Raw genomic sequence first — 144,179 nt, 5'->3', positions numbered from 1 at the left:
AATTATTGAATGTTTGGTAGTTTTGAGCAACTAGGAAGTTGTTTAGAGATTTGTGAAAAAAAGTAGAAAAAATATTGATGAATGATGATTTTGCAGCAGTTTTTATGTGTGTGGCTTATTATGCCACAAAGGTGTCCAGAGGGAGTATCTGACACTACATAAAAAATACTAATGCAATCAAATCAATTGTGTTGCTAATCTTTGACATATCCAAGACTCTAATCACCACCAAAGCCCAGCCCCCCTTCTATATCGAATTACTTTTTTGTGGGGGGGTTTTATGGCATTTTGTTTGGTAGATTTGAGCCGCTGAGAAGTTGTTTAAGAGATTTAGGAAAAACAAAGTATACAAAAATATTGATGTAAGATGATTATGTGTGTAGCGCCCTTTAGTCGCCCTGGCTATTTTGTAGAAATGCGCTGCCCGAATTCTAAACTACTGATGGTAATAAATGCAAATGTGAACAATAAAATACTTTTAACAATTTACTAGAACGAAAAGTAGCAAAACAGTAGAAATTTACACAACACTAAACTATCTAAGGGGTATCCAACTGTATGTCCGTTGAAACGTTACAGGTCTGTAGGTCAAGATGCTGGGGAGTGGGTAGCCTCGAACACAGGTGGAGTCCAAAGCAGCGCCCACCAAAAAGAACACATCAGTACCGGTAGTCCACTCAGCCGGGTTGGGTTTACGATGATCCGGTCTCGAAGTAGCCGGACTTGCTATCCGTCCGATGCCGAACTCTCCTCCCCGGCACGAATACACTATCTCGAGCCCAGCTAGCGGATGTTGTCCTCCGGCTCGTGCAAACTCTAGCCGAGTTTCAACAGTTCAGCCGATAGTGGCGAATTATTAATATCTCTTTCCACTATGGACTCACTCGTTCACTTATCTCGTTTCATTCAGATATCTCTCCATCAACCGCAAACACAACTATTTTCTCTCTTCCCACATGTCCTCCCTCTACCTCTTGTTTCTCCTCTCCCTTCTCCCGCACTTTTCTTACGTTACCCCTCACGTTGTCCTTGACCTCTCATCCTAAATTCTCATTGGCTCACCTCCCGATACCTGTATTTTAACCATGCAGTCTTTTTTTTTGTTGCATTTAAACATTATTAAACGTCTTTAAGTTACGTAATTAAAATAACTTTTCGAAATAAAACAAACAGAATAAAAATACAAATACACATTGAAAAATACACCAAATTTCCATAGGGCTACATGTGAATGGCTTTTTCTGCCTAGAAGGTGTCCAAGGGGTAGTAAATTTGAGGAGGGCATAAGGGTTCAACATATTTCTTCATGATTCTTCAGGTCAACCTGCTTGTCGTGCAGTGTAGCAACATAGCAGACGACAATACGTAAACACAGTGAGAAGTACAATATGGTACACTAGGACCATTTCCACCAATGTTGGGAACACTAATTGGTTATCCTACTCTGGTCCCTGGTGGGTAATACTCAGACACTGTTTCAGAGCTGTCACAGGAAATCTTGTGAAATATGTAGTGTCCTGATTTATAACTCTAAATGAATCTTATTCTGTATTAGATAGTGAGAAAATAAGTGGTAAAAAAAGGGAACAAGGTCAATGGAATAATTGCAGCTTAAGAAGTCTTTTTTCATTTAAAAAAAGGGCTTTACTGTACATTGAAGTCTCTCACTGCATCTGTAGCATCAGTAGTTTGGACATGCTCTTAGCTTCCAATCTTACTGGTGTTGGGTTGATTGCTGAGCCTCAAGTGAACACTTGAGCCACAGCAATCAACCCAACATGAACTTGTTAGAAGAAATAGCAGCAGGATGGTTCAGATGTAGCGTTGAGTTTCAGCCCTTGGCTTCGGTAAGCAAGATGCAAGTTCCAAGAGTTTCAAATGGGTGTCTTTAGTTTTCATTTCATTCTCAGGTTTGTCTACAGCAGCAGAGGTGGTCACATACTTGACTTGGTACTGGCACGTGGTCAAGGCGTGACCAGTGTGAAAATATTTCCCATTCTGTTCCATTCCCGTTAATTTGAAGTCTATTGCTCCTCTAAAGCAAAGGCCTCACAAACGGGACAAATTGACTCCATGGTTCACAAATGACTATCCGTTTGCTTAAGCAGTTTTTCGACTTGCCTGGTCCGATAGTTTACTAAATTATAAACAAGCACTTCACTCTGCTCGGCTTGCCTACTATTGAAAATGGATTAATAATAACAAGAGTAACCCCAAATTCTTAAGGAAAACAGTGGCACAGCTTTCAAACAAGCCTATAGCCACAGTCAGCTCTGAGTTCGAACCAAAAAACTTCATGGAGTTTTTTATGAACAAGGTAGACAATATAAAGCATTAATTAATTGACAACTCTTCTCCCTCTATGACCTCACTTTCAGATGTTGCCACTATGAGGGACCCTCTGTCCTGTTTCTTTGCCACTAAGTTATTTGCCTCCTCCAAGCCCACTACCTGCTTGCTTGATCCTCTTACTGCTAAAATTGTAAAGGATCTATGCCCGGTGCTTAGGGCCTCTCTGCTTAATATTATATAAAATCAGTCAAATCACTCTCCACAGGGTGTGGGGTCTGCTGCTTTATAAACGGCTGTTTTTGAACCTCTGTTAAAAAAGCCGACTTTAGACCCAGACATTCTGAATAATTACAGACCAATTTCTAATCTTCCTTTCCTCTCCACAATTCTTGAGCATCTTGTCGCGGATCAGCTTATGGACTTCCTTGCATCAAATCATTTATTTGAGCCAATTGAGCTTCAGCACAGCACTGAAATCGCTCCGACAAGTTCTCAAACAATCTACTTCTTACTGCTGATTCTGGTGCAATTTTGGTTAGAATTCTACACAATTTAAGTGCAGCCTTTGACACTGTGATAACAATATTTTACTTGATTGTCTAGACTCTAGACAATCACATTGGCATTCATGGTCTCGCACTTTCTTGGTTTAGATGTTACCTAACAAATAGGTTCCACTTTGTTTCGCTTAAGAATACCAATTTGCCTCGCAACTAGTTTGACGTTCCACAGGGTTCTCATTCTTACGCGGAAGATAATCAATCATATGTTTCCATAAACCCCAATGATCACTCTGTGATCGCCAACCTAGAATCCTGCCTTCTAGCCTTTAAAGCCTGGATGACAAAAACTTTCTGCTTCTTAATGTCAATAAAACCGAAAAGTTGATCTTGCGGCCAAAGAAGCAGAGATTGATATTTAAGATAAGGTAAGATGAAAGTTTGTTATCCCGAGGGAAATTACTGTGCAACAGTTACAGTACAGTGCAGAATGAAACAAGAAATCACAAAACCAGTTCAATATAGAAAATGTGCAAGAGTGCATGCAGATACTAAGTACAGCATAATAGGTACACACAACAAGGGGTACGAAGTACATACAATCGGGGAACAGTACATGACAGTACAAATACATGAGGAGGACAAGGGTACAAGTACAGATGTGCATCTGGCAATATAACTACAGCATACACGTGTGTATATATGATATACAGCAGCATGTAGTGCGTCATACTATAAAGTGACAGTGAGGGGGGGATCCCTATGATCCCACTGACCCGAGGTAGATTTATAATAAAGTTCAATGGCCACAGGGAGGGAGGATTTCCTGTGGCGTTCAGTAGTACACCTGGGGGGAATGAGTCTATTACTGAAGGTGCTCTTGTATGAGGCCAGCACCTGGTGGAGAGGGTGAGAGTCATTGTTCACGATGCTACGTAGCTGGCTCAGCATCCTCCTCTCCGACACACGCTCCAACGAATCAAGTTCAACCCCCAGGACGGAGCCAGCCTTCCTGATGATCTTGTTGATCTTGTTGGCGTCTGCTGACCTCGCCCGACTGCCCCAGCACACGACCGCGAAGAAGATGGCACTTGCAACCACAGACTGGTAGAACATCCTCAGCATGGTGTGGCATACATTGAAGGACCGGAGCCTCCTCAGGAAGTAGAGTCGGCTCTGTCCTTTCTTGTACACAGTCCAGTTTGTTGTCCAAATGGACTCCAAGATATTTGTATACTTGCACAGAGTCCATAGTAACCCCATTGATGGACACAGGTGTGGGGGTGACTTCTTCTTGCGGGGGTCCACCACCAGCTCCTTCGTTTTGTCAGTATTAAGCTGCAGGTGATTCAGCTCACACCACTTGAAGAAGGAGTCCACAACGCCTCTGTACTATTGCAGAGTCATCTTAAAACTTCTGCAGGTGGCAGGAATTGGAAGTCGGAGGTGTACAGAGTGAACAGGAATGGTAATAGGACCGTACCCTGAGGGGCCCCAGTATTGCACACCATTGTGTCAGACACACATCCCTGCAGTCTGACTAACTGTGGCCGACCAGTCAGATAGTCAACTATCCAGGAAACCAGGGGAGAGTCTGCCTGCATCGCCGACAGCTTACTCCCAAGTAGGGCAGGCCGGACAGTGTTGAATGCCGGGTCTGTCCAGATGGGCATAGGCACGGTGAAGCAGGAAGATGAGGGCGTCCTCTACTCCCAGTTTTGGCTGATAGGCAAACTGGAGAGGGTCCAGTGACGGTTTGACCTGGGCCGAAGGAATAACAGGACCAGCCTCTCCAACGACTTGTAGTCATTGAGGGTGCTGGGGCGTGACTTCTTCTGGACTGGAACCAGGCAGGATTTCTTCCACAGCACCGGGACCTTCTCCAAAGCTTCTCCAGAGGCTCAGGTTGAAGATGTACTGTAGGACTCCACACAGCTGGGCAGCACATGCTTTCAGGACCCTTGGGCTGACGACGTCGGGACCTGCAGCCTTACCTGGGCGGAATCTGCACAGCTCTTTCCTGACCTGCCCTGCTGTGAAGATAGGTGTGCAGTGTGCGTTGGTGGGGGCAGAGGTGTTGGCAGGGTATGGGGGGGGGGCTTTGTGGGGCTGATACTGGTAGGGGAGGTGAGTGGTATTGGTATTGGTGGCTGGAGGGTTGAGGGGTGTCGATGGCTGACGAGCTAGAGGATTGGGCAATGGGCCTCTCGTCAAATCTATTGAGGAACAGGTTTAACTCGTTGGCCCAGTCCTGCTGTCTTGCTACCGGCCCGCTTGTAGCCAGTGATGGTCCTCATGCCACTCCACACCTCCCTCAGGTTGTTTTTCTCAAGATTACCCTCTAGCTAACCCTAACCCACCACCTTTTCTCTTGCCACTCTCAGATCCTGTCCGCCCTAACAGTCTGGAAGCCGTCGACATTCACGTTAGAGTCCAGGATATCCTCGTGGAGCCATGTCTCCGTGAAACACAAAACACTGCTCTCACGATACACCCGCTGAGTCCTCACCAAGACCGCTAGCTCGTCCGTCTTGTTAACTAGCGATCCCATGTTCCACATGGTGATCGAAGGGAGATACGATTTGTATCTCTGTTTCTTCTCTCGTTGTTTCACCCCAGCCTTACATCCCCTGTGCTTCCTTCTCAACTCCTTGGGGATTTTGGGCTTTTCCCGTGCCAACGCGGTCGGCCGGAGAGAAACCAGCTGATTGTGCGTGTAAATAAAGACTCCGCCGTAGTGCTGGGCTAAAACGGAAAGCAGAAGTGTCCCAAAAATGAGGAAAACCTAAACCACTTTCCACAGCATTGTGATGTGATGTTAAGAAATCACTAGTCAACCCTAACGTAACTGATTTGGCAACAAAAAACACATAACATTAATAGAAAAACAGCTAAAGGCTAGAAAGAGAGTAGGAGCAACTGTTGCTGGCAGCTGCTTGCACAGCGCCGGAGCCTGAAGAACTTTTTAATGTACTTTGACATCGGTCCCATCCAATGCTCCTCAACAGCAAAGAATCTGGGTATAACATTTGACAAGGACCTATCCTTAAGCAGCCACATCTACAATAGTACAAGGGTTGCATACTTCCATATCCAAAATATCGCCAGAGCCAGACCATTCATTAGCAAGGCAAATGCTGAAACCCTAATTCATGCTTTTGTTACTTCCAGACTGGAATGTCCTCATCTCTGGCTTGAGCTTCTCTGCTCTGAAAAAACTGCAGCTTGTTCATAAAACCACAGCAAGAATCGTGACTAAAACTCCTGATTTTAAGGTCTTACTTTGTACCTATAAGATACTACATGGCCTGGCTCCAGTGTATCTTGCTGACCTTATTGCCACTTAAGATCTTAGCTGGCAGGCCTGCTTGTCATCCCAAAGGTCAAGAAGAAGACTTTTGGAAATAGACCATTTTTGTACCCTGTGGCTTATCTCTGGAAAGCGCTTCCTGCACTTGTTAAGAGGCATGCTCCCTTCGTGATGTTTAAATCCTGTCTAAAGACTGACCTTTATTTACTTTGATAGGAGGATGGGCCATATCAGCTTATTCTCTCTCTGTATTCTTCTTTAACAGCTCATTTTACATCCTGTGACTGGACTGACCCTTGAGTGTGGGGTCTCCACGTCAGCTATTTTTCAGCTCCCTGGCTGCTCCCTGGCCTGAGCTGGATCAACGATACACGGCTTCTCGACGATAAACGCCACGGTGTGTCCACCTACAGGGCTTGGTGGCTTTGCCAACTGGAAGTTCCTAATGCACACCCAGCCGTTCGTAGAGAGGGAATCTCTCCTGGAATTGCCTCTCCCAAGGTTTCTTCATTTTTCCCTTATATATTAAGGTTTTCTCTCGTTTTTTCCTCATCTTTCTAGAGAGCTTTAGGCGGGGGCAGGAATTCTCCTGATGTTGTGTGTCTGTGAAGCTCTTGGGCTATACAAATAAAATTGACTTGATTTGACTATGGGATCACTCTTAAAACACCAGCCCCTATGAGCCTCATTGACCCTCGCCAACCATTTCTGTCTGTCCACATATCACTGTCACAATTTCCCTTCACATTCCTTGTAATTCTGGGAATTCTCTGTAGTTCCCATATCATCTGCACTTCACATGCATTCAGTCTCAGTTAGTGGGATGAGAGAGTCAGAGTGTCGGGTATCTGCTGGAGTGAATCCTCTTATGGAGCTCCTTTACCTTCTCTGTTCATAGCCTGCTAGCAGCTGGAAAGTCCTGTGAAAAGTTGCTGTATGCTCAACAGACACGCTCGCACCGCAAATGAGACACACACACACTTTAATTCCTCATGAAAATATTATATTTTTTGCCTATTATTGGGGCTATTTTCCACGGCCATTGTCAAAACCGTTGTGCACTGCTAACATCGCCTCATGTCACGGTGTCACCCACGTAAACAAACATGACAGCAGCGTCATTTGTTGGACTGACAGCTGATTGGCCTACAATCATTTTGTGACAGAAGGGGGCGGGATGTCTGTAAACTTGATTGGATAGAAATTTAAATGGGTTTACCAACTGACACTGTGTTGTTAAATGTATGCATTCTTTGAACCTTTATCGAGCCACTCAGAAACGGGTGGCGAGCTACTGGTAGCTCGCGAGCGACGTGTTGGAGACCCCTGCTCTAAGTAGAGGACTGCAGAGAGGTCCCTGACTGACAGTCAGCACTGACTGATGATGAACACATTATTATCAGTTGTCATATATTAAATACACAGTTAAATGTTTTATGTATGTATGTGCATATTCATCTGCTTGAATTTAGAGGTGTCCAAAATGTATCTTGATTAATCAAAATATAATGAGGTGTAATATCTGTCATGCTGGGAGAGAAGACATACACATGTAACAGACTTAATTACACTACAATTCCTTAAAGTCTTGAAAGTTCAAAATGCAATCTCACACTATTATTTGTAGTGTAAACTGTGTACCTCTACATGCATGAACAATTTCCCAGTATGGGATCAATAAAGTATATCTATCTATCTATCTATCTATCTATCTATCTATCTATCTATCTATCTACCTAACTAACTATCTATCTATCTATCTATCTATCTATCTATCTATCTATCTATCTATCTATCTAACTAAAGTCCTTTTTTTACTGTAAATTGTTGTAAAGCAGGGGTCTCGCTGGCCACAGTTGGCCCGTAGGACGATATTTTGTGGACCCCTACTTGACATCAAAGTTTAATGTGTTAGTGCAGCCCGTGCGTTTCCTCACACGCACCTTTTTTGCCGAGTCGTTGCGCGAGTCGTTGCCCTGGGCGTTTGATATTTGTTTATCACTTATGGGCTACCATAGCTCAGGCTCGGGACAGCTTTCAAGTGGTGTTTGTTGACAAGTTAGCCAACGCGAATTAACAACGTTAGTCACTCGGTTGAAACGTGATTCCAGAGTAGTGATGGGTCGGTCGCAAACTTTGAAGTGAACAACGGCAGCCGGCTCCTGATTGGCCATGATTTTCGTCGGCAAGTACGCGATAGAAGCAGGGGGTGAAGGAAGACAGAGAGAGACGTATGGCGCTGTCTGTGATTTCCACCAGCAAGTGAGCCGGCACCGGCAAATCCACAATAGAAAAAAACGAAGCCACCAACAAATTGTGAAACGCAAAAAAATCTGAGGAGCAACTTGGGAGCCAAAAGAAAAGAGCTGAAATGAAATGAGTGACACCAACTGGAAGGAAAATCTATCCTGTCACCCAGTGTAAGGTACAGAGGACTCAACAAGAGTAATCAGTGACCTAATAAAGACAGCAGACTGTTGCAATAGGGAAGGAAAGGGAAAAGAATTACATGGATAGCAAATAGCATGAGATGGGCGGCAAGAACAAAAGCCAAATGGTGGTAAGAACCTGAATATTACAAAGAAGAAGTTATAGATTTAACAATTTAATCAAAAAGAGCAAGCAATTAAAACATGAGACCACGCACTTGATGTTAAGAGTTAAGACAGGTGAAGTAACATGGACACCAGAGTTAGCTCAATGGCATCCAGAGAGATTCGGTAGAGCAGAAGGATGTCTTGGATGTAAAGAAAAAGAAGAATCACTTTATTTATGAATGTGAAAGGTATAAACACCTGAGAGAGAACACGATTGATACATTTAATAATGATGAGAAAAACTAAGTGCTCAAAAAAGCTATGAACAATTATAAAGTTTTCAAATCCCTCTCAGAATATAGAAAGGGCATACTGTAGGGAAGGAAACAACGAGACTGGAGACCTTACCTTGTGTACAAGGACACCTTTTGTTAAGCCAATTAAAAGCACCTTGTTAATGCCAAAAACCTCTGAAGTGTATGTTTGGACACCAGAACACTGCCTGAAACGGACATCCGTGGGGAACAGCCCCTCACGGTGTCACAGTATGTATCTACATAGATCTTAATCTGACTCTAAATCTTAATCTGCCCAAACATTAAAGCCTTACTTAATAGAATCACGTCCATTGTGTGATTCTCTGTAGCATCGATTGGACAGCTGCGCTGAGGGTCCACTGAGTCGATGGTTTGTCTGTTGTGGTGAGCTTTGCTCCAAGTCTTCAGTTCTGGACTTGAAGAAGTTGGAAAGTTGCCTTCGTGGTGTAGGAGAAAATGGGCGAAAGTGAATCGCTGCTTGGTCCACAAGTTGCGTCACGGTCAGACAATCTTTGAAAGCAAACAGAGGTGCAAGCCTTGGAGGTTTGGTGTTCACTGAAAAAATCCAGGGTTGGGTTTCATGTGTCTCCTTCCTGCTTTGAGTTGAGCCGGGGAGAACTTCTGGGTGGACCGGGGGGACTTTTTATACTGCAAATGACCTCATGAGCAAGGGGGTTGGTCCACTACCAATCTAGGTTGTAGTCTTCTTGATTTTTGAACAAAGGGCCGCATGGCTTATCAGTCAGCCATGTGGGGACAGGCTTCAAAAATGTGTTATAGGCCTCACATATTTACAAGCCTCAAAACTGTGTATGCCCCTACAGTTGATTGCTAAGCCTCAAGTGCTTCGACATATACTTGTTAGAAGGAATGGCAACAGGATGATTCAGATGTAGCTTTGAGTTTCAGCTATTGGCTTCGGTAAGCAAGATGCAGAGAGTTAAACTAAAAAAGATATACAAATACCAACATATATAACAGCCGTATATAAAGCTGCACAATTGCAACTGCACACATTCGACCATGACAGAGAAAATGCATTAAAACACAATTCTGAAAACACCATAAAAGCTAAAATGCCTTAATACATCAGAAAAAAAACCTTGTAGGCAAAACATCCATGTTTACATGTTCACAGTACAGTTAGTGTGTTCAATTTTACTTTTGAAATTTGGCCAATTCTTTTCAGTAATTTCTTTTCAGCATGGGGTCTCTTCTCTTGCCATACACTTATTATTTATTATAGCCACGCAATAGTAGCAGACACAAATTCGCAAATACAGTGGCCCGTCATTAGACACCCTGCATTGCTCTCAAATAGATAGAAAGATAGATGGATAGACATTGGATCATCAAACTGTCTCCTAGAACCAATTCCAACTGCTCAATGAAGGATCAATCTTTCTTTAGTAACAGGCTATGTACCACAGTCCTTTGAAGTAGCTGTAAACCTCTTGTTTAAAAAAAAAAACAGGCCAGGCATACTGGCCAACTACAGGCCTATATCTAATCATCCCTCTCTCTCCGAGATCCTCGAAGAAGTAGTCGCCAACCGATTATGTGAATTTGCTCCCTTCAACAGTTCCCGGTGGCTACATGGTCCACGGTGGCTCCTCTGTCCCATTAGCACTCAGGTAGATGTAGTGCTGAGTAGCACAGGCAGCAATAACCTGTGATGAAAACTTCAAGAACCAATACCAAAAGCATGCTCAATTACTGACCATGCTTTTGCTTGATGCCTGTTGAAGTCCATTTTTTCCTCTCCTCCTACTGAATTTTTGAATGGGGTTATGAGGTTTATGGGACAGGAGATGCAGGAGCACCCAGTCATCACCAAAGATAATGTATCCTCTTTGTGGGAATGTTGCCTGCTGTTAGAGGGTACTGTGGCAAAGGACCAGAGTAAAGTGCACTGATCCAGGGAAGTCTAAATATTCTTCAAATAATTTCCCCTGCTGGTCACACCCATCCAACACACTGAAAAACTGTATGATCCCTAATTTGAGAAATCCTTAAAATAAGATTAGATAAACTTTATTTATCCCAATGGAAATTCCTGTGCAGTACAGTGGCGATTGGAAAGATTCACCTCTAGTGCAAAACGTGCAGAAATACATGCATGAGCAGAAATACATGCAAGACTACCTAAGAGCAAATACGATAGGGGTTACATTACATTACAATCATTTGGCAGACGCTTTTATCCAAAGCGACTTACATTACATTACATTACCACCCTTCGCAGAGGGGGGAGCAATTGAGGGTTCGGTGCCTTGCTCAGGGGCACCTCGGCAGGGGACTCCTCCGGTTCCCAAGCGGAAGCTCTACCCACTCGACTACTGCCTCCCTTGTCTTGGGTTACACACAAGTACACACAATGAGGGGTTCAAAGTGCAGAATGTGCAACTGGCTGTGGTCATGTAATTAAGTTATTTACACTGTATAGAATTTATACAGCAGACACGTGTGGTGCATATGTTATACAGCTACGAATTGTGCAATATGACACCTATTGTCACCTATGTCACTTATTACTTGCAGTTTCTCACTTGCTGGTTGGTGAACAACATTGGGAAGATCCCCCCCCCCCCCAATTCCATTGTCCATGGAGTGAATTATGCAATTCACAGTGGAAGGAGGCATAGTAAATGCTCTGGACACTACACGTTAACGGACGTACCACAAGCCCGCCTAACCAGAAAGGACTTCAATGAGTGACCCCCAGCCGTGTGTCTTGTCATGCACGAGCTGCAGCAGCACATTCAAGGACTCTCCTCTGAGTCGAAAGTCAGGCTTGGTGTCTATTCCATCAAAGTACAAATGCAGTAGTGGCACTCTGACATTAAGGGCACAGTATGTCCTGGGTCCTCCTTCCTACAAAAATATAGTTTGATACCAGATGAAACACACAGGCTGAAGAAGGTAATTGGATACAATGTCAAAGTACATTTGAAATTAACTTTACCTATGGAATAAAACTCTGAGGTTCACATCATTTGTTCCTTCTTTATAAAGTTTTATTTTAGATTCTAAATGCTTAATGTTACCAAAGATAATAAATATATTCTGATGCATTCCGTATACCAACGCATCCAATAAAGTGACTTGAAACGGAAATTAAAGATGTCATATCTTAAAAAGAGTTTAAGTTTACTATAATTGTTACTATAACGATTTTGACTTCTCTACCAGTGGCGCCACCAGCGGCCCCCCCTGGAAATTGGCTGGCCCCCCCACTGATCCCCCCTACGGCCGCTTGCCCTTCCATCACTGAAACTCCGGAGTTACAAGGTTGCCTTGGTACTGCTGCGCATCGCAGCGCAGGTGTGGGGGGATGGGCGCATTTGCTTTTGAATATCACACCTACAGCGAGAAGCAGCATCTCAACTTTTACCCGAGGCTCCGCTTCACACTCAAACTCCGGAGTTTCAAAATCTCTGTGGTGTTGCTACAACAGGACAGCACAGGTGACGAGGGGGGATGCGCGCATTTGCCGTTGAATATCACACTGACAGCAAGAAGCAGGCAAGCAGATTCTCAACTTTTACCCGAGGAGGCTTGTTTGTAAAACTGTTGAAAGGTATATATTCCTGTATATTTAACAGCTTAACTAAGACTTTTAGTGTAATTTGAAATTGTTAAATTATGCTCAATGTTATAAATACAATGTATAAATGTAATTTTATACATTAAATCTCGGAATTTTTGAGTCTCTGCTCGAAACCACCATCGTGCCAGTGCCGAAGCACTCCACCGCTACGGCCCTGAATGACTTCCGTCCTGTTGCCCTCACCCCCATCATCGCCAAGTGCTTTGAGAGGCTGGTCCTCTCACACTTAAAATCCTGCCTGCCTGCTACTTTGGACCCTCACCAGTTTGCCTACCGCCACAATAGGTCAACTGAGGACGCCATCTCCACGGCACTTCACTCCACACTGACACACTTGGACACCCCGAACTGTTATGCCAGAATGCTGTTCATTGACTTCAGCTCAGCATTCAACACTGTGATCCCCTCCAAGTTGATATCCAAGCTCAGCCAGCTTGGTATCAACTCATCCCTCTGCAATTGGACTCTGGACTTTCTATCTAACAGACCCAAGTCTGTTAAGATAGACTACCTCTCCTCCTCCACCATCACCCGAACACCGGCGTGCCACAAGGTTGCGTGCTGAGCCCTCTCCTTTACTCCCTATTCACCCATGACTGCACTCCCATCTATGGTTCCAATTCCATAATTAAGTTCGCAGATGACACCACGGTGATGGGCCTGATCAGAGGTGACGATGAGACGGCCTACAGGGAGGAAGTACGGCACCTGACCATGTGGTGTGCTGACAACAACCTGGCACTCAACACCAAGAAAACCAAGGAGATCATCGTGGACTTCAGGCGGGCCGGGAGCCATGCACACACCCCCATCTCCATCAACGGAGCTGCAGTGGAGCGTGTGCCCAGCTTCAAGTTCCTTGGCATCCACATCTCCGATGATCTCACCTGGTCCATAAACTCCTCCACCCTGGTTAAAAAGGCGCAACAGCGCCTCTACTTTCTTCGGAGCCTTAAGAAAGCTCACCTTTGTCCCAGGATCCTGGTGAACTTCTACCGCTGTACCATTGAGAGCATTCTCACTTACTGTATCACAGTATGGTATGGCAACTGCTCCGCATCAGACCGGAAAGCACTCCAGCGGGTGGTGAAAACCGCCCAAAGGATCACCGGTACACAACTGGACAGCATGGAACAGATCTACCGTCGACGCTGTCTGGGCAAAACCAGGAACATTATAAAAGACTCATCCCACCCCAACAATAAACTTTTCACCCTCCTCCCATCCGGCAGGCGTTACAGAAGCCTCCGCTCTCGCACCAGCAGGCTCAGGAAGAGTTTCTTCTACGAGGCGGTGACCCTGCTGAACTCTACTCCATTCCCCCACTCAACTCCATCCTCCCTCTAGCATCATCTTGCACTCCACAGCAATTTGCACAACTTTCTGTTTGCACTGATCACTCCATTTCACTTCCGTTTTGCACTAATACTCCTTGCACTATTTATTTACATATTTATTAATTTATATTTAAAGTTAGTATATATAGTATATATAATGTATATAGTTTATTCTGTATATATTCTGTATATATTCTGTATATATTCTGTATATATAATAGTACACTTTTGCACTTTCTGGTTGGATGCTACTGCATTTCATTGGCTTGTACCTGTACTTGCTCACTGACAATAAAGTTGAATCTAATCTAAAAAATGGCTAATAGTCGCTAACAGCTTATTGGCTAGAATTAGTTGTCATTGTGCGACGTTTTATCAAATTGCTAAATAATAGGCTGATATTAGAGGTGTAGTCAATAATTACTTTGCAAAGAGGCTAGCTATTCATATTAGTATTATCATTTTATATCATAATAACTGAGTTATCCTTGTTTCATCATAGATATTTCCCAGTCAAGAGCAGAGCAGCCCATCGGGCCACAACTGAAGAATTTCCCTGGAACCTATGAAGGGGATAGAAGAGGGTTCTTCTCTAAAGACTGTATAATGTAAATATTGTGTATAATGTAAAGTTTTCATTTGCAAAAATATGCAGCGACAGAGAAATAAAGCTGTATTGAACAAAATTGCAGGCCAGTGTGTTTTTTTTAACTTGAATAGGCTTGTTCCCAGTAAATGTTTAGTTCAGTACTATTAATGTACAATACTCATCAAGTTTTATACTTGCCTTTTTAAGGAAAAGGACAACTAGTCTATTTGAAAAACAATGACTTGACTAACACATATACAGATACAAAACTTGTTAAAACATGATTCTTGTAGAAATGTAAGTCAACTGTACCATTATTAGTCTATCTAGCCTTTATACAACAACAGCGTCATACGGCGTTTGATTTTGGTTGGCCCCCCCTAGATTTTCAGTGGCCCCATCTGGCCCCCCCTGGGAAAAATTTCTGCAGGCGCCACTGTTCTCTACTTGGTATACTTAACTGGATACCAGTCTTTGTTTTGATTGGCTCTCTTTAGGCAGGCAAAATGCTCTCTTTAGGCAGGCCATCATACCCTTTGAGCCCGTCCTTCTTCCTTTAAATTAAGTTTGAGTGCGGCTGTCCTCAATCCTGGTTCAGCAACCTTTTTCTGCTCATGTGTTGTGCTGTAGGCGTTGCATCTCCACCTGTGACTGAGATTTGATCACAAGTGTGAGCTGGCAGGTCGGATGGCATTCCAGTGACAATGTGGTCTGTCAGCATTCACACCTAGCATAAACATGTGATCTCATTCCCCGGATGATAAGATCACATGTTGATGCAAGGTGCAGAGAGGACCTAAGATTGCTGTGTTTCCTGCTGCATGCAGACAGTTTTCCCACCGCTTTTTACCTACGGCAAGGAGTTTTTGGTCATGTTTGTCTGTCTGTCGGTTACCAGGATGTCTCAAAAAAGCCCTTGACAGGGTTCAATAAAACTTTGTGGTTGGAGGGAAAAGAACCCATTAGATTTTAGTACTAGTGGTGATGATGATGATGATGATGATGTGTGTGGTTCTAATCACAAATTTCTCATTTTGGCCTATAACATTTAAACCATAAACCCTAGAATCCCTAGCTAGATTTTCCACCAGTTTAAAATGATCAATCACAATTTTGAGTCAATTGTCACAACATTGTATATATACTATTGATTCTATAGCATGTGTCAAAATGTGTGAAATATCTAAAGTTATAGATTTGTTTTTTTATAATTTTCTTTTTTTTAATAGCTGCTAGATTTCAACAAAACCCGGTTTATCATAAATGAATTAGTCTACTGTGACTAACTTTGATGGACACAAATGAAACATCAAGTGACATTATGGTGGCACTACAACAACAATCTCTCCCTAAAACTCATTGAACCCACCAAAACACTTCATACATGTCTCATTCATTGGCAACAATTCTCAATCAGAAAGCAAACATTGCTTAACATAGTAACCTAAAAAAAAAACACCAACAGGGTGCAGATCATTCATGATTAACTTTTATCTTTGAAGTTTGAATAATTTTGACATAAATCAATATTTCATTATTGAATAAGTGACACATTTTCACTTTGTTGACTGTACCAAAGTAATGTACCAAGAAAGTGTGCATGTAACAATAATGAATAAAAAATGCAGCAATTTGCTTCAAACTGTAATTTGAAGCAAAAGAAAAGGTTGAAATGAAAAACTAATTCCTGAAATTCCAGGGCTGCAATTAGTTTTATGTTTATTTTCAATTGCTGACGAGCAAGAAACTTTTTCAAAACCCTTCATACAGTCACCAACATGCATCTTGATAAACTCACCTCAAAAACTCACTCAAACCCCCAAACCACTTCAGACATGTCTCAACAGAAGCTCAACCATCACATTGGCAACAATTCTCTCTCAGAAAGCAAACATTGTCACTTGACACAAACCACAGTGAGTATTTCATAAATTATTTACTTTGCCTTTAATGTTGGAATTATTTATACCTAAATCAGTGTTACATTATAGAATACGATCGACACTTTTATACTTTATTGTCTGTACTTAAGTAAAGTATGTAACAATTGAGGATGTACGGAAGAAGAATAAAGAATAAGCAGAAATACAGCAACTCATCCTGAAATTCCAGGGCTGCAATAATAATAACAAAAATGTTGTAAATGTGAATCAACATGAATTTTATATTTACTAATACTTTCTGTACTGTGAGTCCTTTTCTCTTGCATTTGGCCACAAGTTCTCAACAACATCACACTTATGTGTTCTCAGGCAATGCATCATGGAAAGCATCTTTTGGAATGTCTAATCCAACCCTGGTAGTCTTCAGGAGAGGAGCGAACATTTGGTCATTTGGACATCTGGTCAGAGTGCTGGAGTGCCACATTATCCCACACAACAACCAAGGTAGGGGAGTTTCTCTGCATTACATTACATTACATTACATTACGGTCATTTAGCAGACGCTTTTATCCAAAGCGACTTACAATAAGTGCGTTCAACAAAGGTAGATAAAAGAACTTCAGGTCACAAGAAATCATAAGCGCATTTCCTTCCAAAACCAACAGCTAAGAGTAGAAGCCCTCGATCTCTCTCCTCCACTGGCACAAGTCAAATATGCAGGCCATCGGGAAAAGGAATTAGCCTTTCTGTATTGTAGGGGCCAATAAGCAGCCCATCACTGGACAGTGCTGCACACATTCTGATGTCTCCTCTGTCCCCGGACATCCACAGTGGCTCTTGGTCTAATCACATTTCTTCCCCTGCAGCATGTTTTTGCCAGGTTCCATCCAGCTTCATTCACGAAGATGAATGTATGTGCAGTTTGCTTGGCTTCCACCTCCATTACTCCCTAAAAAAACATAAATCCACAGTTTTACAGTTTTACTTAACATTGTGCATAGCTGTGTATATACTGTGCTTGGTTATTAAACAGACATCTTAAATGGACATGTTTGAGTTCTTTCACACATTCAGCGTTTCTTTCAGAGGGTAACTACTTTATCCTTTTGACAATCTGAGTTTTTCAAAAATCTGTTTTGACAAATGCAGGATAGTAAAAACTGTATTATTACAAAAAAAACAACATCACTAATACCGAACAATACTGTGAGGGTTCTGATCACATCATGTGTCTTCTCTGGCGATGCATCTTGGAAAGTATTTTTTGGTTCCAACCCTGGCAGTCTTCAGGAGAAGTGTCTCCTCACCCCCCCAAAACCAAAAACAGGCCACCTGGATAGGTTGACAACGATGTAGCTGACATTGCAATCAGCTGTGTTGAGGATGATTATTATTGATTTAATTGTAAATATGCCCAGATAAGTTTTTCTATATATTTGAATATGGTTACTGCAAAAATTGAGAATTTGCCATCATTCAGTTTTGAATGTGTTTGGAATAGTTTTCGAAACAGTGTGTTTTCACATTTGCATAATGTGCTTCAGATATATTTTTTGTTTTGCATGTCATGGAGTATGAATGACAAAATAGTTATTGGATTTTGAAATATGTGGTCATTGAATGAGTTTGTGTGAAAGCAATGAAAAATGATTTACAGTTTGGTCCACATTCTGTTTCACTGAATGTGTAAAGAGTTTTGACAATATGACCTCAGTTTTGACCAATGCTTGATAGCAATCCAAGAAAACTGAAAAACAGAGAACACATAGATGGATTGTGAAAAATGCATGAAAGAGTTCAGGTTACTGCATGATATTTTGCTAAAATGGAAAAAATGCCTGGCTTACTCTGATATGACACTGGGTATGGTGGTATGCACATTTCATCCAGTCTCATCAAATATTTATTGTAAATTTCAATCAGTAGCACAGTGTAGTATAATCAAAGCATAATAACCTATAATTGATGTAAATGGACAACTCCAAGTTTTCTCTTTGTTTTAGTGCAAAGAACATATTGAAAGTGTTTAGGTTTAACAAACTGCCTTTTTACAAAACATATTATGAGAACCTGAAATGTCTTTAGAAAAACAAGTGCAATTTCACCAATAAACAATAATAACAATACACAATATATAAAACAACTTGTCAAGAGCTATAAATTATTTTAAATGTACATACATTTCCACATGTGTGTAGTAATGTGAACTGAACTGACTCACTAGCCATGGATAACTCCAAAACAAGTCTTGGAGGAACATGGAGTTTAATTCTGCGTGGACAGATACATCTGCTTTCACTGCCAACAATACAGGAGTTAAATGATAATAATCAATAATAATAATGTGCTTGCTATATGGAGCGAAATTATAGAGGAATAATGATACGCAAACAAAAGTTCAAAGACATTTCAAGAGCAAACACAGCATTTACTGAAAAGCACCAAGCTGGAGATCAACGTTAAAGATAGATTACGATCATTACGATTATCATTTACTAAAATATCAGAGAATCTATTCAAAAACAAAAGTGTCCTTGAATCACAAACACAACATATTCGCTTTCCCATATTTCATGAAACTGCCTTCCGTCCCAACATCAGCTCCCTCCCCAAAAAGGCCCAGCAGAGGATGTTCTTCCTGTGGCAGCCGAAGAAGTTCAGCCTGCCAAAGACAATGATGGTGCACTTCTACTCTGCAACCATTGAGTCCATCCTCACCTCCTCCATCACCGTCTGGTTAGCTGCGGCCACTGCCAAGGACAATGGCAGACTGCACAGCGTATGATAAGCTGTGCAGAGAAGGTGATATCGGCTGCAATCTGCTGTCCCTCCAGGAGCTGCACGCCTCCAGGACCCTGAGGCGGGCAGGCAAGATAGTGGCCGACCCCTCCCACCCTGGACACAAACTGTTTGTAACCCTCCCCTCTGGCCGGAGGCTGAGGTCCATCAGGACCAAAACCTCACGCCACAAATCCAGTTTCTTCCCCTCTGCAGTGGGCCTCATTTACAAGGCCTGGGTCTGCCACTGACCACACCATTTCCCCAGCAACTTGCACATTTAATCTTATTCAATTTAGTTAATTTATTAATTTTGTGTGTTTTTCTAATTTATTTCAATTTCTTTGCATAGTTGTTGTCTTGTTGTCCTGTTGTCTTATGTCTTGTGTGTTTTTATCACACCAATAGCAACAAAAAAATCCTTTTAAGTGCAAACTTAATTGGCAATAAAAGCTATTCTGATTCTGATTTTGATTCTTCTGCATCAATTTTTCTCTTGGACATTTTGGGATCGTCTGTAGGCAGCCTATTACACACCACCACAATTATAACACCACTAGGAACGACAGTTTCAAAATCACCTTCGTTAAATGCTGATCTGACGCTGATGTGGAAACACTGCATTTGAGTGGCGGGATACCGTCACTTCGCGGGTCACAAAATTGACATGCATTGTGGGAAATGTAGTTTATGGATAATGTGCGCTTATAAGCAGCATAGACGTTCATTTTGCTCTTGCGGGCCACATAAAATAATGTGGCCGGCAGGATTCTGCCCGCGGGCCTTGAGTTTGACACCTGTGCACTATAGAGTGTAAATTGCTGTGGGCTCTTCCTAAGAAATCTGTCATATCAGTGATTATTTATTGTGACATCATTCCAAGAAAATTGCTGTATCCTTATACTGCTAAGTTTGGCTTTGGCTGGAAGAGACAAGATAAGATACGATTATTTTTATTCATCCTGAGGGAAATTACTGTGCAACAGTTGCAGTACAGTATAGTGGAGATTGAAACTTACTTACTAATAACTATGCACACCAATGATGTCATCCATAATAATTTGTGTTATCCTGCAGTTTAGTTAATAGTCAGTGTGTTTTGTCTAGGTTAAAGAGCTAAATTTACCTCTTTGTTTATTAGCCAAACTATGAATTTGTCATGTTGTGTAGTAAACATAAGTGAATCACCCAGAAAACAATATGATTTTGTATAGACAGTCATTGTGAATTATAACTCAATACCAATGTCCAGTTATCAACATTCTAGTGTTCACCACACATCCCCCATAATTTAAAAAAAACTGCCCATGTAAACCGGCCGGGCGGTCAAATCACACCAAAACTAGTCTGGGGCTCCAGAGCAGGCGACAGCGGGCATGGCAGGCAAGAATCGGGGCTGAAGGGAGGCAGGCACAGGGGAAAACTGCCAGGAGTGTGCTTCAGGGTGGGGGTTGAGCCACCTCGAGTGGTGAAAGTCTAGATGGGCTAGCTTAAATTTAAGGCCTGTCGTAGGATGGCTGAGGTGGACCTCAATGGGCGTCATGGCGGATAAAGACATATTTTGCAGCTTGCAGGTCGGGTGGAATGCGCAGCCTGGGATGCTTGTGGTATGATGTAGGAGAAAGTCTCTTGCCTTGTCCAACAAAGCATGCCGTTGTTCAGGTCCAGACCAGGGGGCCGTGACCTGGGGCACAAAGTCACTGGGGACCTGGAGGCATAGTTGTCGTTGACAGTGAGACAACCTCAGGCCATCGTCAGGAGGTGAGTGAACCCCAAAGCAGCTGATCTGATGCTGTTTCAGGACTGTGTTGGCAGCAATTTCCTGAGCCTTTTGCAGTGTGAAGACCTAATTTCAATAAGCATTCTAGACATGAATCTGAAAATTCTATCTAAAAAATAATAAATCAAGAGAGGTTTTTGAGGTAACAGAAACCAAGTTTCTATCTGGTAATTATTTGGGTTAGGGAGGCATTAAAACCTTAATTGTAAGATAGGTCTTGACCGTAGTAGACTGACTCCTGAGATCAGTGTCAAGTGGTACCAAACAAATGTCTAACTAGAGTTGTTGTCAGTCACTCAATCTGTGTGCACGTCTGTGTGCTGACTGAAGTAGTGGTTGTGTCACAGGAAGTGGCAGGGCTATCTGGCAAAGATGCTTTCCTGTTGTGGTTTCTCACTTCTGCTACTTTGCAACACTGATTAAAAGCTCAGCGATGCCTTGTGTCTCCTCACATACTGATTTCCTTATCCCGTTATAGCAACAGGACTTTATGTGTGTATCCAAACACCTTTGTTGGGGTGTGAATCTTAGGGTACATAATTTAGCCTTCATTTTAGACAGCACAAGCTTAATAAGATCTTTCACAAAACTGCTGCTTTAGCACTTGACAAAAATTGCTGTCTCATTTCTACATTTAAATAAAAGCAGTTTTCCACATCGGTTGTCCAGTTGACCAGTGGAGCAGCACACCTTGCCTCTAGAGGCAAACTGAGCAGACACTGGAAATCCACATTCTTGTCCATCAAACCTATGTACAGTTAGAATTAAAATATGTGACATTACACTCAAAGTGTTTTTACTCCATGCTTAGGGTTGCCTGAGCTAACCCCATCACATCTCTGGGATAAACTGCTGACGTCCAAACGTCTCTTTGGTTGCTGATCCTCCCTGTAATCCTGATACTCTCCCATCACAGGTGTTTGCAGTTGTTCCTACTCATGTTAAATGCCTTCCACAAGTACAGATTGTTTACCACCAATGCTCTAAATGACATGTCATGCATGATGTTAAACCCCCAAACTGTGACATGAAGATCCCATAGGCAATCAATATATAGGCAGGCACCAGAACCTTGTAAAATGAGCAGCAGATGGTACTAAATTAGAACCATTATTAAAGTCTGTAACACAGGGCAATTGTCTGCATCAATTCAACAAAAAACATATCTATTCAGCACACATAATCTCCTCTGAACTGGTGGGCTTGTTTACACCGTTCTAATATGGTTAATAATGATGCAAATTTAGCAAATCAATTGAGAGTTGAGGTGGTGATCATATATCATCATAGCGTCCTGGGAACCGTGGAAAAGAAGTGTCTTCCAATTTCCTTTTTTTGTGATTTCCTACCTACTTAGGGTTAAAAAAATATCTTGCAATTTAGATTGAATAGTTGGCAAGTGAGAACCCCGACACAAGTACAAATACAATGCCACGATCATATCAAATCTGTTACACAAATGATTTTATTCCATTTAATTTATATGTTTGAGATGACTTAGCTGCTGGAATGTTACAACAATGTTTAAATTGTTTGTGTTAATCCAACTGAGGAGTTAGTTGAAATTATTATCAAACTGAAATAATAAACACAATGTGAGGGCTTTAGTCCTCCAAAGATCTTTCAAGACTGATTCAATGGTCCCGATCGTTTCTAATGGTCCCGATCATCAGAAAGTCACTGAACAAGTAAATCTCTCCTGTTACCATCATCAGCAGCTTTAGTTTGTCATCCTGTGCCTGTGTTTGCTTCATAAAACAGTCAGTCCCTGTATTATGTGCAATTCAGTGAATGTGCATGTGGTGCTGTTGTGTTAAACAGGGGGTCTTAGCAGCACTGTGTAGCATTCAGCACCTCTTGGCTAGGAATGAAATAGGAGAGAATATGGAAGAGAGAGTAAACAAGGAATGCTTCTCTGCTTCTATGTGATAAATAACATCTTCTAATATATGAAAAAGAATGGGGTTTCAGGTGTCATTGTAAGACAGAGGTCGCCAACACGTCACTCGCGAGCTACCAGTTGCTCGCCAAGCGTTCGCTCGCCGAAAGGTTCAAAGAAGACAACACATTGTCACTTGGGAAAGCTGTTTAAATTTCTATCCAATCAAATTCACAAACATGCCGCCTCGTTTTTTCACAAAACAATTATAAGCCGATCAGCTGTCAGTCCAACAAATGACGCTGCTGTCATGTCTGGTTACGTGAAACCAAAACATTCAGCTAGCAAGCGCACGCCGGACTTGACGATGACCACCCCGAAAACAGCCCCGATAAAAGGCAACAAATTACGAATGCGAATGGCAAGTGTGTGCGTGTCTTATTTGCTGTGTGACAACGCGTCCGTGGAGCGCCACTTCACCGAAGTCCACAGCAACTTTTCACAGGACCTTCCGCCTGCTAGCAGGGCGTCATGTGTCGTTAGCGAACGCACCAGCTCAAAGAATTCCCTGTAGTTCCCATATCATCTCTTGTAGCTCTTTTAGGTGAGCGATGGGAGCCGGCTCCCGTCTTAGAGCCGTTTTCGTTTTTTCTGCAACTTAATACAAGACAGAATGATAGGATGATCTCTCTCTACTACAGGTACAGAGCAGTGTGCGAAAAGATGAGTGACAGCTGTGGGGAAAAAAGCAACATTCGGATGCCTTTTAACAATTGTGACAACATTAAGGCAGAATGCATGCTGTCATGTCGAGCAGGGTCCACAAAAAACCTTCACAGACATGAGAACTGGGCATCCAACAGTCCAGTTGGAAGAAAAAATAAGCTCCATCCAGGCTCTCAATCCAGTGTATTTTCTTCAGGAAACAGGAAAATACTCTGAAGAAAACATTCCAAAACTGTATGACAGAGAACGTTCTTCACTGCAAGAACGTCCCAAAACTATTTTAATTCCTCATGAAAACAGTACCACACTCTCTGTCATCTCACAAACATCAGAACAGACTTGAATGCATGTGAAGTACAGATGATATGGGAACTACAGGGAATTCCTTGAATCACAGGGAATGTGAAGGAAAGTTGTGACAGTGGTATGTGGACAGACAGAAAATGATTAATATGAAAGGTATAGTATTGATAAAATAGTAAAATAAGTAGCTAATTATAAATGAGATTTTTATGATGCGAATTGATTAGTGTGAGCTTGACACTGAAAATGTATACAGAAAAAAACAAGCTCATGTTGCTAAATTGAAGTGCATTTTGATAAAAAATTTGAGTGTTGAGTATCAAAGTAGCTCTCCGAGGGAAAAAGGTTGGAGACCCGTGTTGTAAGACATAGACACAAAAAATTATTTTGGATATGACAGCTACTCTGACAAGATCTATAGTCCTCACAGGGCTATTAATGAAAGGTTCTGATTGTTATGTCTGCATTATGACTAATGATTGAATAAGTGAATAGTTGGACATTGTTAGCTATATATTCAATGAGCTAAAGCTATATATTTTGAGTCTTTCCGAAACGACTTAGTAGTTGGACTAAATTTAATTTTTGTGCATGAATGAAAGCACTGTTGAGTTACAAAAGGCTGAAGTTATTGAAATTAAGAATTACTGAGCGTAAAAGGGAATATTTCCCTCTATAACATCACCACTTGCTGGTCGTTTTAGTCATTAAACTATTTTTTGTGTTGGCATCCTATAATGTTCTATTCTACTATCTCAGGTTCAAACTGCACTATCTGTGCTTAATTTAATTTAATTTAATTTAAAAAAAAAAGTAGGGAGAGCGTTTCTAGGGTTAATTGGTGAAGGCAGTTCAGTAAACTGATTTTATTGGACCTGAAATAGTTAACAGAGGCGCATGTGCACGTGTAATTGTTGATTTCGTGAACGCGCATCCCAACAGTATTGTGTGCGCGGCGGAAGCACGGCGCGGCGGGAACGCGGAACCAGAAACGGTTGGACGGCAGGCCGGTCGGTGAGAGACAGACAGACAGACAGACCGCACGACCGCACAAAGCCCGGGCGAAAACAACAGACGCCAAGCCTGGTTTCTGTCGTGAAGGTTCCTTTTCCTGTGGACTAAGGGAAGTTTTTTAGAAAAGCGTAAACGAACGGAGAGGTTCACAAACACTGTCCACCATGTCCGGGAGCAGGGAGGAGGAGAGGAGGAAACTGGCCGACATCATCAACCATTGGAACGCCAACCGGCTCGACCTGTTCGAGATCAGCCGACCTACAGAGGTAGGAGAGCAGCCTGAAGAGGCAGGAGAGGCCGCGGAGCCGTAGGCCCTGTCCTGACCGAACAGGACGGTGAAACGCTAACCCTGGCCGACTGAAATGAAATCCAGGCTGTTGTGTGTAGCGTGGTTTACATTGTACTCGGTGGTTATGCCCTAGTACGTGTATGAAGAAAATGAATGCCGAACTCCATTGATAAATGAATGTGACGTAAAGTGGACACAATCGAAAAGATATCGCAAGGTCTTCAAATGAATATCTAGAAAGTCAAAGTGATTGGGTGTCTGTAGTGAAATACAACGTTTACGACTCAAATAAAAATAGAAAACCTATGTAGTAACAGTGACGAAAGTGCTTGTCTCTGCCCACCTTGACGTTTTTAGAGTAGTGTCAATTGTAAAAGTTCACATTTGACAAGAAAGTGCTTGTTGTATAAGACGTAGATGTAAAAAAAAAGAAAAGAAAAAGACTGATTAGATATGCGTAGATGTTGTATTTGGTATGTTTGACACTATGACAAGCGAACACTGAGCTGTGAAATTTTGAATGGACTGTTGAATTTTGTCAGGAAAGGGCACGTACCGGGCTAGCTAGCTAGCGAGCTAGCTCAGTACCTGTAGAGTAAACACGAACTGTGTCAGCGTTTAACAGTAACAAAGCCAGCCCATGTCGCGGCAAGGCTATGGGCTATCGTGTAGTAATGATAAGCGATAGTAACGGTCTGTCTAATTCACTATGTAGTGTGTCTTCCTGTGGGCTTGCCTGTAATGGCAGACCAATTGAATAACACCGTGAGGTTTGATACGCTGGGCTAAAATATGAAATCACCAAAAGTATTAGCATGTAGCTTGGTAGTAATGCCTACCAGGTCATCACCACTCGGTGCTTATCCGAGCTAGCTAAAAGAAATAATCTTGTATAGACCAGCAGTAATTCAACCCTTTGACATGCAGGGGTGTGCTGTTTTTATTATATTATTATTTAACCAGGCATCTAGTCTCACTTTGTGTTTTGTTTTTTTTACTAATCACTTCACTTGACATAACGCACCCTGAAGGTTTCAGTTAGCTAGTAGATAATATACTGAACTCTACAAACTTAACCTCTGCTTGGATAGGGGTTAGCTGTAGTCTAGCCTGTCTAGTAGCCACATGGTCCCCTCTCAGATTTGGAGGCTCCTTATAGGTTTAGGCTGGTTGAATGTGATCAAATGTAAGCATGTGCATGGCTGTCCTCAGCACTCCACACCCTCCCCATGTCAGATGGTAGAGCTTCCAAGCCACACAAGAGCCTGTTACACACTGTCTAGACTGCTCCTGAGTGTACCCATGCAGAAACTGTGTTGAGTTTAAATCAAACAATGTGATTGACATTGAATTAGAATTTTATGACTCTCGTACAATCAGCATGTATAGTAATTGAGAATGTTCATTAATTAGTGACTTGTTGTTGTCAGTGACTTGTTGTCACTAACTGTCAATTAGTGAAACTGTTGTCAGTTTCTGGAATTTAGACCAATCTGCCACCGAGAGCATTTAGATCATTGGTGTGATTAGATTAGCCATGGGTGGCTGGTCTGGAGCAAAGGATGTCAAACTTTTTGAGTAACTAACGCTACTTCTGCCTTGACAAATTTTTCTATAATTATAGTAATACTAATAATAATACTAATACTTAATATCATCATCATTATGTGTTGCTGTATTGTGGTATTTCCCACCTGCAGTTCCTGTTGCTCACCTGGCCGTGTGCAGTCTCTTTTTGAATTGCATCTCCCAAGGTTTCTTCCTCTTCCTTATACATGAAGTTTTTTTTGGGAGTTTTTCCCCTTGTCTTTGCCTTGCTAAGTCAGGATCTCCCTGTTGTTATGGGCCTGTTTGAGACATTGTATTTGATATTGGGCTATACAATTACGTTTTATTTGAATTTGTTTTATGTTGGCCAACCATTGTGGGAATGTGAAGTCAAAATTTATATTCAGTCTGTTGACGTTTACACTAGCCAAATAGAAGTGGGTATGAAGTTGTAAACAAATGATTACATAAGAGATGCTTTGTAATCTCACTGTTAGGTTTTGGTCAAGGTCATGGTGCAGCGAATGTGTTAAGAGAAGTTTAAATGCACACAGGACAACTGGACCATTCTCTCAGTGCAGATGGGATGGTATGAATTAAATGATAAATATTGGATGGTGTCTATCACCTGGATAGGGTTGGGCATTAACCAAAACATTACATGTAGAAAATTTCAACGACTTTATCTTGCTCATGTTGATTTATACTTTCTCCAGTGCGTGTTTTCATGAACAACCCCCTTAAAAAACTTCTACATCACTTTCAGTCACAAAGCTGACGGCATGGACATGAGCGCATCCATGGAGCCAACATGTTTACCTGAGCAGGATTAGCTTAAACCAAAAAAGAATGTTGTGTCCATTGTTTGGACACATTTTGGTTTCAGTGAAGACGACAAAAAGTAAAATGTAAACACTGCGGAAAATTAGTTTCAGCAAACAAACACACCACCGATTTGTTGAATTACTTAGAACACAACCCCATAATCAAACTGCATGGCTTAAAAAAAGAGGGACCCACAAGCGCTAAAGTTCCACATAGTTTAGATTAGATTCAACTTTATTGTCAATGAGCAAGTACAGGTACAAGCCAATGAAATGCAGTTAGCATCCAACCAGAAGTGCAAAAGTGTACTATTATATATACAGAATATAACAGCAGTCGTTAACAGAAGCTTTTCACCTGCCATTTAACAGGAGATCATGCAAGTTCCTATTTTCTAGTTTTTGTGTGTTTTGATTTAACTATTTTAAAATCAAAGAGATGAGATAAGATAGAGTATAATAGTAGAAGATAAGTTGGTCTCTTAAGAGACCCAATTGTCAGAATGTGCATGTAGCCAGCACGTTAGTAATTGATTGCGTTATTTTAAGCCCCGTCCCCACATGCAGTATATGCTAGCATTATGCTGGGATGGTTCTAGCATGGGATAAATTTTGAATGGGCGCTAGACTAATATGCTGAGATATTCTCTCCCAGTTTGATCCCTCCTCAAGACAAAATGACAATCCTGGGATAATGCCAGCATGAGTCTGTTGTGAATGAGCTAAGGAACAGTGCTGGGTTTGCGCCGTAAGGGTTATGGCCCTCTGACCAAATATGCTTTCATGTGGAGCAAGCCAACAAATCGCATGGCATATTTGAATTGGTGATTGCAGCGTGATTAGATCACAAAAATACACTTATCTCACATTGAACATTGAATATGTTATAAGAACAGTGGCAGTGGACAACAGTTTCTCTCTTCTCACATTTTTCTTCTTTTTCTGTTGCCTTTATCCCCTGAATCAGAACAAAAATTTGAAATGTGCGCTGCGACCTGCCGGTCTGACTGGGGGGTTTATGATAAGTATAATTATTTATATGCTGACATCGAAGAGCCAAAATTGTCTCGCGGGCTGGACCAAAAGGCCCCCACCCCTGCTCTTAAACCTTGATCTAACACGGGACGGGAACCTTTTTGGCTGGGAGAGCCAAAAAAGCCAAATATTTCTAAATGTAGTTCCTTGAGAGCCATATATTTAATAAAATTGGACGCAACTTTATGCTTGCATTTTTTAAGTAAGACATACATTTTAGTAGTATAACACGTCTCTGAGTACTTATAAAAGCACTATATATAATACATATTATACATTAATTCATACGTGGTGAGGTTGAGCTTCATGCAGGCGTTGAAGCTTCCATCCGTTATATGTGAGCGTAGGTTGGTCTTAATGTTTCTCAGATGCGAGAAAGACTGCTCACATGCATATGTAGAGCGAAACATGGTCAATACTGCAATACTCACATGCTGCTTTCTGTGGTATGTGACAGGAAGCTTGTTCCAAGCTTTAAGAATCAGCTGGTCCTCAGTTGAAGATTTTTCATTTCTGTCCACTTGTGTTCCCTCGCCAGCTCTGCTCGCTGTCGCACAAGTCTTTCCAACCATCCATTAAGTGAACTTACTCATCCACATAACTGAGATAAATGGCTAACGTCTATTGACTCATCTAAAGCGAGAGAAAAGTATTCGTATTCGTATTATTCGTTTGATTATCCTGTCTTTATTTGAGAAGAAATTAAAATTGAGTGGTGGTGTCGACAGATTAAAATAAATAATATTTTATAATTTGAATTTTATTTTCAAAACCAATTTCTGTTAAATGTTTTACTTTAAAATGATACAGTATAATTATTTATTACTTGTTAATAGATGTCAACTCAAAATTGTCGGGGAGCCATATGCCATCATCAAAAGAGCCATATGTGGCCTGCGAGCCATCGGTACCCGACCCCTGATTTAACAAAATGTCAAAAGTCACATGTAAGGGTGAGATGTAACTGCTCATTCATGCTCATGGACTGTGCTGCTCAGAAAAAGATGAGGAGGGAGATGCATGAAGTTACATCTTTGTTGTAATAGACTAGTCTTATACTTGGATTTGAAAATGTGGAAAATGTTGGATTGTTACTTGTAAAGCTAAATGAGATTCAAAGGTGGATAATTATGTAACTAAATAATACATCATGCCATGTATTACATTATGGTTCACAGGAACAATTGTTCCTCCACTATATACTTCATTGCTCATGTAAGTGCTTATATACTGTGACGTGCGTGTGGCAGACCAAAATGCTTGTCACAAAATGACTTCCAGGCTGTCTTCAGAGGTTTCACTAAACGTTTAGAGCGCAAAGATTTGGTCTGTGTGAAGAAACCTTATCCAGGTGAGGTGTTAACTTCCTGGTCAATTCTGACCAATCACAGAACCGTTTGCAAGGCGTTTGTTTCTGGTGTTACAGTGTGAATGCAAATTCAACGTTGTCATTCCCTGAATGGGAAGCAAACAAACAACAGGTCTGAATACAGCTGTGCTCTCTTACCATTTAGCATCTAGTATGAAAGTACTTACCCATGAAAGTTATTGACTATTAGGAAGCTTGAATGTAAGGTCTTAAGATTTGGAACACCCATTTTAGCAAGAGTCAAAGTGACATCAGCAGCTAGCTAGCCTTCTCTCCAGTACAGGAAGCAGGAAACCGACAGGAAGTCTGTGTTGTGGAGATAGTGGTTTTCCTGTGGTCTAGGTGTTGTTCTGAGAGTTTGATCAGATTTTAATTTTTACCACCCATTTCCACTTTCCAGCTTTTCAGAAGAACTGTTTCCACCTGCTGCCCCGCTGGTATTGTTTAAGTTTCTCTTCATTAAAACACTGAAGTCCTGGAAACAAGGGCAAATAAAGCACTGAAGTGATAATTTATTGCCAAAGTAGCCATAAACATGTCCATCACACTATACTGTCCTGAAAGTATTTGTTAATTTTATGCTGACCCATTATTATTGTGTTAACGGGACAATTGAAACATTATTTAGAGTTATTTTTTGCTTTGAAGTTTACTCAAAGGTTTAATAATGTATGTAAATGAACTTGAAAGCTACATTATGTAACCTTTTAAAAACACCTTCTTGAATTTGCTGAAATCATGATTACATCCTGATAGGAATCAAAAAAATCTACTGATCGGATTTTAGGGAAAAACCTGGCGTCCCCAAAACTACCACCATTATCCTCGGGGGGGGTTTCACCCATCGTGCCTTATGTTTTCAGGTAGTTTCATGAGTCAGCGTTTGTTTGCAGCGGTGTATTGAGGTATATGCTTTTTATTCTGTCAATTTCACATGTGAAATTCAGCATAGACAAAAGGAACTAGATGGGATATTGTAATGTTTTCTTTGGTTGATTAATGGGAGAATTATTCCAAAATGCTCAGTGCTCCAGCAGGAGGTGATCCATATTGTGAAAGAACCAGGAGTTTTTATTCACAGATTTGTATGGTATTGTTTAGTTCATATAAGCCATGGGACTTGTTCAGTCTCACAGAAACGCTGCTTTGGGACCATTTAACATTTCTTGATAGGCTGCCAGAATCAGACTTATGAAGTGTATGTGAAGCCTCCCTAACCAGTATGACTGCTGTCTCTCTCTCTGTCCTTATGTTATTTGGGCTCTCTCTCTGTCTTTTCTCCTTCCTCTTGTTCTAAATCAAGCAATGTATTGTGTGTGCTCAGTAGAACAAGCAGCCCTGAAATCTGTGTGTGTATATGTGTTTATCTCTGTGTCCCAGCTAGCCTGTCAGACCCTGTTAATCCCCTCAGAGGCCCCCTCCATTTTTCTTTTTTCGCCTCTATTTGTTTATTCCTCCCTCTCAGCCACCTCATATGTGCCCTCACCTGTCGATCTTCTCGCTTGCTGCCTCCTTGGCCAATCACATAAGAGGTTACCCCCCACTCCACTGGGGCTGGGCGACATGGGCAAAAAGTATTCATCCATTGGCACTATGGATATAGATAAGATAGATAGCTAGATATACATAACTTCATGCATTATTTGTTTAATTGATTTGATTAATTTCATCTGTGTCAGCTCCGTCTGTACTAAAATTGCATTTTAGCCCTTAAATAGAGCTTTTTTGAAAACGTTGTCTAAAGTTTATTCAACTGAAGATGCCTGCTCATCTGGTCAGTGCGGCCAGAGGAGACAGAGTTTTTCTAAATTGTCGATTACAATGAGCTTAGTGTCATGGCGGCCACACAAAGAGTGGCGATTTTTAGACCAGGTCTGGACGGCCAGTGTCTGTCTGTACTCGACTGCGCATGTGCACGAGCAGCAGCCAAATAATGTGTTTTCAAACATTCTGTGAAGTACCAATAACTACAAGTGTTTTGCATTGCTCGCAACCAGCTCCCATGGGTTTGCTGCAGATCAATGTATAGAAATAGGGAAACTACAGGGAAATATGCCTAATTACTGGGAACCACAGTTTACTATGATCAGTGGTAGCTGCCAAATGTTAGATTTGGGTACAGAGTAAGAGTCCAAAAAAATACGTACACGCAGCACTTGATCTCAGACTTCTTGGGCTACTTTGTTAATTGCTCTTTACAGTAAAATAGCAGAAAAAAGACCAACCAGTAATCTGTAAATACATTATAAATCGATTCACGGTTCCATATTCTAGGTCCGTTACCTCAATTTATGAAATGATGGTCTTACAGGGATGTACAGGAATTTCACATGGATCAATCTGCGGGACAGAGGAGGTTCACAGCTCATGTCCGGTGTTAAGAAACACTTATCAGACACGCAAACTCAAAACATTCCCCTCTGATTATATGCAAGAAATGCATGCTTGTTCATCTGTCCTAAGGTATAAGAAGAAATGAAGAGATGCACATTGAAAAGGGAATCACAATATTTACCATAAGACAAATGTTGACTCTAAATGCTCACAAAGTAATGCTCTAGAATCTGAATTTGGGTCATTCCCTCCAGACAGGCAAGTTTTAAGAGAATAATGCATTTGACCTCTTTGAACGCTTTGTATATTTCTATTTTGTACTGAACTACAGTAGTAATGTCAAAATGAAATACTTTGGTGAAGAAATATCAACATTGAATAATGTCAGTGTCCAAATAATTTTGATCAATTTCCCATTTTGGGATGAAGAAAGTATCTATCGTATCTATTGTATCTACTTTATCTATCTTATCTATCTAATGTCAAAAGAAGATATAGAATCTTACACAGGCACACACGCACACTCAGTAATGAGAAGACAGGGGCCTCAAACATTCTGGCTGTGTGTTGAAATGATGAGAAAGTTGAAAAATGTTGTGGTTTAGCTTTCAGTCTGTGAATATGGTTAATGATTCTGTCATTGAACAAATTGCATGTAAATGCAGCCTTCCATAGGAACTCCTCCACACTCATATCAGCTATATCCATCTGCAGGGTTTGAACAGGAATACAATGAAACTGTGTGGATGACCTTGTGAGTGCAGGGACTTCCCTACACTCTGCTCCACCTACTCTTATTTGTTGGTTTTAGCTGTTCACTCGGTTTCATAAGAATGGCCTCAACTCACAACACACACACACACAGCAGTGCAGTAGCACAGTGGTGATGAGTGACCGGGGCTGACATCACTGAGACCAGGAGTGAGTGAGTGAGGCAGGGAGTGAGTCACTGAGGGGAATGAGTGAGTGAGGGAGGGGGGATTCAGTATTTGGCTGTAGATGTTGCTTAGCGAGGGGGGACAAAACCATAGCATTGGATTCCCACGTACTTCTTTGTGTGAATATTTACACAATATTCGTGAGTGCATCACAAGACTCCGCTGATGTATTTGAATCGTTGATGGGATGCCTAGTGTAAAATGTGAGTTGATTTTAGAAGTTGTTGCACTAACACCTAAAGTGAAAGCATCCCAGAGCACTTTGTCAAGGCGGCAGGCAAGACGGCATAAGTCATAGACACAACCCATAAGTCCTGTTTACTTTGTGTCCCCGCCCACCAAGCATGATACATTTGGATGAGCAACAGGAGGAACGTGTTTCTGTTTGAAGCAGTCACTCGAAATTGAATTTGACTGGCCAATGTTTTTAGTAATTTCTGTACCGCTGCTTATGTAATGTTACACCATGCATTGTTATTCGTCCATTTTATATTTTCTGTTGACTTTTACATGTCATGTATTAATAACAAATTTTAGATGATTTTATGTTGGGCTGATAAACTTGAGGATGCTTCTTGAATGACTTAAATATTACATTCCCTATTTTTGTTGTTAGACTGCAGATTGCACTCGATCACTTTTACTTAAATTGAATGAGCAATATGTTGGATTGTAAAACAGAGATTATTAGTCAAAACTGACTATTATTTGTTATGGAATATTCCAGTGCATACTTTGATTTGTTACATTTGTTTTCAAGAGAAGATGATTGAAGTAAATATTGGAATATTAATGAGACCTTAATTGTTATATTAATTATGTAATACAAATCTGTAGATTAATTGACTAATCGAAAAAGTAATTGTTAGGTGCAGCCCTAGTTTGGATGCGGCGCTCTGATTCAGTTGAATCACAAAAACCATTTGGCTCGCTTTGAAGATTAGATATGAAGAAAGAACAATGGTGCTGGAAAAAAGAACATTGCCACTCCTCTTCTTCTGATTTTTTTTTTTTGGTGGTTTGCATCCATGCTGTTGCATTACCGCCATCCACTGGACTGTCCCTTGCCCTGTCCATGCCAGCATGGCAGCGGCATGTTTGAATAAGCACAGTCTGAAAATCACCACTGTACCTGAAAGTTGATTCTGGACTACATGCCATACTTGACTATTTTGAAGACGGTCAGCTTCTTTTGAATTGCATAACTAAGACTCTGAGAATTTCCAATTAAGTAAGTGTCAGTGTGCAATACTTGTGCATTTCTTGCACGGCACAATTTCTTTGTCCAGCCAGTTCCTGTTGCAACTCTAGCTCTAAGACCCAGGTATGCAGTGAACACCTGAGGCAGTAGCTCAGTCGGTAGGGCTTCCGCTTGGGAACCGGAGGGTCGCCGGTCCGAGTTCCTGCCGAGGTGCCCCTGAGCAAGGCACCGAACCCCCAACTGCTCTCCCCTCTGTAATGGGGGGTAGGGGTTTAGCGTCTGCTAAATGACCGTAATGTAATGTAATGTCTGACATCCAGGCCAGCAAAGAGGAGGAAGTGATCAAAAAATAAAAAAAAGTACGCACAATGGATGTAGAAGAATGAATTGGAGTTCTAGTGTTAATTTTCAATTTTCAATTCAGGTGTTGGAGCTGAAAGTATTGTGTGTGTTTAAAGTAGGTGTACTTGGTAGATTTGTTGGTTTCTTTATTCCACTGCAGACAGTTGCAGCAGTAGAGGACCCTTTCCTTCCTTACTGGGCACAACAGACCAGCCTTGGCAACATGACACCTAGCTGGAGCAGTTTCCATAGTGGCATTCAGGAGCGTGGTGGTTTCGTGTTCCATTGGTGGTTAGCATTCGTAGTCATTCAGCTGTTTTTCTACCATGGCCACACTGTGGAAGTGGACACCAGCGCCCATGTGTCTGAACATTTGTCTGTGATTTCATGTTGTTCTGTCAGGTTTTAATAAAACGCTAATCCAGTTACTAATCCACCAACAAAGGCTGCTTTCAGTTTGGCCAATGTCACCACTGAAAAACAGCCCCAATTATTAATATTGATGTTTCACTTTGTTTGAATTGTTGTCAGATAGGGTAATCCAGGCCCCAAGGAGTAGCTTAGTAAACCAATACAGCTCACTTGCTGTACTGTATTCGATATGAAAGAGTTTGAGAATGATAATTATGATGGCAATGTCTGAAAGCATACCAATATGATAAATATCTAATCATTCTATTCTGATGTGTTCTCAGAATAGAACCTTTTTGTGAATATGTGGTTGTATGTCGCCATCAGAGAAATGTACCTATGTATGTACCTAACATTGCTAAATCAGCAAGACATTAACAAACAAATGCACACATGCTCCTGATGCTCCATTTTCGATTGGTGATATTGTCTCTGCGAAGAAGGAAACATCTTCCAAAGAAGGGGTTACCTTTCTGTTCAATGCTGACCAAAACCCAAAACAGTCTACACGCACTTGGCATTAGTTTACACATTTTGGGCCGTTGGTCAGTGTAACTGTTTGAACACAAATCCAATCGAGCCTTGTTTGTAAATATTATTGCCCAAATCAGAACAATATGAAGGAACCACTGGTCTGAATACAGCCCCAGAAAGTGTTTTCCTGATTTATTTATTTATTTCATGTATTGCTATCTAATCAAAACTTGCTATTGGCTTCTCACACTACTGCGCAATGATGCCCCATAATGTAGAGTGCTAGAGGCATTACTTCATTATATCACAACACTCTAACCCAAAACAACGTTGGTATCCTAGTACAGATGTAAATGGCTTGTAAGTGATGAAAATGTGTATAATCTATTTGAAACAGAGGAGCAGGAACTCTCTTTTTTTTTTTTCCTACACCAGGTAAAACAACATAGAAATGGCTTATCACAGCTGTACAACTGCTCTGCACCAACACTAAAAGCGAAAGCATCCTAGAGTGCACGCCAAACGTGTTTCTGTAGTACTAACTTGAAATTGAATTTGTAACTGTTCATTTTTAAGTAATTTCTGTACCGCTGCTAACGTAACGTTCCACCACGCTTTGTTTTTTGGCAGTTTTATATTTTCTGTTGACAGTGATGTACAAGTGATCTGAATGCCGAAGAACTATGTTCCCACTCAGGACACACATAGACCCATGGCCTAAGAGAGAGAGAGAGAGAGAGAAGGGGAGAGAGGAAGAGGGAGCGATTGTGTGTATGTGCTTGGGTGTTTTGAATGAGATTTGATTCAGATTGCAAGTTTTGGTTGTTCTTGTATTGAACTAATTTTTTCAGCAAGATGATTTGATGTTGGGCTTCTGAATTTGAGGTTGCACAGTGATTCTTTCTGAAATTGACTTATCATTACAATGCCTTTTTGTTGTTGATTGCAGATTGCGGGCACTTTTACTTGAATTGAATTAGCAAAATGTTGGATGTAAATTTTTTAAAATATTAATGAGATGAGTTTGATATTTATTTTGGGGGAATTGATTGTTATATTAATTGTGTAACATTTATATTTCGTTCCTTTGGTCTGCCTGTCTTTCATTTGTCTCTGCAGGGATGTGATCAAAGGGGTGATTTCCCCAATCTGAGAGAAAACAAACAAAGCCAGGCTTAACAAAGAACGCTTTCTTAGTGAGGAATCCCCCAGTTTACTGCAGGTGGGGCTGCATCAATATTGACCTGGGAACTAAATTCATTTCTTTGGGCCCATATTCCCTTCTCTCTGTGTCGTACCATCCACATTACTTTTGAAAAAGCATCAAAAAATGCTCTAGATAGTGGATGAATCTAAATGCATCACTGATCGTCGGCGCTTTTTGAAACTGCTGATGTCACACAACCAGGTGATTAACGCTCTGGCTGTCACATAACAGCAGTAGCAGATGTTGCCTGTTCACTTAACATTCTATTGATGCCATGTTTGCGTGAGTTAAGTTTAGCTTCATGTATAAAACCTGGAGGTCCCGCCCTTAGTCCAATGACGGTAACCGCTGGTGCAGAGAAGGCGTGGTTCTCCCAAATAGGCACCGGGAAATTATTAATATTGTGTTTAAATCTTCTCGTTTGTCTGACTCCATAAGATAAAAGTATTTATTGCTAGTGATAATTTGGTCTCTAATTGGTTGATTCTGAAAGTAGATTGCCAAATCTCTATTTAGAATAAGAAGTTTTAAGTTTCCCCATCGTTATATTAGTGCGGGAATTCGGGATTCATTTGGCATTGAATATACGTTCTTAATTACACTAAGGCTAGATTATTCGTTCTGACAGGGCGTACTTATATCACTTAAGAATTACAACTGGCCAGGTTACAAGCAATTCTACGACACATTGGAGCGGTTTGGGTAGTTTAAAATGATTGACTTAACATTCCTATTAACTCAGTGACATTTGTATTTTTATTATTAGAATTCCAGTTGTATGGAAGGTGCTGTAATTGGTACAGTGAATCGTATCAATACAAACAGAACCCCTGCATTTGTTCTTCAAGTAATTTTGTAAGACTTCAACCTATATTTGGGAAATGGAGGTCTGGTTAGTTGATCAACATCAACACCTGATCATCTTTATAGCCCACAACCAGTATACTGATGTGAAAAAGAAATTATGTTAACTTATAAAAGGAGCAAATGAGACAGAAAAGCCTTCAGAGTTGAGATGGAGATTACCATATGGCCAATGAGTTTATTATTTCATGGAGCAATTCAGCACTCCCTATATTGTACACCTACACAAACACACACAGACATTTTTTTTTGCAACACTTGGTTGTTAACTCTTAGACACAGAGTATATGACATTTGACTTCTCCTTGGAGACCTTTCAACCAGAGGTATAATGGGCAGATTTTGAAGGCCTGGTTATCCCATGCAGCATTCTTACTCTCCGTTTTCGGGCACCCTCCTCATCAATGAAGACTTTCGCACTGCTGGATCTCATTCTCCTGTAGAAGGCTGTGTAGAGCTCAAGTTAAATGCTAACTAGGTAACCTTTGTCAATGGTTACTGCTAAAGCCAGCCTGGCGGGGTGAAGAGAAGCTCATTATTTCTGTCATTGCTGACAGTTGCCGTTGTTCCAGGCAGTTATAGGAATGGTGATCGTGGCATCTCCACACAAACGCACACACCCTCTTGAAATGTTTCTTGCCAACCCTCCTGTAACATCTCTCCCCTGATATTTCACCCCCTTCACCTCACCCAGTGCCCTAATCCTCGGCCTCTACTAACCCTCCTTCCTCCCCCCTGCCCCACTCTTTGAAAGTACAACAATTGGGACATTTCTACAATTTGTTGTTGACCCTCCTGTAACACTGTCCCCTTGATATTTCTCCCCATTCACCCCTCATCACCCCTAACCCTAGCCTCCCATCTGTCTTCATGGTCATTTGTAAGATATGGTCATTTTTAAGTTACCTAAATGCTCCCAGACTACCAAAATAATAATCCCCTCTTTCAGTGTGGATATAAGACTTTGATGTCAAACCCCGCAGACATTTTCAGTCAGGCTGTAGCTAGTTGGCATACACACAAACGTTTAAAGTGCCATGTGGATTTTCTGGGGCAATATTGGAAATTCTTTGTTAATTGTACTGAGAAGTGACTACCCACATAAATCTTAAGGGTTCTTACCTTTGCTAAACCAGATTCTAGGCTTAGCAATGGTAATCTTACAGATTCTAGACATGATTTTTAATAAGTGCGATTAATAGTGAAATAGTTCATCTTCATCCCTAGTTTTGATGGTCTGCAAAAAGGGCCTTTTACAGACTTAGTAATTTGATTAGGATCATTAGGGCATTACTTTTAAATGGACTGTCATATTAGCAAGGCAGAGTGATAAATGAGAGAAACATAGTGTTCTTTGAAGATCTTGTTAGTGTGCTTTACGGCGAAGGACGACTGTGTGTAACCGACCTTAGGCTCAACCAGGGGCAAAATACCTGAAACTGAATTATCAGCAGATGTAAATATGGGTAGAATATTGATAAACCAATAATATACAGTGCTCACAGTGTCTGCCTGCAGCTTTCACACACATGCACAAGCATTCCCTCTCCCTTCTCATGTTTTATCTAACTGATAACAGCTATACTTTTGGCCTACTTTGGGTGTGCTGGTTGGGATTGGGGGATGGTGTGAGTATGAGGATTCCTCTTGAGTCAGTGACGTCTCTGTCTGACACAGTCAACTAGGAGGGTTGTATTGGACATACACACAACTGCATCTACTTCCATATTAGAATAGACCATATCCCAGGTTTCCTACTCGTATTTACCAGTTAAGAGTAAATTTAGAGTAAATAAAAGTTAAAGCAAACAGTATGAGACAGAGGGAGGGTAACAAGATTTCCACTAGAGTTAAAGACAACGACATGAGTTGTTTTGGGTCCCAAAGATACCATTAAATGGGCAGGGTTGTAAATGTATTCCCAATATGGGAGACATTATTTTAAAATAACCAGACTATTAATTATTACTATTAAGATGAAAATTTAAATTGTATTTATTGAAGCAAACATTTTACTAGACATTGCGCATACAATTATAGGAGGCCTAGACCCTGAGGTAAAATAGGCAATATGAGGTACAGGTAGTAGAGCAGTAGAGCTCATGATGGCAACAGTTATGTTGATGCAATGATCTCATAGGGTAAACAGTTTTTACAGGATGATGTCAAACAGCAATGTAGGCTACTACAAATTCCAAACACAGGCTGTGGTAAAGAGACGGAGAGAAGAGAGAAACAAAAAAGCAAAAACAAAGAGAGGACATCCCACCCAGAGACCCAACCCAACCCCGCAGTCATAAAACCCTGCATCCATTCAACCCCGTCCTGGCCCGCCGGGATGTAAAATAAAATGAAAAAGTAAAACTGTTGAGTGTTCAGGTTTTCAGTCACTGGTCTGGCATAGCCTGTAGATCTGTGAAGCAAGACAGAAATGGTTGCCATCTCTGATAGAACCTATCAGTCTGTCATAGTGTACTCGATTTTCTTGAGTCTAAGAAAATACATTGTATCCTTCAGCCATTGCAAAATGGAGGGAGGGGTAAGGCATTTCCAATGCAGGAGCAGGCGGCGTCAAGCAAGCACAGAGGTGAACATGACCACTTCCTTCTGTGAGGTGTTAAATTGGCGTGAGTCATGGGGTGCCGAAGATGGCAATATAAGGGGAGGGTTGAAATGCATTCCCAATATGGTACAGAATTAATTGATAATTATGTTACCTTAAACAGAAGAAAAACATGGCTCAGATGACAACTGTAGGAACACTTTCAGCAACAACTGGGTATTAAAATCAGGTATCTATTAGAGAATTCAATATTGTCGAAATTAGCTGCATAGACATTTATTAGAAACACTTTGGTCTGCCTCAGTGTGCCTGAAACTATAAGGTAATCCATATTTCATCAGCAATAACATCATTAGGTAAAAATTGTATTTTAGTTTTGAGTTGAGTTTCCTGCAGAAATATTGTGTCAGAGTTAAGCTGTTTCAGATGACAGAAAACCTTGGATCTTTATTTTGACTGACAGTACTAGTGTTGACTGCACTTGCTTCAGTAGTGATTGGCAGAGAGTTTTGGATCGTGCTAGGGGTTTTGATGATGTGTGAGTTGATTCCATGTGTAGAAGACGGACAGCATTTGACCTGGTCGGCTAACATTATCATGGTTGCATGGAGTGAGAAGAAGTTGAGGTGAAATCTGTAGGCAGCGATGGTGGAATAGCTGAATAGGTTCACACAAGAACTTTGAAAAGATGCCCAATTCACCCATTCAGAGAGCACTCTGACTGACTGAACATCAACATACTGAGTCAGCCTAACTGTTGTTGATATGGGTTTGTTCAAGCTGAGCAAACAAATGACAGGAGACCAAAGTCACTTGATAACAGCCAATGTCTGATGCATGGCTTACTCGTCGGTGCCTGTACAGCCTGTTTGGACGAACTGGACCATGGCATGTAGATATAGAAGTGCAGGACTGAATCATGAGTATGGAGGTTGAAACACAGTTTAGTTGTACTTGGCAATGTGTGAATTATCCACATGTGTATCTAAACTGCACTATGTGTGAACATAACTGGCCTAGTGTCTCCACACTAACGGTTACCAATGGTTACGCAAGCTTGACAACGGCAACCCTCGATGACCCACATTCCAGCAGTAAATCACCAAACACACACACACACACATCCACACATTCCCTGCTCCACCCAAGCCTATCGAAACTATGCTCTGTGTTTCCACTCTGCTTTACTGTAACTATCAGCATTGGGAGGGACAACATTTTGTCCCTTATTCTTTCATTCTGTTTCTCTCCACATTTATCAGTCAGTTTCTTTGGAACATAAGTCATGACCATTTTCTGTTCAGTTTTCTACTCAACAGAGTGACTCAAACTGACAACTATGGAAACACCTTTATTGTCACTTAACAGGAAGCAACCTATGCCAAGTCATTTTGAATGTGTCACCACCTCCGTTAACGTTCCGTACCTCAGAAATCAATCCACAGGGTATAAGGAATACACAACTCCAGCACAGCCAAGTACCGGTTCCCTATACTGTATATCACAGGCTTGCCACATTGTACAGCGTGGACAGTGGAATACAGTGTGTGTGACATAGGCGGTGGAATCATTCTCACACACAATGCAGAGAGGGGGGGAGTCATTAAAAAACTAAATGAAGTGAGAATGCAAAACCACAAAGCAAGTGTGTTGCTTTGAGATTACACACACCAACCCTTTCGTGTCTGTTAGCACGCCTTCTGCCGTGCACATTGGAAGTTGGAGGGAAAGTATCAAGAGAGGCATTGTGTCTCTTTACTTTACAAACATGGGGGACGATTTATTGACTCTAAAGAAGGTAAGAAGGAGGGCCATCTTGCCTGTGTATTGAGCAGCTCACAAGTACAACCATTGTGCCATCTAGTGGACATTCTGTTGTCTTACTGCGATGGTCACTGTTCTGAGCTGGCACCAGTGGAAAAACAAAGTGGCATGTCTAATGTACTACTGTTGACCATATTATTATTATTAAATGTCTGTGTTTTTTTAGTTTGCCTCAAGGTTCAGAATGTGCCAAGTCATATCATGTGTAAGAGGAAAAACCTTTACTGGTCATTTAATGTATGTAGAGTGTACCAACTTATGCATTTACTAAAATCATCTGTGACAAAGTTATTTCAACATACTTGTGAGTCTATATTAGGCCTTGCCACGGGGGAGGTGTTGGAAGTACAAAACATTATGTCTGCCTTCAGCCATACAGCATATACCATCCAAAGAGCCTCAGTCACTGGCATACACCTTAGAAAACATGTTTGCTCTGAGAAAAAGAAGGGAAGAAGCTCAAATTAAGCAATTGATATTATAAATCTGAAGGGGAAATTGGTGTCACACACACACTTGCACAGTAGTTGGTAGTGTGGGGCATATTACGTACTGCCTTCTGTTGATGTGCCATGCCAATGAAGTCAGCTGGTGCTAAGAAGCTGATGCTGTGTTGGCAGGTCAGCGCAGTGAATGATGAAACAGCGTTGTCTTCCCGTCGTCACACACCACTGTGTGTGGTGTGTGACCACTTCACTTGCTGGTTGTCAGCCAGTGCTTCGTCATTCCTCCCATGACACAGAGGGCTCCAGTCTCCTTCCCATACAGTCCTGCATTGATAATGACTGAATCAGATTGTATACTATATAAATGCAGCTGCAACTAATTATTACAATAGGGAATAGATTACATTAAATTACATTTAGGTGTGTCAAGTGTTTACAGAGCTCAAAGTTACATTTTCAAGTTGCCTGGTTAATTCACAATGTACCGTTATTTGAAGCAGCTACATGTAGAATCCTTGACACTTGAGAAAGTTGAACTTGCAGTTGTTGGATGCTTCTATTTGATGTGTGTTGAATGTGTAGCTTTTTAATAGTTGTTTTTTGACAATAAGATATTGTTTTGCCACCAATGTAAAATTATTTCTGTTTGAATTAGCCTTATCTCCCTCATTTGGCTTTTAGCATTTAAAACAATACATATAAACTAGATGCCACATGAACCACTTCACCTTGCCATAAAAAGGCAGAAGTGACTTTGGTTGTTTATAATAGAAAGTACATTCAGTATAACCCTAACCCTACGAACAGTAACTTATGAACTCGGTATTAAAATAATGAGGCATGATGACAAAGCTAATGCTAATATACTGAATCTGAATGCCTATGTTCACTGTGTGCAGGTAAAATGGGCTTGACGACTGTTCCAGTCTTTTATTTGATGTATTTGAGAATATCCAATGCGGCATACAGTATTATTTTTGCTATACACTCTATCTATAGTTAAAACCGTATAGATTATTACTTACAGTAAATGGGGGTCACAATTTGTTTACTCGCATTAGATTTCCATACTAAACCATGTAGCACTGGTTTGCAGTGTGTGATGAACTCTCTGTCTCACTCTGTTCCTCTAACAGGACTTGGAGTTTCATGGCGTGATGCGGTTCTACTTCCAGGACCGGGTTGCTGGTAACTTTGCTACCAAATGCATAAGAGTCTCCAGCACAGCGACAACTCAGGACGTCATCGAGACATTAGCTGAGAAGTTCAGACCTGACATGAGGATGCTCTCCTCGCCAAAATACTCCCTGTATGAGGTCCATGTTAGTGGCGGTGAGTCTCACAAAGTGACAGTGATGGAGACACCTAAACAGGCTGTAACTGACAACTAGTTGTAAGTGTTTCAAGTGTTGTGGCATACACAGATTTGAATGCCAAAGAAGTGCCTGTCAGATATGGAGCAGGGTTTCTATGGTCATGACAATCCTGGAAATGAAATAACGGGAATAGATTAATACCTCTAAATTTCTGGAAAAGTAATGGAATTTTTTTACAATGATTGTAATGACAAATTAAGCTAGAACTGGACGAGGGGAAATAATTAATATATTTTTACCATCAAATGAAATCAGATGGTGACAGCTGCTGCTGCTTCATGTTGTGATTCTTTATTCTGGCACAGTTATTGATATTGGTTACATTTTTTCGACAAAAGCTTGCTAGCAGCAACTTGCTGAAGGGTCACATTGAAAGCGAAATGTAGTTTTAAGAATGTCTCTCTCTGGTGTTTATGTGGCCATAATTTTGGTTTAATGCTTTGCATAGTTTTTTAAGTAACACATTTATTTTACAATGCCATAGTAGTTGTAACAGTTGCCTTATTTATTATATCATGAAATAGTTATGGGAAAGTTACGGAAACATCTCAGAATTTAATTGGCAAACAAGTGTAAACTTTTCACAATACACACACAATGAAAACAGTCAAAATTTGATGTAATGACTGACTATGTTGCTAATAAATAATAATCACTTTTAGTTTGCATTCAGATGAACTGTTGTGTTTGTGTGTGTGTTAGAAGAGCGTCAGCTGGACCTGGACGAGAAGCCTCTTGTTGTTCAACTGAACTGGAACAAAGACGATCGAGAAGGGCGTTTTGTCCTCAAAAACGAGAATGACATTCTGCCCAAGGTCTGTTGGTCTGGCTGTTGGCCAACATGCTTGTACATTTATATCACTGAATACTATATTTTGTATTTCATAATGTATTTCCTGCAAAGTTGCATGAAAAAAACAAGATAAATTGTGAAAAATGGGTGTTGAGTTCAGTGTGCACATTGGTGATTCTCCTTCTCTAATAGAGGAATCAGAGCAATGGGCCAGACAAGGAGAAAGATGGAGTGATCCAAAACTTCAGGAGAACTTTGTCCAAGAAGGAGAAGAAAAAAGAAAAGAAGAAGGACAAGGAGTTTGCCCGAATCCCTGATGGAGATGAACAGACGCTTAGCCGGGAGGATGGGTAACATACACACTACCATCTTCCATCGAACTGTCTTGCCATTACATCTTCTCAGTCCCTGGATAGAGCAAGCATGCCAAGCATAAAATACTCCAGAAGAGAAAATATTTAATCGTTGTGTTCTTCCATCTCTCCACTTCCTCACGCCTCTCCTTACTAATTTCTTTCACTTCTCTCCCTCTTCTGTTCTTCAGGGAGAACAGTCGTCTGGCAGCAGAGGTTTATAAGGACATGCCGGAGACAAGTTTCACAAGGACCATTTCTAACCCAGAAGTGGTGATGAAGAGGAGACGGCAGCAGAAATTGGAAAAACGGATGCAGGAGTTCAGGAGCAGTGATGGAAGGCCTGATTCTGGTACTTTGAATGTTTCTGTGTGCAGGCTGCATCCCTGAGCTTTTACAAGACCATTTTTGCACCTTTTGTTGCAAAAACCTATGAACCATTTATGGTTACTGTATGCCTGTCAAATATCACATGGTTGTGACTTGAAAAACATAGCAAAATTCAGGAAATTGTTGTGGCAAAATCAGTGATTTTGATTGAAAAATCTGGTAATCCTGGACGGACTGGTTATCAGACTGAAACTGATTTAATAAAGGTAAGGCAAGGCCCAACCTATTGGATTTTACACACACACATTTCACTGGTTTTCAGTTTGTGGTTGCACAGTGTGTGTGACACCAGCATTACATAATAACTCTACCAGACGGACAGATGGTTCTACTGACAGACAACTCAAAACAGCTTTAACTGCTGTCCACATCAACACACACACACAGGCTTGTGGTGAGAATGTGAAGTCCCCTGGACACAGTCTTCTTTTCTGTAATAATGCTACACATACTGTTTGCTTTGCTGATGAGTTCCCTGTGGGATATGCTGAGGTGTCATTTCAACTAAAGAGAAAGCAAAACAGAAACAAGTTGATTTCCATTAGCCAAGACTACCCTTCCTGTTTCTGTTTCATTTGGTGTATCTATCTATCTGTAGGACTCACAGTAATCAACAGCAATTAGGTTCAAAACTGAGCTGAGCTGGGCTGAGCTGGTTGTTGAAAAATTGGGATGGAGAAAAGCACTGCAGCACATCCTGACAATGGGATCCAGGCTCTTCTGTTAATTTGGTCATAAAGCTGCGCGACAGGGAATTGATCTGTCACAGAGATCCTGACAAGTGTATCAACGTTTTGAAATGTAAAAAGGACAATAGCTCTAAGCAGAACTACAACTGGTGCAGTTTCTTCTGAAATAACTTGAAACAAACTTCAACTGGATCAAGTGCCAGTCATTGTTTGCTCTTGTGTAGTCTATTGTTTCTTGTTCGTTTGGGTTCTTAACTTGAGATCATACAAATGTGATAATATGTGAACTTGTTGCATCAAGAGAACACTAAGCATGTTTCCAAACCTGCAGTCCATTTGCTTTAATCTAAATCAGGGACTAAATTGTTATTAAACTATCTATGATGCAAATGTCTGGAAATTGGAGTGAGAAAACCAATACATGGTTAACTGGAGCTGGACCAAGCTCACCTCCTCATATCTGTCTCGGTGTAGTTGTTTTGGTCTGCTCCTGAGAGTTGTACTCACCCCTGCTTAATGAACTGTATCAAGGAGGGAAATTACCTTTAGTGCAATTGAACTGGACCAAACCATGTAGGTGTGAAAACAAATGTTTGCTATCCAATGTTAATGATTATCTTAGTAAGGTGGCCATAATTTGTAGACCTTGATGTGCACATCCTTTACAAAATTAATCCAAAAACACTTGGAGAAAACACCACATATTTAAAATACTGTACATATGTCTGTGATATTCATCGTTGTACGGGTGCTATGTTGATTTTTGCTGTTTTTGCAAGTACTCCAAAATGTAGCTTTGTGTTTTCAGGTGGTACACTCCGAATATATGCTGACAGCCTGAAGCCTAACATCCCTTATAAGACCATTCTGCTGTCCACCACAGACACGGCAGACTTTGCTGTGGTGGAGGCGCTGGAGAAATATGGGCTGGAAAAGGAGAACCCTAGAGAATACTGTATTGCCCGGGTAAGGACTCCTATAACTCCTATCTATTCCTGTATCCCCTGTTAACTAAGTGATTTGTTGTTCATTTGCTTTCTTGTGCAGCAAGATGACAAGTCAGGCAAGGAGTTGATTCTGGATGATACAGAGTGTCCGCTGCAGATCTTTAGGGAATGGCCTGCTGACAGAGGTAATAACCACTCAGAAACAAGTACATGCTTATTTTAAAACAAAAAAACAGCTATTAATCTAGATCAGTGGTCTCCAACCTTTTTGTCTCTGAGAGCTACTTTGACAAAATAAAAGTGTCTGAGTGCTACTCATGTTTTACATTATTAGTAACATTTATCGACATGGCTGATTCTCCACCCAAACCAGCTGAATAAGCGTCATTTGTGTAACAATTTACAAAATCTTGATATCCAACACGCAACACTCACATTTTGTATCAAAATGCACTTAAATTCAGCAACATGAGTTTTTTTCATGTTTTTTTCTGTATACATTTCCATTGTGTCAAGCACTGTAATTAATTAATCTCATAGAAAACAAAACAATTATTACTTATTTTACTACTTAACTAATACTATACCATTCATATTTCACTGATTCTTGAGAGTGAGGACAAAACACTTTCTGAAAAACATTTTTTGAAAATGTACACTATATTGATTAGAGTTATATATTCATGTAGATTAAGATCTGTGCTATTTAACCATGTAAAGGTGCAGGCTGGAGGTTAAAACACATGTTTAATAAATTCACATGTTTACCTTAAAAACTTGATTTGTGTCAACTACGTCAGACACACTAAAGAATATAATTATATAATTATAATAGCCCAACAAGGATCTTAACTTCTGATGTATGTTGTAATAGTGTTTAGTTACTCTTATACGCAATAAAATATAATATATAAACTAACGGCTTAATTTCACACTGTTATGAATACACAAATTTCTAAAAAATTGCATTTTCAAACTTTATTTCTATTTTACCACTAAAGAAAAAAAATCCTTAAGGGAATAAGACACAAGAGGGTGTCGATCTGATGATCCTTTATTACTTAAACAACAAAAACTGAAGAAAGAATTATTTTTTTCCCAGAAAAATTACAAAAACATAGATCTGAGGTTGCTGATGAAGATCTGAATTAATTATTCATCTCACTATCTGTCTTGTATTCAATTTGATACTGTACAGTCTGATACAGATATCCATCTCTTTAGGTGTTGTCTGTTGGAGCATTTACATAGTGTGGCTGGGGAAATTAATGATTAACAGACCATCAGATCATGAACTTTGTTGTGGGCAACATTTTTATTTGGTATGGTGATCATACTTTGGTATAGAGATCACAGCATGTTCCCAACATTTGTGTTTGTGTGTGACTGTGTTCTGATTTGTGTGTGTTTAAATGTCAGGAGCACTGGTGTTCCAGCTAAAGAAGAGACCTCCTGACTACCAAGGCAGGAAGGGAAGAAAACTGGATGACAAGGTCCCACGAGGTAAAGATGGCAGCAGCTCCTTACCACCTGAGAAACTGCCTTACCTGGTGGAGCTAAGCCCAGGTAGGACCACAACACACATGCATGCATACATACAAACAACACAAATGTTTTATCACCCATTGTAGGCATGCTAGTCATAACGTGGAAAAAGCATCAATATTGGAGGAGCTGCTGCAGTTAGGTACTAGTACTCAGTAATAATAGCAGCACTAGTACATAGTTGTGGTTGCCACATTACTAGGAGTAACAGCATTAGTATTAATTGTATGAGTAGTAAGAATGTTTTCATTAGCACAAGCACAGGGTCTTTCTACAGGAAACGGCATTTACCAAGACCTCTACTGACATCAGTGAGACACATCTTGCTCCTTCCCAGCATACCATTCTTTCTTGTGTAGTTCAACTTTGGTTTATCTTCTTAACCAATTCAGGATTTCCACAATATATGTAAGCCACTTATATCTGAACTGGAACCGTCTGCATTTACCTGTCGTTGGTAGCGCTCCACTTTTATTCCCTAAACTAAATCTAGTCTGTATCCTAGAAGTTTCCAGAACTAATTTTGGTGTGTTCCAGGCTGTATTACTGAAACTTGAAACCCAACTGAAGCAACACACCTCGGTTTGCATTCGGAGTGAAGTGTTCTTCTTAGAAAATGCCTGCTAACTGTATTCTGTGCCTTCTACAAATCACTCAACATTGGGCATCCTACCCCTCTCTTCACTTCTATGTGAGGTTTAAAGTCTGTGTGGTCCCCCTTTCTGTCCTGCCCTTTGAGCCACAGCTGTGACACCCATTCATGTATGAATGCACACTAAAACATATCCAATATATATTATTACTTAGACCAGTGTATTTCAACCTTTTTTGAGCGCATGCTTCGGAATTTTTGCAGCAATCTGCCGGTCTCGCGGGCCAGAGGTAAATGATATTTTTTGGGAGTAATAAAGTGAAGTTGGATAATTTCCCACGACATACCTGACGATCTCTCACGGCACACTAGTGTGCCATGGTACACATGTTGATGTGTACCGTGGCACAAAGGTATGCAACTTGTACATCAAAGTCTTTTTTGCTGTATCGAAAATATCCTTTCATTGGTGAGAGGTTGCAGAGAAATATATCTACAGCGAGTCCTCCTTTAGTACAACACTAACTGTTGTAACTCTTAATTGACTAGTACAGATTAATATTCTTCTATTATACAAAAAACTACTAGTGACATCTTTATGATGATGTGATATCGTGTTGCAATACTTCTGGTCTAGCTCCGGTACAGCCCCAATTGACGAAACAGTTTTTTATTTCTACAAATGGGCAGATTACAGTGAGACCAAAAGTCTGAATATGGCTTTTATCAGACAAATACTCCAATGATCATCCACAAGTTTAGTTCCCTAATTTCTTATGATCTCCACCCTATGCTGCAGTATTCTAATATGAAAGATGTAATGCACCAGAGCATTTCAGGGGGATAAACCCCTTGCCAGCTCGTGACTTGCAACCTTCTCTCCTTCCTTTTTCCACCTCTCACTCTATCGTATTGTGTCATGACCTAGCAGGTTTGGTTAACGTCCAAATTCTACAAGGTAGATCAACGAGAAGCAAAGAAGACGCAGCTAAAATTCCTGGTCTCTGGTCCAAAGGGACCAAGCAGGTGGTTCTTGTCGATCTTACCATACCCTTGGAAGGGAGCATGGAAGAGGCTCATGAGCACAAGCTCAAGGAATACTAGTCCCTTTTTTTAAGAGGAATGGAATATGGGTATTAGGTGGCTTTATCATTTGGCACAACGGTGGGTATTCCAGTAATACAGAGTAGCGGAAATGCTGCTTGTGTATTAAGTTACTGGCCCAGTCTGAGTCTGCCATGGTTGCCCCCCCCTCCTCCCGAGACACAACATGATAAGGGCTTCAGTTGCCTATTCTGAGATACTGACCTGCAGTACCACCCTAAATCACTGCCGGTGTATGACCTAAGTGGTGGGCTTTAAACTTGCATTAAAATGTCATCCCAAGACACATTTTAAATGAAAGTCAAGTTGCCACATATTGCTTACCTTATTTCGTTCTGTGGCTGCTGCTGTTGTCTAACCCTAAGCCACTTGTTCAGTCATTGTCCTTTGCCTGCACCTTCACTCATTCCAGACTACCTGTCGCTCTGTTTTATATGAGAGGTTGGCTCAGCCACATTCTTCAAATGATGAAATATTTGTACTGATTTGTGCTGATAAAAATATCATTATGCTACCACATATGAGATATTAACAGTTTTGAACTGCCGTTTGTTTACATTGTTTCAGTACAGTAATGGTTTTATTTCTTTTGTAAGAGACTTGTCATGTGTGGTGTGTTTCATATAGAAAGTCAGATGCGGCATGCGAAGAAGTATCGACCAGAATTTTTTTTTTGTAATGAACGCATCTAAACGATAACAGAGCTTACGCTGTGGGTAGTAGAATTCAGGCACCGACACTAGTATTCTACCATTCCACCACAAACACATCAGTCTACAAAACAAGAACATATAACTTCAATGTTTTTCCAATGTCTAGTACATATACACACGTTGTTTGAATAAAGAAGTGAAAGATTGTTGACAAATTTTAAGTTTATTGATCTATATAGTGTTATTTTTACATAGGAAGGATTTATAACGTACATAGATTAAATTGATTGCGAATACAATTGGAACAAATCATTTTTTGACTCGGACAAAGTTGCTGAGCTGTAACCTCAGTTAAGCTTTTATTTATTTATTTTGTTGAATATTTTTTTTTGAAAAATACATTTGACATGACAATGAACATACAGTTATGAGACATTTTTGAGATTGTTTATTTGAACAGAGAGAAGGAAAGAAATGAGAAAGAAAGAGAAAAAGATAAAAAGTGGTAAAATGTCTAATAAAAAGTGACAAGTAAAGCCTCTTTTGAGCCTTTGAATGTTGCAGGTCTTACGTCAACATAGCATTTAGGATTCAATTTAAATTAGTATACCCCTTGAGTGTTTCATGACTGTAGCCAGGTGACGGCTCTTAGAACTAGTTTCTGCGTGTGTGTGAAGTTGTTTGTATGCCTCCACGCAATTAACAAGCTATGCTGCATTTTTCCTCCTTGCTGCATTTTCACCTTTTGCAATATGTGTTTCTGTTCTCTTTCCCACCTTCCTTTGGCATGGTGTGTGTCTGTGTGTCTGTGTGTCTGTGTGTGTGTGTGTGTGTGTGTGTGTATGTGCACCGGGGTGCGCATACTCCCGGGTGCATGTGTGTGTGGGGCCTTGTGCATGTGTTCTCTTGCCCTCATACCCGCCTGCCTGCCTGCCTGCCTAGGGCGAGGGAATCACTATGCCTACTACACCTATCGCCACCGTGAAGGTAAAAACCTAACACACCGCGCTGTGTCTGTTGTACTGGCTGATGGGCTTTTTGGGAAAGGCAGAGAGCCTATAGTACCAATGTTGACACATTACACATTTGCCACAATAATTCCATATTTAATCACAGATTACATGTAAAGATGCATCTTTTGGTAGTTCTACCACCCAGATATAAGTGGCTACCACCTAGGGAGACGAAGAAATTTGTAGCAGGGATTTAAAAAATATAAATTTTAAATGTATTTGTATATTGTTTTATATTATGTTAATTTTCAGGTTAGTTTTTTAAATAGCAAGTTGAATAGGCTATCTAAATAGAACCCAAGTAGTAAACCAGATTTTCCAAACATCTGTGCAAATATGTTTGGTAAATATATAGAATTCCAAAGCATATTCTTACCGATTATGACCAAACTTGAAAGTCAACCCATAACCACTTGATAAAAACTTTCAATTGTTCTCAATGCACCATTCTCACAAGTGAACACTGGGAAGCACAAAAACAACACACCAGTAACCAATTATTAATTATGATAAGAGACATAAAAGGGGTCATAAAACACGGCAACACATTTTATGTCAGTAAAGGTGGGTTATGTATACAATGCTCCCTTGTTAATAAACCTCCTCTACATGAAAAACAAACACAAACAATATATATAGAACAACCTTTATTGTCTTGTTATTAGGCATTACAATTTCTGACTCATCGTCAACATTCAAATTATCAGCTAGCTTTAAGGTTGGGTAATTTAGATGAACAAATTTAACTAGATCTGTTGGTAAGGCAATGTTTACAAAAGCCAGCCGAAATTAGACATTCCATTACTGTGTAATAATGAGCTTCTACAATGGAGACACCCCTCGACTCGCACCTCTGCTACATTAAGGGCGCTCCCAGAGACAAGCGCACACACCGTTTGTACACAGCAGTAATGGCGCCTCTTCTCTCCTTATCATTCCCCCAGTATGGAATATGAAAATAAAGAAGCACAGAGAAACTAACTATTTAGTCTAATATTTCCCACTCCTTTGCATTTAACATGTTTCATATTAACTTTTTTATGCAAATACTTATGTTACCAACTTTTAAATGTAGTGAAATGAAAGTAAACGTCACAATGTACACTATCAACTTTTGATGCACATCATCACTTCCAGGTTATATAGATGCCAATAGTTTGTGTTGGTGCCTTGGAGTGACTTGATGAGCTGTGTGCATTACCAGTGCTGTCATGCCTTAGTGGTCCTCACAGAAGTCCTTCCTATCTCCATTCCTCTCTCCATTGTAAAACCTCACCACCCTGCGCATTATGACTTATATCAGATGATTCATCCACTGCTAACCCAGCGCATGGTACACTTTCAATGGCAGGATCAAGCAGTGTCTGCACATCCTCTGCTGATACTTCACGTCTTCTGTAAGCTGTTCCAGCTGATAGAGGAATCTGCGTAATTTTTCCCCATAGTTCATCTTTTTGTTTTCCAACTAGTTAGTCTTTACAGATACATATGTGAAATCCTTGACTCTCACCATCAGCGAATAGCTTTTTATGTTGTCCAAGTATCCACTGTCTCCTCAGCAAACATTTGTATGCACATAGTGAGGGACTGTGGAAGGGCTTTTGTTTAGCTCATTTATTTTGCTGTGGGTATGATTCCTAAAAGTGCTGCTGTTTCATTTCATAATGATTCCCACATATCCGTGGACTCTGATGATATAAGACATACTGGCTGTCCCATCGTTGTGACATGGCAAATTAATACATATTTGTGTGTCCATTCACCTTTAAATGCTCTGTTTTCAGAGTGAACTCTTCTTTGTTGAGATCACGCCACGTGTCCACATGTTTTTCGCATCTGTACTATAGCATTCACACAATTGGACAAGACACACCAATCAAAGGACCCATGCAGCTCTGCATGATAGCATGACTTTTTTTCCCTTTAAATAGTAAAAACTGTTTTTAAACAGATGTCCAAACCAGTCAGGCTATGCTACGCTACTAAAGTGATACTATGGAGCCTATTATTCACAAGATCTGTTTTAATCTTAAATGTTATCGTGTAATCTACAATTCTCATAAATGGGTCTTTTGGAGGCGATAATCTTAATCTGTAAGTAGCTTTGCCTTTCTAGGTTCAAAGTCATTCATTCAACCTATTTAGTCTAAAATTACCATTGAAGAAGAAGTCTCATTTAAAAGGTACATAAGAGAGTAAACATGAAAAAGAAAATAACAGCAGTTATGCTAATACATTATTATTTTCATAGTAGTTTTTAAAATGTTTTTTAATGTTTTGTTTTTTTTCTTTTATTCTTCAAACCTGCAAATGTTTTTCCTTTGTTTTGCTTTTATGAATCCTGTTTACTAAAAGAGCAGTTACAATGAATATTTGACTATAAACTTGAACGCTGCCTCTTGTGCAAAATCACATTTCCCACGACTAATGTGTGTGTCTGTCTGTCTGTCTGTCTGTCTGTCTGTCTGTCTGTCTGTCTCTCTCTCTCTCTCTCTCTCTCTCTCTCTCTCTCTCTCTCTCCGTGTGTGCGCGTGCGTGCATATCAAGACGGGTCCGATTCAAGGGACAAACCAAAGTTGTACCGCCTTCAATACAGCATTACGGAGGTTGGCTCTGACTGCACTGAGGATGGAGCCATTCAGGTAACTTGCATCTAAAGTCCACATAAAGATTATCAATTTCTGACGAATACAGCTGTGATAATAAAAGGTCTACTGCTCCTGCTTTGTTATTTGGTAGAAGTATTCTTTAATCCTTAAGAAATACTCGATTTCAAGGAAAAGTCCTGCATTCAAAGACGTATTTACCTAAAAGTAACAAAAGATGTTTATAAAGTTCTTTGCCCACAGTATTCACAGCATCGATATATAGTTTCTTTTGAGGATTTTGAGATGAAACACAACACAATAATAAAAATAGATCTTGAGTTTTAAGGTTAAGAAGGAAACAACTTAACTCAAAAAATTATTCATACATAAGTAATGTAAATATTAGTAATGAACCGAATCTGAAGAGTCACATTGCTGGTTTTCAAAGTTATTGAAGGCAGGCTAGGCTCCGCACCAGATCGCCCCTGCGTTTTAGGGCCAAGTAGTAGTATTTGGGTGGAATCATCATTACATTTAGGAAGTTATTACTCATCAATTTCATTTATTGAATGTAGACAAGAAGTTAAGGATTTTAAAACATCTGCATCTAAATGCGCAAGTATGAGCTGAAATCTGTTTTGCCAACTACAGGTACTGTTATAAGCCTCGATTTCAGTAGTCAGGCCAGCATAGCACACTCGTAAATCACTTTTTTAATCGTGGTGACGTTCCATGGACGCACCTTTAACAGCTGTGGCTAGTAATTAGCCCAAACACATCACATATTGTTCCTCTAGATATCCATTACCCACAACCCCCTAAACCTTCTTTTAAAGTTTCAAACACAACACAAATGCTTTCCAAAAAACTATCAACATTAGTAACCCACGTGTGCAATTTATAAACTGTTAACCAGTTCACCAATGAAAAGTCTGTCGTGGCTGTGCAAACCAACTTGTGTGCATAGAACACATTTCTTTCTCTCCTAAAGCTACCTCTTTGATCAAACTGAGGTGGACTGGTGGAATACATTTTAATTGAAATTGCTCCTCTGAGCACACCTGTTAAATGTCTAAAAGGTCATGAGGGGGGTTTCATTCACTAAAGATTAATATTGTTAAAAGTTGCAGACTGCTACTTTAAACTTTTCATTGAAGAAGTTGCAGATTTTAAGAGCCACAGTGGAATGTGGAAACAGGAAAACACCAACAAAGCCATTATTTCCTGAGGTCCGTGTTCCCTTAATGGGAAACTCACCTCATTTACAATTACACAAAGCAGGAATGCCTGAATCATATTAATCCATGTCTGCCTGAATCATATTAATCCATGTCTGCCTGAATCATATTAATCCATGTCTTACTCACATCTTTGCCTTTAATGCAGTATAAGCAAATAGGTAGATTGTGATGTGTTGTTGCTATGTGCTGATGTGAATGTTTTTCCTCAGCTGCTTGGTCCAGGGATTCTACCCCACCACTGTAACCTCACGCACAGTGAAGGTATGGTAACTGTGACCCCCCACGGCCCTGATGCTGACACCTTTGTAGATGGACAGCGTGTAACTGAGACAACCGTTCTGCGTTCGAGCTCCACCCTCCAGTTTGGCTCCGCCCACGTCTTTAAATTTGTGGACCCGATGTTTGATCAGGGCGGCAAAAGGGAACCAGCAGCCCTGATGAGGAGCAGACACAAATCTGGGTGAGGCATGTGTGTGTGCGTGTGCATGTGGCTTTTCAGACATCATTGGCAAACCAAACCAGTCGCCTCAGCTTGAACATTTTGTTTACAATTCCAACAAAAATATTTGGTTATTAAGAAACATTTCACAGATTACTTATAATAATCTTGAAAACATATTTTTTTCTCTAAGAGTCTTTACTCTGAGCAATGCAAATTCTGAAAAACACCCAGAAAGAGCACTGCTTACCTAGCTCCTATTGCACACCCGGGCGTTCGTGAAGAATGAATCTCTCTTTGAATTGCTTCTTCCAAGGTTTCTTCCTTTTTTCTTAATGCATTATATTTTTTTCTGGAGTTTTTCCTCACTTCCTAGAGAGCTTTGGGCGGGGTCGGGAATTTTCTTGTTGTTTTGGTCCTGTAAAGCCCTTTTAGGCATTGTATGCTAGAATGTATATATTTTTAAATAGAAAAACATTGCTTACTTCAGTCCAAATATGGTGTCTTTGCCCAGTACAAATACTGTACTAAATAATGTAACTGATGATGAACCTGAACATTTATTTATGGATGACAGAGAAATCTGTTTTGGGTTGATGTCTAGCAAAGTCCCTCAAGCTGCATAATCAGCACAAGCTCCCAATTGGACAAGATGCAGCAATCGAAGGACCCATGCAGCTCTGTAGAGCTGCCCTGTCAGCACCTGCCCAAAACTATTGCTTATCATTTTTCAACATGAGACAGTTCTTGGTCCTGATAAAAGCCTCTTTCGGTATGGATTTTGTCCTTGGGTCTGTTCTTCCTAGTTTTCCTACTTTCTTACCCTTCCCTTTCTCTTACTACTTTTCCATCCTCCTTACTGTTTTTTTTCCCTCTCGCTCCTGCTCCTTCACCTTCTTTACCACTCCTCTAATTTAGTTTGTGCATTTGCATCCAAGAGTATACTTAGTTTTGGCACTTTTCCAGTGTCAACACACTACATAGTCAAGGTCCAGTTTATATTAGTAATATAAAATAGAGAAGAAGCTTCTATTTTGTAAAATGAGATTGAATAAAAAGAAGGGTGGATTGTACACTAAGGCAAGAGAGGAGTTTGGGGTTGCACAGTGAGAGATGAAAGGGAGAAGGGAGGCATAGGGTAAACTTGAGAGGAATGAGAACACAAGGAAAAAGAGGAGGTCCTGGGTTATGAAAGGCAGACAGCCCTCTAATCTGATCAGCATGGTGTAGGGTGTGGCTCATCGTTCCTTGCGTTTCACACACATGTAAAAAAATGAGCGAGCATGGCAGATGAGGAGTCAGTGTGTGAGCTAGATTATGGAGAAAAAGAAATGGGTCTTAAACCAACACAGCGGACGACTGACACCAGACTGGTGTGAGTAAGTAACATATTCAGTTAGTCACTGTTTATACTCTATGTTTGTGTAAATTTGTTAAACAACCGCATCAAGTGTACCACTTGTAGATATAACAGTGTTGCTTGTTTTATTTACCACTTTAAGTGAATGGAACAAAATGCGCAAAAAAATGAATAACTTCATTTTAATTACATATGAAAGATAAACTCAGCAAACATCTTTAATTGATTGTGGAAGTTTTAGAATGGAAGGCCTGGTAAATGCTAAAATTCTTACTGTATCTGAAAGCATGGAGAAGTAAGAAGGTCTAAAAGATTGAAGGGCCCTTTGAATGTATTTTGAATAATGAAATGCTTGAAAAAATTCTAAAAGAATGAAGGTCTGAAAAATCTTTATGTACATGAATGAATGATTGAATTAAGCATTTTGAGTGACAGGTCAAATCCTTTGAAGCTTCTGTTTGTTTATCAACAGAGCTGCACCTTGTAAAGAGCCGATTCAGTGTGAAGGCAGAAAATGCCTTTAAATCACATGTCAAACAACTGGCTCTGGCCCAAAAAACTCTAACTTCTATCTGGAAACGGATTAAACCATGAGATGCAGGAGCACTTCCTGAATGTAGCAATGTATTATGGTCCAAAAAAGCCAGAAGTTAAAGTTAAACACCCCGCAAGTTGAGAAAGATGAAAAATAACTTTCTCATATGAAATTTAAAATTGGGCCAGATGAGGAAAGTATTCTGAAAGGACACAAATTCCTACATTTCTATGTATGTATTGTTTGCGTCACATTTGTGAAAGTTATTAATAGTTGAACATGTTTTCGAAGTTGAAATTTTCAACAGTCCAATGTAGAGTGTGGGGTTCTCAGCCAATCAGGTTCAACTTGTCTCCATGCTAACATGACACAACGCACACACATGGGAAAGGATAACAAAAACCTATTTTTTGTATTTTAAACTTGGGATATTTGAAACATTTACGAATGCCGGAAAAATGAATGGTTTCTGCCGGAGTGTATAGGAGTTAGAAGGGCCTCAAGCCTGAAGGTTCCTCAGAAGAAATGAAAGAGAATAACAATACCTGTGATTGCTTCAAAGGAATCACAGGTATTAGTTGGATAGTAAATACCTGTGATTGCTTCAAAGGAATCACAAGTATAAGTTGGACAGTAAATACCTGTGATTGCTTCAAAGGAATCACAGGTATTAGTTGGATAGTAAATACCAGATGACATGTGACACCAGTGGACCATTCAAACAGCGGTTCTGGAACCATTCAGTTTATGCTCTGGTGTTTATTATTAGGGGTCGAAGTACCAGCAGTGCTGGAAACCTTGTTGTTGTGTAATAGGTTTTCAGAATATTTTTGAGCTTTAATTTATATTTCTACGATGGCAGTGCTCAAGGCACATACTCAGACTCCACAGCCTTTGTGGATCGAGGCTGCAGCAAGTCGGGGTGGTGGGCGCTGCTGACCACGTATGCTAAACGAGTTTGCCTCCAGTGAAAACATACAACCAGTGATTGTTCTGTTCCTCTGCTGCGTGCCATGGGTTCAGGGTTGTCTCTGTATGTTTAGTCTTCTTTGGTTGTTAATAATTGAATCTGTGTGACAAAGTGGGTGAGAGCGCTCCATTGTCCCATTTTTAGTTTCCGAGTATAAACTAAATTTAACCATGCTTGTTTGCTTTTTCCACAACTCCACCAGTAAATGCTCACACATGCTACCCCAGGTTTGTTTGTGTTTGAATTAAGTTTAGTTACAGCTTTTCAGGTTAAAATAAACACAGACAGTTATTAACTTATGTAATTTATTGGTTCATTCGGTTAAAAATTTCATACAGTTCAGTTACTTTGTCACTCACCATGTCCACCATGCCGCAAGAAGAATTAAGGAAGAAGTGAGGCTTCACTTCCCCAATTTATGCATCATCAGTGAGGTCACAGACCGGCTAAGGTGTATCGGGAGGAGAGGTTTATGTTATGTGTTATGGTGTTTGTTGCTGGAGGGGAGAAGCTATATACTGTTAGCAGTTGGGTTTGAGTTGATGAGGGGCGAAAGGGTCATTGTGCAACAATGCACATGATGTGCCATTTTATTTTCTTACAATGACTTGAGTTTTGTTCAATTAAGCTGCGTGAACTGTTAAGTTGTTTCTTTTCTATGTAGCACCTGATCAATAAATTGTATTTAATGGAGGAGGTTTTTGAGTCTGCCTTCTACTTTTCCAGCTTCTCTGGCCAGGCTTCACCACATGGTCTGAAGCCATTTTGAATGGAAAAATGGAAGCTTTCTGAACGGGGGCAAACATTTATTTGCATAATTGTGTTTGTAAGTTGCCCGAATTTTTCAATCTTATTTGATTTGTTCACATTGAAAAGAAAACAAATCTGATCTTATCAGGGACAAATATACTGCCATCGTTGTGCATGAACAAATAAGGATCAGAACACAAAACTGCCACAATGTGTAGCTGAAATTATGCACATTTAGCAGAATAAAACAGTTTGGCAGACAAACATCGGTGCTTTACAAAATATTTCCTCCATAAATTCTATAGTGAGTGACATTTTCAAAAAGAAAAATGTTTTGTAATCAAAAAATTTAATAACAAGTGATAAATCTTGTGGACATAGCTCTCTCTGGTAAGAAAAGATCTCCATAGAAAACTGGGTACTAAGCAGTACTGAGCTGGTTTAAATGGACAGGGACTACTTTGTATCGATAGGCAACTACACATCTGAACAGACAATTATAAAGTGCCTATAAAGAGTTCCTCAAGGCTCCATTCTGGGGCCTCTACTGTTAAACATCTACATCAGGGGTGTCCAAACTTTTTTCACTGAGGGCCACATTCAGAAAAATATATTAAGGTCTGGGCCACTCGCCAGAGATTAAGTATATCGCCTCACCTTTACAGTATTGAAGTTAGCAAAATCAATCAAATGTAGGGTAATTATGCTTGATGGTTGAATATGCTTAAAGAAATAAAACGGCCTACATCAGAATTTTCCATTAATTGGTTTTCATTTATTTTGTAACAAAAAGGGTTGGCAGCACATTCTCAAAACAGCAGCCTCATAGCTTCTTAGTCAGGATGGTGATCCCCCTTCACAGCCCTGTATAAAGAGGGAAAAATAAGGGGAAAGGGGAGAGAAATATTTAAGCTTATTATTCAAATAATTGATTAGGCTTGTTAACACATCAATGTTTGTAAGAAATGTTATTAACTCTAATTGACTGAATTTATTAAGTAATTAGGCTTGTTTACACATGAATACTGTGTAATATATATTACACAGTATTTTATCTCACCTGTAATGGGAACAGCGTAGCACTTTGTGGGAGCAGTGAACTTGCACTTTGGACTGAATGATGTCTGGCAGGTCAGGAGTAAGTTCGGTGGTTGAGATGCGAAGGACATCAGCGTATCCCATTTAAGTCCCATCATGTCAATTGCATCTGACACAGCTTCAAAAATGTCCCTACCGGTTGTTGTGCCCTTTAAGATCAAGCAGCTCCTCCGTAACGCAAAAATTATCGTCAACTCTCCGCAAAAAAAATGAACAGCTGTGCAATGTCTGTGGCATCTGTGCTCTCATCACATGCAATCGAGTAAAAATCAGAAGCCCAAGCTTTATCTGACACTTGGTGTTTTATGTTAGCGGACAAGTCTTCAATTCGCCAAGCAACTGTGTTTCTGGACATGCTCACGTTGTTGAATTCCTGCATCTTTCCGGGCACATTATTCCTGCCACTTTAGTGAGGCACTGTTTTATGAAGTCACCATCTGAGAAAGGTTTCCCGTGTCGGGCAATGAGTTGAGCTACTTCATAGCTAGCTATTGTAGCATTTTCTTGTGTTTTATTAGCCCGGAAAAAATACTGTTGTTGAGCTAGCAGGCTAGCGGCCATTTGACTAACCTTCTCTTCTCGCTCGGCACCAGTGTAGGCGGTGTAGGTCGAATGTTTAGTTTCGTAATGTCATCGTACATTATACCCTTTATCACGGCAACAGTTTCATTGCAAATCAAACAGACGCACTTCCCCTTGACCTCCTATGAAGAAATATTCATTCTTCCACCATGTCTGAAATTTTCTGCACTCACTTGCTATCTTGTGTTTCTTTGGCTCCGCCAATTTTGGTCACCCTTTGCAAAGTGTTTATTTGGTTTTCTTGAGTGGTGGTGGGCCGTAGTTTGGACACCCCTGATCTACATGCTTCCACTGGCTCAGATTATGGAAAACAACAAAATAAGTTACCATAATTATGCAGATGACGCAAATTTACATTTGACTATGGTCCAATACAAGCACTAAGTAAATGCATTGAATTGATCAATGGCTGGATTTGCCGGAATTTCCTTCAATTAAACAAAGATAAAACTGAGGTGGTTGTTTTTGGAGCCAAGAAGGCGCAATCAAAAGTCAGCGCCCAGCCCAACCTGAATTTCAAAAACACATTAAGACAATTACAAAGTCAGCCTACTATCACTTTAAGAATATATCAAGGATTAAAGGATTTAGGTCTCAGCAGGATCTAGAAAAACTCATCCATGCATTTATCTTCAGTAGACTCGACTACTGTAACGGGGTCTTTACAGGTCTACCTAAAAAAGTCCATCAGACAGCTGCAGCTGATCCTGAACGCTGCTGCTTGAGTCCTCACTAAGACCAAGAAAGTGGATCACATTACTCTTGTTCTGAGGTCCTTACGCTGACTTCCTGTCCGCCAAAGAAATGACTTCAAAATACTACTGCTGGTTTATAAATCAGTGAATGGTTTAGGGCCAAAATGCATATCTGATCTTCTGCCAGATTATGAACCATCCAGACCTCTCAGATCATCAGGTTCGGGTCTGCTTTCTGTCCCCAGAGTCAAAAGTAAGCATGGAGAAGCAGCATTCAGTTTTTATGCCCCGCATATCTGGAACAAACTCCCAGAAAACTGCAGGTTAGCTGCAACTCTCACATCTTTTAAATAAAGTCTGAAGACTTTTCTATTTGCCGCTGCCTTTAATCAAACAGTATCATCTTTCACTGCACTGTATTGTAACTCAAACCTAATTTTACCAGCTTTTTCGGTTTTAGCCTGCTTTAATTTTTTGTTTCAATGTTTTTTTTAATTATTTTAATTGATACTATTATTTAAGTGTCCTTTTAACTTAAATTAACTACCTGTTTTATTCTGTTTTAGCTTAGAACCCGGTGGCCTCTGCAGGGGTAAGACAACTGATTTCAAAATAGAAATAAAATACAAATCCTTTGCGAGATAAGGAAACCTGTTCTATCCAGATTTTAGTGGAAATCCTTTTTGAGATAAGGTTACCTATCTTATTTAAAAATAAATAAAATAGAAATCCTTTGCGATATAAGGTAACCTGTTTTATTACGGGGTAAACTAATAGAAAAATAGGCATAAATCAAAGCATAAAGGCATACATCAAAGTAAAACGTTTCACGTTTTCATTTTTCTGTTTTCAACTGTACTTAAGTGTCCTTTTTAGGTTTAATTTTCTTTACATTTCTCTGTTTTAATTGCATCTAAGTGTCATTTTCTTTTCCTGATGATTTTATTTTATTGTAAAGCACTGTGAATTGCCTTGCTGCTGAAATGTGAACATATTTCATAGAAAGATCTCTGCTTCAATGTAGTCTTGATTTCAGCTGATGTGGTTTAACCTAATTTGCTGCTAAGTGTGTCCGTTTGTTGTCAGTTGTACTATTTGTTTGACATTGGTGTGTGTGTGTGTGTGTGTGTGTGTGTGTGTGTGTGTGTGTGTGTGTGTGTGTGTGTGTGTGTGTGTGTGTGTGTGTGTGTGTGTGTGTGTGTGTGTGTGTTGCATCAGGCAGAGCAGTAAATGAGTGACTAACGCATGCATGTGTGGATTTTTTTTGTGTGGGCACTGAAATGGGCTGTGGAGAGTTGAGTTGGTCTAAACAGCTGCATGTCTGTGTTTGGTTCTTTTAGCAGTGTTCCAGAAACCACCTTTGATCTTCACGGAGACGTTCGCAGTGGAGCTGCCCTGCCTACAAGCATGGTAACATAAACACCATTTCATTGGTATTTTCACTCAATTTTGTAGGTGGATAAAATATTTATCAACTAAAAAGCAAAAGCAAGAACCATTGTTCAGAGGAAATGTTTTTTCATATTTTGAATGATTATATGTGACTGTATTTACCAAGCAATTAAGAAAGCCAGGTGCCGCTAATCAAATGGAATAGGATTGTTTTATTAAGAGCAACTGTGGAAGCTCTATAAAGGCTGAAGTTTTGGCAATTTGCTAGTCTAAAGTCTATTTTCTGATGTGTGTTAAGACAGTGCCAAGCTGGAAATGAAACCTCACAATGCAGAAATTATTAGTCATTATCGCTATACCCATACATCAGGGGTGTCAAACTCAATTTATGTCAGGGGCCACATTCAGCCCAATTTAAACTCAAGTGGGCCGGATTAGTGAAATCATAGCATAATAACCTAAAAAAGGATATAAATGGTCAACCTGAAATTTTAACAATAAACAATAACAATACAGTATATATATATAAAACAACTTGTCAAGATCTAGAAATTATTTTAAATGTACGTACATTTCCACATCTGTGTAGTAATGTGAACTGAACTGACTCACTAGCTACGGATAACTCCTAAACAAATCTTGGAGGAACATAGTTTAATTCTGTCTGGACAGACGATTTGCTTTCACTGACAACAACACAGGAGAGAAATAATAACAATTGATAATAATGTGCTTGCTATATGGAGAGAAATTAAAGAGAAATTATAATAAATAAATAAAATGTTTAAAGACATTTCTAGAGCAATCACGCAGCATTTACTGAAACGTACTAAGCTGGAAATGAATGTAAAAGAGCGATTTGGATACTGCTGTGGAAAGCTGGGGAGAGCAAATATAATTTCAAGAAGATCGTAAGGCACGGAAAGCCGTTCACAGGCAGAGATTACATGAATGAACATGAATGAATGAATCATTTACTAAAATATCAAATAGTGGATCTATCCTCGGAAAATCTACTTTGTTATATGCCGATCTGACGCTGAGGTGGAAACACTGCATTTTAGTGGCGGGATGCCGTCACTTTGCCGGTCACAAATGGTCATGCATTGTGGGAAATGCAGTTTACGGACAATAGAATAGAATACCTTTTATTGTGATTGTACATGAGAATACAACGAAATGCGCTGTGCCTGAATCTTAGAACAGTTATAAATAAATTAAATAAACAGCAATAAACAATAATAAATAACAATAAATAAACAACACACAGTTCCATTCATACATTAAAACATAAGTAGTCCCATTGCTCAAGATGTCCCCATATTGCAGTTGACTTTTGAGGTAGTAACTTGTCTAATGTTTGATTTTGTTGAGTTCACTTATAGCCCTTACAAAGAAGCTGTTTTTCAGTCTGGTGGTGCGCGTGTTCAGTGATCTGTATCACCTTCTAGAGAGAACAGGGAATTACAAGGGTGGGACGCATCTTTCAGGATTGTGTTGGCCCTGCAGAGACAACAAGTCTTAAAAATGTCCTCCAGAGAGGGCAGGGGAAGTCCAAGTATTTTTCCTGCTGTTTTAACAGTCCTTTCGAGTCTTTTGTGATCTGCCTCAGTGCAGTTTGCATACCAAGCTGTCAGACAGTATGTTAGGACGCTTTCTATACAGCATTGATAGAAGGCTCTGAGCAGCTCTGCAGACAGGTGGTTCTTCTTTAGTGTGCGTAGGAAAGAGTCGCTGCTGCACCTTTTTGACAAGGGCCGCGGTGTTGACAGTCCAATTAAGGTCTTCACTAATGTAAGTCCCCATGAACTTGAAGCAGCAAACCCTCTCCACCTCCTCCTCCCTGATGACAAGAGGAATGTGGTCCTCATGGTGTCTCCTGAAATCGATGAATTCTTTTGTCTTTTTAATGTTGAGTGTGAGGTTGTTGTCCATGCACCAGTCTTGTCAGCTTGTCTATTTCCTCACGGTAGTGGGTTACATTGTTGTTTGAAATGAGTCCCACCACCATTGTGTTGTCGGCAAATTTGATTATTGTGTTAGTTGGGTGTGTGGAAATACAGTCAAAGGACACAGCCCTGCGGCGCCCCAGTGCTGGTAGTTAGACTGAGAGCTGTGAACCGAATTTGACTATCTGTGCGGTTGGAAAGAAAGTCTTTAATCCACATACAGAGGGAGCTATCGAAACCCAGGCCAAGCAGTTTGTTGACCAGCCTGCTGGAAATGATGGTATTAAAGGCCAAGCTGTCTATAAAAAGCATTCTCACATATGTGTATATGTATGAGGGTAAGGTCAATGGCGTCCTCTGTGGATGTTTTTTTACGCTTATGAGCAGCGTGGGTGTTTATTTCCCTCTCGCGGGCCTTGAGTTTGACACGTTTCATACATTATCTACTTGGAATCAAATAGAAATGCAGTTGCAAAGTATTTGCATTGCAATTCAATAATTTCTCATTTTGTTAAAGCATCTGGATACTGATCGTATGTGTTTGTGTGCTTCTCTAGAGCTCAGGAAAGCTGGAGATGGAAAGAGGAATGGTCAAACCCATGATCAGAGGAGAGCAGCAGGACAGCAGGTCAGACACAGGCTCCTCTTACTCCTCCCTCCTGTGCGGTTCATTTTCTGGTTTCATCTTCTTTTTCTGTCCTCTTCTCTCACCTGTCCATGTGCTCATCCTCCTCTTTGCATTTCAGGGGCCCAAGCACCAAGCAACAAAATGTACAATTACTGAACAATTTTTGAACAATAACTTTATTACTGAATAAGGTTTCTATTTTTCCTTTATTCCTTCGGTTAAGCTGCATCTATCCATCTAGTTCATGTCCTTTTCCAACCACCATTTATATAATTTTTAGTTTTCTTTTAATAAAGTTTAGAAAACTTAATAGTTACAGCAACCAAACTTTAAAGGGGTTCTAAACCTGATCCGCTCAGCCCAAAAAATGTACACTTATCACCTTTTGGCTGGGATCAGTCAATTTTCCTGATGCTGTGGGCCTGTAAAGCCCTTCGAGACATTTGTGATGTTGGGCCATAGAAGTTAAGTAAAGTATAAGTTGACTTATGACTGACTATGGCGCTGTAATTAACGGTTTTACATTTTGGCCTTGAACTTTTAAACCGTATGTCAAAGAGTCAAAAATAATTTATTTCCTGGTTTCTGTGGATTTATTCACATCCATTGATGTAGGCCAAGCATTGCCAGCATTTGGCATCATTTTGAATTTGTTTTCCTCAATCTTATTAAAATGTTGCATGTCAAATGTCAGCATGAAGAATATTTTTTAAGACTTTGCCATTAGCTGAGGCATAGATCTCATGATAAAGTTAGGCTATTGTAATCAATTTTGGTTGCAATGTGCAGTAAAGGATTCTGCATAAAATGAATCAACAATAAGAACAACCAGAGTAACATTTTGTCAATAATCTCTGAAACGTACTTCGTAGTATCCACCCAAAACATTTCTTGTATCACCTTACTGCAATGCATTGCTGCTTGTTCAACAGACATGGTTGTTCATTCTTGTGTGTTGCATCTGCTTGGACCCCCCCAGATGCCTCTTGCACCTACAATAGTTATTATTGCTGTTCATAGTGTTATTTTGTCTTACCAGGTCTCAGGACATCTCAGCAGACAGGACAGAGTTGACTCTGCCAGCCGGCATCGAGTTCAGAGACAACTGTAAGTACTCCATGTATTAGCATTCTTTCAACAGACTGGACTGATGCTAGTGGCCTGACTGTACTTGTGCTAATTGTATTCAATGAATAGCTAGTGAAAATGGCATAGATGTACAAACCCAACTCCAAAAAAGTTGATAAAATGCAAATAAAAACAATCAACGGGGAATGTTGAGCTTTTTCTAAATGCTCTGTATGTAAAGTGCCTTAAGATATGGTTTGTTGTGATCTGGCGCAATCTAAAGTTACGTGCACATTTTGACAGGAATTAATGCCCCATTCACTGCAATGTTTGTGCAATAGGCTTCGGCTGATTTACTGGAGAGTTGAGAGTCCCCCAGCTAGAAAAACAATGTAAAATACAGTAAATGCTGATTTGAATGATCACCTACAGCAGTGGTGTCAAACTCAAATACACAGTGGGCCAAAATAAGAAACTGGGACTAAGTCAAGAGCCAGACTCCATATTTCTTGAAAAATGTAGTTGTGCATGTTTTCCCTTCTCTCCAGATATATAATGATCAACTTTTTCATATGGAAACATACTTAAGTTTAGCTTAAACATTAAATCTGGAACAAGCTAAGCATAACATTATAAACGCATAAGAAATGGATTTTCAACTAAAAGAAACATCAGTGGCATTTGTTTCTGATTTGTATTTAAATATCTGTAACCTTTCCGTTAACAAGTACATTTTGAAGTTTCTGCTCCTGTTCCTTTGGTCCCAAGATCAGCATTTCTGTCTTATCATTGTTAAGAAGTAAAAAGTTGTTTGTCATCCAGCCTTTAACAGCTAGAAGACAGGACTCCAAATTGGAGATCCCAGAATGATCATTGGGATTTACGGAAACATACAGTTGGGTGTCATCTGCATAGGAGTGAAAATCTATACCAAAGTGGCGAATTATGTTCCCGAGAGGAAGCATATAGATAGAGAATAATAATAGGCCGAGTACAGAACCCTGTGGAACGCAACATTTTACAGGGTAACAAGATGAATTGCTATTGTTTGATGAAACAAAATGAGATCTATCTGTTAGGTAATGTCTGAACCAGGAGAGTGCGAGACCACAAATTCCAATATGGGTCTCAAGGCGATTGAGTAGGATTTTAAGAGCAGGAGGGAGAGGAAGGAAGGGCCATACTTACGAGCGGGTGGGCGAAATAGAAGATTAACGGCGATCGCTGCTACTGCTGCTGAACGTCGCTCATCAGCCGCTTCTGACAGGTGTTAGCGCTATTTACGGCGGACCAGCTTTATTAGACATTTGATATTATCTTGCAGGCCAAATATAATCACACTGAGTCTGACACCCCTGACCTACAGTGTCTACTGTCTTAGCCCAAAATGTCAACACTGGTCCTGGATTCAAATGCCCTAATCAGGAATAAGTGCCATTAAATGATTGAATGATGATGCACTGCTCAATATTTTGCAGAGTGAAATTTGACTCTGGTTGCATATCTTTGTGTCCATCTAGCCGAGGACGCTTTCCTGTCAGCCATCATCAACTACACTAATAGTTCCACAGTCCACTTTAAACTGTCACCTACCTACGTCCTGTACATGGCCTGCCGCTACATCCTGTCCCCTGCTTACCGCCAAGACATGTCGCCATCAGAGCGGACACACAAAGTCATTGCCATCGTCAACAAGATGGTGAACATGATGGAAGGAGTCATCCAGGTAAGTAGTACAACTTCTCAAATATTGTTACAGTGTTTTTCCTCATCATACATCTTTCATTATGTTTACTCCCATTACATGTTGGCCACTTTTCACATATTTCTGGTCACTTTTGTCATACATGTCACATTTTTGTTTACTACTTGTGAAATTTTGGAATTGTCTGTGTTCAACTCCCCACGTTAACTATATTCCTACAACCTTCTACGTGTGTGTGTGTGTGTGTGTGTGTGTGTGTGTGTGTGTGTGTGTGTGTGTGTGTGTGTGTGTGTGTGTGTGTGTGTGTGTGTGTGTGTGTGTGTGTGTGTGTGTGTGTGTGCCTTCTTTTCACACCTAATCTGTCATACTGTTTCATGTACTGTATATACCAACTACCTCTTACTGTTAAATGCTCATGGTCCAGACCCTTAGTTTAAACTAGTGTTAAAATGATGTAGTCTCACTATAACCTATTTTGTCACATGGTGCTATCAAAAGTATTACTATTTCAATCAGGGCTCACTATTATTAAAACTTTCTGTCTTCAAAGTACGGCACATACATCAGTGTGAACAAACCAAATCAGATTTTTTTCCGCTTGCATGCTGCCGTCATCCTGACTCATATTTGATCACTGCTCAAGATTCTGATTTGTTTTTTGATGAAGAATACAGTTGATCATATTACAAGTTTTGTTGGCATCTAACTATTCCTTTTTCCTCGCAATGGAGTGTGAAAGACAACCCACTCTGAACGGACAGTTCTCTTAGTCCATAGGTTTCACGATATCCTGAAGCATTCAGCAGCTTTATTCCCCCCGTCTCTCCAAACACAATGCCAATGTCTTTATTAGTGGGTTTGTGCTCTGTGTCTTACATGACTGTCACAAAAAGATTGATTACAACATTCAAACCACGGGCTCAAGTTGTCCACAATAGTGTGCTTTTAGATCATCGATCTAAGAAATGAACACATTTTCCAGTGCATCTCTACTCCTTTAATTGTGTTAACTGTTTTGATACAACAGTATATGATTACAAATTAAAATTTAATATCTGGGCAATGTTGTGTAAAACAAAAAAAATTCACAGTGTTTCTTTACCAGATGCTTTAGCCTGGTTTCCTCTGGAACTTGAATAGCTGTCTATTTATGGTTACAATTGTAAGCCCCGGAAGGTCCCGCTCTCGGCCCAATGACGGTATCCAGGTGATGCGAGAAAGGCGTGGTTAAATCTGTGAAATTATTATCATACATATTTAAATTACTTTTGAATACCTGACTCCATAAAGTAATCCTACACACCTTGATAATTTGACCTCCAATTGGTGGATTCTGATTTCAAGAGATTGCCGATTCTATACTTGGAATAAGACATTGAATTTGACATTGAATATACGGTGTTATTTACTTTAGGGTTAAGCTATTTGCTCAAACTGGGAGTGCTTACATCTGCTAAGAATCATTGCCGGCCGGATTTGTAAATCTATGACACGTCCTGGAAAAGTTTGGGTTATTATGAACTGATTGGCAAAACACTCAGGGGATCATTTGGATTTCTACAAATTAACAAGGGTAATCTTTAGTCACAAAAACACAGAAAAACACATACTTGAATTCTCAACTCAGAGGTACATCAGAAGCATACCTTGGTCTATATCACGCAGGTCAACGCAGCGTTGCAACACGGGAGGATCATATAATGAAGTGACTTCTCGATTGTCTGTTGGTCTGCCTTAAATTTCAAGCTGAGCAGGAGGTCATAAAATTATTATTCATCTTGTGAAGTTATGGTCCACCCTGCCTTGGCCCTGGTCTCCTGCTGGGTGTGACCAGACTCCTTTCTCTCCTGAGTGTACCTGAAATTACAATAGCACACAATTTGCATCTCTGTCAAAAGGGACCTAGGACAGACAGCCCGGCACCAGGTATTACTTTCCCAAGTCTGGTCAAGCTCTGAAATGGTGGAGCGTTAACAGCCCATTGATCCTTGGATTGAGAATCAGATAACTCTCCCCCACACCTGGTCATTGACAGGTTTCGCTAGACCCCCAATGGTGATGTGCTATCGGTCCCTTTTATCTATTGAAGCAAAACCTGCGGCAGCCAAAACCTTAGTTGTGAATTTAAACCTTATGTTGACCCTTTCTTATTGTATTTATTATTGACATACACCTTACACAATGAAATTGCACATTTTCAGTAACTGTGAAGGATGGTGCAAGGATACTGGCAACTGAAGAGTAGCTTGGCTATGTGAAACGGCAGCAAATGTATCCAATGAATGCTGTGATTGACCGAACAGAAATGTGCCTTACTGAGACCTCCACAATCATTAAACTGGTCAAATGACCAAAACAACTGATTGAAGATTATTTAACATTCCAAACTGTGGCAATGTTTGTTGAGAGTATGTGTTTATGTGTGTGTGTCCATACACACTGTAGCTGTTGACATGTTTTCTCTCTGTCCTGTGAACGTGTCCTCCTCCTCCTACTCCTATTCCTCCTTCCTCTCCACCTCTCTTCCTTCCATCCAGGAGATTCCTGATGGGGATCAGGTAGGATAGCACAATAGCACACCATGATACGGCTGCTACAGACTTGTCTACCTCCCCCTCTCGCCCCACTCTCTTTCTCCCCTTCTTTCCCTGTCCCTCTCTTTGACTCTACCTCTCTCTATGGGTGGGCCATATTGATAAAAACATACAACAACATATTCTGAAAATTATCACAAGTATCAAAGTCTTACTTACCTATGGAGTACAACAGTCATGAAAAAAATGCCAGGCTTCCAAATGTGTTATTAAATGTTCCAGAAGTTTTGGAAAAGCCACATTTTCTAATGTTTGTACGTCAAACTACTGAGTACCTGAGAAGGGCGCAAACTCTTTTACCGTTTATCCTGGAAATCTGCCCTTGTATCTCATCTTGGGAATCTAGCCAGTGACCTCTTGAAATTTCTGAAACGTATACAATTACTGACTTTGCTAACGTTTACTAGACTACCAGGTTTCTTGTTGGGGTCACCCTCACAGTGACAGACAAATCTCGACCAGGCCATAGAAACAAGCGGAAGACCTTCTTCTCCTCACCTACAGCTCTTGTTGCTACCAATGTCAAGCCAAGCTAAAATATTCATAGACAAAAATGATGGAAGGAAATGCAAATGGAATGAGGTGATTTACTCAGATTACAAAATTTACATGATTGAGTTCATCTATTTGCATCAGTTGCGGGAACACAATTAGTTATAGTTTGAACAAAAATCTATGACCTTGATTGTGTATCGTCAAACATTCATAGAAACACACAGAAGTGTGATGTTCCTTTGAAGCTTAAAAACATGGAGTTAGATCATTTACCTTCTACCTTCTATCTTCTCTCCTCCCCTCGTATTCTTCTGCTTTTTTTTATACCAGCCCTCCATTGTTGCTGCTGCTTCTTTTTTCTCCATTCTAACAGAAATGTAATATTAAGCCATAACAATGAGTCCTCCCACAGCTGGATAACTAAGCAACAACAGCAACATCAACCCAACTAATTACATTCAGCTTCCTGGACCCGCCTGGTACTAAAAAGAAAAAAACAAAGCAAACCCTCTTTTCCATCATTGCTCCCTCTTAAATTCTGGCATCTATTTTATATGATACCACATCTTGCTTCCCACTTAGCAGAGTGGATGAGAGACGAGTCATGTCCCTCTGACCTTCATTTCCGCTGCTTTGTCTGTTTGGACATTTACCATGTTCATCCACCCGTCTGTGTCTGACTTGTTTTCACAGTTTTTTTGTCATCTTCCTTTTGATGCACTCTGCTCCATCTCTCATTCTCTGCCTGTTTTGAATGAAGGTTTTTCTGTGTTGTGTTTTTCAAGGCGGGAATACATGAGTTGGCTTGGCACATCTGTTACTTGTCTGAGTAGCAGGGATATTTTCTACTCAGCTCACCAGACATTAACCTCTATAATGCTTTTTGTTGATGTCAGAATAGAAAATTACTATAACTTACTTCACAGAATCCTCGCTAATGACTGATGAGCCTTCTGCTGAATATTTACAGTCTAGGGCTGCCCATAAGTTGTTCAACCATTAAACAATTTATTTTTCCATATTATTATTGTATATGTATTAATACATACTTTTTCTGCCAAAACTGCTACATTTCATAGTCAATATTAAGGCATAATCACTGCTATTTTCAATTTGTCCAGCAAGTGGCAGCATTACATCAATAATGTAGGCCAGTGCTTCCCAAAGTGGGGGGCGCGTCCCCTAGGGGGGGTGCGGTGTGGGATCGGAAGAGGAGTGATAAAAGGGGGGGCCTGCAGGAAAGGTTTGGGAACCACTGATGTAGGCTAATCTGTCATGCTACCAGTGAATTCAATTTGTTGTGTTCCTGCTTGTTTCCCCTGATTTGGTTCCTCCCACTATGTGCTTTGCACTGATTGGACACAACAGGAATGTGTGACAGTTAACCTTAACCAAGGCCAAGTTGCACAGTATTCAGTCTACATACTTCTTAATCCATTCCAGGTTCAGCTGTCCACCAAGAAATGAATGTGAAAAAGGAGTCATTTTCGCTCATACATGAATAAACACAGTACTAGTATAATCTGAATATGTCCATTTGGTTTTGGACATTTGTGAAAATTATCCTTAATAATTGCCTACATGCAGGTTTTGAAATACAGAACATATTAAGCAGTTTTAAAACCCCCATATTATCTTGTGAAACTATTCACATTGATAGCAAACAAAGAAGAATTGAAATTTCACCACATTTGACAAGAAGAAGAATAAGGCTTGTTGATCTGAAATTAATAGATAGTGGCTTGTTGACACCTCCTGTCCTTGGTCTCAAACTAGTTTGAGTTTATCAGCCACTTACAGTAAACCTACCCCCACCAGTCTATTTGTGAAATCGCAACATTGAACAGGTTATCAAAAGAGGCAAGTGTCTGGTGACCTGGTAAAGGGAGATGTGTCTTGGAGGGAAGAGGAGTGGCCAACTCAAACCAGCCTTTGTAGAAGACAGGACTTTCTTTTCGAAGGCCATGCAGGAAAGAGTGAAGACATTTTCCTTTACTGTCCTGGGTTGTATGGCATTGATGACCACTCCTCTTCTCTACACTGGTTTGGCTTGAAAGGAGGGGTGGGTGGGGCATGAGCGTATCCCTGTATTAACGACTCCTTCTGACTGGCAATCAAACAGAAACCATCTCCTGCCTTCTTTATAACTCTTAGGTCTATACTGACTTCTGTTGCTCTAACACACCCCTGTGTTTTTTGTGTGGCTATTATTGGTACATTGCAGAAGCAGAAGAACATTGCAGGGGCGCTGGCATTCTGGATGGCCAATGCTTCTGAGCTCCTCAACTTCATCAAGCAGGACCGAGACCTAAGTCGCATCACGCTTGACGCCCAAGACGTCCTTGCACATCTTGTCCAGATGGCCTTCAAGTCAGTTTGTGTGGTTGTGAGTGAATGTGGGGTAGAATAGATACCAGGGTTCATGAAGTTAAGAAAAGATCCACACTAAGAGGTCACACCAGAGTTCAACCTTTTGTTCCATTGTATCTTTTTTAAGTTGTTTTTGCTGGTTTCACATTGCATGAAATAAAGCACACTAAAATGTGAGATGATCATTCATATTGGTGTTAGCTGATTGGGTTATGAGCACTCGGCTACAACCAGCTTGTGATGACGCAACAAGTCGAAAAAGTTTATACAGATGTCTGAACTGCAACATTAAAACTCCATAATACAGCACGAATTTAGAGCAAGAAGACACAAACTAGTTCTGATGTAACACTACTGACTTATTGATCTCCATTTGTTTTGACGTTAAGTAAAACATAATCAGTCCTGAGAATTGGGCATCATTTCTCTCTGCTTATTGTAAAAATGTTCTCACATCTGCAGTGAAATAATTATTGGAAGCACTGGACAGCCAATTTTGCTGGGCCAGGGTTAATTTCCTCAGTGTGCACCTTCTTAGTGTGATTGTTCATACTTTCTGAAATGAACCGATCAAAGGGAAAAGTAAGGTTGGTGCGCACCAAGAGTGCAGGGATTTCAGTGCAGATCAATTCCCCATGGTAGGTAGTGATTATGAAGATTTATTTCCCATCAGTTAATGACGTGAATTTTCACCAGCTGGCCTTCCAACATGTTTTTGATAAAGCTGGATCTCTGTTACAACTATTTTGGGAATCAGATTTGTTACTTCTTCAGGAAAACATCAAACCTGCAGTGAAGTGGTATATTTAACATGACATTAAGGTCAAATAGCATTGAACAACCATGTTCCATCATAAGTTTTCCATGTGAATAATAAGTACACCACAAAGTTTGCTTGCGTTTATTATTATTTATTTATTTATTATTATTATTATTTCTTTTTATAAAATCACCCTACACTGACTCTTAACGCACCGTAGTTTCGATGTGAAAACAAAGTGAGGACACATTACCATTTATCATAACCTCCATTATCTCACATGTAACCAGACTGAGTAACCACTCTGAATATCGTTAGCCAGATTTGTCATTTTTAGATTATTATTAATCCACAGGAGAAACATACACCTGGATTCTAAATTCCCTATTTTAAACATGCTCTAACATTTTTACGCAGGTACCTGGTCCACTGTCTCCAGGCAGATTTAAACAACTACATGCCAGCCTTTCTGGATGACCCTGAGGAAAATAATCCACAGAGACCTAAAATAGGTAATACATAATCATCTACTGTTCAAGAGCAATGGTAAAAATGAGCAACATCTGCAATACTACTTGTGCTTACTTTGACTCAAAGCAAAATGTGGGTTTTTTTTCCCAAACCTCTCAAATGACACTGCGACTGTGTAACGACTTGAGATTGTACGGCATCTGAATCTTAAAAGCTCATAAAAACTGTTGTTACACACAGACACGCACACATGCATCCCTCCAATCTTCCATCCATCCATCCATTCCCTATACCCATTTGTTCTTTTCAGGGTCAAGGGTGAGGCAGGAGCCTATCCCAGAGGTCATTGGTGAAGAGGCAGGGTACGCCCTAGAAAAGTCACCACTCCGTCATTATGGCCCCTTTTACACAGATCTTATAGCTGGCCTATTTAAGACCACTACCCCCTTTGCTCCGCGAACAATGATCATTTATTCATCATATCACTACTAGTAATTTTTACGTCAGGCCTTTCGCTGTCTCCAGCAACAGTTCCTCAATCACATCAAGTTGCCGCTCCAGATTAGGTCAAATGTTAAGGTGTGCATGGAAGTACTGTGATCAGATTTAAGTATCTGGATGATTTATTCGATGTTGATGCAAGATATAAATAAGTGTATTGTTGTTGTTATATGGCGTTTCTGTGTATATTTTCTTGGTAGATTTGCTTTATGGCTTTGTCACAGTCGCTACCCTTTGGAAACATTTCAGTCTCCCATCTCTGCTCATGTCTTTGCAGAGGATGTCCTGCACACCCTGACTGGGGCAATGTCGCTGCTGCGTCGGTGTCGGGTCAACGCTGCTCTGACCATCCAGCTGTTTTCACAGCTTTTCCACTTCATCAACATGTGGCTGTTCAACAAGCTGGTGACAGACACAGATTCCGGGTTATGTTGCCACTATTGGGGAGCTATCCTCCGGCAGCAGCTCAGCCACATTGAGGCCTGGGCTGAGAAACAGGGCCTCGAGCTGGCTGCTGACTGCCACCTCAGTCGGATTGTTCAGGTAGGTGTAAAAGGATTTTCTGATATGCTTCTGGACTCTTTTGTAGTCCAGATTAGTTAGTTACATTGATGAATGGAGCTCATTGCTTTCAGTTTTACTTGACTTTTTCACTAAATAATTTTGTTTATCTGTGTATCAGGCCACCACCCTGCTGACGATGGACAAATACTCCATGCAGGATGTCCAGAACATACACAACACCTGCTTCAAACTCAACTCATTGCAGCTCCACGCGATCATGACCAACTACCACTGTGCTCCAGATGAGCCTTACATCCCGCCTGTATGTCATACAGACACACGTACACCATTGTTTTGTGCAAAATGGTCAACAAAGTTGAAATGTGAACCGTCAGTGTTGCATTTAAATTATGTTCTGTGAATAAGGGTCGCTTTACTCATCCAGGAACATCAAAAGCAGCTTTCCACAAAGCAGTTCTCACTGTACACTCAAATTTGTGTGTGTTTCTGTACCAAAGATGACCACCAATGTTTGGGTCATCTCTAGGTTTACGGTGACATGTTCTGCTCAAACCTTTCAGTCAAAGATCAATCACGTCAATGTAGCATCCCAATATTTCATATGCATGGTCACAACAAATGAACAAACATCATTATTTTCTGCAACCGTGACACTGCTTTTTATTTATTTATTTTTGTCCTCTGTGTTTTTATTGCTGATCATCACTGATGTTGCTCATTAATCATCTGTTAGATTATACAACAACCTTTCTGGTGGACTTATGTGTGTTCACATTTGGCATGTGTGCACATATGTTTAGGAGCTTATAGACCATGTGGTGGCTGTGGCAGAAAACACAGCAGATGAATTGGCGAGGAGTGACGGAAGAGAGGTTCAGTTGGAGGAGGATCCGGACCTCCAGCTCCCATTCCTCCTTCCTGAAGACGGGTACTCTTGTGATGTGGTGCGCAGCCTCCCGAATGGCCTACAGGACTTCCTGGAGCCACTGCTGCAGCGTGGTAAGATACATATTTTGCGATCTATTCCAATATTAAGAAATAGATAGGTTTGATAATTAGTTTCTCAACCTCAGTCTTTAATGACCTTGATTGTTTCCTGAGGTTCCTCAAAGTTGTTTGTCAAAGACAGAGTTGGGACAAAAATCTGCACAGCAGATGAGGGGGTAATTCATTAATCATAGCACCAAATTGAGTCCTTAAAAGGGAAATGGTGTCACACAACCACGTTCCCTCATTCATAAAGACCTGTCACAGGCCTCTTATTAGCATTTGCCCTGAAAGAGGAGTTACAGTGGCACTTCCTTGTTTGCATGCAGATAAGCTCTTCACAGAGAGCAACACATGGTCCCACACAATTTGAACCCTGTTTCAGTCTTGCGGTAATTTGGCTGATGTGTTTGCGTGTTTGTGATCAAAAACATATCTTGGCACATTGTTGTCAATTGAATTAAATTGAAAACTGAATTAATTGGTGAGTTTTGATCTGAAGTCCGGTCAACTTTGAATTTCTTGATAAAAGCTGAGTCTAAGCGTTCCCTGTTAGTATAGAATATGAAATTCATATTTTCAATGTTGATGTGAATATGAATGCAGCATGTGTCTATTTGATTGGACTTTGGCAAAAGGTTCACAGATTACCTAGGTGGCTTTACTACACTAGTCGCTCACTGTGACTTACTGACTGTTGTGTGTTAATGTGTGTGCATGTTCTCTCTATTAGGGTTTTGTAGGTTAACACCACATCCACGTTCACCTGGTACCTGGACCATCCACTTCGAAGGAGCTGACTGTGACAGCCACTTCTCCACTGCTAATAACTCTGAAATGGTAAGGCACTGGCTCATGCAGGGTAACTCCACTCATCAAAGATTTTCATAGACAGTGTTTTGGTCTACTTGATTAAGCATACTGTGTGCAATGTAATTGGTTTCGGCTCTACATGAAGATCTTAAAAAAACATTTGGGCTGCATGGAACAAGGAGAGCCAGCACAATGAGTAAACAAAACTAAGTGGGCTAACCTGCTGTAGGACCTGTGTTTTTAAGAGAGGAACAATTCAACTAAAAATCATTCATATGTGACCAATGAAGAGGTTAAAATTATGTTATCATTTCCAGTTATCCCCCAATAGAGCCGATGATTATAAATTGATTCTTCTTACTCAAACACCTGTTCTGTTTTTAGAACTGCCTAGTTGCCAGTCATCATTAATAATACCACCAACGCTCCACTGCCACATGCCAGGGTTATTTAGAGTTTGGCGCAAATGAAAGAAAAGCGAGCCCTCAGCAGCTGCTGTGGAAGCTGTTTAGTTGTCTTTTTTATTTTATTATGCAAAATTAAGTTATGTTTGTAATTCAATGCAGTAACAGACTGTTATGACCAGATCGAGGGGAATCACAATGCAACATGTAAACATGTAAAAACAAAAAAGAATGTCCTCACCCAGTTCTCAAGTCAGCCACTCACCAAACAATCTGAATACAGTGCAAAATCTATTTAGTGATCAGTTAACAACCATAACAATGACATACAAAGAAACACCTTACCACTACCCAGCGTTGTACTACTACTCCAAGTTATCAAATGATCACAGGATGCTGGGTGGGAAATTGGGTGGGGGGCAAAAGACGCTGTGAGCTGTCAGCCAGAGTGATGCAGCCACCTCTGCTGCAGGCACTTCTTTTCTGCTCACCAGAAAAGAAGAAGACTCTGGGGATGCATTCACAGAGAGAGACGGAACGCACACACACACCACATAGACGTATACAAATAGACAAGAACGCAACCATACAACTGGCGTAACACAGACTAAAAAAGATTTAAGATATGCCTCAGATCACGTGATTCTTGCAAAATGGTGTGATGGTAGTTTTGTTGGGTTCTGGGTTTTAATAAATAAAGAAGAACCGATGATTAATCATAACTCACAGTCTCTCTGTTCTCACTCACTCAATCACACACCCTTCCCAAATGGGCACTGGTATGTGTGTGGGTAGCCACAATGTGGTTTTTCATTCTTGACTAGATTCCAGGGACCACAGGTTCGTCTGTGGTCTGCCGTTTATCCCTCCTCCACCCCTTTTTTACCCTTCCTTCTTTTACTCCACAGTCTTATTTTCCTTGATAACATTGCAGAGGCAGACAAAGGAACAGTTAAGCAACTTTTCTGAAAGAGCTAAGAGACAATAAGGGGTATTACTCCCCTCACACGTTTTGACCTTTTTTTCTATCTCCTTTTTCAGCCAATGAGGAAAGAGCCGGAGGTTGTCACTGTAACCCTGAAGAAGCACAACGGAATGGGCCTGAGCATTGTTGCTGCCAAGGTAGGAGATACCATGTGAAAGTGTGTGTATTTAAACTTAATTTGTAGAGAAAGTTGAGGAAGCACATAGTATATGTGTGTTGTTGTGTGTCGATGTCTCTTTATTTGGGTGGAGGTTTAATTTCATCTGGACTATGAAACTGTCTGTCCATTTGTTTAGGTGTGTGAACAAGGTGAATTGTATGAATATGGATGAATTCTGGATTAGACCTAAAGATGCAAGAAATGCCCTGAGTGCATTTATTTAACACTGTGAAGTACAGTTATTCTTCAGTTACATAGCTTTTTGGTAATTGGGCCATAATTACTCCTGTGCAAACTCTTGTTTCCTTTCTTCAAAAGCAGTGACATTGCAGTTTAGTCCTGTCCGTCTGCCGTTTACCAAATGTACATGGCATGTGGCTTAAGTGGAGTATGAAGTAAATCTGCCCAGAGGAAATGCATGTGAAGGTGTCTGACGCTGATTCTAATGTTGCATGATGTTACATGCCTATATATGTAAATTTATAATCACCTAGGTCTGTTACGCAGAATGAGCGCACCCTGGTTTCCCTGGTGATAACGTGAAACCATTGTGAGTAACGGGAAGCTGAGAAAATGGTCTTTCTATTACAGGCTATAAAATAATTATCTATTTCAGCTTGTTTATAAGTGTACATGGTATCAGAGCACTTTAGGCCAAAGCCTGCCGGAAAACGACGGGATGCCTTCTCCGTGTTCGGAGTGAATTGCTGCCTTAAGCGTAGAAGGGACGTCTGGAATTCCCTGCTTAGCCTGCTGCCTCCACGTCCTGACTCCAGATAAGCGGGATAAAATGGATGCATGGATTGTTTTATGTGATTTAGGCAGATATTCTTCAAAAACAGCCTTGTGGGTACCAGTTGAATCAGAGTATTGTCAAAGTTGTCAAATGAATTCAAACATTCTTGCTAGACTCCAAACTGTGAGTCAATGAAATCATACAGTATAGGCTAGGCTCAGCTCAGCCTTAGAGAAAGAGTAAGGAGCTCGGACACCTGGAGGGAGGTCGGTGTAGCCTCGAAAGGGAGCCAGTTGAGGTGGGGAGGCAGTAGCTCAGTCCATAGGGACTCAGCTTGGGAACCAGAGGTTCGCCGGTTCGAGTCCTGTATGGACCAAGTAAGTGGACTGGTAGCTGGTGAGTTGCCAGTTCGCATCGAGGGCACTGCCGAGGTGCACTTGAGCAAGGCACCGAACCCCCAACTGCTCCATGGGCGCTGTATAATGGCTACCCTGCACCCCCTCTGCAATGCATGTGTTTGTGTGTGTGTCATATGAGGGGTGCAAGATAAATTTCAATTGGAAGTCGCTTTGGATAAAAGCATCTGCTAAATGACTGTAATGTAATGTGTTTCGGGCATCAGATTAGGATGCTTCCTGGATGCCTCCCTTTTGATGTTTTTCATGCACACCCTACTGGTAGGAGACCCCGAGGTAGACCTAGAACCCGCTAGAAGGATTAATTATCTAGCCTGGGAATGCCTCAGGATCTCCCAGAAGGAGCTAGAAAGGGTTGCTGGGGAAAGGGACGTCTGGAATTCCCCGCTTAGCCTGCTGCCACCACGTCCTGACTCCAGATAAACGGGATTAAATGGATGCATGGATTGTTTTATGGGGTTGAGGCAGATATTCTTCAAAAACAGCCTTGTGGGTACCAGTTGAGTCAGAGTATTGTCAAAGTTGTCAAATGAATTCAAACATTCTTGCTAGACTCCAAACTTTGAGTCCATAAAATCATACAGTATCATAACTCTTATTACATTTAGATATGATCTGATGAATTCTAGTTATGGATAAATATCTAAATAAATCAGGAATAGCTGAGGCTGAAGATATAATAATATGCTCCAAGTGCCACAAACAACAGACTAGCACATCCATGTTGTCAGAATACAATTCTCCTGCATTGTCATCAGTGAAAGAGGAAGGAAACATTAAAAATATTGAACACACAGAGGGGGAGGTCCCAGGCTGGCATAGAACCAAAGCACAGGACATTGTACACTTGGTAGTTTATGATGGTGTTAGCAGACCTGCTTTGATGCTATGAGGTCACTATTTAACTAATGATCCTCCAATTTCAGTGTAAAAATGACAACCTTTTTGGTTTCATCTGTAATATCTAATTATATACTTTATATATATATAGATATAAGAATAATCTGACAGGGTCAAAGTATGAAAGTTTATGTTTGTCTCTTCATCTCCTTTTTTATTTTGAGTTTGATGGTAGAATGATTACTCAAATATTAGTGGCGGAACGTTTTGATGAATAATATCAATTTTTCTTAAGTAAAGTAGAGAAAAATATAATCAAGAATATATAGTCAAATATATCTAAGCCATCATAGACCATCATTATGTTGTATATTCTTTAGTTTTCTTGATGGCATACTTAACAAACAAGGCAGCACAGAGACACAAAATGGTTGCAGGCAGAATATCGTTTCTGTTTGTGTGTGTGCGTGTGTGCCTGTGGAGGAAGGAAGGACTTTGGTTTATTTTCAAACCTGTGGATGAGGAGGAGAATAGGTCTAACCCCACAACCAATACTGTATGTACACAGTATTGGTTAGGTGGGTGGAGCTATTACATTGATCCTCCTCAGTCTGACCAGCCGGCATCCCACCCAACATTTTCACTTCACCACTGGATCACTGCCTGAATTTACTTCCTATTTCCTAACAAAATGGGATCCAATACTTTGCACACATACTAATGCACAAATGGAGGAATATATTGTACTTTTAACCTTTTCAGTGCTGACATTTTGTAGTCATCTTTCATTTTTTTTATGATATGAAGATATGTGATTTTCTTACTTTTTTACTGAACATTTACATGCCAGTGTTTCTTTGACTTTACCCATTTTTAGCGGAACATAGTACTTTGAATGGAGACATTGCAGTAAATGGATTACACCCTAGTATAATTGTGAGGTTGTGGACTTGTTGCTGCGTGTTGGAAGAGTGAAGCCCTCTGGGATAAAAGTAGGTGTGCACATTCGTGTGTGTGTGTCCCATTCTGGACATCCCAAATGTGAACTGGTCAGGACAAAACCGACCAGCTGCTGCATCATGTGGTTTTCTGTGGTGGGCAAGAGAGACCAGGTAACAGCAGTATACAGTTGTGGTGCAAATGTGTTTTACTATCTCTGAATGGCTTAGTGAAGACCGGGATGGAGAGATGTCATGTCACTCGTGCTAGCTAATTCATCATCTGCAGTATCTTTATTCTAATTGCATGAGGTATATTCTCCAGTGATTAAAACTGCACACATATATCTGTATCTTTATCCATATCTATAAATATATATATATATATATATATATATATAGAAACTCATTTGGCGATTTCATATATACTATATCTGTGTATATATGAATTATACATATAGTCAGTGAGTGAGTGACACACACACACACTCATTGCACCCGTCATTTCTTCTTTACATGCACACTCTCAGGGAGCCCTGCGTATGCTTCACTGTGTACTGTATATGAACTGTGCTTCATATATGCCAATTAGAATGGCAGATGCCGACAGAAATGTTCATTCATTTAAAAAAAGCTTCAGAAGCTTTGCTTCTAAAAGTTTCCTCCACCAAAATGCACAAGTTGGGGAAGCTATGTTCTTTGTCAATTTTTGCTAAATCGGGGGATTGTAAATTCGGTTGGAATAGGATTATCTGTGTGCAGAATTCTGTACAGGAATCAGTGGCCAGGAGTATAAAAAGTATATTAATTGGTTTGGAGTTAGGAGTTGATTTCAGCAAAGGCATTCCCCAAACGCTGTTTCCACAGTGTTTTTGAAGTGGGAAATTTCTGGTGTTTTTAGAATGTTACTCAAAGTAGAACAATAGTATGAGAGCGCCCCCCGCCCCCACCCCCTTTAGGCTTGAACAATGGGAGGATGTACTGCACCCATACACACATGTTTCTGTAAAGCTGAAGTTAGGAGGTGTTTATAAGGAGTGTGTAAGGGAAAAGCTGTTAGTTTTAATTATAAAGGTCAGAGTTTTATTGGTGAGTAAAGTCTATTTGGGCAGATTTGCATGTAATCATTTGCATCTCCCCGCATGTGGCCGGGCAAGGATATTTAGATCCCAGCTAAATTTGTGGGTTTCATGAGGATATTCTTTACCAACACTACAGATTATCAGTGGCAGCCATACAGTATTAAAGTATGCTTCTTACTTGCTCGCAGTTGTGTATGGGAGCAAGTAAGTACATGGCGTATGTATGTCTATTTTGGGTGTTTGTGCATGTGCTTAGATAGGTAAACTTGACTTTCTGTCCCTCTGCTATTCACACCATTTCTGTAAAGGTTACATCTAGAAGTGATCATGGTACTGTATGTATCCAGTTTTCTGTCAGCAGAATTGTGTGTTGAAATTTAGTTTTGCTTTTATTTCCATTTTTAAGAATGGCTTATTCAGCATTTGATTTCTCGCTCATTTCTCGCATTTGATTTTCTCGCTCAACTGGGAGGATAAACAAGTCAAAATGGTTTAGCAATTGTGTGATGTGATGACACTTTAGTCCAGTGTTAGTCCAAAGTTCACTTAATTAGTCTGCAATCTGGCCCGCGAGACTGATCGCAGCGAAAATTTCAAAGCGCACGCACCAAAAACATGAGAAGAAGGATATGTGAAATTAGGTGAAAAGGGAAACAAAGCAACAGCAACAAAGCACAACCAGTTAGCCAGAGTTACAGGTGCAGCTCAATAAATTAGAATATGGTAGTCTTCCCCATGATTGTGTCTCGTACTGAACCAGACTGAGACAATTTAAATGCTCAGGAAACCTTTGCAGGTGATTTGAGTTGAGTTTTTACACCATGAGTCTACAATAATGAACTTCTTCACAATATTCATATTTTCTGAAATACTGATTTTTTGGTTTTCATGAGCTGTAAGCCATAATCATTGAAAATGAGGCTTGAAATATTTCACTTTGTGTGCAATGAATCTATAATATATGACAGTTTTACTTTTTGAATTTAATTACTGAAATAAATAGACTTTTCACTGATACTGTAACTTATTGAGCTGCACCTGTATGTCTCTTTCGCAAAGAGGGTGGTAACAATAATGTTAGTTCAGGGTCATGTAACCATGAACCTAACTTGGACTTGCATGTCTCGCATGTGGACTCTGCGCATGCCCTTCCTGAGTTGGCCATACAACCAATGAACTGTATATATAATTTTTGGCATCTTTGCTTTGTTTGCATTTGCTTTGAATTGTACAGTGTACGTATAGTGTGCATCTAAATATATAATCTAATTTATATCTTCTGTTGCAGTAGACCACTACTGTACAATTCAGTGCCTGTGTTTGGCTTTCATTCACCTCCTCCAAGCACAACTCAATCACTTAACCTGTTTCGTTTTCTGAAGTTTTAGGTTGAACAGTTTTGAATTGGTTTATTTGCAGATAAACACGGGTAATGTCTCGGTCTCTTTTGTCTGTCTTTGTCTATAGGGTGCTGGTCAGGAGAAACTGGGGATTTACATCAAGTCTGTAGTCAAAGGGGGAGCTGCTGATATTGTGAGTACACACACACACACCTGAACTAAAAAGTACTATGATAAACTTACACCATAGTTTTGGGTCATAGAGTAGAACTGTGACTGTGTTTACTACTTTGCATGCCTTTTTTGTACCTCTGTATAATCCCACTGGAAGTTCCTATTGCCCACCCAGCTGTTCTTGCAGAGGGAAACTCTTGGAATAGGTCTCTTCCTTTTCCTTTTCCTTATACGTTAAGGTTTTCTCGGGAGATAAAATGAGATAAGACTTTATCTATCCCGAGGGAAATTGCAAGTTTTTCCTCATCTTTCCAGAGAGAGTATTGAATTATCCTGATGTTGTGGGCCTGTAAAGCTCTTTGAGACATTGTATGTAATATTGGGCTATACAAATAAAAATTAATTGACTTGAATTTGTCACATCCAGCTGTGATGGCTGATTTGTGTGTTGGTGGACTGGCAAAGTCAGCTTCACTGCTTAAAACCATGAAATTCTGTAAAATGCCACAGAGTCACTTTAAGTGAGGCAGTTTCATCCCATTGCTACTCTCAAGTCTTTCTCTGTTTCATCTGTGTTCTTTTTGGTGTTACATTGAGTGTACCTTTTGGAATACAAAGTGACTCATGAAAAGGTACATTCTCTCAGTGATACCCCAGATAGCTGGTTTCATTCCTGCAATATAGTGACTTGTGTTTGTGTGTGCATACAGGATGGCCGTCTAGCAGCAGGAGACCAGCTGCTCAGTGTGGATGGACGCAGTCTGGTTGGCCTATCACAAGAGAGGTAAGAACACTCGTCCAGTCAGTCATCACGGAAGTTTGTCATTTAATGTAAGGCTTCAGCAAGGTTATTAAAATACCTACTACTACGCCCTCCAGCTCCGCCATGAAGTGGGATGTTGTCTTGACATTAAAAACTACACCAGGAAAATGTTACACTTTGACAGCCCCAATTTTTTTGAAGAGAAGAACATTTCATTTGCTAGAAATCCTTGTTGAGCAATTAACACCTTCCTTGGCAAAAGCCCGTGACCCACTGAAAATGGGTCTGCAACCGACTTTTGGGTCGCGACCCACCAGTTGAGAATCACTGCACTAGACCAGGGGTCTCCAACCTTTTTGCCTCTGAGAGCTACTTTGACAAAATAAGTGTCCGAGAGCTACTCATGTTTAACATTATTAGTAACATTTATCCACATGGCTGATTCTCCACCCAAACCAGCTGAATAAGCGTTTTTTGTGTGTTCTTTTGTACTGAATATTCATGTCATATTAATCTCATAGAAAACAAATCAAATGTTATTACTTATTTAACTACTTTACTAGTACGATACTTTCATATTTCACATTTTCTGTCCGTCCACATATCACTGTTACAATTTCCCTTCACATTCCCTGTAATTCAGGGAATTCCCTGTATTTCATTCACCATTGCTCATTCATATTTTCAGCTGCCTTAAATTCCATTCCATCATGTGTTTCATTCATGTGTTGATATGACTATGTAAGGATGAAAAAACTTATATATAAACTTAATATGGACAGAGATAATTAACTGTGTTTTATCTGACTCCATCAATAAATAAGAATGGCTCTAAGATTTAGTTGCGCTAATTTAGCTTTACAGAGAGGCATGGCACAATAGAAGTGAGATGAATGGTGGATAGTTTACTAACATGAGCTGAAGCTGACATTACAGTTACAGTTGCAATAGCTGAGAGAATGTAAAACCACACAGTTCGTGTCCTGTCAGTACTGTATTTACAATGGTTGCGAAATGAAGTGACATTAAATATAATGATTTACCATTAGATCACATTCTACAAACAATTAGAATATATACAAAGATTTGTGAAGGTTGTAATGGAGAGCACATGGTATGATATGGAAGGTCTGCAATAGGGGTCAGTGTTGATGAATTGTAGGTTTCACTTCAATTTGTTAAAATCATATTTAGGCCCATTTGTAAGGTAGAAACTCCAGAGTTGGATTAATTTTATGTCCATGATTTACTGAATAATTTGTGCTTTACAAGATGATGATATGATTATTATTAACCACTTGTTACAAACTTGGATGAGAAATTAGGGAGAAGAAGCAAATTAACTTAAGGAATGTGGGAACATTTTCAGTGTGCGAGCTGGTGCTCTCTGTAGACGGCGTTAGAAGAGGTGGTAGAAGCAAGCACTCCTAGTTTTGGGAAAGATAAAGACGGAGATACGTGGAACAAATGACAAGACGAACATATGTATGGAGGACTAAAAGTGCCAAAATTAAATAAATAAATACGCCATTAAATAATTAATTAAAAGTGTCAATAATTATTTAAATGTGTCAATAACTCATTAAATGTGTCATTAAATGTGAAATAATTGATTAAATAAAACGAGTCATACAATTTAAAAAAAACATTTAATTATTTCAGTGCACATTTAATTATTTCATAGTTCGGTGTTACAGCAAACCATGAATTAATTTTATCCGTCAACCTCGCCCATCAATGTCGGTGGGCGGGGCTAACGCGAATATAGTCTAATCCACTGCTTTGGTCTGCCTTGAAACAGAAAGTAGAAGAAGTTTTTCTAAACATGGCGGCTGTGTTGATGGAGGATCTCCGTGAACTTTCTAGAGAGTTGGTGAGAGATATTTTAGACCTTGCACAGTATGTGGAAGCAGGACCTGCTGACCCCGAGCATGTAGCGTGTAAAGCATTTATTAAAGCTTTGCATCAATCCATTATCTGGAATCGATTTGCCTTGACTTGATGTGCAGGGTAACCAATCAGGTGTAAGAACCCGCCCTCTAACTTTGACGGGTAAATTTGACAGATAAAATTAATTCATGGTTAGCTGTAACACCGAACTATGAAATAATTAAATGTGCACTGAAATAATTAAAATGTTTTTTTTTAATTGTATGACTTGTTTTATTAAATCAATTATTTCACATTTAATGACACATTTAATTAATTATTGACACATTTAATTAATTAATTACACTTTTAATTAATTATTTAATGGCGTATTTATTTATCTAATTTTGGCACTTTTAGTCCTCCATACATATGGTGTTCTTGGTCTTATTTAAATAATTTGATGACATCACTCCAAAAAGGGAAATTATTTTGGAATCCTGATTCTTGATTAGTAAAAGGTCGAGGTGTTGGCGTGATAGAGGTGACTAGTTCAGATGGATGCTGTGACTTGACTTTTTATTATAGCAAGGAGATTATCATTGTTGAATTCTGTTGAGCTACTTTCTAGATGCTTTCTTATTGATGTGCCTGTCAAGATGATGTTAAAAGCGGCTGGTTCCTCATTTTCAGAATTAAAGTTAGTTCTGGTCACTATGTAGAAAAGTAAACGTTAATTCTTTATTTTGTGTTTATGTTCCATAATCTCTTTTTGGCATCCGTACAAATGCTTATAATTATATAAACAGTTCGTATGAAGCTGCTGTGAATTTGAACTCTTTCTTGATCTCCTCTGATCAGGGCGGCAGAGCTGATGACGAGGACTGGCTCAGTTGTCACCCTAGAGGTGGCTAAGCAAGGAGCCATTTACCACGGACTGGCTACCCTTCTTAACCAACCCAGTCCACTGATGCCTAGAGGTCAGGATTTACACAAAGCACACACAATGCTTTATCTTTCATGCTGATTTCAATGATTTTAAATATAGTTCTTGTTCTTTTAACTAGGGATAATTTTCCCAACTAAATTCTGACCAAATTGGCAGTTACTTCATTAGAGGAACAGACTAGCCCAGAATGTGTTTGTAACCCCAGTCACGTGCGCAAACTTTAATTTCTTGGGGAAGACCACTTGCCAGGCTGGTCTGTGGCTGCCGCTCCCAAATTCCCTAAATTGCATGTTCCAGTGTAGACTGTGGTTATGAATGACCAATCAGGGGGCGTATTCTCTCTTTACTATGTATGCTCATATAACAATAATATATGGACATCTTCACCAGGCAAGGTCTTGGGAATGAATAGGACCACCAAAACCGGGCAAGCACACCTTTTACGCTGGACCTAAAAAAGAGCAAAAATACAATATCCATTAAATAATATGGCCTTAAAATGTTTTTGTTTATTTAAAAGCAAATCATTTTATATTAGAAATGCCTATGTTGTCTACGCTCTAAAAACATACTCATAGACATCTTTCTATAAGCTAACATCTTGCTAACCATCTCCGTGTTTGAACTTTTTTTTGCTCAGGGTTTTCATTAGTATTATTATTCAGGGGTCCAAGCACCAATAGTACTAGAACTCTATTGTTTTTGCTCCAGTTTTTATTTATTTAATTTTTCTTTTGCCAAAAGTGCCCTGAAAGTGATTCCATGGCTCAAACAGTGTGACATGCAAAAACGACATGTGCAGGGTGGTTGCTGGGGGAGATCCATCCAAACTCCAAAATTGGGATGTAACAACCTTAAGGCAGTGCTATGATAAAGCAAAAAGCCTAATAGTTATTCATTGTTACAACAGAGAAATAATCTACCAAACACAAATTTCCGAACTTTTTGTTCGATGTTTATTAACTTTTCCTACTAATTAAATGCTAGAAATTCTCCTCTTTGGCTATTTTTTTGTATAATAATACTACAGCTGCCTTTTAAAAGAGTAATTATCATTCAGTTCCTGGGTTGGTAAATTCATTCATTCATTCATCACTGCACCCGGTTTGTCACGTCGATTAGAACAAATGGCACCAGGCAATCAGTTTCTCTCATTTATACAAACCTGGTACACACCTGTTCTTGCACTTGTGTTGAAAGAGGCAACACTACGATATTTCCCTTTTTGCATGTTGGTTAGCTTTTCTTGAAACCAAAAGTTGTAGCATATTATTATTATTATTATGCAACAAATGATCAAATGTTAAATTAAAGTTGCTTTGATTTTGACTTGCCCCTTATTTCTCTCTTTATTTTATCCTTTTCTGTACAGCATCAGACAGAGGCCGTGAAAAGAATGGGAAAATGCGACCAAAGAGCGAAGGCTTTGAGTTGTACAACAACTCGGTGCAGAACGGTTCTCCAGAGAGCCCGCAGGCAGGCTGGGATTCCTACCCTGAACCGAAGAAGATGAGCGGTGAAGAACGACTTCTTAAGAACCGTGCTGACCACCGTTCCAGCCCCAATGTAGCCAGTAAGACCTTGTTCTTATTATGAAGTTTTTCATGTACACCTTTGTGAACTTAATCTACGTGTCCTCTCCGTGGATCAATATTTGTTATGTGTGGATACCTGAGAGTGGATTATGTCTTTATTCAAGCCTGTATCTTTAAATAGTAATAAAATGACGGCATTTTCAACTCCCTTATTAGATCAGAGCCAGAATCCTGGAGGCAAAGCTGTGTACCCTGGAGGACCAGGCACTAAGATCACCTCCGTCTCCACCGGCAACCTCTGTGCTGATGTAAGTCGTGGGAACAATGTGGTTAGAAGCGTCCTTCTGTGGAATTTTCCAACAGACTGAATAATTGTTATGTAAGCGCTGGAAGGTCCCACTCTCGGCCCAATGACGGTATCCAGATGATGCGGGAAAGTCGTGGTTAAATCACCAATCGGCAGTGTGAAATTATTATCATACATATTTAAATCACTTTTGTTTCTTTAACTCCACAAGATAATACGACACATTGTGACAATTTGAACTCTAATTGGTTGATTCTGATTTAAAGAGATTGCCAATTCTATATTTGGAATAAGAAGTTTCAGGTTTCTAATCGTTAGTGCGGGAATTTGTGATAAATTTGACATTGAATATACGCTCTTATTTACTCTAGAGTTAAGCTATTTGTTCAAACTGGGAGTACTTACATCTGCTAAGAATCATTACCGGCTGGATTTGTAAATCTATGACACGTCCTGGAAATGTTTGGGTTATTGTGAACTGATTGGCAAAACACTCAGGGGCATTATTCCCGTTACACCATACAAAGGTTTTTAGTGAGCTATATTCTTATTAACCCAGCGGTTTGGTTCATATTTTGATGGATGCGTGTTTAATAAACTATATTCTTATTAACCAGAGACGTGGTTCGTATGCCATTAAAAACATGGTTAATCATGTTCTCACCAACTCAGAAGCCTGGTTCGCACCGGGTCATGCAAGTGTGTTTAACAACTGTCATCCACAATTATTCTATTCATTCCAATTCTCTCCCCTATAACCGCCCCGCTGGGTACAATCCGGAAATCACTCAATCAGTTAAGACGCTGAAATGTAGGTCCCTGTAAAATGCTGAAATCATAACACAAATAGTAATCAGAGTAAATCAAGGATAACAATTAAGAATTTATTTCACATCCAACATTTGGATTATCACGAAAATAACAAGGATAATCTTAAATCATGAAATACACAGAAAACTCATACTTGAATTCCCAACACAAAGGTACACCAGAAACATAACATACCTTAGTCTATATCATGCAGCAACGAGCAGGTTAAAGCAGCGTTGCGACACGGGACGATCCTTTGACGGAAAGACTCCTCGAAATTGTCTGTTGGTCTGCCGGAAATACAAACCGAGCAAGACGTCATAAAATTACTATGCGTCTTGTGAAGTTATTGTCCATCCTGTCCTGGCTGTGGTCTCCTGCTGGGTGAGACCAGACTCCTTTCTCTCCTATGTGTACCTGAGATGTTTAGCCAATCGCCGTGATATCATGCTTGCCTCTCACCCAATGACTGCTGGAAGAGACTCAAGCTCCCACAACCTTGAATGGAGTAAGCTGGTATACAGAATGGAGGGATGGAATCTGCCTTATTGTATAAGGTGTCTATGTGTAACAGATGATGGGATTACTAAAAGGACTTGGTGTATAAACTCAACAAAATTTAATTTTTCTTCTGATTTTATTGGTCAGGACGAGCCCTCGTCTCCCCATCCAGAGGCCTACCCTATTCCAACCCAGACCTACCCCAGGGACTACTTCACCATTCCATCCTCCAAGAACCAGGATCGGGTAGTTGGTCCTGGGCAGGGCCCTTCACAGCACTTGCAGGCTATGGAAGATATCGAGCACCTTTCTGTGGTTGACAATACCCACAACAATAACATGCAGGTAGAGCAGCAGTGCACACTAGCTGGTTGAAGCTACATTTGGTGATGAAGTAATTTCTGGAATATTGCTATTGAGAGGCGCCCTCTGTGGATTCACTGAAATCTTTGGGATTGGTACAGAGTAATTGTTCAATCTGAAATTAACTGGAATATGTTTTGGCTAATTTATTTTATGGAATGGTAGTAGTAGTTGGATGTAAATATGTTTTGCTTCTCTGAACTGTAAAATAGAGAACAAAAGTCCTGTTCCTTGCCTTCCACTCTTCTCACCTTGGCTGTATTCCGACCTTACTCCTTTGGAGCCCTAGATTTGTTTGGACATGTAGGAACAATACAATCACAATTGGGTCCAGGCCAAGTCAATCTAGGGAGGGTGGTCTCCGAAAACTTGCACACACTCACACAGGAGCAGCTTCTTTGCAGTGAGAATGTAACAGATTCATTTAACAGATACAACTTACTTGCTGTACTGTATATGCTATGAAAAAGAGATCGTGATGACGCCTAGGCTTATAAATATTATAAATATCTAACCAAGCTTACCTGATGTGTCTTCAGAAGAGACATTGTTGGGTGTGGTACATGTCGTATGCCTCCATCAGAGGGCGTCTTTTCATAAGGAGGTGTCTTGAGGCAGTACATCTTCAGATGAGATGCATCAAGACATTGTTTTTGACACATATAAGTTATGCTTGCTTAAATTTAATGTATTGTCAATTTAACTAATATTGGTAAATCAACAAGACAATAGCAAGTCAAGCAATTATGAACACACTTCCCTTTCTCCTGCTGTTCCTTCTCTCTTCCTGCCATTACAATTTCTCTCCTTCCTTCCATTGCCTCTTACTTCTCTGCCTCTTTTTTAATCTTATCTTATCTTTCTTCATGATCTCTTCTGTCTTTCAGCGTGTTACCCACTCCCAGGAGGAGCTGTACCCCACAGCCGGAGGTCTGAGGCCTGACGAGCGAGTCCAGCAGCACTACCAGCAGGAGTACCAGCACCGTGACCTGGACTACCAAAGAGGTTCAGCAGGGGGTAAGGGCAGCTAAGCAAACAACTAAGATGGGAAAAAGAGGAGAAGGAAAGCGAGATGACAAAGGAAAAAGTATTGTATGAAATTACAACACATAAAATTATTACAGTATGTAAAAAGGTATTGCATTTAATTTCTTAACTCGTATTTTCAACTCTTATTTAGTCTTTTAGGACCTCAAAACTCTTCTAACATAGCTTCTGTCTAAAATAGCTTCTAACTGAAAGAATAAATGACATTTGACATGACAATGAGCATGCAGTTATGAGACATTTTAGAGAGTTCTTTATACACAGAGAGACGAAGAAAAGAAAGAGAAAAATGGAAGAAATATTAATGAGACCATGGAAATGAATTACACATGTGGACTAGATGCAAAGAAACGGCGACTTGAACTAGTGACTTTGACAGTCGAGTTGTACAGGTGGTGAATAATAACCTTGTTGCTGATTAATAATTCTGTACCAGAGTGATAATAATGAAGCCAAATCTCTCACTGTACCATTTTCATCCGATCTTTCCCAATCCTGATTAATTTCCTCCCATTCCCACCCACTCTGAATGTGTTGCCTTCTTTTCCAGACTCTCATGATCCCAGTCCTGTGTTATTATGACTATTACAGAGCTTCTTCCAAATGATCCTGAGTAGATCTAAATATAATTGCCAGTACTTTCAAATATCAGTGTGATATTGTACAGGTTTCTGCACTGATCACATGCTAACTAAATTTCACCTGACAAATTTCATGATTCCGTGCAGTCCAAAGAATTCTATGTAACAGCACCCACTATTTGTGTTCAATAATTTACTATGGGCACTGAGGGATGATGTCTGAACCAAAATAGCCCGCGATAGGAAAAAGGTTCCCCACCCCTGCTCTAATTGGTCGCAGGGTTTTTGCTGGAGCCAATCCCAGCTGTCAACAGGCGAGGGCGGGGTACACCCGGGACAGGTCGCCAATCCATCACAGGGCACACATAGACACAAACAAGGACTCAGTTTCACATTCACACCTATGGACAATTTAGAATCACCTCATTAAGTCGCATGTCTTTGGACGGTGGGAGGAAGCCGGAGCACGTGGAGAGAACCCACGCAGACACGGGGAGAACATGCAAACTCCACACAGAAAGTCCCAGATTAAGGATATGTATCGAGTTGTTTTATTCTTCGAATGTAATGTTAACACTATTTAATAGGTTATTAAACAGTATCAGACCTGGATTGTGATTGTAAATCCATTTACTCAGACATATGAATGTGTCACCTAATTCTCCTAATACTTCAATACTAAAATACTAAAATGTCGCCTTAATCACAGTACAGACAAAACAATATCAATTTATTGTGCATTAACATGTGGAGTCTGCAGTTGTGGGAGGAGTGTCTGCATTTCCACAGGTGACAATGTTTGTTTTTGTGTTTAGGTGTGGGTGGGGGCGATCTCTGGGCTCCACAACAGCAAGTGTCATCCTCCTTGGAGTCATCTACATCTAGCCAGGAGCAACTCAATTTCTCAGCCTCCTCCTCTTCCTCCAACAAGACCCAGAATCAGAAGACTGGACCGGGCCGCTGGAAGACTCCCAACGCGCCTCATTCTGTGCAGCCACATTCTACTCAGCAACCGTCCCGCTCTGATCTGCCCCCTCCTCCTCCTCCACCACCAGCTCCTTACACCGACCCATACGATCCCTATGACTCTCAGCCTGATCTACCACTTCCACCACCTCCTGCTGTCATAGCGGTAACAGCCCAGCAGGCTGCAGACCGCAAGAAACGTGAGGAGCAGCAGCGCTGGTATGAGAAGGAGAAAGCTCGTCTGGAGGAAGAAAGGTAAGAGTTGTTTGAAATGGTGCCCTCTCTAGGCCACTGATGTAAATATTCACTTTTAATTTTTCAACAAAGACATGTTCCTTCCTACTTTAAGATTTAGAAAAAATTAATGAATTGTTTGGTAGACCACATAAAAGCATTACCATTAACAATAAACAAATGTGGAAGGAAATGTTTAATGTCAAGGAAAAGTTAATCTTAGGCAAATGGACTTGCTAGTTAAGGCTTGAAGAAGTTTCACCTCTCATCAGAAAGACTTCTTCAGTTCTGACAGACTGCTGGGGATTCCAAGGATTTGACCTCTGTTTCGATGTCGTCAGGGTCGTTGGTGCTATTCACTTCAACTGTTAACATGATAAAGTTTACAATCACTATTTTTCTAATTATGATATCTCCTAGAGAGAGGAAGAGGAGAGAGCAGGAGAGGAAGCTGGGTCAGATCAGGACCAACCCTGTTATGCCTGTCCAACCTCACAACAACGGAGGAGTCCTTCCTCCTCCTCACCATCAGCCCGCTATGGCCCTGATGTCCACACCCCAACCTTACCTCCCCCCACAGCCTCAGTCCCACCCTCCCCCATCCCGGCCAGAGATCTTGGCAAGCCTGCCTCGATCAGCCATTCCTGCTCCTTCCAGTGCCGCCAACTCTGCCGGTGATTTATTTTTGTACTGAACAGTCTTAAATTGATTTTTTCGTTTAAATATTTTTATACTATAGCTAGGGTTATTGAAATATTGAAATACTCATGATTCACTTTAATGTTACTGTAGGAGTGGACACAGTCATCAGGGAGTTGCTACCGCAGCAGCAGCCACGGACTATTGAAAGGCGAGACCTGCAGTACATCACCATCAGTAAAGAGGAGCTGACATCCAGTGACAGTCTGTCCCCAGACCCCTGGAAGAGAGACGCTCGAGAAAAGGCCGAAAAACAGCAACAGCTTCACATTGTTGACCTTCTGGACAAGGAGATCCAGGAGCTACAGGTGTGTAACATACAAGGCTCCTCCTGTGATATGTATATATAGTGTCACGGTAGTAAGAGTCTGTTCAGAAATAAACTTTGTCTCTCAGGCAAAGCCAGAGCGAACAGCAGAGGAGAGCGACCGCCTCAGGAAGCTGATGCTAGAGTGGCAGTTCCAGAAACGGCTGCAGGAGTCCAAGCAGAGTGATGAAGATGAGGAGGAGGAGGATGATGAAGACGTGGACACTATGATGATCATGCAAAGGCTGGAAGCTGAAAAGCGAGCCCGGGTGAGATGGTGGTGGGGATTTGAGGGTAATGGACAAAGAGATAAGAAACATGGCAAAGGAAGAGGAAAAATGAAAGAAATGGATTAGGTTAAGAGAGACACCAGCGAAAAATAAAGGAAGGTTTGAGTTTAAGATTATAATCATGCAGCAATTCAAAAGTCAACAAAGGCAACAACGAAGAAGAATAAAAGAAAGTAGAAGAGTGGGACAAAGTGAATGTTTGACTTGCTTATCAAGTAATATCTCCCATCACTTGTTCATTGTTAAGTACAGAACGAAGGCAGATCCATAGGAAAAGGGCCAGATGGGGAAAACCAGTCTTAAAATGCTGTTGAAAAACCAGAGTCCCCAGTGCTCCCACTATGAATGACCTGCAATGTGCATCTGCAACATGCTTCTGTCATCGCTTCACCATGCTGAGCTGCTTAAATCTAGGTGGCTGAAGTGGTGGTCCGGGGGTTGAGCAGATGAGGCTATTATGCTGTGTTGACATCATATAAAATATCTGACTTTTACAAACAGGCAGAGGCTGCAACTTTGAGGTCTTTGTGTGTTCAGAGTTGATTGAAACAAAATGTGCTTTGATTTGATCAGCTTTCCACATGCTTATGCAGTTACTCCTGAATTGAACCAGATATCTTGGAAGTTGTTGAGACCTCATTCTCCTGCAGCGAGACGAAGAAGTATCGCCTCATTAATTTACCTGAGGCGGCAATTATTCATATCGCTCCTCTTCCGATCCCGGGGCGCGCTCCCCACTTTGGGAATCACTGTCTTAATATGATAATATGTTATACAATCTAACATGACTTCAAAAATGGGAAATGTCATGGCTGTCAGATGCTGGTGGCTTTCACATAGAATCAGATTGTTTTTTTATCTTCAGTTTGTCCATATTGTTCAGTTTTCTTAAAGAAGAAACCCATTAATTCTACATTTCAAACCTGGTTTAACACTTGAAGACACTACTCCATTGTCAAACTTTAGGATTGCCATGCCAGACAGGGCATGGCAGTGTGTGTGTGTGTGAAATAGTTGCTGGTTGCAGGATGAGTGTGATGTTTGCGTTTGATGGCAGTGAACGTGGATGGAGGAATTGGAAGTATGTGTTTAAAGCCTGAGGTGGTATGTGGAGGAGCATAGCTGATAATATTGACGATTGTAAGAAACTTTAAATTTTATATAATTGATTTTTTAAACGTTTTTCATGTCAGGTTCACTAATACAAATAAAAGCAGTGAATTCAGGATTATTTCTCTGGTGTAGATAAACCTATAATTACTCCCTGGTCAGTCCTGTGTGAGGATGGTATAGTATATAGGGTTTAATCAGTTTATTGACATTAACCAGCTCAATCAAATCTCTTCTACACCTCGCTTTTCTGTACTTGGGTATTGCATTACTTCCACCTTTTCTCTGTTTTTGCCGTCTGTCAACCCTCTCTCTCTCTCAATTCTCTTCTTCTCTTTAGCAGCAGACTGCTGTCCCAGCTATCTCAGTTCTAGATTTGGTATGTTCTTCCTGTATGTTAACAAGGAGTATACTCCTCCTACCTTACATCACTTCCTGTTTTCTGTCTGGATTCCCCCCCACCCCACCCATGTTTCCTTATTTATTTCTCCCTACGCCCATGCATATGGACGAATGCATTGGAATTGGGCCAGAGCTAGAGACGAGGCTGGGCCATGATTAGCTGGCCTGGGATGCTTAAAACTGTTTGGTTGGAGTAGCTCTCCATCTCTTTGTCTACTCAAAACAAGCCTGCTGCTTAATATGAATCCTAAAAGGTCTGACTCTGAAAGTGCCCCATTTAACCTGGACATATTGTGTAGTTGTTTGAAGGCTACAGAAAGTCAATACTTCTTATACCAGAAGACAAAAACAGAAAACAAAATTAGTTTTTAAAAATAATCAAAAATCCTTTTGAAATGTTAATTCCGTCTTGATCAACATTGAAATTGATTTTCACCACAGAAAGTTCAGTTTTGTTATTCCAAGCCTCCATGTCAACGTTTGTGCAAATCAAATCGTTCTTCCTTATGTTACAGCTATTTTACTGTACTTGCAAAACTGAAAGCTGAGAACCAGGGCTTGAGGGTTATATTATAAAATAATAAAGCGTCTTTGACATCCACGCCTGTCCATACATAGGGAGTTGTGGAGCGTTATGGTTTGGTGTGATAGTTCTAGTCAGCAGTGATGTTTTGAGTGCATATGGAGGTGGCACCTGCATGGGTGTGTCAGATCAAGATGAGTGTGTTAGTCCTGTAAGCCCCCAGCGTTGCCTGTGCAAGGCTCAGTGTTGTGTGCCATCCACAGATTCATCAATCTGCTCCTCATCCATTCATTTGTGTGTCCAGCTGAGCTCATTCATGTTCACACTGTTCAGCCTAAGGACAGTGTGTGTATTTTAAAATATTAAATTGATATTTTGTCATTATGTATTTTCAGCAGCCTGTAGCTTGCAGTTACTTTAGAAAACACTTGATTTAGTCTTCCTCTTGTGCACAGTGGAACCATTACTTTAATGTTAGCACGCAGACATATGCATATTCAATTAAATCAAGTCAACCTTAAGTAGCTGGAAGAGCGGCTGTCCTTGTTTTGACCTGACCTGGTGCAGCTTTTGTTGTTGCATGTTGGTGTCTGCATGCTCAGCAGTGTGTCCGCTTGTTCTGTGTGTTGCAGTGCACACTGCTCCTCCCTTCAGGAGCAGTTTTATGAGACAAATCTACTCGGTCAACGTATTGACTGAGTACCGTGTCCGTGTCCAAGAAGTTCACAGTAGCCGTTGGATATTGATACAAACTCATTGTTGGTGTATGGATTACCATTAATGTGGTGATAATTGTTGTTCTTGTTTTCACGTGTGCCTGTTCTTGCATGCCCTTTGGCATGTTCTGTGTGTCTGTGTCTGTGTGTGTGTGTTGATCAGTTGCAAGATGAGGAACGACGGCGTAAGCAGCAACTGGAGGAGATCCGTAAACGGGAGGCAGAGGAGCGAGCAAAGCAGGAGGAGGAGAGGCAATGGAGGGAGGAGGAGAGAGCCAAACGAGAGGCTGAGGAGAAGGTCTGTCTATCTGTGTGCCTGTTAATGAACCATATGAGATGAAATATAGCATTGCAAACACCACCAGATCACCACAGATGATATTTCTGCCAGTTCTGTGGGAGCGCTTCAGAAGAAGAAAATAATCTTTTTAAGGGTAGGATTTTGCATTAAATACTGATGGTCAGAATCATCCTCAAAATATCACAAATATTATGTTTTTGACACTTTTCTCTGTGTGGAAAGGTTACCTCAACCACTAAATTACATCAAAACGTACTCAAATGAAAATGTATTGATGTATTGTAAGTAAGTAAGTGTTGTTCTTGAAGGACCAGTGGTCTGACATTCTGTTAAATCAAACATAACCACAGTTTTCACCACAATGTCATTATTCTAGTGTATATTTTCTTTTACAGCTGTCAGACCACTGGCTGTTTAAAAATCTGTAAGGCCATAAGTAAACACATTCTAACAGTATTGATCGTTTAGGGCCCATGATTACAGGGTTTTAGATTACAGTTTAAAACTAGTATTATTTTTTAGGATTTAAAGGGGACTTATGCTGATTACTATGTTCTATTTTAATGAATGAGTCTGTTTAAAACACCTCGTTCTGAAACAACTTTGCTGCCCTTTGCAGTGGGCTGTTTTTAGGTCCAGTTTCCTTAATGCTCTGTTCTGATTGGTCAGATGCATCAGGCCTGAGATGACTCCACCTGTGTGGTTGTGTTTGACCAGGCATGATGCGTTTGAATTCTAAATTGTTAAATATTGATCTATGGGTTTGTCTTTGGATACATTTCTATAGATGTCAATCTGAAGTTTTAACTTATGTTACAATATAAACACAAGAGAAAACAATAAAAGCAGATCATGTCCTCTGTAAAGTTGATATGTCTGGGGACATGTATAGTACAAAGTAGATATATTCAGTGGCCCCTTTTTCAGATATACACATCCATATTTTGAGGATGATGATTGTAAGTGCAGTGATTATCCTGCTGTTGGATGTTTATTGTAAAGATGTTGGATTGCAAGTCTTCACTCTGTGCCCCCTCACCCTCACTCTGTGTGATATGTGTTACTGTGTCATGACTTGTGCTCCCACCCACCTTAAGCATGGGACTCTCATCGTGCTGTTATTGGTTCTTGTCTGTGTATGTCAGGAAATTTGAGTTTTGTACTCATCTTCAGTTTGTTGGGAACCAGTTCTGATTTTGACGTTTATTATTTGTACTATCATACCATCCAGCATTGCTTGAGAAAACATATGAAGGAATGCAGCCCACCCTCTCACTGCCCTACAACCTCATGCTTTGTATTCAGTTCGCACACACAAGCAAACTACACCCACTTCATACCAAGTTCCAGCCATCCATAAATTTCAGTCACCCACCCACTCATTAACCCCTCGCACTCGGTAATCCCTCTCAGTTTCTCCAGATTCCAACTGGGTTTATTCATCTCCAGCAGCCACAGCAGTGTAAATTGCACATTAAGTTTATCAGATTTAGGCCACACAGGACCTGGACTCCCCTTAGCCCACAACAGAGTCTCCCACATGAGAATGGACCAAAAATCAAGAAGATTCTCTTACAGCATCAAGACTGAGGCTGACCAGGACACCAGGCTGGCAGGGCTCCAAACCCAGATAGCCAAATCACCACTCCCACCAGACTATTACCATACATCAGAAGCTCATGTATTAAGAATAATCAGAACTGAGCCATCATACGGAGAGTGGCCAGGGACCCAAAAAGCTTCCACATACCATATAGTAAATCATTAGGTAGACCAGAGGCCCAGGCACATGAGGACATCTGCAGAATATTGTGACTTTGATACCTTCACATTTTGAATAGTCATTTCAATAAGCATTAAAGGCTGTTACACAGGGGTGCAATTTAGTCATTAAAAAATATTAGATACATTAGATATGTGTCTACACATTAAGAAAATGTATACACACATACATTTCAATGATAGCAAAAAGTATTAAATACCAGCCCTACAAACATGGATACACCTAGTGGTGATGGAAGAAGAGGTGGAGGCAACCGGCGCTGTGTATTCTTGGCTAATTTACATCAGTGTCCTGTCAGGTTTGGAATGAATATGAAGCAGGTAGAGCAGACCGTTACACAACATCCTGTCAGTGCTGGTGGACTTGATTTGTACTTGGGCTCTGTATAGTCTGTAAGGTGGCCTAGTCAGAGTAGATCCACCTCAGCACCGGGATCATTTGGATCCTATTAGACTGAATTTCTTGACTCATTATGTCTGTAGATGATAGCCAATTTGTGTCCATAAGTAAGGTGGGAGCCAATGAGACGAGAGCTTACTAACAGGTTGTCCCTCCCCTAGAGGAGACAGGAACAGGAGTACTACACTCGCCTGGAGGCCGAGCGTCGCCGGCAGCACGATGAAGCCGAGAGAAAGCTGCTGATTCCAGATGAGCCGGCCGGTCTGTATCGACCCCCCCTGCCTCGGGAGTACCAACCCGTCCCCCACAACCCTTCTAACAGCCCCCCACCCCCACCACAGAGAAACACCTCCTACCTCAAAACCCAGGTTTCCTCCCCCGACATGCTCTACACCGCCAAGTTTGTCTCCTACACGGGCGAGGAGGAAGACGATGAGGAAGGAATCGAAGGCACCAAAGCTGGCAGTGGTGGCAGTCAATCAGGTCAGGTGAAGCTGTCGGCCACCAGGAAGTCGTACGGCGACCTTCCGACTTCTGTCTTACCCAATAACAGCAAGCCTCAGCCGCCGCCAATTGCGCGCAAGCCCCGTCCGCTTTCCGATGGCATCTTCCTGTCTGGCACATTCCAACCGCCAGCCAACAACTCCAACAGTACAGGTCCCTCCCTACCTGCCAAACACGGCTCACTCACCCCAGGAGGCTATAAAGGTAGAAACAGAGAGAGGAGAGAGGAGTCAGGCTCCCTACAGCGCCCTCTACAGCTCCCACACCTCCCTCTCATTCACTCATCTCTTCATTGTCTAGACACTCCTTCAGTGTTTAGTGCTAGTTTGTCTTTGTTTTCCCCTTGTTTTTCACTGGAGAGGTGTACTGACCTTTCATTTCCACCGTCGACTTTTTTCTCTTTTTCCTTGTTTGTCCAAATTTATCTTTTTTTCTGAAGTAGCCAATCAAAGTTGTTTTATATTTGGAAAATTCTGTGCCTCCCTGGAAGCAAATAATTCTTTTTAGTACTAAGCTTTAAGTTTATTTTATTTGAACACCTCCTCTTGTCCCCAGTAATCTCCTCGTCTTCTTCTAATCACTCCGATCAGCACTAGCGTGCAGTAAAAGCAATCGATGATCACGTCACCACTTTTTGCTGCGGATTGAGGCCCATCAGAGCCAATCATAGTACTGTTGGTGTTGTCGCTCGCCGCCTACTATGTGTCTGGATGGTTGATGCTTGGGATGTAGGGTGTGGCCAATTGTCAGTCTGCCTGTCTCCTGTGTCCGTGGCCCTGCTTAGTGGTGTTGGATTTAAGGAAAGGAGACACACACTTCGCTTTACCCATCAGTCAATCTATAAAGATCTGCTCACTCATACACAGCAGCAGTGCATTGAGTGAGTAACATCTCATTTGTCTGTGATGGTTTTACAAGATTCTTTTGTCTGGAATCAAGCTGGATCTCACACCGAGCTGCTTCTGCATAACTATTCCTGACTAGTAGGACAGAAAGTTCCTTTATCAGTGCCAAATGCTATTTCAAAGCAAATGTTGAAGTGTGTTCACACTGAAGAGCTGTCACCGTTCGTTCCTGCAGCCAAAAATACAGAAGAAGTACACAAATATTTGCTGTACAACTCCTACATTTAAACAGATAATAGCAGCAGGACAGCATTCTAGAATTTCAAGTAAAAGTAGTCTTTGCATGGATTTAATGTGTCAATCTAGTGATATATTGACTGAAAATCCCCCAAAATTGAACGAAGTCAAAAACCTTGTATCTCCATTTTGGGGGATTTCTATGTCTTTTGGAGGATTAAAAAGATTACAGGTTTTCAAGAGTAAATACTCTCAAATGAAGTTGTTAAACTGTGTTGTTCATAGGAAACAGATAAGTGGAGAAGAAATGTTTGCACATTTTTCCACAGTAACGTTCAAAATGCCATCTCTTAGCCTTAGCCATCTCTTCCATGGCCCAGGTCCCATCTATCAATCAGATGGAATTGTAATGTGGTTGGCTTTTGAGACTTCCGGCTGGCAGCTCGGCAGAGGTACAGCTGTGATTTCATGACTTTTGCTCCAGTATTGACCAGCCACAGACAAATAGATGTAGGAATGCAGCATATAAGCCTGAGCTTCAATGAATGGCTGCCTGCACCATTGAACTGCTCCTCCATACCTGCTGCCTAAGAAACAATAAAACATAATCAGGATCTTGTGAGGATGTCCCATTGCATTCCTCACTCAAACTCAGGAAACAGTCCCAATAACACCCTGAGAGACCCACCCACCCACCCACTCACTCGCCTCCCTCACAAATCAAACCTGTTGAGAAAGCTGCATGCTTCACTCCTCCTGACATACATACTCATGGTAGTTGCTCAGTATTGCACTCTGACTGGCAACAGCTCACCGCAGTAACCAGCTTGATGTCTATTGCTTTTCACTGCCTGTGCTCAGGCTGCACCCAGCTGACGGCCTTTGTTTGTTCGATGTGTCTTTGCTCACCTTTCTTGTCTGTCTCTTAATTTTCTGCTTGTCCTCTCCTTCCTGGTTGTACCCTGAGAAAGCTGTTCCTCACTTCACCCGTCTGTCCTTCTCTGCTTGTCGGATGTAGCCTTAATGCTGTCTAACGCTGCAGCTTCACTAAACCTCCTCCAGCTCCCACAGGGCATCGCTGCAGGTCAGGTGACCAGTCATCATCTGAGTCTCTGGCTTCCCTGCTGTAGAAATTCACAAGTGTGTTCAGCTGGCAGCCCCAAACACTTTCATCTTTCAAATCTGACTTATATATAGTGATGATACAGTGAGAATAAAGAGAGGATAGATATGGATTTTATCACAAAGAAAACCAAACCACAATTAAATGAAAACACTTGCAACCTCTGGAAAGCCAGATAATGTTATTGGACTTGAAGAAGGCATGTAGTATCTCTGTGGTTGCCTGGTTTGAGGCTGAATTGGGACCCAGCTCGGTCCCAACCCAAGCTACATTTGAATCCCTGCTAACCGAATGGATGGCTTAGATGCTGCCAGCTCGACAGATCAATGTAGGTTCTCACATTGTCACTGTGTCTGCATCTGAACTGCACCAGCTCCTGCCATTTCATCCAGATCCTGAGAAAAACACAGCATTTGTGTTTTTAAAGCACAGTCGACTCCATCCTGTGCTGCAAGTTAAAAGTCATCATTTCTGGTTGAAAGGGCTCACAAGTGAAACAGCTGATTAACACTCACACAGCCAGTGAAGAGGAATCAGTCAAGTCAACCCCCAGAATTAGTTTAAACTAAGGAGAATCTTTTTTTTAAATGTGACAAACTATGCAGCGGGGCAGATCTGCTCTGGTCTGATGGGTGCTGGTCTTCCCTTCCCTTTTCTGGTCCAGTCCTGGTCCAAGCTCAGGGAAGACACAGGGACACACAAGCCAACTAATGAATGTTTTCTTAAGGCTCAAAGGTCGAAATCTCCCTCTTCATCAAATAACCAATTGGCCACCTTTTGTTTGCTCAGCACACCTGGCTCTTGCTCTTATCAGCTCATAGCCGAGTCTAAAAAAAGACAAATAATTTGAATATTCAAATATTTTGCTACTGCATTCACATTTATTCAATGACGATAAACCAACAAGGATAGTGAACATGTTGAGTTCATTCAGGATTAATGGAGCTTTACATTGTCAGGCATGTTTGATGGTGGTAGACTCGACCTGAGAGCCTTTCCAACACATCCACAGACCACTCTGCTGCTTCTGATTGACCCCTGAGCAGCTCTCTAATGCTCTTTCTCTTCCTGTCGTTCTGCTGTTCTTTTTTAATCAAACCAAACTTCTCTGCCAAATGCTTCTCCAGCTCCTTTGCTTTGTTCTGCTGGTCTGTGTGAACAAAAGTGATGTAAGCATGAGAAGCTGCTGGGTACTGTGACTGTGTGGTCACCTGGAAACCGTCTTTACAGTACAATTATGGTTTAAAGTAAAATGATAAAGGTGAGACGAGGTGAGAGGTAATCACAGCTTGAACCCAGCAGCTTCTTGTTCCCATGTTGTTCTTGTTGATGATGCTGACTGATGTCTCTCTGCTGTCTCTCTGCTGTGTGACCATGAACCACACGCAGGATTTTACTCGTACACTGGAAACGCATCAGAAGTTGTAGGATCGGGAGAAGTCTACCCAGACCTGAGAGATAAATGGACCAGAAGGTGAGCCACCTTTATATTTACTTAAAGGAGGACTTTTACTGCTGGAATATTGATCCCATGAGTTTTCAAGTTTGTTTACTTGCAGTTAAACACAGGGTCATTCTGTACATTGAAATTCCTTGGGATGTGGCAACAACAGCATATTGAAATTTGTGCAAAGAACTAGCATTAAAGAAAATGGAATTAAAGTGCAAAAGACCAGACTGAATAACAACTGATGAAAAATTTATAAATGTATAAACTATTACAAATAAATAAATCTAAAGTGGCAGGAGTGCCGGTGATAATAGAGTGCAAAGCTACTAGTTGAGGAGGCCTGGGGGAAGAAACTGTGAGTCTGGTAGTCCGTGCCCGGATGCTACAGTAGCGTCTACAAGATGGCAGAAGGGTAAACAGTCCATGTGAAGGGTGGCCTTGGGGATTTTCTGTGCTTTTCTAAGGCATTGTGTGTGATGGATGCCTTGCACGGGGGGTGGTTCGAGCCAATGATGCGCTCTGCCGTCCTCAGCAGAGCAGCTGCCATACCAAGTAGTAATGCAGCCGGAGAGGATGCTCTCCGCGGTACATCTGTAGAAGTTGGTGAGAGTTTTGGTAGGCGTGCCAAACTTCTTGAGTCTCCTCAAGAAGTAGAGGCGTTTCTTTCTGTCACTGCCGTGACAGAATGTCTAGACCAAGTGAGATCGTCACTGCTGTGTACACAGAGGAACTTAAAATTGGAGACTCTCTCCACCTCAGCCCCATTGATGTAAATGGGGGCGTGCCCCCCCTCTTGCCGTTTCCTGTAGTCCACAATCAGAGGTTGTTTTCCTGACACCAGGTTGCCAAAGCACTGACCTCCTGGTGGTCTCATCGTTGTTGGAAATGAGACCCAGGATGGTGGTGTCATCAGCTAATTTTATGATGACATTGGAGCTTCGTGTGGCCACACATCCATGTGTGAACAGTGCGTATAGCAGGGGGCTGAGTACACAGCCTTGGGGGGCTCCAGTACTCAGGGTCAGTTCAGCGTAGGTGAGGCCGGTTCAGGGAGAGGTTGAAGATAGGGGTAGTTTGGTTTAAATCTTTGGCATCATAGAGTTGGCAGGCAACAACAATATACATTGACCTGTATAACATATGAAAGTAAGCCTTCAACAAACACATCTTTCTTCATGCACTACTGGAATGTAAACTATTTAACAAAAATGCGCGGGAAAGCCAACAAGGCAAAAGATTTTAACTCGGGTGTGAAACAAACGTTTTGCATGACATCAGAAACCCGTGAATCCCTTTGGATCCTGGTCAGCAGTCAACTGAGCTTCAGTTGATTTCCTTCTGGTCAGTGTGAGACCTGTAAGCTGCCTTTACTATGGCAGCTTACTTTAAGGTCCGTCTCTGTCTGTCTGTGTTTATCTTTTGCATTTGTGTTGCAGTCAGGAGCAGGAGAACTCGATCCCCAGCGGCGCCCCAGAGAGTATGACCTTCAAGGAACGCCAGCGTCTCTTCTCTCAGGGGAAGGAAGTTTCCAACAAGGTCAAGGCTTCACGCAAACTCATGGAGCTGGAGAACGAGCTCAACACCAAGCAGTAGACCGAAGCTGTTCCCTTAACACTAACGTCATCCCCGTCATGTTAATGTTAAGATGCTCCTAGGAAAAGTGAGTGGAGAAAGCCAGCACTCCATCTCCTCCGTCATGTGCTGTTTTACTTTTAAATAATTGAATAACTGGACCATTCTCCTTCCACTTAGCTATGTTGTTGCAATAGAAAAAACATTTATGACTTCAAGTTTTGCTCCCTTCTTTAGGGTCTGTCAGAAGAGATATGATGAAGCACTGTAAAAAATGTTTATATCATATCTCTAGAGACAAAATTTTCAGAATGATGAAATTGGGGGATATATCTGTTTGAAGATCTTTTCTGGGCTCAGGATGGAGAAAACTTTCTGCTCATTTTAAATGTGTTTTTTAATAGCTCACTGAACAATTTTATGGTTTTGATTTTTTTTTTTTCTTTGCTGTCATGTTTTCATGCTTTTAATTATTTCTTGTCATCTTATGGTTGGGCTCCAGACCAATTTTTCTTCCTTGTTTCTTAAAATTCAAGTCTAACTGAGTGAGAACACTGTTATATCATTCCATAGCGAGTTGGCATTTTTTTTTTCCCTTTTGTGATATTTTACATGAACTCTAGAGGATCTGACAGTACAGAGAAGATCTCTAAGTGCACAACATTACTGTAAATATTTGGGTGTCACGCTTTACTACTGTAGAAACCTGCCAAGCTACTCAAATTGTGCAAAACTAATGTGACTTAAGGTCAAACACAGCATTTTCTGCATTTCCGGTGAAATCTAAAAGGAAGAGCTGCCAAACACAAACCTACTGTCAGCTGAGTTTAACATTAGAAGTGTTTCTTGCCCCCATGCGAATTATATATCATTTGATGAATTTGGCCAATTCTACCCAAAGTCCAGCACAGAAGAAGAACCCGGCAATTAAGTTTTTTTTATTATGAAATTGGTCAAAATCCCTTTTATTTTGTAGGTATTTATTTTAAAATATGTTTTTATGAAACTAATTGTATGTGGGACCTCTCATACTGTGGTAATCTGAATTTTCTAGAACATTAGAGACAGAAAGGAGCTCTGTTTTCACATTCAGGACGATAATAGAAAAGTAATGAATATACACACGACATTTCCACCACCATTATCCCCACTAACACTACTGTAATAGAACACTAAACCATTTCCCCTGTGGGCTTACAAAATTATTATAGATGTCTCTGAGATTTTTTTTTCTGCAGTTTGTTTGAGTGACTCCATCCTGTGTGTGGATTTTTTTTTTCATTGAGCCTCCACTACAAAAAAGGAAACTGAGTTTAAAATGATGACGATGCCATGCTAACCTGTAAAAATGGATCCTTTGTCCTCCCATAATCAGTTTAGGTTTCCCAATAAGCTGAATCATTGAAATGGATTCATGTTTAGCCTTTTGTAAATCAATAATAAATACAGATTTTTTTCAAAAGTGCAGCCCAGCTGTTTGATTTATTGAGTTATTTTACTGTTTATTACAGACTCCCTCTATATATTATTACATTATTTTCACCTCATGGTAGCAGACCTTTCCACAGGTGTTGGAGTTTTACTTATCCAAGACAGTACAAGTAAAACTGTAGATAAGAGATAAACAGAACATAATGTGAACTGAAATCAGTAATTTTGAGACATCCTGCAATTATGACCAAGTGTGGCAAGCAAACAACCACAAGAGTTCCACCTAAAAATTATAAAAGAGGACATAATTAACCAAAAAGATACTCAATGGACAGAACATGGACAAAACTCTCAGATGAGAGTCCAAGAATGCTAATGTATTAACCCTCTGAATTTGGCGTTCAGTAGTGACCTAATATGCTGCACTGCACTGGAAGTGAGGAGAAATTCTAGAAAGAAAAGTATAACAACCTGCATTTTCCCATTAACATTTTTGTGAAATCAATACTAATTCACTCGGGGTACAGTGAAACTACTCTAAGTTAATTCAGGGTGTATTGGTTTTAGAGACTCATGTCAGCCAAAGTCCTGAGAGCTCAGTTGTGATTCATGTTCCAGACAGAACACATCAGTGCTGACAGGAAATTTCAAATCTCGATCAAGGCATATCAAAATTTGTGAAAACACTTCAATTATCAGTGGAAATATGAGGAAATTCCACAGTATTAGAGAAGAAATGACCACAGTATTATTAGTTTGTCCATTAAACTTTACATGAGTTTTATTGTCATGGTTAAATGGTCTTGCAATAGAAAAACTCATCAGACCTCATTGACCCTCATGTTTAAACGGTAAATGTTAGACTTGAGGGCTAGGAACAGGGGTGTGCATCGCTGTGTTTTTTCCTACAACTGCGAATCTTACAACACTCAAAGTTTCAATTCAATTCAACTTTATGTAGTGCCAAATCAACAGTTTATCCCAAAGAACTTTACATACAAACAGAGCATTTAATGAAGCCCAACATTCCCCCAAGAGCAAGCAACAGCAGAAAGGAAAAACTCCCCTTTAGCGGGAAGAAACTGGGCTCTAGGTGGGCGGCCATCTGCAAGGGGCCTGTGGCTTGTGAGACGAGAGCACAGAAAACTCCTGGGAAGAACTTAATTTAGTGAAATGCAATAATGCATATCCATGCAATGACATGGATATGCAGAGATAGAGAGGAGCTCAGTGCATCATGGGAAGTCCCCCAGCAGGGCTGGTCCAAGGCAGGCCTGGCCGGTTCTAACTATATGCTTAGGCAGTCTCTCAACCTTGCCATGAAAAGATGCGCCAGCACAGACTTATCATCTTTCAAGTTATTCATTCTTAACGTAGCACCCTCAAAGGCAGGCAACCAATTGTCCTTTGTACTGCAGTCATCTACCGTCCTGATATTCTATAAATACCAGTCACCACAGGGGTTGGGCCTGCTGCTTTGTAAACAGCTGTAATGAAACCTCTGTTAAAAAGGCCTACTCTAGACCCAGACATTCTGAATAAATTCAGACAGATTTCTAATCTTCCTTTCCTCTACAAAATTCTTGAGCATCTAGGAGCAGATCAGTTTATGGATTTCCTTGCATCAAATTATTTGAGCCGTACCAATCTTGCTTCAGCCCCCTACACAGCACCAGCATCAGCGGTTAAAAGTAGATCTTTTGAAACAAAAAGTGATATGTGGTCCTACACATGAAATATGTGAAAAAGGACACAAAGCAACAGCAAGAACAAGATAGCTATGATGACATCCAGTTATGATGGCATCAGTGCGAACCTGCTGGTTAAATGACATCACTGCTGTTTGTATGATGGTATCATTGGTGTGAGTTTTCTGAATGACATCATTTACCATTCCAGCAACAATCAGATCAGATCACTAAGTATCGCCACTTCTTAGTGATCTGATCTTAGTGGTACATGTATGGACAAAAGGAGACAATGAGTCAAGCGAATGATGACCTGTACAGTCGGATTGTTTATAATAGCGTTGTTGTTGATGAACAATTGTGTTCTCTACCAAAGCGAAACTATTCAGGCCATAGTGCCACATTTCTATTAGTTGGGTCCGTGTGTATAGTACATTGCCATACGCAGTGATGCTTAAAAGTCTGAGAACCCTCCAGACATGGTCACTGTTTTTGTAAAAAAATCAAGTAACCTTATTAGGTGTACATCCCAATAATGGGCACAAAAAAATGTATAAAATATATAGTTTCACAATTAAAAAAAACCATTACCACCAAACATCCTCTGTAACCACTAACCCGTCTCTCACATCTGCTTTTGAGGATTTTTGCCCACTCCTCCTTGCAGAATTCAACCAGTTGAGAGAGGTCGGAGGGACATCTAGCATGTAAAAGCCTGCTTCAGGTCTAGCCACAACATTTCTATCGGATTGAGGTCCGGACTTTGACTAAGCCAATCCAGAGTAAGAGGGTGGGTGGAGGTTCTTTTCTTGGTACACACTGTTGGCTGTTCTCCAAACATGACGGCCTTGATTGCGACCAAATAATTTTATTTTGGACTCATCTGTCCAGAGAATGGACTCCAGAAGGCCTGTTTTCTCAGAGTGCTCTCTAGCAAAGTTGAAACGGACAGCTTTGTTCTCTTTTGAGACCAGCGGCTTCCTTCTAGCAACCCTCCAATGAATGTCATGTCTATTCAATTTTGGTCTGATTGTAGACACTTGTACATTTATCCCAGATGCTGCCAGAGAGATCTGCAACTCTCTCAAGGTGATGTGTGGGATGGCCTTTACCTGATTTATTATTCTGCTGGTGCTTCTTGATGATAGTTTTGATGGGTGTCCACTTCTAGGCAGAGTTGCAGTCATGTTGAATGACCTGTGCATTCTGGGTGAGGATGTTCAGGTGGTGGAGGATTATAAATACAGCACAGTCCACATCGACAACAGGCTGGACTGGAAGACCAACACTGAGACTACAGGAAGGGGGTGAGCAGACTTTTTCCTGAGGAAGCTGAGATCTTTCTTTTTTGTGTGCAGCAAGATTTTGGAAATGTTCTATCAGTCTGCTGTAGCCACTGCACTTTGTCATGCTGTCGTCTACTGGGGGAGCAGCATCGGAGCAGGGACACCAGCAGGCTTAAAAAACGTATTAAGAAGGCTGGCTCCATAGTTGTCTGCAAATCAGATAATTTTGGGACTGTGACGGAGAAGAGGTCACTAAACAAACTGTTATCCATCATGGATAACCCTGATCCTCCTCTCCATCACCTACTGGACAGACAGCCCGCTTTGCCGTCACAAGGACTGATGCAGGAGATTCCTCCTGCCTGCTGCTATGTCCCTTTACAACTCCTCACCACTGTCTGATAGAGAACACCCTGCCCCGTAGTCTTTGTTTAGGTCACATCCACTCTTTCTTCCCTTTAATGAATATTTAGCATTTTACTACTTTTATTTAGTATGACTGAGTTTTTATCTACTAGTGTGTGTTGTGTTTTCATTTACTCTAGCGTGTTTTACTGTAATGCTGCGCTAACAGAACAATTTCCCAGTTTGGGATCAATAAAGTATTTCTATCTGAAACAGAGAAATCAAAACTGCTCAAGGGGTTCACATACTTTCAAGCAGCACTGTATGTATTATTTATTTAGACAGATTATAGATATAAAATATAGATTATAATCGACAGATTGTTAAAACTGCTATCCAAGTAAAAATCAAGTAAACATTGTATACCTTCATTATGCCATACTGAAAAGGAGGAATCCAAATATGATGGAGCATCTTGATCCAGAGAGATTACATTGACAAAGAAGAAATGCTTTCTCACGGTGAGAAAGACATTTGCGGTAGTATGAGAAAGGAAATGAATTATTCCAATTGCATATGGTGGCAAAAATAAAAGTTCTGCATACTTTTGTTCAGTGTACATTGTCAACTTGACACAGGAGGGCAGTATTTTTCCACAAACAGAACACTTTTCTTTGAATTGCAGTGAGGAACCTGTGAGCAAAATCTACATTAAAGGTGATGCACCACATGTCTCCTTCCTTCCGTCTGGGATCAAAGTAGCAACCTGGAGCTGAGCAATCTTCACTGGATTCAACTCTTTAATCTTCAACTCTTTACTTTAATCAGCAACAACACATCAACTATTCAAACCATGATTTTAGAAATAATGATGTGGGACAAACTGGTAAACGACTTCATTTACTTGAAAACAGTTTGAACAGAAACTACAGTTACAGGTCACATCAACACCAAATGTCTATTAAAATGTGTAATGTATGACACAAATTGTCACCAAGGCAGCTTTAAATTCAAATGACTATCTAAGAAAACATTTCCCATGTTGCGCTCGTAGTCCCGCTCGAAAACAAAACAAAATCATTTACAATAAACTACTGAACAAGTGCCTTCATCTACATACATTAGAGCTGCATTAGGAAATAACTACTTTCAAGGAATTAAAAAGAAAATCACAAATTGCTGCTGCGTTCAGAATCTTCACAAAAAAACAGAAAACTATGACTACAAACGACATGTCCTCTACCATAGATGCAAACACAGTGCCATTATCAGGTTTGAAAGTGAACAATGCTTCATAGATTAATGTTACGCATCAATTTGACTGACTCCACAGTCACATTCTAATGTTCAGCTGATTGATGTGGAGCAGTTCACTGAGCAGTCATTCCGGTTTACAGCAGGACACCTGTTGGAAAATAAAGAAACGTACAGAAAAATGAGGCAAAGGAGCAGATGCAGCTTTCATCTCTTTTGGTTAATTACGGTCCTGTGAATGAAAGCAGTAGTACAGGGACGCACACATAAAGACCTGTCATTTGCCGGCATCGTCATGGCAGCAATGTTCCTGAATGTAGCTGCATGTGTGAAAAGTGGAAATCACTTGTGGTACCTGAAAGGTTATCCAAATAATTTACCAAGAGCTATGTTTGAAAAGACTTAATGTTTACAGTTGGGTCACCTCTGACATGTGCGCACCGCTGCAGTTGGTTTTTAGTCACAAGGATCATCTTGTTGTACGTGTTCTCTACACAAGTATAATGACAAACACTTTGTAGTACTGTCTTTTTTACTGTCTGATTTAAGCCCACCCTCTCAAAAATCTTCTGTTCAATGCAAAACATTTACCCCTTCCAACACACTTGGATGCCGTTTCTAACATGTCTAGTATGTGGGTAAATTAACGTGTTACAATTTGAAGTAAATATATCTGGACCAATGACAAAGCTTTCAGTGCAGATCAACACCTAAAGGTTCATCTTAACTGATACTATCATTATCAGGGTTTGATGTGGTGTGTGTAGATCATCTGACAGCGTCGACAATAAGCCCCCTAAAGATGAGTCATGTTCCACTGCCCTCTCTTACACTGATGTCCAGATGAAGATCTCAGCGGCATCTTCGCTTCTGCCTCGTCTTTGCTGGCGGCCTCAGCACAAACGTTTAACATTCCCTGAAAATCTTCCACAGCGTCCACAAACTCTTCAGCGGCTCCCTCATAGTTCGAGTCCTCCTCACTGCAGGGTCTCTGTTCCTGGAACCTGTCACCGATCATTGTATTAGGCTAAGCCATGAATTTAACATATCCACTGAAAATGTGGACACAAACGGTTAAGAGTAGAGTTAAGTTTTTTTTCCTGGTTTGACAACAAAACAGAAACTGCAGATTGTGCCACAGATCAGCCAGAATCCCTAAAATAGTCTAGTATGGTCTAAAATAGACTAGTGTATAGAGGCATTTTCTGTTGATAAGTTTGATAAATAATTGAGATAAACTATACATTAATCAATTAAAAAACTAAATATTAGTGACAGCGCTACATATCAATTAAATGAATATAAGCATACCTCCAACTGACGTCTGCATACCTGGCATGTCCAGCATCCACCAGGTTCTTGGCAACATCGACACCATCTGCCATAAGACTGACCTCCCACAGTGTATCTGAGACCAAATCTCTGAAGATGATCTGTAGGTCCTTCTGATACAAAGACTTCTGGAAGAAGACTGCAGCATCAAGCGTCCACTGCCTCTCCATATCAACTGGCCTCACACCCCTCAGGGTGCACAGATATGTCACCTTTGGGGGTCCTCTTAGCTCCCCGGGGACCTTCTTCAGCTTGATGTGGTCTTCATATGGCACCTTTATGCAGTGCCCATAATCAACCAGGTTAAGGACAACTGTTGTGTCAACGTGGACAATTTCAGCCCTGCACCACTTGTTCTTGAGATCAGATCTCAACAAGCAGCAAGTGCCAGGAATAAGGTGGAATTCAGGAAGAGGGGACATCTCCTTGGTGAGGTCATCCAACATCTGGGACATGGTGTCCATAAGAACTAAGTCTTTGACCGAAACACAAAACTTAGAGGGAGTCATCACTGCAGCAGCAAAGCCAACATATACCTTGTCAATTTCGACTGAGGCGTGGAAGAATGGCTGAGAGAAACTTGTGTCTACGCTTATTTCTTCTGCTGCCCACATATTTTGTGTTTCTGTAGATGCTGGGATCACCTCCTCACTGTGCTGATGTGAAATTGTCAAGGCTTGAATGAGGAACAATTCATTAAGGACCAATTCAACCATCCACATGTTTTCTCTTTGGGAAAAGCAAACAAATACCAGCTTTACATCTTTGCCTATCATTGGCTTGAGTGTCTCATGCCAGAATTTGTGAGTATCCTGTCCATCACAGGTGCCGAGATTCACCCTGCACAACACTGCCAGGTTGGGGATATTGGTTAGGTCACTGCACAGTTCTCTGATAGAGCCCTCTGTAACTTCTTTGGTGATTCCAAGATCCAAAAGAAAGGCCTGCCATTTGTCTTGAGCTACATGCTTAACAACTGCCCTGTGCCACTGCGTCTCTTTGTGTCCTTGAATTAAGCACCTAAGCCCTTGTTTGATGGCTCCCCTAGTCATCACTTCACACTTGTTCAGGTTCTTATCAATGAGATGTTCCAAGGCAACAAGCTGTTCATGGTCCTTGTTGGGCCTGATATAGAAGTCGCCATTATGTAAGACTGAGAGAACTGTCCCATTCTCTGTCTCTCTTACTTGAAAAGTTGGCAATATAGTCCCCACATGATCAGAGGTTTTAAAGATTGCTCTTTCTTTACCAGGATTCATCTCATTTCTATTCGTGGTAATAGACTCCTGCCTGGTTGACAATGAATTTAGCCTCGGCTTTTCTTCTTTGACCATTGTTTTTTCAGATTCTGTTGCTGGCCCTTTCATGGAGCTCAGTCCACAGGATCCAAACATCTCTTCTGTCTCAGGTGAACTTACAGTCAAAGCAGGAGCCAGCACGTCCTTTTCAGTTCCACTGATACTTTTGACAGCTGATTCAAGTGCCACTGGAAGCCCTCTTGCTCTGTCAGGGACGTTAATGTTAACTTTCCAATGACTTTTACACAGCCTGACAAAGTCAACCATGAGAGGCTTTTCCATTACAGCGTCAATGAAAGCGGCATCATTTTTGTAATTACCTGTGTCCAATAAGGAGGATGCTATACTGAATCTTGGCTGAGAGAGATACTCCTTTGTTATGGAATAGATCTTCTCTTTTGCTATGACTCCGGTGTTTCCAAAGTCCACATATTCAACTCTGAAAGCGTCATTTCCCTCATAGTCCTTCACAACAGAACGATACAGAGCACCATCCTCCTTATACTCAGCCAGGACAAGGTCATTGATTCTAAGATGCCATGAAGTGGTCTTAAGGGAATGTCTGAAGAGATCTGAGTTAAGATTTTCAGTCATTTTCAGGATGGCTGGTTCATCTTTTGAAAATTGAAGGAAGAAGCTGCTAACTGATTCAATAAAGGAGACATAACACTCAGCCCTGAATCCCGTTGTTACTTTCCTATTAGGCAAACAGTAGAGTTTAGGTACACTAGAGGCTTTAGAAGTGGTATATGAAGAATGTGAAACCATCTGTTTTGGCTGACTGTTGCCTCTGGATGAAGGCCCACTGTGGCTTTTGTAGACAGCTGTGTGTTTTGTATTTGTGCATCTTATTGTAAAATGCACAACTGCCTTTGGTTTAGGTGTTTGGCTTAGAATGAGATCTTTCACCTGCTCATTGATGTTAACATCTCCATCAAACAACTCCACATCAAATGAACCATCATCCTTCTTTCCAACTATGACAGCTCTCACTTTCTTGTTGAGGATGGTTTCATCAAGCCATTCCTTGATGCCGGGATAGAGCTCTTTCTTTGACACTGAAGCAAGGCTAAATTTCACAGCCTGCATGGGAGTGTACAATAAATCAGCTGAGTCCCAGGGAATAAACACAATGCTGGTTTTCTTCAAGATGGTGGTGTTTCCATAATCAACAAAGAAAACTGAGAGATGGAGGGGTGACGGACAAGGAAGTGCCAAGCCTCTGTACCAATTGCCATCAAGGTATTTCGCAAGGCACAGATTCCTTACAACTGCTGCTGTATTGTTTTGCATTTTCACACTCTCCTCTGAGATATTGTTTTGGAGTTTTTCAATGATGTCAGTGTTTCTATCAAGATTGCAGTAGACCTCCCACTGATTGGTCACATGAGTGATGTATACTTGTTCCTCACTTTCAGTGCTCAGGTTGAATGGGGAGTAGGCAAAGGATTCAGGATACATGCTTGACAGCTGCATTGTTGAGATTTCCATTTCTTTTGAAAGACCATTTTCCATGAGGATATTTGTTATGCTCTGATATGTTTGAGTGTTGTAGAGGTCCACAACATTGCATAGCCCTTTGTCCTTCATATTCAACTGTAAGACAACTTCACATCTTAGACCGGCAGAGCTGCGCTGCACAAATTTCCACAGAGAGTTTAACACCTCTGAACTCCAATTCCTACAGTGCTGGGGACCAACAGGTTTGATCACATTGTAAAGGCTGCATCTGAAAGCATGTTCTCCTTGTTCAAGAAATTCTGGCAGTATTTTTTGAAGATTGTGATGTGTGATTTGGACAGTTGGGCCATAGTCAACCAACATCACTTCGACGTGGCCATTCTCTTGTTCACTAATGAAGCCCCTGTACCATTTTCCATCTATAGGTGACTTGGCAACACAGCATGAATCACCTAACTGGAAGGGTATTGTGTGAGTAGTATAATACTGTTGAACTCGGTCCATCAGTGCCTCCAAAGCTGGAAGTTTATTTATAGGCTGGCACCAGAAATCTGACACAGAGGTGATGTGACTGCAATGGACAGCAAACTCACAGCCAGGCTTGAAACGTAAAGCTTTGAAGCCAGCAGCAATATGGTGCTTTGTGATTTTGCTTGGATGCTCTTCCTGTAGGACTTTTGTCGCATTTTCATTCCGCTCCAAATCGTCCCACTGGTGTGTAGTTTCACAAATGTGTGATGTTGCACTATAACTAGGGCCTCGTCTGACTGTCTTTTCAAGTGCATTCGTTTTACTCTGAACCTCAGGCTCTTGATGACAGTTCAAGTACTCGGCATGCTTGGTAGAAATCAGAAGCTCAGTGATACTCTGATTGTGTCCGTCTTTCATTTCACAGAGATTGACAACACAATTGTTTTTTGTGAGCCGAACAACATGAACCAGCATGGCTTTGTTTGATACAGCCTCTCTGAAAAAGTCACTGTCTTCATTGGTCCAGAGTTCATTCAGAGGAGCAACATTAACAAGAGAACAACCAAAGGCAAATGCAGATCTGCTGGCAAATGGGGCGGGAATATTCTTGATCAACATGTGCGGGACTTTGCCAACATTTCCATAATCTATAAAAAGAACTTCTACTCCCTGCGCAAAGTTGCCTGTGACAACAGCCCTGTAGAAATGCATGTCTTTCTCATACATTGCACAGCACAATGTGCCAGGCTCTGGATGCATCAGTGCTTCTTCATCCAGTTTTACATGACTGAAGTGATCTACCATTTTTGTCACCATTTCTTCAAAGTCATCATTCCGTTTTTTTGTTCTAATCCAGAAACGGGTAGGATTCAGGACATGCTCCACGAAACCAACAAACACAGAGCCCTCATATACACCCTCTTCCTCAAGTGTTTTAGCCAGCATTTCACCAATGATCGTCTCATAGAATAAATAACCACCCTGAACTGACTTTTCAGTCTCAAAAAGAGTACCTGCTTTCTTTTTGGGAAGCTCTTGGACTGCTTTCAACTCCTTCAGGTTGTTCCCTTTGGCACGGAGAACTGTGAGAGAATACAGATTCCGCTCTTTATCAAATCTATTAATCTCCACATCCAACACCCCTCCGAGCAAGCCTGCCTTGAGGAAACTCAACTGCTGAGCTTTTACAGCCTCATCCTGATCGTTCACATACAGAGAGCAAGGGAAAGCCATGAAGGGTTTCGAACAGAATTCAGAGGGCAAACCGTGGATGTTCTCAATTTTCACAGTTTCAAAGTAGCCGTAATCAATAAACAATACTCTAGTATGCGCATTTATTGGAAGATACTGTATGAACCCCCTGTACCATTTCTCATCTTTGCCTTTCACAGAGCAGAGCTGCCCCAGATTTTCTGGAGGCTTCTGAGAAAGATGTTTGGTTCCGTACTCACAGACTGCAGCCAAGTTCTCTGACATTAACCTTAGATCTGTTTCCATACTGGTCATCTGACAGTAAAACAGCTTGGGGTTGAATGTTGCAGTCAATCGCACTTTCATTTTTGTCCCAGCAATAATTGTTGGCCTACAGAATGACAGAATGTCATAATATCCTTGCAAACTGGCTGAGTTGAAGCTAAATGCCTCCTCCCTTGGATTTTCAATCTGTAAATCGGGATCAGGTTCTTTATTTTGTTTTATTGGTACCCCCATCAGCATTTCAGCCAAGAGGAGGAAGGTGTTTGTGTCTATGAGCCTCCCAAATCCCTGTTTAACAACATTGCTGTTGACCTTTGGGGCTTCAAAAATGAGAACATTATGTGGGAGCAGAGCCTGGATATAACCGGAGATATTTCTTCCAATTAGGCTCAAGAAGTACGCCTCCAATAAAGAATGAGAGCAGTCTTGATGCAGCAGCAGATTTCCAAGAAAGCCACAAACTACCTTGGGAGGAAGTGTGAGTAGGTCATTTGAGCATGAAGATAAGTTGGTAATGTCAACAGTCAAGACATTCCCGTGGTCTATGAGGAACACATCAAACAAGTCCTCCTTTCGGTTCTGAACTCTTCCTCTGTACCAATGTGCAGAGGTCAAATCTTCCACGAGGCAAAACTCACCAACATCCACTACAGTTTTGGTCTTTGGTGCATGCTGTAGTTTAACTTGCAAAATGTTGTAATCCTGATCACATATGGCCAAGTGCTGTCCCTGGAAGTGGATCAGGTCTGCTTCAGGGCTCCAGTCCAAGTGGGTTAACTTGAGGTCCACACATGGTGCAGATGGACCCAAGCCCCGAGACCTGAAAATTCAGGAAGGTATGTTATTCACCACCAAGATGCTTTGTTTCCACATTAGACTACAGACATGTTCTGTTCATTTTATACAAAACTAAAATTACTTTTTATTTTTGACCATCCAGAAAACCTCCATGCCAACTTTCTGTAATGGTAAAGACGACATCCATATGGACATTAAGTATGATATCAGTATAGAACAATTGTTATTTCTGTATGGGTCAATGTTATCTATATAATATTGGTTGTTTCAATATATAAAGCCATAAAGCTCCCATCTCATTCCCTTTTTTGTTTGCACTTTTATTATATTTATTGTTATAATCTATAATGTTGAAATAATGATCTGAATTATCAGTGTTTGAATGAAAATGACAGGCTTTATATTGTTTATATTAAGCAGTGTTATTACTCATTTAGTTATTTTTATTATCATATAGACTTTCAGGCAGTGCTGCACAATTAATCAAATCAAACTGAAATCCCAATTTGGCCATTGGCAATTATTGATTCACAAAAACCTACAATTTCAATGTATAACACACTGTGCATGTGCATGCCTATGGCACCGGTTAACACTACTTATGGCGGTCGAACTGCCCCACACTGCTGGGAGAAAACAGGACCATTCTGCATCCGCTCAGTTTGCCTTTGAACTTACTTTGTATGTTTGGAGCCCAGCGAATGCATGGCAGCAGCATCAGGAACCTACAACGCCTGAACCTGAGGAACAGCAGGAGACAAATACATTCACTTACCAACAAACCATGCTGCAAACGCGCTGAGTTTTACCATCAAACTTCTTACACCTGCCAGGGACAGACAAAGCAGCAGCATCCTGATAATGCCACTAAAAAGTGAAGCAGTGTGTGTGTGCATGCACATATGTCACAGATTTATTTGTATAGTGTGAGAAATAACCCTGGTATCACAATTATTATGCAATACATAGTTTAGATTAAGTTTGTCTCTTCCATATTTTGTATTGTACTAGCCCAGATTCTTTCACACACTGGCTACTTGCTTTTAGGCATAAATGTTATCTTTTCTAAAGGTAAAGTTGTCAAGTCCGGTAATCCATTTGCTGACCTTTGGTTTGCAAAGTTGACTTCCAAGAAAGTCAAGATAACTGGATTGGCCTTCAGGAAAAAGATCTATGACCATAATGTTTTACTAGCTCAAGTTGTGATTATCAGGAGTCATAGTCATAGGCTGGTTTTGAGAGGACCTAATAAAATCAGTGTTATGTGTAACACCATATTTAACCAGTTCTTCACAAGACATAAGTTTCTATTATCCTTGTATTGTTTTACTCCCTTTTCAACCCAGTTCCTAAAACCATGATCAAATCTCCTTGGTGTAAATGAATGATTGTGCTATAGGGAGAGGTGGAACTTCTATTCTATTTACTGTAACTAAATTGCTAGATATGCATTTTAACATACATTTTATAATAAAACTATTTCAATGTGTAAATGTATTTTTTCTGTATTTTTGTTCATCATGTATCCTGAGCACTCAAGGTTTTATTTGTCCATGTCTTTTTGTTTGCATTCCACATTTTGTTACATTCTTTACATTCCAGAAGTGAATTAATAAAAAGGCCTTTTAGCTACTGTTTTACTTATTATTAGGGCTGCACCTGACAATTATTCTTTTTAACGATTAATCTACAGATAATTTTTTCGATTAGTCGATTAATCTATAGATAATATTTATACGCAATATAACAATTATTTCCCCCAAAATAAATATCAAACTTATCTGATTAATATTTTAATATTGTCTTCAATCATCTTCTCTTGAAAACAAACAAATGTAACAAAGATTTGCAAAGCATTTTTCCACAAATAGCCACTTTTTAAATAATAATCTCCGTTTTACAATCCAACACATTGCTTATTCAATTCAACTTGAATTGAATTTCAAGTTGAAAAAAATGAAATTTTAATTATTCAAGTAAAAGTGATCAAGCGCAATGCATTCAACAACAAAAAAACACGAGACGCAGGTCAGTATGCCCTGCGATCAGTCGGTGTGACGGGGGGTAGGGGGGAGACTCAGGTCAGTTTGCGCTTCCGCACCCGCTTGCAGCTCGCCAGCCGCACATCAGCCGGTAAAGAGCCACATGCGGCCCGCGAGCTGCATGTTCACCACCCCTGTCCTAGTGTATCATGCTTGGTGGGTGGGGACACAAAGTGCTGCCGCCTTGACAATGCGCTCCGTGATGCTTTCACTTTAGACTGTGGGCATTTTTTTCCCGCCGCAGCTTGTTCTAAGGTTGCGTGCATGCTTCCACCTGGCGCAGCCATCTTACATCACTATGACGCATGAGCAAAAGAATACCTTCATTGTCCAGCATGAATCTCCATCTATGAGTTCTGTGTCATAATATCATCCAAAAAAAATGTATTTCATCATTTCTCTGTTGGCCATACCTCAGAGGAGCCATCTTAGCTGACATATAAATACAGGGGTCACATGTCGCTCGACCCAGTTGTGGGTAGCTCGCGAAAGGTTCAAAGAATATGTACATTTGACGACACAACGTAACTTGGTAAAGCTGTTTAAATTTTTATCGATCAAATTCACAAACATTTTTCACAACGTTTTGTCACAAAACGATTATAAACCAATCAGCTGTCAGTCCAACACATGACGCTGCTGTCAAGTTTGGTTACGTAACACCGTAACATTCTGCTAGCAAGCGCACGCCAGATTTGACGAGGACCGCCCTGATAAAAGGACACAAATAGAGGAATTTAAAAAAATTACGAATGTGAATGTCAAGTGTGTGCGTGTCTCATTTGCTGTGCAAGCGCGTCTGTGGAGCGCCACCTCACCAAAGTCCACAGCAACTTTCACAGGACTTTCCGCCTGCTAGCAGGGCGTGATGTGTCGTTCGCGAACAGGCCAGCTCAAAAAGCCTGCACTTTTAGGTGAACGATGGGAGCGGCTCCGGTCCGAGAGCCGTTTTTACACACTCTCCATCATCTGACTAACATCAGAACAGACTGAATGCACGTGAAGTACAGATGACATGTTAACTACAGGGAATTCCCTGAATCACAGGGAATGTGAAGAGAAATTGTGACAGTGATATGTGGACAGACATAAAATGCAAAATATGAAAGGTATAGTATTGGTAAAATAAGTAATAACATTGTAAAAAATTATGTTGCTGAATTGAAGAGTTGGATATCAACATTTTGTAAATGTTCAAACAAAAGACTCTTATTCAGCTGGTTTGGGTGGAGAATCAGCCATGTGAATAAATGTTATTAATAATGTGAAACATGAGTAGCTCTCGCACACTTTTATTTTGTCAAATTAGTTCTCAGAGGCAAAAAGGTTGGAGACCCCTGTTATAGACTGATTTCCAATGACTAAACAGTGCCCCTGGAGGCGCATTGAGCGCTGTTCACGACACTGTCCCTGCTTGCACAAACACACGCTTTTAAATGTTTAAAACAGTGACAGAACCATCCACATGTACGTATATTAATTACAATCAATTCAGTAGGCTGTGGTGAATGTACACACCGTGGAAAGACTTGTCTACACTCACTAACTCACATCACGACAGGTTGCGAAAATCGAATTCAGCAACCTGCAGTCAGTCGATGCTGTTTAGCTACTCAGCTAGTGTGAGAGATATTTGATAGAGCTAGCCAAATAGCTAAAATGCTACACAGGGCTCAGGCGAAATACTGATATATTTGTTTAATATTATTCATATATTTATTTATACTCTCCACTTATCCGAAAGTCACAAAGAAAAGTTGTTAACATCTATTATCTTAACTGCGTTACAGTGCTAGCTCGACGTGTTTCCTACCTTGCGGGGCAGGTGACGCAGCTGAAGGTAACTCAGGTGCTTCCATGTCTTCTTCACTCACTCCCGCTTACCTGCAGATGTTCTTGTTCTTCTATTGAATTTCCGGCAGGCTGCAGGCTGTGTAGGAGGATGCTGCCCTCCACTATGACGTCATATTTCACAACGATCAGGCCAGAAGCTCTGCATGTGTTACACATTGTATTAGACATATTATGTCATACATATAAATATAAATGATGGGATATTTAAAATCACAACTAAAAAAATAAAAAAATAAAATAGATACATGCCAACTGGAGCTTTCTTCTTTGTCACTGCCTGGACTTATGCAAAATAAAGTTTAAATTTGAAATAAATGTCTCAAATTTTGACACTATATCTTCATTTGAATTAATTTACCTCAAAAGAGTGCATTTTGCACTTTACTGTCTAAAGTCTGGTTTGAATCATCTCAGCTAATGTCCTTCAGTATTCTGTTCAGCCTCTGTTGTCTGAAGTCATCAGTGTTGAGCCTGCAAATAACAAACATGGTCAAGTTAATACTGTTTCAGTGGTTTGGTTAAACTATTTTACATTAAACTAGAATATAAACTGTGATTTTTTTCCCTTCTTTTTTCTTTCCCTTCAAATACTTCAGTACAATGCTTGAACTGATCAATGTGCCGGATAGGTAGTGTAACAACTGAACTAAAAAAGGGACAATCATGGGTCAAATCAACGTGATGTGTCCCTTTGTGTAACTTAGTAAATGGCCACCTGACTGTGGCAGGCAGGATGGATGGATGGACAGATGGATGAGGGTTTTTCTGTTAATCATTAATTGCCTGGATCAGCCCCAGTCTTCTGTAAATATGATGAATGCATCCACGACTTCATTAACTCTGCCTCCCCTCTGCTCGGCTCTGTTAGGCTCCCATTGCTCTGTCAGGATAAAGAGAAACACACAATATTTTATTTTCAGTTTATCTGTGGTTGTTACCGACTGACCGGATGTAGGAAATGCTGGACATATTTTCCTTTTTTCATCGTTTCTTGGACTTGGAAAATGAGATTTAAGTATTAATTTTTTCTCTGCGTTAAGGACAGTTTTACTGCTGCCCTTTATGTTATTATGCCAATGAAACGCAACAACGAGAGCTCAGCAAGAGAAGGAGTCTTCCTCATTCACTCTCTCAACAAGACTCTGGTCAGCTCAAAAGAAGACAATCGCACACATTTAAATGGACACACACACTTCCATCAGGAAGAAGATTTTGGAATTAAATCAGGTAATGGAGCAAGATAATGGGTGTTATTGGTAACAATCACAATTTTCCTTTTTAGGTGTCTCTGTCAATGTCTTCTTCTTTCCTTAAATAATTTGAACCTAATTGTACAACATAATGTAGTTTTCAAATTCATACAGATAAGTAACACTTATTAGCCACATGATGATGCTATTAGAACCAATGTAAAATGGCCAATAACTTTTCTTCTAATTTGTTTTCCTTGAACTAGCATGAAACGGATTGGAAATATGGAGCTCACTGAAATTTGAATGTAATTTAATTTATTACATTTTTACCCAAAACTTCCTTTACACTATGCAGCCTCAAAACAGATGTAATTGAGACTTTTGCCAATTTTCCTCACTAAATTTGGTACAAACAGTGACTGAGCTCCCTACATGAGCTCAAGCTTTTGTGTACGATCGCACAGCTACATGAATAAAGTTGGTGATAAGACTATGAACAAGGGGTACAGAGGAAGAGTTTAAACCAATCAACCTGATTAGTCAGTCAGGTGCAAGCTATGTTCAAGTGTTTTCAAACTGACAGTAAGATGAAAGTAATTATATTCAACAATTACAGCATTTGTTTTAGATTATTTTGTACTATTTTGTTATTGTTTGTCTTAATTTAGCAGGCAAAACTGAAACTGAAACCAAAACTGAAAATTCATACTCAGTAAAGTTACTGTTAAATGTGTCATAGGTTCTTGCTAATGTTTGTGCAAATAAGACCTTTATTTGTGACGTATATGAGAGGTGCAGCTCCAACTGTGACAGCAGGGACACATACACACTGGCACAAACACACAACTAAATTACAATCAGATTTGAACTATTTTGTTGTACATGACAAATTCATTGCATGTGCTGGCCCTAATTTCTTTAAAGTTTGAGTTTTTAAATGCATTTTCAGTTGCCAGTAATGCTAAAGAATTACAGCATTTGGCTGTGATGCCTTGTGTATGTACCCTATGTATCTAGAGCTTGGGTTGGGATGCCACAGGTTTCTCTCAGCTGGCTACATGCTGCAGCCATTAGAGATTTGACTCCTTCACGATCCCTGCTGTCATTTGCAGTACTCACTGCTATCTATCTATCTATCTATCTATCTATCTATCTATCTATCTATCTATCTATCTATCTATCTATCTATCTATCTATCTATCTATCTATCTATCTATCTATCTATCTATATATCTATCTGTCTGTCCGTCTGTCTAACTAACTAACTAACTAACTAACTAACTAAAAGACACTTGTAAGCAAAAGCGTATGGCAAATTAGAAAATAAATAGTTTGAAATCTTCAATTTGAGTGATTTATGAAAACAAGTGCTACTGCTGCAGGTCACACCAACTAGAAGATCTTGTGGTATTTATGTGTGATGTGTTTTTGTCCTGATCAGTGTTTGTTTTCAATTGCCAAACCAGTTGTCCCCCCAAAAACATCCGAAGCTAGAGAAACAAAATTCCTGGATGAGTTTGATGACTTTAGATGGGAATGTGTATGCTTATGAGGGTGCAAATGGAGTTCCGTCAGTGTGGTTGAACAGCGTGTTTTAAATGGGATATAGAGACAACACATTACGCTATTTCTAATCATCAAGATATTGCTGTTTATCTGTGTATAATTTTTCTCTGTATGGTTTCTTAGAAGCAGAGGAAAGTAATGAGACACCGTCCTCTGAGGAGGACCAGGACCTGGCAGACTATAATACAGACCTGGGCATCAAAGAGAGCAGCTCCTCCTCCAGGAAGACCATCAGTCAGATCATCAAAGACAAAAAGAAACAGACACAGCTCACTCTGCAATGGTGAGGCTCATTTCCTCAATTCATTCTACAGTGTGTAGGTGACATCCTGACAATTTACAACATAATTTCTAAATGTTGGTATGGTGATAGTATTTAACTAAGTGTTGTTCCTTGGTGTTACAGCCTGATAATGCAGTTAAAAGCTGCACTGTGGACAAACACCTTTACATTGTACACAAACACAGAGCTCCCTCCCTTTATCCGCTCTAAGCACTCATAAGGTGACGTCACATGTGTGTTCCATGTAAGTGCCTGAGTGCAGGAGTCTATGCTGCTCTAAACATTGTATGAGGATGGTGCCTGTTTACCTGGGAAGAAGCTTTTATGTTGACAGTTAAGTGAGAAAGGCATATGTTATATGAAGCTATTAATTTGCTGAATGAATAATAGTTATAATAGAAGACTGTATTTCTATTGAACTAAAATGACTGTCCAACAAACATTTACCATAATACTGTACTATGGTCTTAATTATGGTGTGTTTTATGAAAAGCTGACATGCAAATAAGGACTTTCCACTAATAAGACAAGACAAGACAAGACAAGACAAGACAAGACAAGACAAGACAAGACAAGATAAGATAAGATAAGATAAGATAAGATAAGATAAGAACTTTATTTTTCCATAGGGACATTTTTGTGTACTACTAATGCATCTTTCAAGCCACTTGCTAACAAAAGTGTGGTTTGTGAATGGGGGAACATGGTTGCATACCCTCCTTCACTGACATATTGAATCTGGCTCTGTGTTTTATGTCTTGCCTCCTTGTTCCTATTGTCCTCCAATCCCAGCAATATTCACCAGTCACATCTATGTTATGCAGTTTGTAGTATTTGCTTTGTATAGGCAGTATTCAGTGTTGATTAATTGTGTTGTGATCATTTATGACTGGATTCTGGTTGATATGTCTGAACAGGTTGGAGGAAAATTATATAGTATGTGAAGGAGTGTGTCTGCCTCGCTGTATCCTCTATGCCCACTACTTGGACTTCTGCAGGAAAGAGAAACTGGAGCCGGCATGTGCTGCAACCTTTGGAAAGGTATGTGTTTTTCCACTGAAAGTCAGGAAAGGTTTGATTGCAAGTGCTGAACAGTAAAACTTGTTGTACTTGTTTTACAGTTTTCCCCACCAACATATGTTAGGTTGAGGCTCCTTACATGTAGACATGATCTGGAACTTTAAGATAAGATAAAAGTTTATTACCCCAAGGGAAATTACTGTGCAACAGAACCGATTTGTCCTTACTGTTTGTTACTGATTACAATTCTTCTTAGACTCTTTGGTACACAACTACTTGTTCAGCCCCCGCATAATCCAGTCACTTGTGCAAATGCTTTTTCACATTCATGCAAATGACCATGTACTGCTATTTTCCTACATTATCAATTGCTTCTGTAATTTTGATCTAAATGCATTATACTGGCTCTCAGTTGAAAAGTCTCGCCCCCCCGAAAAACATTGTTATGGCAGTTATTTCAATTCCACTCGGACAGTTATGATAAGGAATGACAGGAAAAGCTCTTTACAGTATTGATTAGGTGATGTGATACTCACAATTGTGTTCCATCATGTACTTACACTTTTTAAAATCTTATATCTGTTGTTTCTTCCAGTGTTTTCCCAAGCTCATACAAAGAATGGCATCAGCTTACTACGTCATTAAATGCAAACTGGTTGAACAAATTATCATAATCTGTCAAGCATAGTTTCTATACATTTCTATTAGACCTTTTTGTAAGTTTGTCCTGAATTACTAATGAGGGGAAATGTGTGAATTGTTCACAAGATCAACCAATGATCGCTAAAATAGCATCCGATGAACCTTCAATTGACAAACAAACATAAACACACCACCGCACACATAGCACAACACAGTTTTACAATTACTGACAATGGAGGAACAACAGGGTTAACAGCCGGGGGAGGAAGAAAAGGAGTGAGTCTACGTGGTGGAAGGGTAGAGGGGCAAAACAGAGGACAAGGTAGAAGAGGCCAAGGACATAGACACATTCCCCATGAAAGGGCCACAATTCTCCATCATGGCCTTACAATTGCCCAGGCTGGTTGAAGGGTGCAGCCAATATTAGGAGAACAACCATGTCCTCCATCATTCAAATGTCTCGGAGACAGAACAAGTCTGTAACCCAACAATGTGCACTGTACTGGTATACTCTATTCTTACTGTAATGCTTCAAATGACAGTATTCCACTTGCATTTTACAGTATACAGTTCATATAAATATCAAATATACATTGTCATCCAAACTTTAGCCATAGTTACATCATGAAGAGTAACACTGTCTATTGACAACATGGCTCAGCATTTTTGACTATCTTCTACACTCTGTGGCCCTGACAACTTCATTGACATAAATACTTACATTTGAGGATTTTGAGCAAATTGTGTTTTTGTAGGTAGTCCTTTGTGTGTTCTTTGAACGAATTGTTTAGAGAAATGCACTGACTGTTTGTTACTGATGATTTGAGAAATGTACCAAATCAAATGAGAGAAAATGCAATGTATTGAATGTGTAATTAACATTTTGTTAAATCATTGGTGGGTGAATTCAGGACAGTTTTATGATTTCTCAAATTATTATTTGAGAAATCTAACTTTCGACCTTGTGTACTCATCAGACAATCAGACAGAAGTTTCCTCTGCTAACAACAAGACGACTGGGAACCAGAGGACATTCAAAGTAAATGCTGAATTTTACTTTGATGGACAGGCAGCAGCTTATATTTTACCTTGTACATGCTACATGCAGTGTGATCATACATACATTTAATATGCGAGCTATATTGCAGTATATGATAGTTATTCGATATTACTGTCTTGAATTTGACAGATATCACTACTATGGAATTGGAATCAAAGAGAGCAGTGCTTACTATCACTCTGTGTATTCTGGAAAAGGTTTAACCAGGTAACGGCATATTCATGCTTTAATCTCGTTGTTGTTGTTGTTGTTGTTGTTGTTGTTGTCTGTCTCTGGTGTAAAGTTGTGCTCACTTAGTAAGTTTATCTATGGGGGATATTGCTTCTAATGTCAAGTACCTATTTATTTCATCCAAACAATCCACAAATGTATAAAACTAATTTCTTTGAACGCAAAAGATAATGTTTATTTATTTAAAAATGGTCACAGATTGAGTAAAGTAATGAGCTCTGCATGTAATCTGATTGACAACGTGAACTCTGACTCTTGACCCTGAAGGCATATCAGCTGTTTTCATTCAACATTTGTCACTGACATCTAACATCTGTTTTTCTGTAATCTGTAAAGGTTTTCAGGAAGCAAGCTGAAGAATGAGGTAAAGAAATAGTTTTCATTGAAAAACAGAGCACTATAACTATCAACTAGACAAAAAGGCCCATAGTCGTGTTTTGCAGGGAGGCTTCACCAGAAAATACTCTCTGAGCTCAAAAACTGGTACATTACTACCAGACTTCCCCAGTGCTCAACATCTTCTCCTGCAAGAAAATATCCCCAGAGAAAAGGTAGAGTATTCACTCCCAATAAGATGCTTTCCTCATTTTACAATCGCCATGTTAGTTAAAGTGCATTTTGGCCCAGATTATGCTCACTGATGATGACTTGATTTGTTTGAAGCTTTAGCACTGCACAGTTTAAAGTAATATTGGCTTTGCTTCCACATGACACAATAGCTGCAAAGATCATAGGGCACAAATGTGAACTTAAGTCACGTGACAGCATTCCAGTACCAGTCAGTACTTTTACATACCTGTTAAACCATCAGTCAAGGTAAACTAAACGTACACATACAAATAACAAATAGCAAACGTGTTGCAAAGGTGCACACGCTTAGTTAGAATCTCAGTGATTATCAAATATTCTGATGGTCTTCCTTTAAGTAAAGAAATGTTCTAGACTGAGAGAGGAAGCGAAACAATAGTTTTAAATCTGACAAACAAATTCCTGCATATAGAACATCAAAATTACTCAGTGAAATATCAAATGCAATTTGGTGTGACTGCAACTGGTTCCATTCTTAATTATTATTATTTTGTCTTGCAGGTGGACACGCTCATCATGATGTATAAAACACACTGCCAGTGCATCCTGGACAATGCAATTAATGTCAACTTTGAGGAGGTGATCAATATGATCATATTAGAGCCTTTCATATTTCAACTGCTAATAGAGGAAAGACGAAGAGAGAATACAAATAAAAACAAAAAGTAATGATTTGAAAATTCTCTATACTTAATTGAAAACAGTACAAATACAAGATAATTAATGTATAAACTGATCAATTAACTTTATATATTTTTGTAAATGCGACATGTTTACCATTGTGTTGCAACAGTTAACACAGTGATTATCTTGTGTTTGTTCTGGTTTAAATAAAGGCTATAATAGTAAAGGATAGGTCACTACTCTCTGTTTTTATATGCATTTTACACATTCTCTCAACTCTTTTGAAATTGGGGGTTTGTACACAAATCCATTGGTTGCTACAAATAAATGTAGCAGGATACCCCCTTCAAATGTTAACTACTCAACGTGAACTTGTGGTTTGGTACAAGTTTACATGTTTTGATTTCACAGTCTCACAAAATAGAGATATTCTAACAAGCACTACAGATCTGCATTACAGCACTTCAGTAAATATAAACTGATAAGACTAATGGGACCAATATTCTGTTTCAGATCCACAACTTTCTGCTCCACTTTTGGCAGGGTATGCCTGACCACCTGCTGCCACTGCTGGTAAACCCACTGATAGTGGACATCTTCTGTGTCTGTGACTCCATCCTCTATAAGGTACAAGGTACAATTATTCCCTTTACTCGCAAAAACAGCAGGAAACATATAAACGTCAATTTCCAGTGTTGCTTTGTATGTGAAATACATAGCAAACTTTTCCAGTTTTCCACACTCACTTCCACACTATAACTGGGCCAATTAACTAAACATCCCAAACCATGATGCCGTCAATCTGTTTTCGCTCATTCGGATTTGTTGATTTTTTTGGTGAAAAACACCGAATCCCTCTTGGTATATTAATTCTCATGGTTTATTTTGGTAAATTTGTGGAAATCATTTGACAGTATTCTAGGTTCTTCATGTATCAGTTGCATCGTTGTTTTACACAGTACATTTACTTTTCCACTGAATTTCAGTTTTATTACAGTACATTGAGGAATTCAGATTTTGCAAATGTATAGGTGTTGTGTCTTTATATTGTGTTCATCATGTAAATTGGTCTGGAGGAAAGTACCATTTTTCATTGCAGTTACAGGATTTCACAGTAATGTTTTGAATTGATCCTACCGGCATGTAAAGGGGATTTTGTGGCAAATGTGTGTTTGATGGCTTTTGTGTGATGGCTGAAGGCAAAAGTGCTTTAGAGGTAAGACTACATGCTCTGAGTAGAGAGTTTAGGTTTGACATCGAAGTTTGAAGTTTGTGAAGATGAGAGTGCAGTTATGCATTTGTGTTTAGGGTTTTGGGAAATGGTGCATAATTTCAAGAATTGTGTTTTGGAAAAAAATTAAAAAACTAATAGAGAAACTGAAAAACTGCACTTTACTGCACTTTTGGTCAGTTGGTACGTTTGGTCAAGTGTCTGATCATATGGTGGGAAATGTAATACGCATATGTGATTGTATGAAGAATGTCTGCTGAATCGTAGCACACAACAATTAAGCATTAATGAGTATTAAGGAAACATTGAGGCTCCACTTGACCAACATTTCTCTGTTTTCTTAGGTGCTAACAGACATCCTCATACCTGCCACCATGCAAGAGATGCCTGAATGGTTTGTCACGCAAATGTTTCTGTTTTTATTTTTCATTATATAAATGTTGCTGGGTGCAGTGTTTGTATTTACACTGCAATAATCCACTGCTGTTTGTGACAATGCGTTCATGAGCTAATCTTTGGCCATCCATACACTGAGCATGATTCCTCCAGTCGCCTCCCACATCGTTCAGGGATCTAGCATGTGCTTTAATGTCATTTACAATTTTTAAATGTTTTTGCATTAACAAATAGTAGTGGGCGATGAGCTACATGAATGGAATAATTAATGATGTCACAATTGTTAATGACTCAATCTAATCTAATCACACACAGAGACACAAAGAAAACTATTTTACGTTAGCTGACTGATGACTGATGGGGCAAAGAGCAGCTGATGAAGTTTTTTACTGATTGGGATTTGAGAAGTCATCTTTGGTAAAACCATCCTCTTCATCAGTTTGTTGGCAGATATCCGTAACTTTGCCAAGCACTGGGATCACTGGCTTGCATCCTCTCTGGAGAATCTCCCAGAATGCCTTGCAGCAAAGAAACTCCCCATTGCACGCCAATTTGTTTCATCCTTGAAGAGACAGACTTCTTTCTTACACCTGGCACAGGTACAGCAATTACAACAGAATATAATAAATTAAACAGTGATTACTCCAAAAATACAATAAAAATGAAAACAACAAAAGACAAACACAACAACATATTTCTGTGATACTATGCATGGCACCTAAAAGAGAAATGAACTCTCCTCCTGTTTCTCTTTCATTCTCTCACTACCTGTCTCTCATCCTCTTCCCATGGTTCCAGATTGCCCGTCCGGCTCTGTTTGACCAGGCTGTGGTGACCAGCATGGTGATGGATATTGACAATGTGGATCTCAGCAGCATCAGCTCACAGCCGTTAGTCAGCATCACTGGGACTGGAGACCGGGACACAGACATCTACTCTGAGTGTAAAACAGCTACTGTACAGCTACTCAAAGTTCACTAATGCAACAAATGCGATATTTACACTTTAGACATTACTCTAGTAGACAGAACTATGGTTTCATATCTGATTTGTTGGCACATAAGCAGTTTGGACCTTGACTAATGATGATGGTTCTAATCTTGCCCAACTGAAATGAAAGAAATTAAACTTGTCACTTGTCACACTGAACTTGATGAGAGGAAATATTTAACAATCATCAACTGATATCCCATCAGTCAGCTGATAATAAAATACTCAATAATCTAAATGTAATTTCAGTTGGCCCGAAACATTGGATTTAACAGAGAACTCTGGTAGGGAAATAACAAATATGCGTTGTGGATGCAGACGTAGAATGCTAGCATCTAGTTCATTTTTCCGAGGTTGAGTTGTTTGGGTTTAGCCTCTAGCTGCTGAAGGCTTTAGCCTCCTTTAGCTCCTGTTGTGTACACGTTCCCTTCTCTGGATGTCATATACCAAAACCTGAGCGCTGGTCTGTAAATTTTTTAAAACAACAAAGTAAGTTATGTGTTAAACTTAAATTTGTAAAGAATATTGGCAAGTGTGCAGGTACCCAACCAGCTGCTGACTCAGATGCAGTCGGACATGAGAACATTTCAATTTGTTTTCCTTTTTTCTCCAGATGACTCCATTAGTGTGTTCCAGGAGCTGAAAGAGCTGCTGAGGAAGAACGCCACAGTGGAATCCTTCATTGAGTGGCTGGACTCTGTGGTGGAGCACAAGGTCATTAAGGTATCAGCTTGCTGTCTTGTCTTTTCCATCTCGCCATTATAATTACCCTTACAGTGTGTGTGTGTGTGTGTGTGTGTGTGTGTGCCTGCCAAAAACATGATGTGAGGGCTCCAGCATCTCCATGGGGGGCTTTTGACATGAATGGACCATGAATGATGTCCCAGTTGGAACATGTATGAATATATATGATACATGTGGATTTAGAATGAAAGGTTGGAGAGCTTTTCTCTTGTACCAAAGTTGGCTTCAAAATTTAAAGACCTTTAAGAGTCTTTGGAAATGGAAATTTGCACAAATAAAAGTATGTTTGCTCCAGGTAACAGAGGTATCGATTTTGAATTGATTTCTTCAGAAATGTCAACATCATAGTGTGACACCTCTGCACACATTTCCAAATACAGTGACATGAATTATTATGCAGCATGTAATGTATACTGCAGTCATCCATGTTTATCGCCTAATAGCATTTTAGCCTGAACCACATTCACACCCTGCCATTCCTCTAATCCCCAACCAATTTTCCACCATCTGCTCCGCCAAGCTGCTTTTTCAGGTGTTGTGGGTCTGTACAGTCCTTTGAGACATTGTGATAATGGGGTAAACAAAATAAGTTGACTTGACTTGACTAGACTTTCTCTGTCAGGACAAATATAGTATTGAGTGCATGCAAACGTACTGACTGTTATTATATATACTCTGACCTCACTAGTGCCTACTCGTATGTACTGTATACTAGTGCATACATGCTACCGTATGACAACAAAGTCATCAATCAGCAGTTTCAATCTGAAATGACCATGTTGACATTGTTCTCCTGTCACTGTTAAGCCTGGTAAGCAGAGCGGTCAGTCAGTGAAGAAGAGAGCTCAAGACTTCCTGCTCAGGTGGAGTTTCTTTGGAGCCAGAGTGATGCATAACCTCACGCTCAACAATGCCTCCAGCTTTGGTAAGAAAGGCTTCACAGAGGGTTACAATGATCCTTCTCAGGATTTATTCAATAAAGCCATCTTCCATCTTTCCATCCTTTGTAAAAAAACATAAAGGCTTATTTTCCCTCAATTTCATGTTGTAGGGAATACGTAATATTTTCAAAATTGCAAGACTTGAGGTTCATGACTACAATGCAACCAGTAAAACCAGGTTCTGATGGAAACCTGATGAAATCAAAAATCCTCAAAATTCATAAAATGGAATCTGAATGTGAATCCAGATCCAGATCATATTCAAGGAGTCACACACAATCTTCTATTGCAAAACTTTCAAGCGGATCTTATTGGCCATTTCTTAGTCATGTGTTTGGACAAACACACAGACAGACATACACACAGATCCTTTCACAAAACCCTCACCTCTTAAGAATGTGGAAATCTGGATAATGTTTCAAATTTAAAACTTTTGAACCTGGATATTTCATATGATCAGTGGGATAACGCAGAAGATATTAGATCAAAACAAATTCTACTGCCAGAAATATTGTAGCAGTGCAACACGAATTGGTATCCAAGGAAATGAAATCTTAGGCATCTGGACTTGCTGGTAAAGGCTTGAAGATGTTTCACCTCCCATCCGAAAGGCTTCTTCCGTTTTTGGAGAGCTGCAGAAGCCTAAAGGAGCACAGAGGAGCCTTCAAGCCTTTACCAGCAAGTCCAATTGCCTCAGATTTGCTTCCCATGGATTCCATCACCTGCATGACTGAGAACCTTCACAGACAACACCAATAAACAGTTTCCTGTCTTTTAATGGTCAGATTTCTGCCTATATCATCCACATTGCAGTTTACTAATGTACCTTCAAGTCAGATTTATTGTGAAATCTAATTCTTATTAAACTTAATGATTTTACCTAAAAAAAAACATAAAAATGAATATTTCTCTAAGTGCAATGTTCAGTATACAGTATCTCTCAAAGGTCAGAGACACCAGGTGTTGGGGGTTATGGAAGGCGAGGTCTCGAAAGTGCCAAAACTGCTGCAAATCAACCATTCTCCATCATCTTAAACTATTTTTTAATTACTCTGTTATCATAATGAATCAAACAATATCATTTCTGCATTTATAACATCTATGCTACATATGCAATAACATTGGGATTATTGTTTGTAATATTAATAGCAGTCAAATGATTCAGTTCTTTACCATCATTAAGTCACCCCCCCCCCCCACACACACACACACACACACACACACACACACACACACACACACACACACACACACACACAATGTTTGCAATAAATGATAATGACCAGACTCACCCTAATTAAACAAAGTCTTATCGTGGGTCTCGTGCTCTCAGTTGATGCAACAGCACCACAAACACATGCACACACAGTGTGTGTATGTGAATAAACACTGGCCATTTGATGCATCAGTGCAGCTCAAACAAAGCAGGTTTTAAACCTGTGAGCCAGCAGGTCAAACAAAGAGCAGATTGATGCTACAGGTTAAGAACAAAATCAAATGTTTATAACAATAATTAAGATCCATTGGATTTGTATAGCATTTAAAGTTTAGATTTTTAAAGCTTTTGTAACATGTAAACAAAATGCAATGAGAAGGGAGGCAGTGGCTCAGTGGGTAGTGCTTCTGCTTGGTAACCGGAGGGTCGCTGGTTCGAGCCCCTGCCGAGGTGCCCCTGAGCAAGGCACCGAACCCTCAATTGCTCCCCCCTCTGCGAAGGGTGGTAATGTAATGTAAGTCGCTTTGGATAAAAGCGTCTGCCAAATGCTCGTAATGTAATGTAATGTAATGAGAACCATGATAATTGCAACTCATTCACTGGCTCACTGGTGTCCCATTATAGTGTGAGGGGTGTCAAAATGTTAATGTGATGCCACATGTTAACAACAAAGGAAACTTTCATTCTCTGCGGGGGGGTAAGTGCTTTGCAAGGAAATCTTGAAAGCATTTGGACAAAGTGTAAAAGAAAAGGACACTTTATTAAATTAAAAACAGTCATTAAAGAGCCGAAAATTAAAAAATTAAAACAGAGAGAGAGAGAGAGAGAGAGAGAGAGGAAGACTTGATGAAGAGGTTCATTAATGTGTGCAAAATCAGATCTGAACTTTCTATTTAAATCACCTGATTGCTAAACTGAGTGGGCATATCTATCAAATGTATCGATCACTGATGCATGTGCAGTGATTGAAGCTTTCAGAATGCTGAATGAATGACTGGTTAAATAGGGAAAGGGAGACAAATGAGTTGGATGGAGCTCATTTATTCACTTAATTTATTTACATTTGTATTCTGACATTGACAGGTTCTTTCCATCTGATCAGGATGCTGTTAGATGAATACATCCTGTTGGCGCTGGAGACCCAGTTTAACAATGTCAAGGAACAGGACCTGCAGAACCTTCTGGACAAATACATGAAAAATGCTGGTATGTACTGCAAATGCTCTTAATGTCAACATCTACTTCCTGTTCAGGTTTCCACTTTTTTGGTGAACTTTGAGATCTTTGTTGGGAGAGAGGAGTATATTAAGGCAGCTATCGAAGAGGAAGTGCAGCAGGATTGAAGTTCGATCAGGGGAGTCAACCCAGTCTTGCAATTTATGGGTATGAATTTCCCAGTAATAGGATTGGAAGTTTGGTAAGGAGAGACCCCCACTGAACTTATATCTATGATGTAGGGATTTGCAGCTCCTTGGAGGCTTTGCACCCCAAATGAAGGCCCTGATCATTTTGTCTAAAGAATCTAAGAAATGTTTAGGGAGGAATAATTGAAACAGGTAGAAACATTTCAGCAAAACATTCATTGTGATGACCTGGATTTTCCCAATTAAGGAGAGTGGCAGGTTGTTCCATCTCAGAAAGTCGTGATTGAGGATTGACCATATGTGTGTATATATATATATATATATATATATTTGAATATTTATGTGTAGACACATAATTGGTTGAATATATGACTGCAGCGCCTGATAACAGCTAAGCTGCTACTGACCAGCTGCCATAAAACGAGACACTTGTGTGTCGATGTCCCAGCAGGAGCCACACACACCACATTTACTCTTTCAGTGACTAATGTATATGGTCCGACAATCAATGAACAAACCATTTGTTTGTTTCCATTCATATGAATGGGGTGGCAGTAGTTCAGTCCATAGAGGACTCAGCTGGGAACCGGAGGGTCGCCGGTTCGAGACCAAGAAGTCTCAACTGGAGAGTCTCCTGTTTGCCTCCAGGCCACTGCCAAGGTGCCTGTGAGCAAGGCACTGAACCCCCAACTGCTCCAGTGGCGCCATATCATGGCTGCCCTGCACCTCCTCTATAATGCATGTATTTGTGTGTGTGTGATATGTAAGAGGGGGTGCTAGAAGAATTTCTTGTGGTAACATTGTATGGAATTACATATGATCTGACAAAATAAAGTATCTTCTCTTATTGTAATGAATAATGAATGAAACTTAAATGTCTCCATGGTTTATTATAAGTTTTATGTCTTCTGTCATTTTCAGATGCCAGTAAAGCAGCTTTTATGGCCTCGCCTACTTCCTGCTTCCTAGCCAATCGCAACAAGTCTGGTGCTGCCAGTGCAGCTACTGACCAATCAGTCAAGAATGAGTCTCTGGCTGAACATATCTACATGTCTCTGTCCACCCAGCAGCAAAGTCTGGACACCAGCACGGCTGTCTACCAGGGGACAGAATCGTCTGGTTTCACAGTTTCAGGTAAACATCTGGTTCATATGTGATGTCATACAAAAAAAGCCAACTTTTATTTTTTCAGATTGGAGTTATATTGAATGACAATTGTCTCTGTCATTTGATTCCCAAGGTTTTAAGATAATAATTATGTTTAAATAATAATTTAATTACTACTTACTGTAATTTCTCTCGATAAAAGGGTGTGATGTGAATATTTATGCATTTATCTGTATGTTCCCCACATGTTCCAAATCTCAACTGTACACAGGAGGTCAGATGGACTTCTCCCAGGTCTCCATGCCCCTGATGACACCCCCTATCTCTCCAGCAGCTTTGGTGAACCGTGGCTCTGTCATCAACCAGGGGCCCATGGCAGGGAGACCTCTGGGGTCCTCTTCTACCTCCTCCTCCTGCTCTTCCTCCTGCCTCTCTTCTCTGAGTGCAATGACGCAGCCCAACCCTTGCTCTTCATATCAAGAGAACCTGTTCCATTGTGTACCTCAGACCAGCTCCAGCTGTTACCCCCCACCGAGCGCCTCCTTGGACCCCAGCTACCAGGCTGTGCACAGGTCAGCTTCATTTATAGCTCAGTGTGGGCAGGTTCTATTAAACTGTAATCGTGCTCTGCTGAGACCATGCCATAACAATTCAACTAAAAATGGTTCATGACTGAAAGGATGTATTGGATATTGCACGCACAAGAATAGAGGGGGTCGCAGATTGGCCGGATGTGATGGAGTAGTGGCCCGGGATGGTGGAGACTTAAGGTGGGGGTTCCATCAGTCAAGTATCATAATATTCAAGCCTTCTTGGAGTCCAGATCCAGATGGAGACCAGGGAGTTGGAGGCAGTGTGTGAAATATGTGAAGTTAATCTCAAGTGTGTTCCATTGAACATTGAATTGTTGCAGCCTGTGTTTCCATGGCAATGGACTGACTTCTTGACTAACAAAAGCAAAACGGGAGCGGAACGTTATTTGCACATAGTATGAACATAACAGGCTTGAATTGTTGTTTTGTAGAAGACCGGGGTGAAAGAGGTGTAGGGTGTATAACAAAAGTTATTGATCAAAGGGACACAGTTGATTGGCAGGTTTTGATCCATTAGGAAGACTTAGCTTGACTGAATTCTATGAATACAAACATTTGGCAAAGGTAGCAGTATCAGTACATGTGGTGAGAAACTAGAAACAAAAAAAAACTATAGTTTGACCGGGTTTGTACTGGCTGGAGACATCACTAGCGCTGTGATTGGCATTGACAAACTCCTTTAATCAATTGAACCCAAAAATCTTTATATAGCTCTAGTGACTAACGGCCATAAAATCAATGTTAAATAGGTTGCTAAGATCAGCTACAGTCATTAAAGTAATTTTTATATAATAATGATTATACTGACAAACAGTAGCACCTATTGTTTGAGCTTTAGTCCATAAATCTAATTTGTCATCCATCTAAGTGTTTTGTTTGTGTGTCTAGGTCTCACACCCAGAGTCATTGCTTGGCCTCAGTTCCGTCCCAGGCCTCATCCCTGGCTTATCACCTTTCTCGCTATCCCTCCTTCAATGACCAGCACCTGGCCAAGGATGTTTTCTTCAACAGTGGTCATCATCAAGCATCAATCCATCACTCTTTCAACAGCTATAACTGCTCCATGACACCTTATTGTTCTGCAATCCGCCCCATATCCAGTTACAGTTCTGGCTCAGACCCAGTTCAGGCACCAGACCAAGGACTGGACAACCAGGGAGCAGATCAGACAATGGATTCTGCAGAGAGTTATGGCTTTGTAGGGGCTGGTCTGAATGCTTCTGGTGATGATTGTCAGGGACAGTCATACACTTCTCCAGGACACAGCGGTAAGGCTGGCTTGCATAAGTGTAACTCAACACACCAAAGCATCAATATTGGGTGATTCTGTAAACACACTGATTTGATTCAATACCACATTGATTGCTACTGTAACATTTCAACAGTTCAAGCAGTTATGGAATGGTTATCATTCTTTTAAGCACAGAACACTAAATCTAATTGCGTAAGATGAGAGGATGCTATTGTTAAATATTAGAGAATTGTCACAGAAACCAACCCCCTACCTCTGAATTTGCTTTGCAATATAAATACCATACTACCTATTGCTATGAGAAGAAAAGCTGATGTTTGCAGAAAGTCCAGTGTTCATGTGAAAATCATGAAGTTTCTTTTAACATATGACACAATCCTTGGTGCCTGATTACTGCTGAAAGAAAGATTTTCAGCTAGTCAATCATTCACAATTAGTGTTTCTGCCCTCTAGTGGTCATACTCAAACAGGGTCTCAAATCTTCACATTACCATTGAACTGTTCAGGGAGATTTTGATAAACCAGAATTTTGAGTGTGTATTTTTAAACGAATACAATTTTTTGGATTCCATTTAATTATAAGATGTTCTGGCAATTTGAGTATGTACACTTTTAACTTAATCTGCTATTATAATGCTAAACACACATGTAAATTGTAGATTTTCTATGGATGTATATCTGTGTATTTTGGGAACAAAATTGAAGGTTCCATTAAATTCTGGAAAACTCAGAACTCAAAAGCTCAAAAGAAGACCACTCATTCCCAAACTTCCCATCTGCAGCAGGTTACTATGGAAACAGCAGTTACTTGGACAGCCCCCGGATGACGTCATTGGTCGACCAACATGTGTCTGTCATCAGCAGTGTAAGCAGTCTCCGCCCATTTCCTCCAATTTCTTCTGAGGTCCACGATCCCCTCAACATCCTGGATGATCCGGGGAGAAAAGCGTCAGGAGCGTACTACATGGAGGCAGAGACCGGAGCAGGTCAGCATCCCCCCCCCCCCCCCCCCCCCCCCCCCCCATGTGGTTTCCAATGTCATTTTTGCCTTCTGAAGTCACTGTTAAGCCCTCCACTTTACTGCAATGAGGGGCTATCCATAACACCCTAAAAAAAGCATAAAGAGAACCGGGTGGTACCCTTTAGTATCAGCACATCTATATCATGACTTATCATTAATATCAGAGGTGTGTCACTGAGATGCCAGTAATCCACACAAATCTTTTACTTCACAGACCATTCACTTTTTTCAGCATCTGCTCCCTGCATGTATGAAGGATCATCTCAGTTCACCTCACAGGACGCACTGTTCTCTCAGCGTGGGACATCATCTTCAGAGGTGCGCGAGGTGTCGTTGCTGCCACCTATCAATACTGTCTTCATGGATGCAGGGGCAGCACCATGATAAACAACAAACCTTCAGGTTTGGTGCTGGAGTTCCAGCAGAGCAACCTATAACCAATATGTATGTATGCAGTCATCGCACTCTCAGATTGTAAATGAGGAGCAAGGGAAAGCTAAATGTCTTGTGTGAAGGGCAGTGTTACACCTCCACTTCCTTGTAAAGGAATACATAAATAATTTCTGCACTAATCTTTTTCAAATTGCATTTATTATTTGTAAGTTTGAGTGATGGAATGCAACATCTGTCATAGGTCAGGGATTCTCAAACTCAACACAGGCAATAATTAAACTTAAAACTATTTTCTACTGAAACAAATTTTATTTGTGAAAGATTTGCCAAAGTAACAGACGGCACATCAAGTAAATTAGCGGTACATTCGACCTTTAGAAGAAGAAGATGAAGAAGAAGCCACTGCTATAGATTATATGGTTTGTGCCTCCAGGATTTTGTTTGTTTAGATGAATAAAATGTTAAACAAAAACAAGATATAGGAGAAAAAGTCAACTTATTAAAATCAGAAAGTTGATTATTACTTTAATGTGAAAATATTTCACTTGGTGTTGTTTTAAAAAAAATAATCTATATTTTGCACCAATTCAACATTATTTTTTTGTCTTTGGATAATTTTCTTTGCTTCCTTGCATATATGTTCATGGAGGATCTTTCATAAATCACAGAAAGCCTTACATTACCAGGAAGATGACACAGGTCATTGACTTTTACTGTCAAATGGGGTGTTGAGATTGTACGTAAAGAAAGTGACTGCCAAAGGCATCAAGAATAAACATAATTTACTCCTTCATCCAATAGAGGCGCTAAAAGCACCAACAGAAAATAATCTGAAAACATTGTGGAGGTGGCAAATTACTTTTGTGAGGTGTTAAGTATATATTTAGTTGATATTACATTAAGTTTTTATTTATGTGTTTTTATTTAGACTTGGTTGGTTCAAAACTTGGTAGCGACACAAAAGAATGATGTGGATGGCAAGCTTGTGTTCCAACCACACATGTTTGGATGAGCCAATGAGTGGTGTTACCTCACTGAGAGAGCTGCATTTGACTTGGAATTAAGGTAGATGCTGTTCGCCTTTGCCCTTAAGGTCAACGGCAGAATTTACAGTTAACAAGTGGCCCAAAGGTGTTTGCCAGATCAGCTTGTATCAGTAGATAAAGAGTGATAAAGAGGGTATGTATCCATATTAAGGTGTAACAAGCATGTTAGCAAATTCCACAAAAACA

At 40.4% G+C, this 144,179-nt stretch overlaps 3 protein-coding genes across 8 annotated transcripts; 2 read left to right on the top strand and 1 right to left on the bottom strand.

The window, feature by feature from the left end:
* Positions 1–24,819: 24,819 nt before the first annotated feature.
* Positions 24,820–109,218, top strand: afdna (afadin, adherens junction formation factor a). Of its 6 annotated transcripts, none has more exons than XM_076168019.1 (37): positions 24,820–25,121; positions 43,661–43,856; positions 44,606–44,715; positions 44,886–45,043; positions 45,238–45,398; positions 46,934–47,091; positions 47,173–47,257; positions 48,492–48,638; positions 54,527–54,621; positions 56,018–56,268; positions 63,578–63,647; positions 66,136–66,206; positions 67,246–67,313; positions 68,795–69,000; positions 71,517–71,537; positions 74,293–74,438; positions 75,616–75,710; positions 76,448–76,713; positions 76,853–76,996; positions 77,496–77,694; positions 78,416–78,522; positions 79,941–80,021; positions 85,524–85,589; positions 86,281–86,354; positions 89,064–89,182; positions 90,524–90,724; positions 90,903–90,994; positions 92,452–92,649; positions 93,555–93,684; positions 95,111–95,516; positions 95,916–96,169; positions 96,288–96,502; positions 96,591–96,770; positions 99,706–99,840; positions 102,187–102,733; positions 106,124–106,208; positions 107,621–109,218. In XM_076168019.1, exons 1-37 carry the CDS (start codon positions 25,020–25,022, stop codon positions 107,775–107,777), a joined length of 5,796 nt encoding a protein of 1,931 aa, XP_076024134.1. In that variant the 5' UTR covers positions 24,820–25,019; the 3' UTR covers positions 107,778–109,218. The 6 variants fall into 6 exon arrangements, with proteins under 6 accessions (XP_076024134.1, XP_076024133.1, XP_076024136.1 ...); XM_076168018.1 differs by having other exon boundaries at positions 44,603–44,715; positions 71,520–71,537; XM_076168021.1 differs by having other exon boundaries at positions 44,603–44,715; positions 102,187–102,508.
* A 4,256-nt stretch (positions 109,219–113,474) lies between these two features.
* tdrd15 (tudor domain containing 15) lies at positions 113,475–124,535 on the bottom strand. Its single transcript, XM_076167983.1, has 5 exons — positions 124,452–124,535; positions 121,275–121,336; positions 115,072–120,618; positions 114,592–114,764; positions 113,475–113,911 (listed from the first exon to the last, which is right to left on the bottom strand). Exons 2-5 carry the CDS (start codon positions 121,301–121,303, stop codon positions 113,898–113,900), a joined length of 5,763 nt encoding a protein of 1,920 aa, XP_076024098.1. The 5' UTR covers positions 121,304–121,336; positions 124,452–124,535; the 3' UTR covers positions 113,475–113,897.
* A 1,027-nt stretch (positions 124,536–125,562) lies between these two features.
* On the top strand, positions 125,563–142,938 carry rfx6 (regulatory factor X, 6). The gene is made up of 20 exons (XM_076168026.1): positions 125,563–125,719; positions 127,375–127,534; positions 128,452–128,575; positions 130,174–130,235; positions 130,386–130,463; positions 130,824–130,851; positions 130,931–131,038; positions 131,577–131,654; positions 132,213–132,326; positions 133,275–133,324; positions 133,766–133,925; positions 134,125–134,269; positions 134,930–135,039; positions 135,868–135,985; positions 138,301–138,423; positions 139,503–139,715; positions 139,960–140,260; positions 141,170–141,549; positions 142,319–142,519; positions 142,769–142,938. Exons 1-20 carry the CDS (start codon positions 125,563–125,565, stop codon positions 142,936–142,938), a joined length of 2,880 nt encoding a protein of 959 aa, XP_076024141.1.
* The last annotated feature ends 1,241 nt before the right edge of the window (positions 142,939–144,179 follow it).

Source organism: Genypterus blacodes, unplaced genomic scaffold, assembly GCF_046128005.1.
Source record: "Genypterus blacodes isolate CSIRO-AG114 ecotype Tasmania unplaced genomic scaffold, CSIRO-AGI_Gbla_v1 ptg000185l_1, whole genome shotgun sequence".
Classification (NCBI taxonomy): Eukaryota; Metazoa; Chordata; class Actinopteri; order Ophidiiformes; family Ophidiidae; genus Genypterus; species Genypterus blacodes.
The sequence above is the reverse complement of the archived record's forward strand: the minus strand, read 5'-3'. Positions and strand labels throughout refer to the sequence as shown.

Excerpts from the sequence above, each read along its gene's own strand:
- tdrd15 (XM_076167983.1), bottom strand. The coding sequence starts at position 121,303 with ATGCATTCGCTGGGCTCCAAACATACAAA. Across the intron at positions 120,619-121,274 it reads CTGGGCTCCAAACATACAAA|GTCTCGGGGCTTGGGTCCAT; the intron begins GTAAGTTCAAAG and ends CTGAATTTTCAG. Across the intron at positions 114,765-115,071 it reads TATGCAGACGTCAGTTGGAG|GTTCCAGGAACAGAGACCCT; the intron begins GTATGCTTATAT and ends GATCGGTGACAG.
- rfx6 (XM_076168026.1), top strand. The coding sequence starts at position 125,563 with ATGCCAATGAAACGCAACAACGAGAGCTCAGCAAGAGAAGGAGTCTTC. Across the intron at positions 130,236-130,385 it reads GGAACCAGAGGACATTCAAA|ATATCACTACTATGGAATTG; the intron begins GTAAATGCTGAA and ends TGAATTTGACAG. Across the intron at positions 139,716-139,959 it reads GTCTGGTTTCACAGTTTCAG|GAGGTCAGATGGACTTCTCC; the intron begins GTAAACATCTGG and ends AACTGTACACAG.
- afdna (XM_076168017.1), top strand. The coding sequence starts at position 25,020 with ATGTCCGGGAGCAGGGAGGAGGAGAGGAGGAAACTGGCCGACATCATC. Across the intron at positions 56,269-63,577 it reads AGGAGCAGACACAAATCTGG|CAGTGTTCCAGAAACCACCT; the intron begins GTGAGGCATGTG and ends TGGTTCTTTTAG. Across the intron at positions 78,523-79,940 it reads CTGCTAATAACTCTGAAATG|CCAATGAGGAAAGAGCCGGA; the intron begins GTAAGGCACTGG and ends CTCCTTTTTCAG.